At 43.7% G+C, this 144,179-nt stretch overlaps 2 protein-coding genes across 2 annotated transcripts; both read left to right on the top strand.

Annotated features, from left to right (window-relative positions):
- The first annotated feature begins 52,783 nt into the window (after positions 1-52,783).
- On the top strand, positions 52,784-92,946 carry FBXL16 (F-box and leucine rich repeat protein 16). Its single transcript, XM_040440228.1, has 6 exons — positions 52,784-53,192; positions 81,753-82,451; positions 84,965-85,473; positions 87,246-87,330; positions 91,006-91,069; positions 91,208-92,946. Exons 2-6 carry the CDS (start codon positions 81,765-81,767, stop codon positions 91,354-91,356), a joined length of 1,494 nt encoding a protein of 497 aa, XP_040296162.1. The 5' UTR covers positions 52,784-53,192; positions 81,753-81,764; the 3' UTR covers positions 91,357-92,946.
- A 34,979-nt stretch (positions 92,947-127,925) lies between these two features.
- Positions 127,926-139,274, top strand: METRN (meteorin, glial cell differentiation regulator). The gene is made up of 4 exons (XM_040440762.1): positions 127,926-128,166; positions 135,008-135,429; positions 136,793-136,852; positions 138,129-139,274. The coding sequence occupies exons 1-4, from the start codon at positions 128,075-128,077 to the stop codon at positions 138,443-138,445; spliced, it is 891 nt and encodes a 296-aa protein (XP_040296696.1). The 5' UTR covers positions 127,926-128,074; the 3' UTR covers positions 138,446-139,274.
- Positions 139,275-144,179: the final 4,905 nt, after the last annotated feature.

Genomic DNA, 144,179 nt, shown 5'->3' with positions numbered 1-144,179 from the left:
ACCTGCGTATGGCGACAGATTTCACGGCTGATGTTCATTTCAGTGGCATCTGAGAACCATGAGGCGGCCCCGCCGACACTCGTTACCGATCCCTGCCCCGTGGTGTCCGCCCCTGCATCCGATCGGTCAACGCCGTGCCCTGATTATTACTAAGGACCCGTGTATTTTATAGACACTTTTATTTGTCCTCAGAAGCGTCCTCCGGTGGGAGCCCCCGCTCTCCACTATAAATAGACGCAGACTCGCGCCTCTCTCCCTCCCCCCTTTGCATCAAGAGAGCGGTGAGAAATATCCCGTTGCCAGGCGACCGCTGTTACTGGGGGAGACAGCCATTGCCAGGTGACGGCAGTTGCCGAGGCGACAGCAGGGGCCTGTCTCATCCGCAGTGCAGTTGAACCAAACATGTCGTCAAGGATGGAACGATGATGATGATGATGATATCGAAGTCCCCGGGCGGCTCCAGCAACGTTCTGCAGATGACGGCGACATTGTGTGTACAAGTATAATGAGCGGAGACCGAGGAAGAAGCCGATCAGATATATATATATATATATACACCTGACCCACTCCACATATACACTGGACATCTGTCTATCCGTCTATCTATCCAATATCTATTATCTATCTATTATCTATCTATTATCTATCTATCTCATATCTATTATCTATCTATCTATTATCTATCTATTATCTATCTATTTATTATCTATCTATCTATTATCTATCTATTTATTATCTATCTATCTCTCTCATATCTATCTATCTCATGTCTATATCTATCTGTCTCATATATCTTATCTATCATCTATCTATCTAATATCTATCTATTATCTATCTTCTATGTATCTATTATTTATCTAATATCTATGGATCTCATATCTATCTATATTTATATCTATTATTTATCTATTTTCTATCAATTATCTATCTATTGATCTTCTTGTCTACCCCCAATGTGATCCATTGTTAAATTTCTATGTAGAAAATATTTCTAATTGTTCCAATGATACATTGTAGCAAATAATCAGAACAGGACAGAGGTTTGTGCTGTGTGTAGCTCACAATGGATTGTCTCGATCGGATACAATTGTAGCGAACAGTCACCAGTGTAAGGGTCCATTCACGTGTCCGCAAGTGTTTTGTGGTCTGAAAATTGCGGACCCTCAAAACACAGACACCAGCCATATGCGTTCCACATTTTGTGGACTGCACATGGCCGGCCCATTATAGAAATGCCAGTTTTTTTCCGTGGCTGCGGGCAAGAATAGGACATGCCCACGGAACGGAAGTACGGATGCACAGTGTGTTGTCCTGATCTTTTGCGGCCCCATTGAAATGAATGTGTCCACACCAGTTTCGCAGAATGGACGCGGACGTGTGAATGGACCCTAATGCTGTACAACTGGACGAGAGACCTAACAAAAACTAAAGAGGTGACTGACCGGTAATGGAAACACCAGTGAAGATGTGACATCTTTTCCACCACCCCTAACCTCGCCCATAGTATTCTAGTGCTCCTCTATCCCCCTACCCCGGCTATGCTGCTTTTCTCGGCTAGTTTTGGCTGTCCTCCCCGGCAGGTTGTTCCGGCATAGAATGCCAGGATGTAGCCACACAGAAACTGTTGTGGGCAGTGGATTTTGTCCGACTGATTTCAGGCATATTTGCCTTGTAGTCGATGGCGGCAGTATCCGGCAATGCTGGATCCGGAGAACTTCGGCAGGTTGCTCTATGCCAGAACTGCCTCCCGGAGAGGACAGCCGCAGGTGTGGAACTAGCCTTACAAGAGAGTCATCCGTTTTTGTTCTCTCTCTCTTAATTATAGAAGACACTGTCTTCAGGGAGTTCCTCTGGTCACCACGTGTCCCGAGAAGTCTTGCCCAGGGCATGAGTGGGCCTGACGACATCTACCAGAAGCTCCAGTTGTTTAGGAAAGTTGAAGAAACATATGCAGGGGTAAGGCACGGGAGACACTGCGCATGCGCAGCAGCATGCATGTCACAGGCAGCGTGTAATGTCCAGCCCACTGCAGGTGATAGCTCAGGGGAAGCAGCCTGGAGGAGACAACATTGGGATCCAAAGGACCATGAAGAGGTTTGGGTGTCACCCACTGCGTTATACGATTGTTCCACTCTTGACATTTTCTTTTTCAGGAACCTACAAGAGGCAGCAGCGACATCTCACATAATGGTTACTGGTCAGAAATCACACCAGAGGCTGTAGATTTATCCAGAAAGTATTTCTGTTCCTCGCCAATTTATGGGTTCTCTGCTTGCTGTTAGTGAACGGAAATCTTGTATCTAAAAAAGGCACAAAACACGTCCTGATCATGCACGCGCAGAAACGTACATCTCCATGGACTGGAGCCAACTCTTGTCAGATCATCGCCACAATTGCTCAGGCTACGTGGGTATAAAAACGTATACCTGGCGAATGGTGGATCACGTGATGACCTTGTACCACCCTAAAAATGAGGTGACACCCATTACAGCAAAACCACCATATTGTAGGGGGGGGGGGGTTGTGTCCCCGTCCCCCCAGCGATCGCACATTGACATCTTCACACATCAATATGACGGGGAAACCCGTTCATTTTGGCAAATGAAATATTGCAGCTGCCAGTCTCCCAGAATCCTCTGCTGCGTCTTGGCACGGCATCGATACAGCACTAAGCCTCACATACTTGATGACAATAACAATGGGGGGGTAAAGGGAGACTGAGGTGCGTGCAGAGCGGGAAAGCGTGTCGTGTGAGCGAGTTTCTATTTTGGGCCCTGCTCCCTCCTCCCATCACCTTACACCAGAGAAACCTGATCAGACTCTTAAATAATCGAGCAGAGAAGAGAAAGACTCATCCAAAGCCCAGGGCTGATGCAAGGTGTCACGTCAACAGGGAGCAGATGTGGGCGCTCTCGTAATCACGACCTACTAGTCGCGTGTCCAAGTGCGGGGAATAAATAAAACCTATAATACCTATTAATATATTTTAAAATGGTGTTAGAGGGGTATTCCAATTGGGGATAACTATTAGAGACGCCCGAGTAAAGGGTTCTGCTATTTTCGAAGCACCAGTTCACATGCGCGACCTACCGCTCCGTTCATATCACGGGGGTACGATGTCCCCGCTCTCGTGATTGGTGGTAGGACCCCAACCAATCTAATAGTTATCCCCTGTGGATAGGGGATAACTTCTAACAACCAGAATGCCCCTTTAATTTTTTAAAGGGGTAATCCAACCTAACAAGACAAAAGATGTTGTCATTGGTGGGGTCGATGAGCTGGAACCCTCTCCCATTCGGTTCTAGATTGTTAAAGGCTTCTGTTATTTAACCACCTCCGGACCGCCTAACGCAGGATCGCGTTCCGGAGGTGGCAGCCCTGAGCACAGTCACGCATATACGCGTCATCTCGCGTAAGCCGAGATTTCCTGTGAGCGCGCACACAGGATCGGAAGGTAAGCGAGTGGATCTCCAGCCTGCCAGCGGCGATCGTTCGCTGGCAGGCTGGAGATGTGTTTTTTTTAACCCCTAACAGGTATATTAGACGCTGTTTTGATAACAGCGTCTAATATACCTGCTACCTGGTCCTCTGGTGGTCCCCTTTGTTTGGATCGACCACCAGAGGACACAGGCAGCTCAGTAAAGTCCCACCAAGCACCACTACACTACACTACACCCCCCCCGTCACTTATTAGCCCCTGATCACCCCATATAGACTCCCTGATCACCCCCCTGTCATTGATCACCCCCCTGTAAAGCTCCATTCAGATGTCCGCATGATTTTTACGGATCCACTGATAGATGGATCGGATCCGCAAAACGCATCCGGACGTCTGAATGAAGCCTTACAGGGGGGTGATCAATGACTGTGGTGATCACCCCATATAGACTCCCTGATCACCCCCCTGTCATTGATTACCCCCCTGTCATTGATTACCCCCCTGTAAAGCTCCATTCAGACGTCCGCATGATTTTTACGGATCCACTGATAGATGGATCGGATCCGCAAAACACATACGGACGTCTGAATGAAGCCTTACAGGGGCATGATCAATGACTGTGGTGATCACCCCCCTGTCATTGATTACCCCCCTGTAAAGCTCCATTCAGATGTCCGCATGATTTTTACGGATGCACTGATAGATGGATCGGATCCGCAAAACGCATCCGGACGTCTGAATGAAGCCTTACAGGGGCATGATCAATGACTGTGGTGATCACCCCATATAGACTCCCTGATCACCCCCCTGTCATTGATTACCCCCCTGTCATTGATTACCCCCCTGTAAAGCTCCATTCAGACGTCCGCATGATTTTTACGGATGCACTGATAGATGGATCGGATCCGCAAAACGCATCCGGACGTCTGAATGAAGCCTTACAGGGGCGTGATCAATGACTGTGGTGATCACCCCATATAGACTCCCTGATCACCCCCCTGTCATTGATTACCCCCCTGTAAAGCTCCATTCAGACGTCCGCATGATTTTTACGGATGCACTGATAGATGGATCGGATCCGCAAAACGCATCCGGACGTCTGAATGAAGCCTTACAGGGGCGTGATCAATGACTGTGGTGATCACCCCATATAGACTCCCTGATCACCCCCCTGTCATTGATCACCCCCCTGTCATTGATCACCCCCCTGTCATTGATCACCCCCCCTGTCATTGATCACCCTCTGTAAGGCTCCATTCAGATATTTTTTTGGCCCAAGTTAGCGGAATTATTTTTTTTTTTTTCTTACAAAGTCTCATATTCCACTAACTTGTGTCAAAAAATAAAATCTCACATGAACTCACCATACCCCTCACGGAATCCAAATGCGTAAAATTTTTTAGACATTTATATTCCAGACTTCTTCTCACGCTTTAGGGCCCCTAGAATGCCAGGGCAGTATAAATACCCCACATGTGACCCCATTTCGGAAAGAAGACACCCCCAGGTATTCCGTGAGGGGCATATTGAGTCCATGAAAGATTGAAATTTTTGTCCCAAGTTAGCGGAACGGGAGACTTTGTGAGAAAAAAATTAAAAATATCAATTTCCGCTAACTTGTGCCAAAAAAAAAAAATTTCTATGAACTCGCCATGCCCCTCATTGAATACCTTGGGGTGTCTTCTTTCCAAAATGGGGTCACATGTGGGGTATTTATACTGCCCTGGCATTCTAGGGGCCCCAAAGCGTGAGAAGAAGTCTGGTATCCAAATGTCTAAAAATGCCCTCCTAAAAGGAATTTGGGCACCTTTGCGCATCTAGGCTGCAAAAAAGTGTCACACATCTGGTATCGCCGTACTCAGGAGAAGTTGGGGAATGTGTTTTGGGGTGTCATTTTACATATACCCATGCTGGGTGAGAGAAATATCTTGGTCAAATGCCAACTTTGTATAAAAAAATGGGAAAAGTTGTCTTTTGCCAAGATATTTCTCTCACCCAGCATGGGTATATGTAAAATGACACCCCAAAACACATTCCCCAACTTCTCCTGAATACGGCGATACCACATGTGTGACACTTTTTTGCAGCCTAGGTGGGCAAAGGGGCCCATATTCCAAAGAGCACCTTTAGGATTTCACAGGTCATTTACCTACTTACCACACATTAGGGCCCCTGGAAAATGCCAGGGCAGTATAACTACCCCACAAGTGACCCCATTTTGGAAAGAAGAGACCCCAAGGTATTCGCTGATGGGCATAGTGAGTTCATGGAAGTTTTTATTTTTTGTCACAAGTTTGTGGAATATGAGACTTTGTATGAAAAAAAAAAAAAAAAAAAAATCATCATTTTCCACTAACTTGTGACAAAAAATAAAAAATTCTAGGAACTCGCCATGCCCCTCACGGAATACCTTGGGGTGTCTTCTTTCCAAAATGGGGTCACTTGTGGGGTAGTTATACTGCCCTGGTATTCTAGGGGCCCAAATGTGTGGTAAGGAGTTTGAAATCAAATTCAGGAAAAAATGAGGAGTGAAATCCGAAAGGTGCTCTTTGGAATATGGGCCCCTTTGCCCACCTAGGCTGCAAAAAAGTGTCACACATCTGGTATCCCCGTACTCAGGAGAAGTTGGGGAATGTGTTTTGGGGTGTCATTTTACATATACCCATGCTGGGTGAGAGAAATATCTTGGTCAAATGACAACTTTGTATAAAAAAATGGGAAAAGTTGTCTTTTGCCAAGATATTTCTCTCACCCAGCATGGGTATATATAAAATGACACCCCAAAACACATTCCCCACCTTCTCCTGAGTACGGAGATACCAGATGTGTGACACTTTTTTGCAGCCTAGGTGGGCAAAGGGGCCCATATTCCAAAGAGCACCTTTCGGATTTCACAGGTCATTTTTTACAGAATTTGATTTCAAACTCCTTACCACACATTTGGGCCCCTAGAATGCCAGGGCAGTATAACTACCCCACAAGTGACCCCATTTTGGAAAGAAGAGACCCCAAGGTATTCGCTGATGGGCATAGTGAGTTCATAGAACTTTTTATTTTTTGTCACAAGTTAGTGGAATATGAGACTTTGTAAGACAAAAAATAAAAAAATAAAAATCATCATTTTCCGCTAACTTGTGACAAAAAATAAAAAGTTCTATGAACTCACTATGCCCATCAGCGAATACCTTAGGGTGTGTACTTTCAGAAATGGGGTCATTTGTGGGGTGTTTGTACTGTCTGGGCATTGTAGAACCTCAGGAAACATGACAGGTGCTCAGAAAGTCAGAGCTGCTTCAAAAAGCGGAAATTCACATTTTTGTACCATAGTTTGTAAACGCTATAACTTTTACCCAAACCATTTTTTTTTTTACCCAAACATTTTTTTTTTATCAAAGACATGTAGAACTATAAATTTAGAGCAAAATTTCTATATGGATGTCGTTTTTTTTGCAAAATTTTACAACTGAAAGTGAAAAATGTCATTTTTTTGCAAAAAAATCGTTAAATTTCGATTAATAACAAAAAAAGTAAAAATGTCAGCAGCAATGAAATACCACCAAATGAAAGCTCTATTAGTGAGAAGAAAAGGAGGTAAAATTCATTTGGGTGGTAAGTTGCATGACCGAGCAATAAACGGTGAAAGTAGTGTAGGTCAGAAGTGTAAAAAGTGGCCTGGTCTTTCAGGGTGTTTAAGCTAAGGGGGCTGAGGTGGTTAAACTTGCTTCAAGGTCCAGTAAGTGCCCTATTATACAAGCTGAATGCACTTGGACGAAGTGCTGCATAAAAGATACAATTACCTGAGAAATGAGTAAGTGCTTGTTTGGTCGGATGATTGGCGGGAGCTATACACAGGGCCCTAACAAGAAGCCTGCCCCCTATGACAAGAATGTACCTACTATAATACTGTCTCCCAATTTCCTCAACATTGAAGATGCAAGAACAAGCTGTAATGTTATGCAAATCGAGAAAGTAACCGGTGTTAGTAAGATCTGCAGATGATCAGATTTTCAAGCACCTAGCTCCACCTTGTGGCATATGGGAGGGGCATAAAGCAGATTGAAAGCAAACTTTTTTTTAGCCACAGGATTCTTCAAAAAATTGGATCAGGTTGTGTGGGGTGATTGGATGAAGCCTCCTGTTCAGAGACTTGACAGTTATCTCCACCTGTCGCAGAATGAGAGGGACAGAATCCTTGATCTGAGAGACCTTGATTTATCACTCCGGCAGATCGCCACGCGTCATGGTCAATATGTCAGCACTGGTCAATGTGGAGAGAACAACGACGAACTGGAATGACAGCGAGAGGTGCAGAGAGGCGAACCTGTACACGGACGGATCGTCTGATTAGAAGTGATGATCCATTCTGTACTGCAAGTAAAATTGGACCTTCCATCCCAAGCCTAGGGCGGCAAATAGTGTCAACACAAACCATCAGAAGGCATTTCCATGACATTCGGCTATGAGCCCAACATCCACCGCGCTCATAGGCTTTCATGTTTCACAGCAAGATGTCAAGGAATGGAGGTCTATCCTGTTCAGTGATGGGTGCCACTTTTGTCACAGACACAGTGATAGCCAGAGATTGGTCTGCAGAACATGTGGGTAATGCTATGAAGAGGCCTTCACAATGGAACGTCACACTTGTCCTACTCCCAGAACTATGGTGTGGGATATAACTATTATGATACTGCTCCTATGTACAAGAATATAACTACTATAATACTGCTCCTATGTACAAGAATATAACTACTATAATACTGCTCCTACAGTGGGGGAAATAATTATTTGACCCCTCACTGATTTTGTAAGTTTGTCCAATGACAAAGAAATGAAAAGTCTCAGAACAGTATCATTTCAATGGTAGGTTTATTGTAACAGTGGCAGATAGCACATCAAAAGGAAAATCGAAAAAATAACTTTAAATAAAAGATAGCAACTGATTTGCATTTCATTGAGTGAAATAAGTATTTGAACCCTCTAACAAAAAAAGACTTAATACTTGGTGGAAAAACCCTTGTTTGCAAGCACAGAGGTCAAACGTTTCTTGTAATTGATGACCAAGTTTGCGCACATTTTAGGAGGAATGTTGGTCCACTCCTCTTTGCAGATCATCTCTAAATCCCTAAGGTTTCGAGGCTGTCTCTGTGCAACTCTGAGCTTGAGCTCCCTCCATAGGTTTTCGATTGGATTAAGGTCCGGAGACTGACTAGGCCACTCCATGACCTTAATGTGCTTCTTCTTGAGCCACTCCTTTGTTGCCTTTGCTGTATGTTTTGGGTCATTGTCGTGCTGGAACACCCATCCACGACCCATTTTCAGTTTCCTGGCAGAGGGAAGGAGGTTGTCGCTCAGGATTTCACGATACATGGCTCCGTCCATTTTCCCGTTTATGCGAATAAGTTGTCCTGTGCCCTTAGCAGAAAAACACCCCCAAAGCAAAATGTTTCCACCCCCATGCTTGACGGTGGGGCCGGTGTTTTGGGGGTCATAGGCAGCATTTTTCTTCCTCCAAACACAGCGAGTTGAGTTAATGCCAAAGAGCTCTATTTTGGTCTCATCAGACCACAGCACCTTCTCCCAGTCACTCTCTGAATCATTCAGGTGTTCATTGGCAAACTTCAGACGGGCCTGCACATGTGCCTTCCTGAGCAGGGGGACCTTGCGAGCCCTGCAGGATTTTAATCCATTGCGGTGTAATGTGTTTCCAATGGTTTTCTTGGTGACTGTGGTCCCTGCTAATTTGAGGTCATTAACTAACTCCTCCCGTGTAGTTCTAGGATGCTTTTTCACCTTTCTCAGAACCATTGACACCCCACGAGGTGAGATCTTGCGTGGAGCCCCAGAGCGAGGTCGATTGATGGTCATTTTGTGCTCCTTCCATTTTCGAACAATCGCACCAACAGTTGTCACCTTCTCTCCCAGCTTCTTGCTAATGGTTTTGTAGCCCATTCCAGCCTTGTGCAGGTCTACAATTTTGTCTCTGACATCCTTGGACAGCTCTTTGGTCTTTCCCATGTTGGAGAGTTTGGAGTCTGCTTGATTGATTGATTCTGTGGACAGGTGTCTTTTATACAGGTGACTAGTTAAGACAGGTGTCCTTAATGAGGGTGACTAATTGAGTAGAAGTGTCTAACCACTCTGTGGGAGCCAGAACTCTTAATGGTTGGTAGGGGTTCAAATACTTATTTCACTCAATGAAATGCAAATCAGTTGCTATCTTTTATTTAAAGTTATTTTTTCGATTTTCCTTTTGATGTGCTATCTGCCACTGTTACAATAAACCTACCATTGAAATGATACTGTTCTGAGACTTTTCATTTCTTTGTCATTGGACAAACTTACAAAATCAGTGAGGGGTCAAATAATTATTTCCCCCACTGTATGTACAAGAATATAACTTCTATAATACTGCCTCCTATGTACAAGAATATAACTACTATAATACTGCTCCTATGTACAAGAATATAACTACTATAATACTGCTCCTATGTACAAGAATATAACTACTATAATACTGCTCCTATGTACAAGAATATAACTTCTATAATACTGCCTCCTATGTACAAGAATGTAACTACTATAATACTGCTCCTATGTACAAGAATATATCTACTATAATACTGCTCCTATGTACAAGAATATAACTACTATAATACTGCTCCTATGTACAAGAATATAACTACTATAATACTGCCTCCTATGTACAAGAATGTAACTACTATAATACTGCTCCTATGTACAAGAATATAACTACTATAATACTGCTCCTATGTACAAGAATGTAACTACTATAATACTGCTCCTATGTACAAGAATATAACTACTATAATACTGCTCCTATGTACAAGAATATATCTACTATAATACTGCTCCTATGTACAAGAATATAACTACTATAATACTGCCTCCTATGTACAAGAATATAACTACTATAATACTGCCTCCTATGTACAAGAATATAACTACTATAATACTGCTCCTATGTACAAGAATATAACTACTATAATACTGCTCCTATGTACAAGAATATAACTACTATAATACTGCTCCTATGTACAAGAATATAACTACTATAATACTGCTCCTGTGTACAAGAATATAACTACTATAATACTGCTCCTGTGTACAAGAATATAACTACTATAATACTGCCTCCTATGTACAAGAATATAACTACTATAATACTGCCTCCTATGTACAAGAATATAACTACTATAATACTGACTCCTATGTACAAGAATATAACTACTATAATACTGCTCCTATGTACAAGAATATAACTACTATAATACTGCCTCCTATGTACAAGAATATAACTGCTATAATACTGCTCCTATGTACAAGAATATAACTACTATAATACTGCCTCCTATGTACAAGAATGTAACTACTATAATACTGCCTCCTATGTACAAGAATATAACTACTATAATATTGCCTCATATCTACAAGAATATAACTACTATAATACTGCTCCTATGTACAAGAATATAACTACTATAATACTGCTCCTATGTACAAGAATATAACTACTATAATACTGCTCCTATGTACAAGAATATAACTACTAAAATACTGCCTCCTATGTACAAAAATATAACTACTATAATATTGCCTCATATCTACAAGAATATAACTACTATAATACTGCCTCCTATGTACAAGAATATAACTGCTATAATACTGCTCCTATGTACAAGAATATAACTACTATAATACTTCTCCTATGTACAAGAATATAACTACTATAATACTGCTCCTATGTACAAGAATATAACTGCTATAATACTGCTCCTATGTACAAGAATATAACTACTATAATACTGCCTCCTATGTACAAGAATATAACTACTATAATACTGCTCCTATGTACAAGAATATAACTACTATAATACTGCTCCTATGTACAAGAATATAACTACTATAATACTGCTCCTATGTACAAGAATATAACTACTATAATACTGCTCCTATGTTCAAGAATATAACTACTATAATACTGCTCCTATGTACAAGAATATAACTACTATAATACTGCTCCTAAGTACAAGAATATAACTACTATAATACTGCTCCTATGTACAAGAATATAACTACTATAATACTGCTCCTATGTACAGGAATATAACTACTATAATACTGCTCCTATGTACAAGAATATAACTACTATAATACTGCTCCTATGTACAAGAATATAACTCCTATAATACTGCTCCTATGTACAAGAATATAACTACTATAATACTGCCTCCTATGTACAAGAATATAACTACTATAATACTGCTCCTATGTACAAGAATATAACTACTATAATACTGCTCCTATGTACAAGAATATAACTACTATAATACTGCTCCTATGTACAAGTATATAACTACTATAATACTGCTCCTATGTACAAGAATATAACTACTATAATACTGCCTCCTATGTACAAGTATATAACTACTATAATACTGCTCCTATGTACAAGAATATAACTACTATAATGATCTTTTTATTTTAAAACAGGCAACAAAATATTACAATACACTTACAATAAAATCATAGAAAAGAATAAATATAAAGTGACATCACAACACATTATACAATTGCTGACACATGGATGTTCCTCCAGTAGACGTTATTGCGGTTATTTTTCATGTCTTTCTTATATATCATCTTCAGACTTTCCAGGATATTATATAAGATTTTATCACAGGTCAGGAGCTCTCTGTTGATGACCAGGCAGCACCGCGCACACCACAGATGGTACATGGTCACCACATTCACTACATACAGGGAACTTCTGCTGTATTGTCTGAGATCTGGGGGGAAGTCTCCATACAAGAGCTGTTTATACGGCTGTCCCACTAGATGTGGTAACTGAAGGGACAGTGACACGGCCTCCCATACCTGGACACTGAACGGACAGTCCAGCAGAAGATGCTCCATGGTCTCCAGTACCTGATGGCATTGCTCTCTAGGGCAGGATCTGTCTGGCACATTTCTACACTTTAGATTTTCCCTGACATACATTTTTCCATGAAATGCCAGCCATGACACATCCTTCATGTGAGCGGGGACTCTGGGGTCCTCCAGGATTTTCACAGCCTGTTTTACATCCAGGTTCGGGGCGTTCCTCAGCTGGATATGGGCACTAAACTGAGATATCAGCAGGTTCTTATACATCTCTTTCCTACTGAACTGCTTTACCTCACCATATAAGATTTTCCATTTAATGATCTTGCTAATTGCTTGTACCGCATACCAAGAAACGTTATTCTTAATGCGCCCCGAGATCCTCTTAATGGGGTCACCTACCGACCACACAGACACAAACTGCTGGATCTGGTTCTTAAACAGACGACTCCACGGCTTCACCTCTAAACTCTTACAAAATGAGAAATTCTTCATCAGAAACATTAGGTTAAAGAACAGCTCTGGGCAGGGCATGGACAGGCCGCCCTCCTTCTGGGGGAGATAGACAATGTTCCTCCTGACTATATTCACCCTATTACCCCACAAGAAGTGGAAGAAGATATTGGTCAGTCTGGTAAGTAACTTATCGGGCACTGGGAACACCACACTGACATAGAGGAATAGCGGGAGAAGGAAGCTTTTCAGCAGGCGGATCTTCTCCTGATAAGTCAGCTTCCAGTGCCTCCAGCACTGCACCTTCTGCTCACACACCGCCAGCTTCTCCTCCCAGTTCACCTTCCCATCATCTACAGTTCCAAAATGAACCCCCAAAATCTTTATCTTGCCCTGCACTGTTCTAAAGGGCACTGAGAAGACCCCACGGTCACCCCCCAGCCACAACGCCTCGCTCTTATCCATATTCACAGCAGAATTCGACACTAGAGAGAAAGCTGCTATCTCCTGTTGTAGGGCCACACAGTCCTCACTAGACGAGACCAGAACCGTCACATCGTCCGCATAAGCACAGAACTTTATGTTCACTCTTTTACTCTGTAGGTGACATTCCAACCCCAAAAGATTTCTATTATCCTGCAACTTTCTTAAAAAAGGATCCAGACTGAAGACGTACAATAATGGGCTTAGAGGGCAGCCCTGCCTTACACCAGACATGATCCTAAAGGGCTCTGCCAAGTGACCATTAATCAGAGGCTGGCTTACCGCCTCCTTATAGAGAACCTGCAGCCATTGTACAAAGCGTGCAGGAAGGCCGTACTCCAACAACACCTGGTACAGGTAGTCATGATGGACTCTGTCAAAGGCCTTGCTCTGGTCTAACCCCACCACATATGCTCCTCCACTGTGCTGCCTGATGTAGGTCACCGCTTCCCTCACCAGCAGCAATGAGTCCTCTATAGTCCGGCCTTTCACACCACACGTCTGGTTGGAGATGATCAGGTCATCTGCCACCGTACTCAGCCTGTGATACAAGATCTTGGCCAAGACTTTATAATCAGTGTTTAATAAAGACAATGGACGCCAGTTTTTTAAGTCTTTTAGATTTCCTTTCTTTGCCAGGAGAACCAGAACAGATTTATACTGTGACTGTAGAAGTTCCCTGGCAGAGAGACAATCATTATAGACCTGCGCCAGGTCTGGGGCTAACATATCTCTGAACTCCTTATAGAATTCACTTGTCAGACCGTCCAGGCCCGGGCTCTTCTTGGTTTTTAAGGAGTCAATGCTCCTCTTCACCTCCTCCTCAGTTATGGGCTCGGCCAAGCCATCTGCTTGTGCATGATCTAGTTTAGGGAGTTTGACACCTTTCAGGTAAGTTCTGATACTGTCACCACTTATCTGACGGTCATTAAACAGATTTTTGTAATAATCTCCAATAATCTTGTGGAGTTTACTTTGATCTGACTGCTCTGTCCCCTCCTCATCTAACAGGCTGGTCATAAGCTTCTTATTAACCCTGTTCTTACAGGCAATATAGGGGTCTGGGTTGTGAACCCCCCAATTATCGAACTGCCCCTCTGCTTTGAGAGACTTGAGGCGGTCATACTGCAGCTCTCGCATCTCCTGCTTTATCTGGCTGACGTACTTACCATCTATCTTCTCACCATTATTGATCTTACCATATAACCTGCTTAACTTCAGCCTCAGTGCAGAATACCTCATATACTCCACATTACTATGCCTCCTCGCAGCACGTATCAGAAACTGCTTGATATCACCCTTCATACACTCCCACCACTCCGCTGCGTCATCACACATACACTGGGTGGTCCTCCGGTCATTATAGAAGGTTGTAAAGGCCTCTCTGAACCCTGGATCTTGCAGCACCGAGCTGTTCACCTTCCAGTAGCCCCTACCACAGACCACGGCCCCGGCCAGATCCAACGTGACACTCACCATACAATGGTCAGAGAACTCTATGGGACTCGTCCTGTAGTCAGAGCTCCTCACTTCTCGTTTTATATACACCCGGTCTATTCTACTGGCGTTACCGGCCTTATGGTAAGTGTAGGCTCTATTGGAGCCACGCAAACCATAAGGATCCACTAAATGAGCCTGCTGGACAATATTGTTAAGGAAGTTCTCATCATATCTCAGTTGCTTATGACTACTGGAACGGTCCATATTACAGGAGACACTATTAAAATCCCCACACATTATAAACACCCTGGATGTAAAACAATATGGCTTCATCTGCTGGAATAATTCCCTCCTCTCCTTTCTAGTCTGAGGAGCATAGACATTAATGACTCTATAGTACACAGTGTCCAGTATAAAATCCAGCATCAAGCAGCGGCCCGAACAGATCTCCAGGACTCTCTCCACCTCAACTTCTATCTTATTGTAGAGAATCGCCACACCGTCATTTCTCTCCAGCCCAAAGGACCAGAAAGATGCTCCATGTCTCCAGTCTCTCTTGGCTGCAAACACCTGAGCATTGCTCTTCAAATAAGTCTCCTGTAAGAAGAAGATATCAGATCTCTCCTGAGACAGACGCTGGTAGATCGCCTGCCGCCTGTTTTTAGTCTTCACACTATTCACATTTATGGAGCTGATTCTCAGCCTCATCCAGGACACTTAGGTTTTCTTATTCTTTTTCCTCTTCCCAATACTGTGACCTTTAGAACCCCATCTTTTGGTGGACACTGAAGGGTCAGGTTCATCTTCCAGAGGGTCATCATCAGGGTTATGTGAAGAAACATAGTCCATTTCAATCTTTTCTTCTGACTCTTCTTCCCCTAGCGCACCATACTGCCCGGAGGTTATGGCCAGCACTGGCGGATCCGGGGTTTTCTTTGCTGTAGTGCTGTTCTTTCTTTTTACAGTCTGAAACCCGTCTTCATCCACAGAGGACCTCCTGAGCTTCCTGAGCCCTGCAGCTGGACCATCAGGCTTTGTAGACGTAGAGGGCAGTTCTTTAGGTGGTTTGGCAACTGGTTTACTGGTCACTTTACTCTGCAGATGAGAATTCTCTTCAGTGGCTGGTACTTGTAGTGCTACAGATGGTACTTTAGCTTCCACAGCAGGATTTCTGGATTTCAAAGTCTTTTCAATAGCTGGTACTTGTGGTTCAGCAGATGTTGGTACTTGTAATGGAGTAGTTTGGCTATCAGTCTCCAACTCTGCCGGTACTTGTAGTGCATCAGCAGGGTCAACACTCTCTACAGCAGGGTCACTAGTACTTTGCATTACTTCAGCAGGACGATTACCAGTTTCTGGGGCTGTATCTGCTCTTGCAGTGACATCCTCCTGACCTTCCTCCATGGCCTCTGAGAAGATCTCAACACTGCCTTTATTATGATCTGCATGCGGACATTCCCGGAACGTATGACCAGATCCTAAACACAGGTTACAGATGACCGGACCTGTACAGTCGTCCTTTGAATGACCAAACTGTCCACAAAATGAGCACTTTATACGGGAGCAGTTGATGGCGAGATGCCTGCCCCCACATCTGTGACACAGTCGCGGCTGACCAGGGTAGTAGCATATCCCTCTCTCTGAGCCCAGGTAGAAGGAGTGCGGCAGATGTCTGGTCACACCATTGTTCTGCGCTAGTTGTACCATCACGGTGTATCCGCCATTCCAGATGTCTTCCTCATCATAGATTTTTTCCGGATGACTCTTCACCAGACACTGTCTGCTCAGCCAATGCTCCAGATCTGCCAGCGCCACCACCTCAGACTGGAACAAGATGGTGGCCTTCACTACCTGAGGCTTGGACAGCTGGATCACCTGTAGATGCTCCCAGATTGACTGCTCCTTCGTGTCATTGTATATGTTCCAGAATAAGTCCAGATCATACTGAAGCTTAAAGCTGATGTCATAGATCCTGCTGGAGGGGATATGGATCAGGGCGTACACCTCAGAGGCCTTAAATTTCATAAAGTCCTTCAGAAGAACTTTCCCTATGTACAGTCTGGAGGGGAGGCTATCTTCTGGACCCGTATACTTAATCCGTACAGCGTTCCTTCTCTGAGGTGGAGGGTTAGCCGGCCTTGTAACATTGGAGAACAGTCTCCTGAATTGTGGACGGTCAGCAGGAGGATCAGTGCTGGGCCTCTCCTCTACAGTCTTACTGACTCCAGATTGTCCTGCAGATCCACCTGTGTCTGCTCCAGACTGCTGTGCACCTGACACTGTGGACGACTGAGGGTCCTGTATACTGACCTCCATGTCTGCTCCAGTCTGTGTAGTCGTCTCCTCTGAAAGCTGATCGAGCGGGGTCTCATCCACAGCACTGAGCAGGGTCTCAATCACAGCACTGAGTGGGGTCTCAATCACAGCACTGAGCGGGGTCTCAATCACAGCACTGAGCGGGGTCTCCTCCACAGCACCTAGCGGGGTCTCCTCCACAGCACTGAGCAGGGTCTCCTCCACAGCACTGAGCAGGGTCTCCCCCACAGCACTGAGCAGGGTCTCCCCCACAGCACTGAGCAGGGTCTCCCCCACAGCACTGAGCAGGGTCTCCTCCACAGCACTGAGCGGGGTCTCCTCCACAGCACTTAGCGGGGTCCCATCCACAATGTCCATACATGAAGCAGTCTCCTGCTCACACACAGGATTGCTGCTCTCATTCACTTCAGCAGAGTTACAAGCGGAGTCCACTGCAATTAACTCCTTGTTGGATGGCTCACTTTGCTCTATAGTATTCCCAGCATTTTCAGAGACTGACTGCTCAGACCCCATACATAGTGACCCTGAAAGCAGTGACCCTCCAGGCGCTGCACCCACACATCTCTGAGGGTGTCCTTGCTTCACCATATTATGCACATTGCTGTAATCTTTCTTTTTTATTTCTATGATTTCTTTCATCTTCACATTCTGGGCTCTGGCCCCCCTCTTTTTCTCCATTGCCCAGCTTTCCACCTTAGGTATTGTGTTTTTACCTTTATCTAGTTTATCTTTTAATATATCCAGTTCACGTGTGCAGTCATCCAGGCATTCATACTTCATCAGCTTTTTCTTGGGATCAGCCTCTGTCTTTATCTCATCTCTTAACTTAGAAATGCGCCTTTCCAGTTTAAATAAACTTGTCTTTGTCACAGTTGTACTTAATCCAGAAGCACTACAAGTTTCAGTTGACTCACCAGCCACCACTTCCAGATCATCGCTTCCAAGATCTCCATGCTGCAGGCCACACTCCAAGCTCTGGGCTTTCCCAGGATCATCAGCCCAGCTCCCCTCCCCTCCACCTGGGTCAGAAGCCATACCCCCTCCCTGCAGGGAGCTCAACAGCACACGTCTATCCTCTCCTATGGACAAGAATATAACTACTATAATACTGCTCCTATGTACAAGAATATAACTACTATAATACTGCTCCTATGTATAAGAATATAATTACTACAGGGAGTGCAGAATTATTAGGCAAGTTGTATTTTTGAGGATTAATTTTATTATTGAACAACAACCATGTTCTCAATGAACCCAAAAAACTCATTAATATCAAAGCTGAATATTTTTGGAAGTAGTTTTTAGTTTGTTTTTAGTTTTAGCTATTTTAGGGGGATATCTGTGTGTGCAGGTGACTATTACTGTGCATAATTATTAGGCAACTTAACAAAAAACAAATATATACCCATTTCAATTATTTATTTTTACCAGTGAAACCAATATAACATCTCAACATTCACAAATATACATTTCTGACATTCAAAAACAAAACAAAAACAAATCAGTGACCAATATAGCCACCTTTCTTTGCAAGGACACTCAAAAGCCTGCCATCCATGGATTCTGTCAGTGTTTTGATCTGTTCACCATCAACATTGCGTGCAGCAGCAACCACAGCCTCCCAGACACTGTTCAGAGAGGTGTACTGTTTTCCCTCATTGTAAATCTCACATTTGATGATGGACCACAGGTTCTCAATGGGGTTCAGATCAGGTGAACAAGGAGGCCATGTCATTAGATTTTCTTCTTTTATACCCTTTCTTGCCAGCCACGCTGTGGAGTACTTGGACGCGTGTGATGGAGCATTGTCCTGCATGAAAATCATGTTTTTCTTGAAGGATGCAGACTTCTTCCTGTACCACTGCTTGAAGAAGGTGTCTTCCAGAAACTGGCAGTAGGACTGGGAGTTGAGCTTGACTCCATCCTCAACCCGAAAAAGCCCCACAAACTCATCTTTGATGATACCAGCCCAAACCAGTACTCCACCTCCACCTTGCTGGCGTCTGAGTCGGACTGGAGCTCTCTGCCCTTTACCAATCCAGCCACGGGCCCATCCATCTGGCCCATCAAGACTCACTCTCATTTCATCAGTCCATAAAACCTTAGAAAAATCAGTCTTGAGATATTTCTTGGCCCAGTCTTGACGTTTCAGCTTGTGTGTCTTGTTCAGTGGTGGTCGTCTTTCAGCCTTTCTTACCTTGACCATGTCTCTGAGTATTGCACACCTTGTGCTTTTGAGCACTCCAGTGATGTTGCAGCTCTGAAATATGGCCAAACTGGTGGCAAGTGGCATCTTGGCAGCTGCACGCTTGACTTTTCTCAGTTCATGGGCAGTTATTTTGCGCCTTGGTTTTTCCACACGCTTCTTGCGACTCTGTTGACTATTTTGAATGAAACGCTTGATTGTTCGATGATCACGCTTCAGAAGCTTTGCAATTTTAAGAGTGCTGCATCCCTCTGCAAGATATCTCACTATTTTTGACTTTTCTGAGCCTGTCAAGTCCTTCTTTTGACCCATTTTGCCAAAGGAAAGGAAGTTGCCTAATAATTATGCACACCTAATATAGGGTGTTGATGTCATTAGACCACACCCCTTCTCATTACAGAGATGCACATCACCTAATATGCTTAATTGGTAGTAGGCTTTCGAGCCTATACAGCTTGGAGTAAGACAACATGCATAAAGAGGATGATGTGGTCAAAATACTCATTTGCCTAATAATTCTGCACGCAGTGTACTGTATCGTGCACTCACATTATACTCAGGTTTTATGTTATCTCCCTCTTTTTCCTTTGATCTTCCATTTCCCATTGTCACAATATGATTTACCTCTCGTTTGTTGATGGCGGTGTCTGATTATTACCGCCGCTCACAGTGTAGCTGCCTCCACTTGGCTCATGTGGAACTATTAAATATCGATGTTCTGCATATCAATCTTCAGCTTTTTATTATAAAGCCTGATATGTTTTATTTGATTCTAATTAAACTTTAATAGAGTTGTAGTCACGGGAAGGGGAGATGACGGCTGCATTGAAATATAAATGAGTGCGGGGTTTAATTACTGATTCTCTGGGATGAGGAGAAGGAAGCGTTTCATATAGCAGTGTTAATCATGTGTGGATGTTTTATTAGGGGATTGCTCATCGGATGCCAGAAAACACCGGATCTTCCTGTTCTTCTATCGGCTTTCATTGTGGACGTGGAATTTAGAGGAATATACGTGTGGACTGCATCGCCCTCGCAACGTGAACATATCTGAAAGGGAGATGGTTCAGTGGTAGTGGGGTGGCAATATTCCACTGCCACATCTATAAACCTGCGGCAACAATTGTGGGAGTCGTACAGCAAAGACAGACAAATTCAACCGCAATGATCAGTCTTTGGGTGAAATTTAACAACAGGCTGTCATTGCAGCTGACCGATGACAAACTGTAATCATCCGAAAGGTTTTTAACCGTGTTCAAAATTTCATCTAAAAAGATAATTTTATACAGTCCAGTGTGGGGCCATACCAAGCGCCGGTCGCTAATCTAACACGTTGATTGGCACCCACCTAAAAAACCTTCACCCGGGCCAATAGAAAGTGCATGGTGGGCGTCCCTCAGATAATTTGCAAATTGTCAACTATTTACAGGTGCATCTCAATAAAATAGAATATCAATGTGGCGCGGCAGGGAAGCCCATACCTGAGGGGCTATGGAAGCCCAGGTTGCTTTCTTAGCGGCCTTCAGCTCATCTGTATGTTGGGTCTGGTGTCTCTCATCTTCCTCTGGACAATACCCTATAGATTCTCTATGGGGTTTAGGTCATGCGAGTTTTCTGACAATCCAGTCATTAGACCAGATATTGGTACCTTTGGCAGTGTGGGCCGTTGCCAAGTCCTGCTGGATAATGAAATCAGCATCTCCATGAAGTTTGTCAGCAGAGGGAAGCATGGAGAGCTCTAAAACGTCCTGGTAGACGGCTGTGCTGATTTTGGACTTGATATAACAGGCGGTCAACACCAGCAGATGACATGGCTCCCCAAACCATCACTGACTGTGGAAACTTTACACTAGACCTCAAGCAACTTGGATTGTGCACCTCTCCACTCTTCCTCCAGTCTTTGGGACCTTGATTTCCAAATAAAATGCTACATTTATTTTCATCTGAAAACAGGACTTTGGACCATTGATCAACAGTCCAGTCCTCTTTCTCCTTAGTCCAGGTAAGACGCTTCAGACGTTGTCTCTGGTTCATGAGTGGCTTCACACAAGGAGCCCATGTCCTGAATACGTCTGTGTGTGGTGGCTCTTGAAGCACTGACTCCAGCTGCAGTCCACTCCTTGTGAGTCTCCCCCAAATTATTGAATGGCCTTTTTGTGACAATCCTTTCCAGGCTGTTGCTTGCGCACATTTTTCTCCCCCACTTTTTCCTTCCACTTGACTTTCCATTAATTTACCTGGATACAGCACTCTGGGAATAGCCAGCTTCTTTAGCAATGACCTTTTGTGGCTTACCCTCCTTGTGGAGGGTGTCAGTGACTGTCTTCTGGACAACTGTCCAGTCAGCAGTCTTCCCCATATTGTGTAGCCTACTGAACCAGACTGACGGACCATTTAAAGGCTTAAGAACCTTTTGCAGGTATTTGGTGTTGATCAGCTGATTAAAGCGTGGCACCACAAGTCTACAGTATTGAACTTTTTCACGGTATTCTAATTATCTGAGATCCTGACTTTTGGGTTGTCATTAGCTGTAATACATAATCATCAAATCAAAAGAAATAAATGCTTGAACTAGATCACTCTGTGTGAAATGAATCTACAGAATATATGAGCTTCACTTTTTTAATTGAATTACTGAAATAAATAAACCTTTCGATAATTCTAGTTTATGGAGATGCACCCGTACAAGAGGAGCTATGCTGCTGACAAACTATTATTTTTGCTTCGCAAAAGATCTGATGCCTCAACGAACACCCGGTTCCTCATCTGTCAGCTGATTGATGTGGTGTTTAGAAGGGACCATGATCAATTGCTTCTACAAATGTTCATTCCTGATCATTGGACCTCATAAAAAGGGCCTATAGTCAGACAAATGTTCTTCTGTTCAAAGAAAGGTCGTGTGGATGAAAGTTCTTCAAAAGATGTTTCATTCCTCAGTTGTCATTGAACGTGTATGGGGTGCTTGTGAACTGTAATAGCTATGATGGACTAAAATGAGAATGGCCTCATCTGCAATAGGATATTCCACCAGTCAAACAGTTGTTCTACCTTTAACCAATTTCTGTGTAATGTGCATGGCCAAATTTATACTTGGTAGAACCACTACTAGATCTAGAACCGCTTAGCTTCAAATGAGTGTAAGAGGTGAGGAAATGTGAATCTTCTAGTAAATCTGATGAGTAGAGAAGACATGTAAAACATCCCAATGTTTGTGATTGGCAAAGAAACAACGTGGGTCTTCCTTAGGTGCATGAAAGAAAGTATAAAGCGTTGGGAAAAGCAACATATTTGTTAATTGTGCAGGTCCAAGATGTGGGAAAATCCAGCACTTTTTTATTTCTAATGAAAAGATGGGGAAATGTGAATGTTCCTACTTCTAGCAAGTCAGGAAGTAAATGTGAGATGAATCCTTGTAAATCAGAGACTATATAGGACTTACCAAGGGTCTTGGACGAAAGTCTAAGGTTAGAAGATACACAACATTTGGGGAAACAACACTTTCTGCTTCTAATAAGTACACTGAGTATTGAATCTCCATTACGTCCTGCTTTTGACTGGTCTGAGTGGAAGGAAAACGTGATACCTCCTGATGGAGCTTAGTAGTGGAGAAACCAAGATGATTCCTGCTTCCAGCAAGTTAACAAATCTGGAAGACTCCTCTATGGAAAACTGCAAATATGGCAATGTGAAAGAGAGCGGCTTGGAAATGCAGACGTAAAATGTCCCACTCCTTGTGGCTGGTCAGAAGGACACATTAGTGGAAAGGGTGAGAAGTGGAATTTCATTGTATACTGGAATTTCATGGTTTCCTATTGGATTCAAACCACAGAGAACAGTCCTCAAACATTATTCTTTTCCCACAAAATGTTTTAGTTGGCACAACATATTTGGGCAGTTATTCTCCTGGAATCCATCCAACTGTCACGAACCAGCGGGTGTGAACCCACTGTGCCACATAACCAACCTCCTCCAAGGGCGCTGTCCAAGTGAACCACTCGTTCTTCACAGTACGCCAGATGGTGGGGATAGACTTTCCCAAGGGGAACACCAGGTCGCTTACCTGTTGAGATGGATTGGCACACGAAGCTGCTGGTCCAGGGGTACCAGGCCGAATCGTAACCCGGAGCAACAGTGCAGGACCGAAGGATGAGATGGAGTCGAACAAGCAATGGGTCAGGGAAGGCGGCTCGTGTACAGGACAGGCAATACGCGTCAGCCACAGGAGAGACAGGAATGAAGTCCAGAATATAAGCATGGGTCAGGAATGCAGGAACACAAGCGCAAGCGACAGCAAGGACACAAGGACCTTTGACGCTCAGACACCTGGGAAGGGGGCTGGACCACTTATAGGTGCAGGAGGGCTGGGATTGGTCACAGGTCAATTGCGAAAGTGGTTATTTCATAATTAATTTAAAAAATGAAAATCAGATATCATGTAGTACACTGCAATATCTTTGTAACAAAGCTAGAACCAGCCCTGTACCTCACATGGTTCTAGAGATCTCCCCATTCATTGCTCTGCTAGATTTATATAAAGCTGGCAGTTCAAGGGGCGTGTCTTTTGTGCTGGTGCCCAGGGGCGTGTCTCAGCTCTCCCTATCACAGCTAAGGGGGCGTGTCTCAGCTCTCCCTATCACAGCTAAGGGGGCAGTTAACGGATGAAACTGAGCATGCGCGGCCATCTCAGTGAGCAGGTCAAAGAAATAAGAAAAACAGCAGGTGGCGCTATACAGATATATTTTATGGACTATCTCAGTGGCTATGCTAAATTTGTAAATATATGCAGTTACAAAAGAATTCAGATCCAGGTGCTGGTTTGAAAACTAGAATATTTTTTTGTGCGGCAACCCCTTTAAATCACAGGAAGTGACATGCGCCCCCCCCTTAACGAGGTGCTAGAGGGAACAGGCTGGAAGGAAACCATGGAGCGGAATAGCGGATTCTAGGAAGGACAATGGCTGCAAGGACCGCAGCAGTGAATGGGAAGACACTGGTAGCAGATTACCGCAGCTACCTGCCCCTTGATGCAGGCGGACAGGGAGGACCGCGGTGGTGAGTAGGGGATCATAGGCGGTCAGCAACCGTCGTTTCACCAACCCTGAACCACCTACAGGAGTAATCGATCCGGAATTGTGTTTCATCTCTGCAGAACCCATGCTCTAGGATCTAGTGAGGTGGCTTCATCCCATTCCAGCCGACACCTGGCATTGAGCACAATGAACTCATAGATGCATGAACCCAATCCACAAAGACCTGGATGGACAGTTCATGTACCTTCGATGCTTCCGGAGATAATAGGTAAGTAGAAGTTTATGGCGCTATCGAGGACGCTTGCTTTTTGTACGTTTCAGCACTGAGTAGTCCTGGTGTTAGTTGGTGATTCTGTGTCCCGTGGCAGCACCGTGTCACTGAGCTCTGCTGCCGCTCCATGGCTGTATGGTGAAGCCTACATTTCTTCAAGCCATGGTAGGGGCTGAATAAACGGAAGGGGGTGCACATACTTTTGTCTTCTACTGTGTGGTCTCCAAGAAGCTAACCCTGCAGTATGTTCTAATGGTGCAAACGGATGATACATCCAGAGCTCTTCTGCTCCCCGCAGGCTCCTCCATTAATCTCCACATCAGGTTTATGTTTCATAGTCTCCATGTTTCGGAACGGGTCTCATGATTATCACCGTACAGCACAATCCTCAGGTCACCGTCACTTTGGTTTATTCTTCCCTTTAGCTGCGAATATTGCCGAGCAGGGGACTTGGCTTATCACCTACTACTGAGGGCTCATGCACACGACAACGCAAAACAAGAATGCCGGATGTGTGCATTCCGCAATTTATGGAACGGGCTGCCCAGGATAGATATGCCTATTATTGTCTGCAAAACGGACAAGAACAGGACATATTCTATTATTTTGCTGAGTCACGGAGCGACGGATGCGGACAGCTCATGGAGTGCTATCAGCATCTTTTGCAGCCACATTGAAGTGAATGGGTCCGCATCCGAGTCGCAAACAATGGTCATGTGCAGGAGCCCTAATGCTTCGTTCACATTTCCGTTTTTTACTGACATGTGCTGTCTGCATTTTCCACATACCCATTGATTTGAATGTTTTTGTTCACACTCCATCGGTGATAATGAGCCAAAACCAGGTGCTGGTCCAGAACACAGAACAGGTGTACATCTTTCCCGTATACCTTATCTCTGTGTAGTCTCCACTTCTGGTTTTGGCTCACAATTACTGACCTGTGAACTAGGCCTGAGTCAGTAAAAAAATCTGCATGGTCTGTGATGCGGACCAAACACGCCCATTGAAGTCTATGGGTCGGTGAAAATCCGGATGGCATCCTTGTTTGGTCTTGTTTTTCACTGACCAGTGGTAGGAGATGCTCTGGAAATAAAATTTTCAGCTGAGCAGTGTCCGTGGAATTCGGATGACACACGGAGGGAAAAAAACGGACCAAACATGGATCCTTCACAGATGAAACACTGATGGATTTTTTCACGACTGTCAAATGGACATATAAATGTGAACGAGGCCTCATTTTGATGTTTTTAAATGTAAATATTAGAAATTTGGACATTAATTAACTGTTCAGAATTTATGTTTTTTTTACCGTGGATTCGCCTGACAATGCTGTCACGTCTTTAGGCTGCGTTCACATGACCGCATGGACCACAAACCGTGGATCTGCAAAACATGGGTATAGGCCAGGTGCACCCTGCATCACTGGCCCATTGACGTTGAAGTTAATGGGACCACACCGTGATGCGGGGTGCACACGGCCGGTGCCCGAGTTTTGCGGATCTGCAGTTTGTGGTCCGCCAAACAAGCACAGCCGTCACGTGGTCATGTAAATGCGGCTTTAGTTTAGTGGAGAATCGCCGCTGATTGTAGATTTCTCAAAATGTATTTGATCCGTGAAAGCGGATTAAATTCTTGACCTTTAGGGTTCATACACATGGCGGTAGCCATTTTTGCAGTGCGCAAATTGTGGATCCGCAAAACATGGCCGTGTGCGTTACGCATTTTGCGGATCGGGATGTCCTGCCTTCTGTTAGAACTGCTTAATCTTGTCCAAAAAACGCACAAGAAATGAACGGGTCTGCATCCGCTCCGAAAAAATTGCGAATCTGACCCGGACCAAAACTACAGTGGTGTGCACGAGCCCTAAGGGTGTTGTTTTGTGAATCCGCACCGCACGATGATAAAGTTGTTTCTCCCTTTTCGACCGACAATCTTTTTTTTTTTTACCCAGTGGTATCCCGTGAGGATGCGCCTGATAGGAGCTGGTCAAGAAGGAGTTAAACACGTCCAATGACCGAGGTGCTTTCTTTCCTAATTTGCCTCGCTTCGGATCCCTGCAAGGCCGCCTCTACATCTGGTGACGGGAGGAGCAGCCAAAAGAGACGGTGACGGGATGGCTGCTCCGGATGTTTTGATCCAGGCGACGGGGAGATGCAGCGGCGGCCGTGCAGGGATCCGAAGCGACGCAGATGCTGGGGAGCAGATAAATATAATGTATATGAGGGGCCCAGGCATTGGGGGGGGGTCATTATAGGGGTTGGATAACACCTTTAAGGCCCCTTTCACACGGGCGAGTATTCCGCGCGGATGCGATGCGTGAGTTGAATGCATTGCACCCGCACTGAATACCGACCCATTCATTTCTATGGGGCTGTTCACATGAGCGGTGATTTTCACGCATCACTTGTGCGTTGCGTGAAAACCGCAGCATGTTCTATATTCTGCGTTTTTCACGCAACGCAGGCCCCATAGAAGTAAATGGGGTTGCGTGAAAATCGCAAGCAAGTGCGGATGCGGTGCGATTTTCACGCACGGTTGCTAGGAGACGATCGGGATGGAGACCCGATCATTATTATTTCCCCTTATAACATGGTTATAAGGGAAAATAATAGCATTCTGAATACAGAATGCATAGTAAAATAGCGCTGGAGGGGTTAAAAAATAAAATAAAAATTTAACTCACCTTAGTCCACTTGTTCGCACTGCCGGCATCTCCTTCTGTCTCCTTTCTTCAGGACCTGGGTAAAGGACCTGTGGTGACGTCACTCCGGTCATCACATGGTACGTCACATGATCTTTTACCATGGTGAATCACCATGGTAAAAGATCATGTGACGTACCATGTGATGACTGGAGTGACGTCATCAAAGGTCCTGTTCCTGTAATTAATGCTCACCACAGGTCCTATTCAACAAAGGAGACAGAAGGAGATGCCGGGCCGCGATCAAGTGGACTAAGGGGAGTTAAATTATTTTTTTTTTTAACCCCTCCAGCGCTGTTTTACTATGAATTCTGTATTCAGAATGCTATTATTTTCCCTTATAACCATGTTATAAGGGAAAAGAATACAATCTACAGAACACCGATCCCAAGCCCGAACTTCTGTGAAGAAGTTCGGGTTTGGGTACCAAACATGCGCGATTTTTCTCACGCGAGTGCAAAACGCATTACAATGTTTTGCACTCGCGCGGAAAAATCGTGGGTGTTCCCGCAAAACACACCCTCACATTTTCCTGCAACGCCCGTGTGAAAGAGGCCTAAAAAAAATCACCCAGACCTCCCAGACAGGGCTTCTGACAAGGGTGGGGCTGTAGTTTTTTTGAATGCAGGCTTATATTTGAAGTGTAATCTGAATATGCTGCAAGATGAGGGTCCACATCGCAGAGTCAGTTAGTGACCCCATGTTTGTAGTTCAGGCACCTTTTAAAAAAAGACTTGAGGCTACGTTGACATTTGCTGTGTGCGCCTCATCATAAATTGGGCACCTCTGTGCCTGGCATAAAAACTGTGCCAGCCCCACACCCATATTTCCAGGCATAAATGTTGGTAAATTTACCAGTGCCAAAGTCCCGGCCCCCGAGACCCCCTCAACACTCCTATGTGTCAAACATGGTGCAGAAATGCTCATGCAACAAAATATTGTGTTAAAAAGTAACAAAAAGGGGGTCACACAACATTTTTGGTGTAAAAATGGTTGTAAATGACCCTCAATGGGTGCGATTTACTAAGACCAGCTTTTTACACCGATCGTAGATTTTCCCCTGCACTTCCGTAAGATTCTGCTAATTTATGAAGAGGAGTGCGCCTTGTCCTAAATTAGGCGACTCTAAAAAGGAAGTCTATGCACCTGGAGGTAAACAAGAGACTGGGTGGAATCGTTTTTTGACAACATTTACAACTACAGGGAACGCAGCCAATAAACGTGCGGTTAAGTACTGCCCTCACTGTAATGCCAATAGCCACGTTGGCTACTGGCATTACAGTGATTGGCTGGCCGGAACGCGTCATCGGGTGCTATACGCATGTTCGGCTCATTAGTCCTTGTAAGGACTATTGTGTGTGACAGCAGCAATACAGGGAGTGCAGAATTATTAGGCAAGTTGTATTTTTGAGGATTAATTTTATTATTGAACAACAACCATGTTCTCAATGAACCCAAAAAACTCATTAATATTAAAGCTGAATATTTTTGGAAGTAGTTTTTAGTTTGTTGTTAGTTTTAGCTATTTTAGGGGGATATCTGTGTGTGCAGGTGACTATTACTGTGCATAATTATTAGGCAACTTAACAAAAAACAAATATATACCCATTTCAATTATTTATTTTTACCAGTGAAACCAATATAACATCTCAACATTCACAAATATACATTTCTGACATTCAAAAACAAAACAAAAACAAATCAGTGACCAATATAGCCACCTTTCTTTGCAAGGACACTCAAAAGCCTGCCATCCATGGATTCTGTCAGTGTTTTGATCTGTTCACCATCAACATTGCGTGCAGCAGCAACCACAGCCTCCCAGACACTGTTCAGAGAGGTGTACTGTTTTCCCTCCTTGTAAATCTCACATTTGATGATGGACCACAGGTTCTCAATGGAGTTCAGATCAGGTGAACAAGGAGGCCATGTCATTAGATTTTCTTCTTTTATACCCTTTCTTGCCAGCCACGTTGTGGAGTACTTGGACGCGTGTGATATAGCATTGTCCTGCATGAAAATCATGTTTTTCTTGAAGGATGCAGACTTCTTCCTGTACCACTGCTTGAAGAAGGTGTCTTCCAGAAACTGGCAGTAGGACTGGGAGTTGAGCTTGACTCCATCCTCAACCCGAAAAGGCCCCACAAGCTCATCTTTGATGATACCAGCCCAAACCAGTACTCCACCTCCACCTTGCTGGCGTCTGAGTCGGACTGGAGCTCTCTGCCCTTTACCAATCCAGCCACGGGCCCATCCATCTGGCCCATCAAGACTCACTCTCATTTCATCAGTCCATAAAACCTTAGAAAAATCAGTCTTGAGATATTTCTTGGCCCAGTCTTGACGTTTCAGCTTGTGTGTCATGTTCAGTGGTGGTCGTCTTTCAGCCTTTCTTACCTTGGCCATGTCTCTGAGTATTGCACACCTTGTGCTTTTGGGCACTCCAGTGATGTTGCAGCTCTGAAATATGGCCAAACTGGTGGCAAGTGGCATCTTGGCAGCTGCACGCTTGACTTTTCTCAGTTCATGGGCAGTTATTTTGCGCCTTGGTTTTTCCACACGCTTCTTGCGACCCTGTTGACTATTTTGAATGAAACGCTTGATTGTTCAATGATCACGCTTCAGAAGCTTTGCAATTTTAAGAGTGCTGCATCCCTTTGCAAGATATCTCACTATTTTTGACTTTTCTGAGCCTGTCAAGTCCTTCTTTTGACCCATTTTGCCAAAGGAAAGGAAGTTGCCTAATAATTATGCACACCTGATATAGGGTGTTGATGTCATTAGACCACACCCCTTCTCATTACAGAGATGCACATCACCTAATATGCTTAATTGGTAGTAGGCTTTCGAGCCTATACAGCTTGGAGTAAGACAACATGCATAAAGAGGATGATGTGGGCAAAATACTAATTTGCCTAATAATTCTGCACGCAGTGTAAATGTTAGTAAATTTGCCGGGGACGGAGCGTGGGCGACCCCAAAAAAATAGAACATGTCCTATTCTTGTCCGTTTTAGGCATTGTTACAATGGATCCGCAAAAAAAAAAACAGATGGCATACGGAAGTCATCCGTTTTTTATTTGCGGACCGCAAAACACATACGGTCGTGTGCATGTAGCCTTAAACTGTGAGTCCTTCGGATTTTTACTTTACAAACTAGATATCCAAAAGGTTTGAACCGGAGACAAGATATGATCTATTGCTCTATTGAATGCTGGGACTTGTTGTTCGACGTCCTCGTGCTGCAGTTTGATGTGTATGCAGCACATGTGATGAAGCAACTTTAAGCCATTAATAAGGGCTGCAGCCCAAAACACGCAGGGGGTCGTTTACAAACAGTTTTACGCCTCTTTTTGCCCTAAAGTTGTGGCAAGGCCCCTTTTTTGCGACTTTTTAAACACCCGTGCGGCAATATTTGTCGCATGGGTGTTTATACGCAGTATTCGACACATAGAGGTGGCAGGGTCCGGTCTCCGATCTCAGCACATTTACTAATTTTACTCAGAGAAAAAGACATAGAAGTTGCGCCGGCAGGCGCACAGACTACCAAAGATGCGACTAATTTATGACGAAACACGTGGCAGCCACAGCGGCATGAAATAAATGAAAAATACTTATAAATGAGACTTGTTTTACGGATTTTATTCATTTTTTGAACAATAAATTAATGCATTTTTAAAAAAATTAAAGATCTCAATCTGGTGCTGGATTTTTAATACGTACAGGTTAGATTTCTCTGCTTCCGAGCACAGATGGAGGCTCGAGCTGAATGCTGAGCTGGTCATTGATTGTTTGCTGCTGCCACTTGTTAATTCCTAACCTCCATGATAATGACCTAAGTGATGGGGGAAAAGGTAATAACTGGAATACAAGCAGAAAAGGTAGAGAAATCAGCTGACTACGGAACGTTATTGATGACCTCACAGACCACAACGCTGAGTGACTCCGAATAGAGATGATGCAGATGCCTCCTGGGAGTACTTATCACCACAGTTTCTCTATGTTTTCCACCATTTAATCTACCCTCCTAAACAATGAAACTGCAGCAGCAGGAAGGACAAACCATAAGGTTCTGCAAATCGAGGAGGCAGCAGGTGTCGCTAAGATCTACAGATTTGATCAACTTTTCAAGCACCTAGCTCCAATCTATGGTGGCACGTGGGAGGGGCGTAAAAGAGATTAGAAGCAAAGTATTTTGACCACAAGAAACCTCGAAAATCGGATCAAATCATGTGTGATGATTGTGCGATGCCTCCCTTTTATCGTCGTGCCAGTTATTACCCCTTATCACAAACTGAGTGGTACAAGATCCTTGAACTAAGACACCTTGGTTTATCACTTCGTCCGCTATGCACCTAGGCCGAGATATCAGCAAGATGTCGCGAACATAAAATTTTCCGTTAGCGAACGCGAATTTCCGCAAATGTTAGGCAGGCGAATTTTAAAACCCACAGGGACTCTTTCTGGCCACAATAGTGATGGAAAAATTGTTTCAAGGGGACTAACACCTGGACTGTGGCATGCCGGAGGGGGATCCATGGCAAAACTCCCATGGAAAATTACGTAGTTGACACAGAGTCGGGTTTTAATCCATAAAGGGCATAAATCACCTAACATTCCTAATTGTTTGGAATAACGTGCTTTAAAACATCCAGTATGTGTATACGATCAGGTATGATGTTGTATCGATCAGGTAGTGCAAGGGTTACACCCGCTTCACAGTGACAGACCAAACTCCCCGTTTAACGCACCGCAAACAACCGCAAACAGTCCATTTGCACAACGGCAAACTCCCCATTTGCACAAGGTTGGATACCAAGCTAGCCATGTCCCGTTCCTTGTCCTCACTGATGTCATTGAAGGTCTCTTCCTCCACCCAGCCACGTACAGCACCAAGGGTCCCCGAAAGGTGACAACAAGCCCCCTGGGATGCCTGCTGTGGTTGGTCTTCCACCTCCTCAAAGCCACCTTCCTCCTCTGACTCCTCTTCTTCAGACTCCTCTCTCTGCGTTGCCGCAGGTCCAGCAATCGACGATGACAAGGCTGCTTCTGGTGGTGATGGTGACCACAACTCTTCCTCTTCATGCTCATCTACGGCCTGATCCAGCACTCTTCGTAGGGCACGGTCCAGAAAAAACGCATATGGGATGAGGTCGATGATGTTACCTTGGGTTTGACTGACTAGGTTTGTCATCTCCGCAAAAGGACGCATGAGCCTACAGCCATTGTGCATGAGCGTTCAGTAACGCAGCCAAAAAATACCCAGCTCCGCAGAGGCTGTCCTCTTTTTTTTTAATTAAAAAAATCTGTTCTTACCAGTTTAATCTCTGTTTTGTCCCCTATCAGGGGACGTGTATGGAATAGATTTTAGGAACCGGGAGATGGAAAAAGATGGTTGGTCGGTCCTCTTACTTCCAATTTGGGGCACTGCGCGTGCGCCGTGCAATGTACTGTGCCACCCTATATGAGTGGTGGGCACAGTACAGTCTGTGGGCCTGACACACACTGGCAGGCAACTGCAATTATATTACAGAGAAAAAATTAAATGACTTTTTTATCTGCAAGGTACTGTGCCACCCGATATGAGTGGTGTGCACACAGTACTGTCTGTGACTGAGCCTGCAGCCTCTCACACACGGGCAGGCAACTGCAATATATATATCTAAAAAATAAATAAAAGCTGACTGATGTACCAGTCCTAAAAAGGGCTTTTTGGGGTGCTGTCAGGACGCTGTCCTTACAGCAGATGAGTCTTTGAGGACTGGAGTGGACACAGAACACTGGCCTAGCTAACGATTTCCCTATTAATTCAGCAGCAGCAGCACTCTCCCTGCTCTAACTAACACTGCAGATTCAGAATGAATCTAAGAGGGCTACCGTCCTTGCTTTTTGATAGGAGGTTGGAGGGTCTGGGAGGGAGGGTATGCTGATTGGCTGGAATGTGTCTGCTGACTGTGAGGTACAGGGTCAAGGTTTGCTCAATGATGACGTATAGGGGGCGGACCGAACATCGCATATGTTCGCCCGCCGCGGCAAACGCGAACAAGCGATGTTCGCCAGGAACTGTTCGCCGGCTAATAGTTCGGGACATCTCTAAAATCAGCACTGTACTGAAACTGGAAACAATTGCAAAGAGGAGAACCGCTGCCCGGACGGATCATCAAATCAGAAGAATAGTGCATAGTGATCCATTCTGTACTGCAAGTCACATCCCAAGCCTAGGGCGGCAAACAGTGTCTACATACACCATCAGAACTCATCTGCACAATTGATGTCTAAAGGTGTGTTAATTATCAAAATATACAGTAATCTGGATTCCTTTGCAGCCTACTGACGTGCATGAATATTGTAATACTGTCTGCTATATACAAGAAGACAACTACTATAATACTGCTCCTATGTACAAGAATATATCTACTATAATACTGCTCCTATGTACAAGAATATAACTACAATAATACTGCTCCTATGTACAAGAATATAAATACTATAATACTGCTCCTATGTACAAGAATATAACTACAATAATACTGCTCCTATGTACAAGAATATAAATACTATAATACTGCTCCTATGTACAAGAATATAACTACTATAATACTGCTCCTATATACAATAATATAACTATTATAATACTGCCCTCTATGTACAAGAATATAACTACTATAATACTGCTCCTATGTACAAGAATATAACTACTATAATACTGCCTCCTATGTACAAGAATATAACTTCTATAGTACTGCCTCCTATGTACAAGAATATAACTACTATAATACTGCCTCCTATGTACAAGAATATAACTACTATAATACTGCCTCCTATGTACAAGAATATAACTACTATAATACTGCCTCCTATGTACAAGGATATAACTACTAAAATACTGCTCCTATGTACAAGAATATAACTACTATAATACTGTCTCCTATGTACAAGAATATAACTACTATAATACTGCCTCCTATGTACAAGAATATAACTACTATAATACTGCCTCCTATGTACAAGAATATAACTACTATAATACTGTCTCCTATGTACAGGAATATAACTACTATAATACTGCTCCTATGTACAAGAATATAACTACTATAATACTGCTCCTATGTACAAGAATATAACTACTATAATACTGCTCCTATGTACAAGAATATAACTGCTATAATACTGCCTCCTATGTACAGGAATATAACTACTATAATACTGCCTCCTATGTACAGGAATATAACTACTATAATACTGCCTCCTATGTACAAGAATATAACTACTATAATACTGCCTCCTATGTACAAGAATATATCTACTATAAAATACTGCCTCCTATGTACAAGAATATATCTACTATAAAATACTGCCTCCTATGTACAAGAATATAACTACTATAATACTGCTCCTATGTACAAGAATATAACTACTATAATACTGCCTCCTATGTACAAGAATATAACTACTATAATACTGCTCCTATGTATCAGAATATAACTACTATAATATTGCCTCCTATGTACAAGAATATAACTACTATAATACTGCTCCTATGTACAAGAATATAACTACTATAATACTGCTCCTATGTACAAGAATATAACTACTATGATACTGCCTCCTATGTACAAGAATATAACTACTATAATACTGCTCCTATGTACAAGAATATAACTACTATAATACTGCTCCTATGTACAAGAATATAACTACTATAATACTGCCTCCTATGTACAAGAATATAACTACTATAATACTGCTCCTATGTACAGGAATATAACTACTATAATACTGCTCCTATGTACAAGAATATAACTACTATAATACTGCCTCCTATGTACAAGAATATAACTACTATAATACTGCCCCTATGTACAAGAATATAACCACTATAATACCGCTCCTATGTACAAGAATATAACTACTATAATACTGCTCCTATGTACAAGAATATAACTACTATAATACTGCTCCTATGTACAAGAATATAACTACTATAATACTGCCTCCTATGTACAAGAATATAACTACTATAATACTGCCTCCTATGTACAAGAATATACCTACTATAATACTGCTCCTATATACAAGAATATACCTACTATAATACTGCTCCTATGTACAGGAATATAACTACTATAATACTGCCTCCTATGTACAAGAATATAACTACTATAATACTGCTCCTATATACAAGAATATAACTACTATAATACTGCTCCTATGTACAAGAATATAACTACTATAATACTGCCTCCTATGTACAAGAATATAACTACTATAATACTGCCTCCTATGTACAAGAATATACCTACTATAATACTGCTCCTATATACAAGAATATACCTACTATAATACTGCTCCTATGTACAAGACTATAACTACTATAATACTGCCTCCTATGTACAAGAATATAACTACTATAATACTGCCTCCTATGTACAAGAATATAACTACTATAATACTGCCTCCTATGTACAAGAATATAACTACTATAATACTGCCTCCTATGTACAAGACTATAACTACTATAATACTGCCTCCTATGTACAAGAATATAACTACTATAATACTGCTCCTATGTACAAGAATATAACTACTATAATACTGCTCCTATGTACAAGAATATAACTACTATAATACTGCTCCTATGTACAAGAATATAACTACTATAATACTGCTCCTATATATAAGAATATAACTACTATAATACTGCCTCCTATGTACAAGAATATAACTACTATAATACTGCTCCTATGTACAAGAATATAACTACTATAATACTGCCTCATATGTACGAGAATATAACTACTATAATACTGCCTCCTGTGTACAAGAATATAACTACTATAATACTGCCTCCTATGTACAAGAATATAACTACTATAATACTGCCTCCTGTGTACAAGAATAAAACTACTATAATACTGCCTCCTGTGTACAAGAATATAACTACTATAATACTGCTCTTATGTACAAGAATATAACTACTATAATACTGCCTCCTATGTACAAGACTATAACTACTATAATACTGCCTCCTATGTACAAGAATATAACTACTATAATACTGCTCCTATGTACAAGAATATAACTACTATAATACTGCTCCTATGTACAAGAATATAACTACTATAATACTGCCTCCTAAGTATAGGAATATAACTACTATAATAATGCTCCTATGTACAATAATATAACTACTATAATAATGCTCCTATATACAATAATATAACTATTATAATACTGCCCTCTATGTACAAGAATATAACTACTATAATACTGCTCCTATGTACAAGAATATAACTACTATAATACTGCCTCCTATGTACAAGAATATAACTTCTATAGTACTGCCTCCTATGTACAAGAATATAACTACTATAATACTGCCTCCTATGTACAAGAATATAACTACTATAATACTGCCTCCTATGTACAAGAATATAACTACTATAATACTGCCTCCTATGTACAAGGATATAACTACTAAAATACTGCTCCTATGTACAAGAATATAACTACTATAATACTGCCTCCTATGTACAAGAATATAACTACTATAATACTGCCTCCTATGTACAAGAATATAACTACTATAATACTGCCTCCTATGTACAAGAATATAACTACTATAATACTGTCTCCTATGTACAGGAATATAACTACTATAATACTGCTCCTATGTACAAGAATATAACTACTATAATACTGCTCCTATGTACAAGAATATAACTACTATAATACTGCTCCTATGTACAAGAATATAACTGCTATAATACTGCCTCCTATGTACAGGAATATAACTACTATAATACTGCCTCCTATGTACAGGAATATAACTACTATAATACTGCCTCCTATGTACAAGAATATAACTACTATAATACTGCCTCCTATGTACAAGAATATATCTACTATAAAATACTGCCTCCTATGTACAAGAATATATCTACTATAAAATACTGCCTCCTATGTACAAGAATATAACTACTATAATACTGCCTCCTATGTACAAGAATATAACTACTATAATACTGCTCCTATGTACCAGAATATAACTACTATAATACTGCTCCTATGTACAAGAATATAACTACTATAATACTGCTCCTATGTACAAGAATATAACTACTATAATACTGCTCCTATGTACAAGAATATAACTACTATAATACTGCTCCTATGTACAAGAATATAACTACTATGATACTGCCTCCTATGTACAAGAATATAACTACTATAATACTGCTCCTATGTACAAGAATATAACTACTATAATACTGCTCCAATGTACAGTAATGTTACTACTATAATACTGCTCCTATGTACAAGAATATAACTACTATAATACTGCTCCTATGTACAAGAATATAACTACTATAATACTGCCTCCTATGTACAAGAATATAACTACTATAATACTGCTCCTATGTATCAGAATATAACTACTATAATATTGCCTCCTATGTACAAGAATATAACTACTATAATACTGCTCCTATGTACAAGAATATAACTACTATAATACTGCTCCTATGTACAAGAATATAACTACTATGATACTGCCTCCTATGTACAAGAATATAACTACTATAATACTGCTCCTATGTACAAGAATATAACTACTATAATACTGCTCCTATGTACAAGAATATAACTACTATAATACTGCCTCCTATGTACAAGAATATAACTACTATAATACTGCTCCTATGTACAGGAATATAACTACTATAATACTGCTCCTATGTACAAGAATATAACTACTATAATACTGCCTCCTATGTACAAGAATATAACTACTATAATACTGCCCCTATGTACAAGAATATAACCACTATAATACCGCTCCTATGTACAAGAATATAACTACTATAATACTGCTCCTATGTACAAGAATATAACTACTATAATACTGCTCCTATGTACAAGAATATAACTACTATAATACTGCCTCCTATGTACAAGAATATAACTACTATAATACTGCCTCCTATGTACAAGAATATACCTACTATAATACTGCTCCTATATACAAGAATATACCTACTATAATACTGCTCCTATGTACAGGAATATAACTACTATAATACTGCCTCCTATGTACAAGAATATAACTACTATAATACTGCTCCTATATACAAGAATATAACTACTATAATACTGCTCCTATGTACAAGAATATAACTACTATAATACTGCCTCCTATGTACAAGAATATAACTACTATAATACTGCCTCCTATGTACAAGAATATACCTACTATAATACTGCTCCTATATACAAGAATATACCTACTATAATACTGCTCCTATGTACAAGACTATAACTACTATAATACTGCCTCCTATGTACAAGAATATAACTACTATAATACTGCCTCCTATGTACAAGAATATAACTACTATAATACTGCCTCCTATGTACAAGAATATAACTACTATAATACTGCCTCCTATGTACAAGACTATAACTACTATAATACTGCCTCCTATGTACAAGAATATAACTACTATAATACTGCTCCTATGTACAAGAATATAACTACTATAATACTGCTCCTATGTACAAGAATATAACTACTATAATACTGCTCCTATGTACAAGAATATAACTACTATAATACTGCTCCTATATATAAGAATATAACTACTATAATACTGCCTCCTATGTACAAGAATATAACTACTATAATACTGCTCCTATGTACAAGAATATAACTACTATAATACTGCCTCATATGTACGAGAATATAACTACTATAATACTGCCTCCTGTGTACAAGAATATAACTACTATAATACTGCCTCCTATGTACAAGAATATAACTACTATAATACTGCCTCCTGTGTACAAGAATAAAACTACTATAATACTGCCTCCTGTGTACAAGAATATAACTACTATAATACTGCTCTTATGTACAAGAATATAACTACTATAATACTGCCTCCTATGTACAAGAATATAACTACTATAATACTGCTCCTATGTACAAGAATATAACTACTATAATACTGCTCCTATGTACAAGAATATAACTACTATAATACTGCTCCTATGTACAAGAATATAACTACTATAATACTGCCTCCTAAGTATAGGAATATAACTACTATAATAATGCTCCTATGTACAATAATATAACTACTATAATAATGCTCCTATATACAATAATATAACTATTATAATACTGCCCTCTATGTACAAGAATATAACTACTATAATACTGCTCCTATGTACAAGAATATAACTACTATAATACTGCCTCCTATGTACAAGAATATAACTTCTATAGTACTGCCTCCTATGTACAAGAATATAACTACTATAATACTGCCTCCTATGTACAAGAATATAACTACTATAATACTGCCTCCTATGTACAAGAATATAACTACTATAATACTGCCTCCTATGTACAAGGATATAACTACTAAAATACTGCTCCTATGTACAAGAATATAACTACTATAATACTGCCTCCTATGTACAAGAATATAACTACTATAATACTGCCTCCTATGTACAAGAATATAACTACTATAATACTGCCTCCTATGTACAAGAATATAACTACTATAATACTGTCTCCTATGTACAGGAATATAACTACTATAATACTGCTCCTATGTACAAGAATATAACTACTATAATACTGCTCCTATGTACAAGAATATAACTACTATAATACTGCTCCTATGTACAAGAATATAACTGCTATAATACTGCCTCCTATGTACAGGAATATAACTACTATAATACTGCCTCCTATGTACAGGAATATAACTACTATAATACTGCCTCCTATGTACAAGAATATAACTACTATAATACTGCCTCCTATGTACAAGAATATATCTACTATAAAATACTGCCTCCTATGTACAAGAATATATCTACTATAAAATACTGCCTCCTATGTACAAGAATATAACTACTATAATACTGCCTCCTATGTACAAGAATATAACTACTATAATACTGCTCCTATGTACCAGAATATAACTACTATAATATTGCCTCCTATGTACAAGAATATAACTACTATAATACTGCTCCTATGTACAAGAATATAACTACTATAATACTGCTCCTATGTACAAGAATATAACTACTATAATACTGCTCCTATGTACAAGAATATAACTACTATAATACTGCTCCTATGTACAAGAATATAACTACTATGATACTGCCTCCTATGTACAAGAATATAACTACTATAATACTGCTCCTATGTACAAGAATATAACTACTATAATACTGCTCCAATGTACAGTAATGTTACTACTATAATACTGCTCCTATGTACAAGAATATAACTACTATAATACTGCTCCTATGTACAAGAATATAACTACTATAATACTGCCTCCTATGTACAAGAATATAACTACTATAATACTGCTCCTATGTATCAGAATATAACTACTATAATATTGCCTCCTATGTACAAGAATATAACTACTATAATACTGCTCCTATGTACAAGAATATAACTACTATAATACTGCTCCTATGTACAAGAATATAACTACTATAATACTGCTCCTATGTACAAGTATATAACTACTATAATACTGCCCCCTATGTACAAGAATATAACTACTATAATACTGCTCCTATGTACAGGAATATAACTACTATAATACTGCCCCTATGTACAAGAATATAACTACTATAATACTGCTCCTATGTACAAGACTATAACTACTATAATACTGCTCCTATGTACAAGAATATAACTACTATAATACTGCCCCTATGTACAAGAATATAACTACTATAATACTGCCCCTATGTACAAGGATATAACTACTATAATACTGCTCCTATGTACAAGAATATAACTACTATAATACTGCTCCTATGTACAGGAATATAACTACTATAATACTGCTCCTATGTACAGGAATATAACTACTATAATACTGCTCCTATGTACAAGAATATAACTACTATAATACTACCTCCTATGTACAAGAATATAACTACTATAATACTGCTCCTATGTACAAGAATATAACTACTATAATACTGCTCCTATGTACAAGAATATAACTACTATGATACTGCCTCCTATGTACAAGAATATAACTACTATAATACTGCTCCTATGTACAAGAATATAACTACTATAATACTGCTCCTATGTACAAGAATATAACTACTATAATACTGCCTCCTATGTACAAGAATATAACTACTATAATACTGCTCCTATGTACAGGAATATAACTACTATAATACTGCTCCTATGTACAAGAATATAACTACTATAATACTGCTCCTATGTACAAGAATATAACTACTATAATACTGCTCCTATGTACAAGAATATAACTACTATAATACTGCTCCTATATACAAGAATATAACTACTATAATACTGCTCCTATGTACAAGAATATAACTACTATAATACTGCCTCCTATGTACAAGAATATAACTACTATAATACTGCCTCCTATGTACAGGAATATAACTACTATAATACTGCTCCTATGTACAAGAATATAACTACTATAATACTGCTCCTATGTACAAGAATATAACTACTATAATACTGCTCCTATGTACAAGAATATACCTACTATAATACTGCTCCTATGTACAAGAATATAACTACTATAATACTGCCTCCTATGTACAAGAATATACCTACTATAATACTGCCTCCTATGTACAAAAATATAACTACTATAATACTGCCTCCTATGTACAAGAATATACCTACTATAATACTGCTCCTATGTACAAGAATATAACTACTATAATACTGCTCCTATGTACAAGAATATAACTACTATAATACTGCTCCTATGTATCAGAATATAACTACTATAATACTGCTCCTATGTATCAGAATATAACTACTATAATACTGCTCCTATGTATCAGAATATAACTACTATAATACTGCTCCTATGTACAGGAATATAACTACTATAATACTGCCTCCTATGTACAAGAATATACCTACTATAATACTGCCTCCTATATACAAGAATATAACTACTATAATACTGCTCCTATGTACAAGAATATAACTACTATAATACTGCTCCTATGTACAAGAATATACCTACTATAATACTGCTCCTATGTACAAGAATATAACTACTATAATACTGCTCCTATGTACAAGAATATAACTACTATAATACTGCCTCCTATGTACAGGAATATAACTACTATAATACTGCCTCCTATGTACAAGAATATAACTACTATAATACTGCCTCCTATGTACAAGAATATACCTACTATAATACTGCCTCCTATGTACAAGAATATAACTGCTATAATACTGCTCCTATGTACAAGAATATAACTGCTATAATACTGCTCCTATGTACAGGAATATAACAACTATAATACTGCCTACTATGTACAAGAATATAACTACTATAATACTGCCTCCTATATACAAGAATATAACTACTATAATACTGCTCCTATGTACAAGAATATAACTACTATAATACTGCCTCCTATGTACCGGAATATAACTACTATAATACTGCTCCTATGTACAAGAATATAACTACTATAATACTGCTCCTATGTACAGGAATATAACTACTATAATACTGCTCCTATGTACAAGAATATAACTACTATAATACTGCTCCTATGTACAATAATATAACTACTATAATACTGCCTCCTATATATAAGAATATAACTACTATAATACTGCCTCCTATGTACAAGAATATAACTACTATAATACTGCCTCCTATATATAAGAATATAACTACTATAATACTGCCTCCTATGTACCGGAATATAACTACTATAATACTGCTCCTATGTACAAGAATATAACTACTATAATACTGCTCCTATGTACAGGAATATAACTACTATAATACTGCTCCTATGTACAAGAATATAACTACTATAATACTGCTCCTATGTACAAGAATATACCTACTATAATACTGCTCCTATGTACAAGAATATAACTACTATAATACTGCTCCTATGTACAAGAATATAACTACTATAGGCGGAGCTTGACCAGCTTCCTGACCGGCTGCATGTGAGGAGAGCTCTCCTCTTCTTTGCCTCACAAAGTGGTTTATTTCGCTTCTTAACTGCACAAATATGGGGAAAATCGGCAAATACCTGCCCAAAGAAAGACCTGAACCCCTCAAGCAAGATCGAGGTCCGTCTGAGATGGAGAAATACCTTAACAAGCGGCCTGCAGCTCCAGTAACAGAGAGACCTAAGATGGCCCCTCCTGACCCTGATGACAGCATGGAGGAGGCTGAGAGAGCAGACAGCCCGGCTACTGAGAGCTCCCAGGGATCGCAGGCTGAAGCTGCTGAACCTATCTCAAAGCGGTTCTTGCAGCAGGCCCTCCTGTCAGTGATACGGCCGGTGATGCAGGAGCTCACTGAGATAAAGGAGGACATTAAGCACATCGGCCATAGAGTGGAGAGGCTTGAAGATACACAGGGGGCCATCCTGAATTACACCCGTGCGATTGGAGATAACAGCTCTGCTTACCTGTCTTCTCTGGATCATGCATACGCCCTGATTGAAGATCAGGAAAATAGAAGCAGGCGCAAAAACGTGCGCTTCAGAGGCTTGCCAGAAGCAGTGTCACATGAGGAGCTTCCTGCAGCAGCGGCAGCCATTTTCACATCCCTGCTGGGCCCTGAAGGTGCATCTGCAGTCACAATTGAGCGCATCCATCGCTCTCTGCGGCCTAAACCCAGGGAGGGAGAACCCCCTCGTGATGTGGTCTGCGGTCTCTTGCGGTACGTAGATACCGCTGCAATTTTTAAAGCGGCCAGGGAGAAGGGAGATCTAAAGCATGATGGAGCCAAGATTCTGCTATTCCAAGATCTCGCACCTTCAACCCTGAATAAAAGAAGAATCCTGCGCCCTGTCACCGAGATTCTGCGCCAGAGAAAGATCCCCTTTAAGTGGCTTTTTCCATTTGGCCTCACATTTTCCAGGGAAGGAAAGAGGTGCACGATCCGGACCCCCAGTGATCTGCCGGCGGCATGGGAGCTGCTCAACACCACGCCACAAGATATCCCATCATGGCTGCCCTCGGCGGACACTGGCGTCCCGCTCCCAGAACTCCCTGATAGTTCCAGATGGTCGAAGGTGCCATCAAGAAAAGGAGCAAAGCAAAGAATCACCTGAACATTCTCCACAGGTTGTATGTAGGCTGTTAGATTGCAAGCTCCTCAGTTAATGTTCAATATGTTATAGGAGCGCATTTAAGATGGAGGACGTCATTGCTCCCTATGTGGAGGGTGGAAGCTGCATTCACTTCATGTTGTTATGGGCGACTACCATAGAGGTTATATAAGTAATGCATTCTCTCAGGTTGTCAGTTAGTAGGTGCATACAGTATACTGGGATTCCCTGATATGTATAGCCAGATTCTGTCAGGCAGTTATAGGAGTGGCTATGTTCACACATGCATACTATGTTCAGCACACTTTGTGGGGGTGGGGAACCCTGATTTGTGGCCAGGAGCAGTACTGTCTGACACTATGTCACCCTGCTCCCACCTTGTCACCGGTGGTTCCTGTGCTCCCGCACGGAGTTCTCTTATTTCCTTTGACCCCCTTTTGCTTGCAGGATTACATATTTTGCTTTTATTAACAAAATTCTGGCTAAAGGGATCAAAGGACCTTGTCCAGGACAAGGCGTTCCCCTGTTTGTTCCCCCTGTTTCCCTGTCCATGCTCATGTATGTTATTATATGCACGCACATGTGTATATTACTACACTGATGGCTGCAGTTAACTGCACTACATTCAATGTACGGGGTTTTAATACCCCCCAAAAGCGCTCACAGGTGATCAGACTTCTAAAGAAGAGACGCACGGATGTCTGTTTTTTCCAAGAGCTGCACCTTAAGCTCGGCCATGTTCCTAAACTCTCCCAGTCCTACTTTAATCAGTGGTTCATCAGCTCTAATGCCAAGGCTTCCAGGGGCGCGGGGATTGCCATATCCAGGAGGGTTCCCTTCTCCCTGATCTCATCCTTGACTGACCCAGAGGGACGCTTTATGTTCGTAAAAGGTAAAATTGGGACCGTGCTGGTAACACTGGCAAGTCTATACAGTCCTAACCGGGGTCAGGGCCTATGGTTGAAGACTACATTGACTAAATTTACTTCCTTTGCAGAGGGCATTTGTTTAATAGGGGGGGATCTTAATGTGGCCCTAAACCCACTAGTAGACGCTTCAGATCATTCCTCACAGTTGACCCAAGCGGCTATTGGCAGGATTAATAAGCATCTAGCAAGGGCCCATTTACTGGACACTTGGCGCCTGACTCATCCCACTGACTTAGACTACACATTCTTCTCAGCTGCGCACAAGGTCTATTCCAGGCTAGACTATATTTTCATCTCTGACGCTCACGCTGAACTGGTGAGTAACTCCACCATTGATCCTATGACAGTATCAGATCACGCTCCTGTCACGACATCCGTGGTGTTCTCTGAATTACCTCAGCAATCTCGACAATGGAGGTTAAATGAGACTCTGCTGGACGACGTAGAGGGAATGAGAGACATAGAAGCTAAATTACAACACTTCTTTAGGGAGAACACCACGGATGACGTCTCTGTCACGACTGTCTGGGAGACGCATAAAGCGGTCATCAGAGGGGAGCTGATTGCCCTGGGTAGTCGGAAAAAGAAGGAAAGACAAAAAACATTTCATACATTACTAGAGAAGATCTCAGCTTTAGAATCTCTGCACAAAAAATCCAGAACCACAGAGGCCCAACAAGAACTAACACTAACTAGGAAAAAACTAAAAGATCACCTTAACTATCACCAGGCCAAATCTTACCAATATGCCCAGTTCCGTTTTTATGCTCATGGAGACAAAGGGACGAGGCTTATGGCTTCGCTCCTTAAGCAGAAAAAAGATGCTTCCTATATAGCTGGAATTAAAGATAAAGATGGCAGGCTATTACATAAAACTTCAGATATTGCGAAAGAATTCCATAAGTTCTATAGTCAGCTTTATGGGCTCAAATGCCCAGATGACGACACAGAAGCTAATATAGAAGAGGCTGCTGACAAGTTCTTGGGGAACCTCAATCTGCCCAAACTGGAGACCAAAGATAGGGAAAAACTCCTTGCCCCAGTCACAATAGAGGAAATATCAAATATTCTGAGCTCCATGCCAATGGGGAAATGCCCTGGACCTGATGGGTTTTCTGTGGGGTATTATAAAAAATTATCATCTGTCCTAACCCCTCGTATGGCCACTTGGTGTAATTCCCTATTAAATGGTTCTGTTCTCCATAGGCAATCCCTGGAAGCGACGGTCACAATTCTCCCAAAAGCAGGTAAAGATCCTAACCAATGCGGCAGTTATAGGCCGATATCGCTTCTCAACGTAGACGTTAAAGTATGGGCAAAGTTGCTGGCTTCCCGCCTTGCTCCCCTTCTGCCGAAACTAATTCACCCGGACCAAGCCGGGTTTGTGCCTGGACGAGAGGGAAATCAAAACTCCTGTAGGGTTCTCTCAGCAATGCAATTAGCTAAGAAAGAGAAGGCCTCACTGGTCCTTTTGGGTGTGGATGCGGAAAAGGCCTTTGACAGAGTGAGCTGGAGCTACATGAGGAAAACCCTACATAAACTTGGCATTCCAGAACAATTCCAAAATGCCATCATGTCCCTCTACCATGAACCTAGTGCACGTATAAGGGTAAATGGTACATTATCCCAATCGTTCCCGATTACAAATGGGACTCGTCAAGGCTGTCCTCTGTCACCTACACTGTATGTCATGGTTATGGAGACATTATTGCAAGCTATAAGAGAACACCCCGGTATAAAGGGTCTCAAAATTAGGGATAGTTCTGTAGAATTTATAAATGCCGCTTATGCGGATGACCTACTGGTTATGCTCACAAACCCTGTCGAGGCCTTTCCGCATCTTCTATCCCTTTTCGAATTATATGGGAGGATCTCTAACTTTAAAGTTAATTATACAAAGTCAGATGCGATGAACGTCTCAGCGCCAAGCAAAATGATTTCCTCTTTAAAAGGCACAACCCCGTTTATCTGGCAGGGTTCTCATCTTTCCTACTTAGGAATTAAATTACCAGCAGACTTGGACCAAACTTTCAGTTTGAACTTTAAACCCCTCTTAAATGATATACAGAAGCAGCTTCACTCGCTTAAAATCCCATATGTCTCTTGGATGGGTAGAAAGAACCTTCTGAAGGCCTTCATCATGCCCAGGCTCCTGTATGTGATGCAAATGTTGCCCGTTTTTATCCCTATGTCCTTATTTTGCCAGGTCAGGAGGTTATTTAGAACGTTCCTTTGGGGTGGGAAATCCGCTAGATTGGCCCATAGCAGGCTGATACAGAGGAGGAGCACGGGGGGGTTTGGGTTACCAGACGCACACCTATACTATCAGGCGATTCATTTAAAAAGATGGATTCAGCTACATGCCACTAAATACCAGACTTGGGGATGCGACTTAGAACTTGCCCAACTCTCACCTGTTCAGAGGGCGGGCCTACTACTTCTAATCTTAGGTCGCAAGTTCTGCTTAGGGGAACCGCCTCAGTAATTCAACAGTTAAATGGCAAACTTAACCTCCTAAATAACCCCTCTCCATCTATGCCAGCGGACCTTCTTCCTTTCACTATACGACCGAATACCAAACAAATAGCTACGACCTGGCATAAACTACGCAAGTTTACAACAGAGGAATTCCTGGGGGCGACCTCGGGGGACTTATCTGATCAACACCCACTACACAACCTTATAAAAAAGTGTAATTTTCTAGAACTGATTGAACTTAACTCAGTCTCCAGACCACTAATAGAGAGTAATAGACATAAACCTACACAGTCTTGGTTTGAGAAACTTTTAACATTTGAGTCCATCCCACGTAAACTGATCTCTTTGTGTTACTTGGCTTTGGTTACTCCCCGCTCCCCTGGAACACCGCAATACCTGAGGCATTGGGCTGCTGAACTTGAGGTGGAACTGAATGAGACTGACATTATGAGGATACATGCGCACTCCCACGGTTTCTCAAGGTGTACCAGGATACAGGAGCACACATACAAAGTCCTCACCCAGTGGTACATGACTCCGAAGCAGATGTTTATCAGGGGTATGAGACAGGACGATAAATGCTGGAGGTGTCTGGAGGATACAGGTACTCTGTCTCACATCTTCTGGTCTTGTCCTAGGATCCGTCCATTCTGGGAAGGTGTCTTATCCACTATTCAGAAAATAACACATGTAGTTGTGGAGGTGCCCCCTACTCTTGTGCTCCTGTGGCTCCCGACTCCCTCTTTCTCTCCCTCAAAAAGATGCTTAACCACCCAATTACTCCAGGCGGCAAGGCTGCTAATCCCGCAGCACTGGTTGAGTACAGAACCCCCCACTGTGGAGGCATGGCTGAACAAGGTGGACCATATCTGTCGTATGGAGGAACTGGCGAGTTGGGAGGACAGGAATCACAATAAATATGTGAAGCTTTGGACACCCTGGCTCATGTTTAGGGATGACCCTCCAAATAGTCAGACGGCACACGGGTCTGCTAGTAGAGGTACATTATGAGCTCACGGGTAGAGGGTATATATGCGCATTAATGGTACGCGTTCTAGACCATGTCTGAGTCACTGACAAAATAATACCTGTGAATATGAATACATTCAATATGCACTTTAGATATCTAATATGCTGCATACGAACGAGTGTCATGGATGGATTGTTGTTTTTGGTTATTCCTCTTTATCCTTCCCTCCCCCCTATTCCTTGTCCCTATCCCCATATCCTTCCCCTCCCCCCTTTTCCTCTATTTCTGCGTCATTATGTTCACCAGTCATACTACAAGACCTTTATATACTGGTAAGATGCATCTGTAACCTTTGCATAATACTTGTATAATGGGATATGATTATTCTGTCTATATGTGAAAAATGGGAAATTAGTATTGTCCTGTTATTTATATACGGAATTTTGTTTAGGTCCATATCTACAGTCCTTCAAGCTGTTATGTATACTCAAAGCAATGTACGATATCAACCACTTTGTATATGTCACTGCATAATGTTGTAGTATGTATTTTCAATATACTTTTCAATAAAAAGAGAATTTTCAAAGAATATGACTACTATAATACTGCCTCCTATATACAGGAATATAACTACTATAATACTGCTCCTATGTACAAGAATATAACTACTATAATACTGCTCCTATGTACAAGAATATAACTACTATAATACTGCTCCTATGTACAAGAATATATCTACTATAATACTTCTCCTATGTACAAGAATATAACTACTATAATACTGCTCCTATGTACAAGAATATAACTACTCTAATACTGCTCCTATGTATAAGAATATAACTACTATAATACTGCTCCTATGTACAAGAATATAACTACTATAATACTGCTCCTATGTACAAGAATATAACTACTATAATACTGCCTCCTATGTACAAGAATATAACTACTATAATACTGCTCCTATGTACAAGAATATAACTACTATAATACTGCTCCTATGTACAAGAATATAACTACTATAATACTGCCTCCTATGTATAAGAATATACCTACTATAATACTGCTCCTATGTACAAGAATATAACTACTATAATACTGCCTCCTATGTACAAGAATATAACTACTATAATACTGCCTCCTATGTACAAAAATATAACTACTATAATACTGCCTCCTATGTACAAGAATATACCTACTATAATACTGCTCCTATGTACAAGAATATAACTACTATAATACTGCTCCTATGTACAAGAATATAACTACTATAATACTGCTCCTATGTATCAGAATATAACTACTATAATACTGCTCCTATGTATCAGAATATAACTACTATAATACTGCTCCTATGTATCAGAATATAACTACTATAATACTGCTCCTATGTACAAGAATATAACTACTATAATACTGCTCCTATGTACAAGAATATAACTACTATAATACTGCCTCCTATGTACAAGAATATACCTACTATAATACTGCTCCTATGTACAAGAATATAACTACTATAATACTGCCTCCTATGTACAGGAATATAACTACTATAATACTGCCTCCTATGTACAAGAATATAACTACTATAATACTGCCTCCTATGTACAAGAATATACCTACTATAATACTGCTCCTGTGTACAAGAATATAACTACTATAATACTGCTCCTATGTACAAGAATATAACTACTATAATACTGCCTCCTATGTACAGGAATATAACTACTATAATACTGCCTCCTATGTACAAGAATATAACTACTATAATACTGCTCCTATGTACAAGAATATAACTACTATAATACTGCTCCTGTGTACAAGAATATAACTACTATAATACTGCTCCTATGTACAGGAATATAACTACTATAATACTGCTCCTATGTACAAGAATATAACTACTATAATACTGCCTCCTATGTACAAGACTATAACTACTATAATACTGCTCCTATGTACAAGAATATAACTACTATAATACTGCTCCTATGTACAAGAATATAACTACTATAATACTGCTCCTATGTACAAGTATATAACTGCTATAATACTGCTCCTATATACAAGAATATAATTACTATAATACTGCTCCTATGTACAAGAATATAACTACTATAATACTGCTCCTATGTACAAGAATATAACTACTATAATACTGCTCCTATGTACAAGAATATAACTACTATAATACTGCTCCTATGTACAAGAATATAACTAGTATAATACTGCTCCTATGTACAAGAATATAACTACTATAATACTGCCTCCTATGTACAAGAATATAACTACTCTAATACTGCTCCTATGTACAAGAATATAACTACTATAATACTGCCTCCTATGTACAAGAATATACCTACTATAATACTGCTCCTATGTACAAGAATATAACTACTATAATACTGCTCCTATGTACAAGAATATAACTACTATAATACTGCTCCTATGTACAAGAATATAACTACTATAATACTGCCCCCTATGTACAAAAATATAACTACTATAATACTGCTCCTATGTACAAGAATATAACTACTATAATACTGCTCCTATGTACAAGAATATAACTACTATAATACTACCTCCTATGTACAAGAATATAACTACTATAATACTGCTCCTATATACAAGAATATACCTACTATAATACTGCTCCTATGTACAAGAATATAACTACTATAATACTGCCTCCTATGTACAAGAATATAACTGCTATAATACTGCCCCCTATGTACAAGAATATAACTACTATAATACTGCTCCTATGTACAAGAATATAACTACTATAATACTACCTCCTATGTACAAGAATATAACTACTATAATACTGCTCCTATGTACAAGAATATACCTACTATAATACTGCTCCTATGTACAAGAATATAACTACTATAATACTGCCTCCTATGTACAAGAATATACCTACTATAATACTGCTCCTATGTACAAGAATATAACTACTATAATACTGCTCCTATGTACAAGAATATAACTACTATAATACTGCTCCTATGTACAAGAATATAACTACTATAATACTGCTCTTATGTACAAGAATATAACTACTATAATACTACCTCCTATGTACAAGAATATAACTACTATAATACTGCTCCTATGTACAGGAATATAACTACTATAATACTGCTCCTATGTACAAGAATATAACTGCTATAATACTGCTTCCTATGTATAAGAATATAACTACTATAATACTGCCTCCTATGTACAAGAATATAACTACTATAATACTGCTCCTATGTACCGGAATATAACTACTATAATACTGCCTCCTATGTACAAGAATATAACTACTATAATACTGCCCCTATGTACCGGAATATAACTACTATAATACTGCCTCCTATGTACAAGAATATAACTACTATAATACTGCTCCTATGTACAAGAATATAACTACTATAATACTGCTCCTATGTACAAGAATATAACTACTATAATACTGCCTCCTATGTACAAGAATATAACTGCTATAATACTGCCTATAGACTTTTAATCATCATGAGGTTGTATGATCGGCACCTGTCAGGATAACTGAGCGCCATGTAATTTCTATGGCGGGTTAGTGGCTGTTAGTGTTGCCGGATGCGGTAGGTCTGGATCAGGGACACATCGGTCACCCCCTACATATTATGTCATCTTCAAGCCCCCCTCCTAATTCCCTGCACCCAGTTTAATGACCAGACCATAATGTATGTGAAATGGTTGGATACATGGGTTTCCAGGAGGAGCAGCAGCTACGGCGCAGGGATAGCAGAGCTGATCATGTCACAGGCACCTCACAGCCCCAGTGGTGAATGGCTCCGGAGGAGGGGACGGTGACTCGGAGGAGGAGGGAGAGGCGGCCGGGGAGGAGGCGAGCCCGGAGTCATGAATTATTGATAATAATGCTGATGTCTCTTTAACTGGGGCTGAGTGTGACACCCTGTGTGTGTGCGTGTGTGTGTGCACTCATAATAGGCAGGCAGGCATCGGCGCCGTGTGTGACAGAGGGTGGGGAGTCATCCCTGCTGCTGACAAAGGGGGAATCTGCTGATTTTAAAGCTCTTTTTCTAAAGGATTGTGTTTTTTATCGACGGCTTGTGTTTTTGCACCTGCGAGCGTCTGCAGCTGTCACCCCTCCCTAAGATCCCCCCAATGGCTCCCCCAGACTGAGCCCCGGGGGGAACCCTGTGGATTTGGCTGTTCCGTCATCCTTCTGGACGAAGGCGAGATGCTGGACTGACCTATTTAGTGTGGACTAAATCAGGATTTTCTAGAAGAATTGGATACAGAAGAGACCCCCCCACCGCCATCCCCAGGGCCAGGGGGGGTTGGTTAGGACGCTGTCACCTGTCTGGACCATAGAAATCCGGGAGGCAGGGATGGCATGAGCAGCGGGGGCAGCGCGGACGGTAAGACATGGCTGTGATTGTATAGGATGTAATGTAATACCTGGAGAGGGATGATGCATGGCCGCCGAGAGGGAGGGTGGTACCTAATATACACGGAGTAGGCCTGGTACTCACCGCATCCTTATACACAGAGCATCTACCTCATAGAGAGACCTCATATACATGGGACGTGTACTAATACACAGGCCTCATATACATGGGACATGTACCTAATAGAGAGACCTCATATACACGGGACGTGTACTAATACACAGACCTCATATACACGGGACATGTACCGAATACACAGACCTCATATACACAGGACGTGTACCTAATACACAGGCCTCATATATACAGGAAATGTACCTAATACACAGACCTCATATATACAGATCATGTACCTAATACGCAGACCTCATATACACAGGACATGTACCTAATACACAGACCTCATATACACGGGACGTGTACCTAATACACAGGCCTCATATACACAGGACATGTACCTAATACACAGGTCTCATATACACGGGACGTGTACCTAATACACAGGCCTCATATATACAGGACATGTACCTAATACACAGGCCTCATATATACAGGACATGTACCTAATACACAGACCTCATATATACAGGACATGTACCTAATACACAGACCTCATATATACAGGACATGTACCTAATACACCGACCTCATATACACAGGACATGTACCTAATACACAGACCTCATATATACAGGACATGTACCTAATACACAGACCTCATATACACAGGACATGTACCTAATACACAGATCTCATATACCTAATACACAGACCTCATATACACAGGACGTGTACCTAATACACAGGCCTCATATACACAGGACATGTACCTAATACACAGGCCTCATATACACAGGGCATGTACCTAATACACAGACCTCATATACACGGGACGTGTACCTAATACACAGACCTCATATACACGGGACATGTACCTAATACACAGGCCTCATATACACAGGCCTCATATACACAGGGCATGTACCTAATACACAGACCTCATATACACAGGACGTGTACCTAATACACAGGCCTCATATACACGGGACGTGTACCTAATACACAGACCTCATATACACAGGGCATGTACCTAATACACAGACCTCATATACACAGGACATGTACCTAATACACAGATCTCATATACCTAATACACAGACCTCATATACACAGGACATGTACCTAATACACAGGCCTCATATACACAGGACATGTACCTAATACACAGACCTCATATACCTAATACACAGACCTCATATATACAGATCATGTACCTAATACACAGACCTCATATATACAGGACATGTACCTAATACACAGACCTCATATACACAGGACATGTACCTAATACACAGATCTCATATACCTAATACACAGACCTCATATACACAGGACATGTACCTAATACACAGGCCTCATATACACAGGGCATGTACCTAATACACAGACCTCATATACACGGGACGTGTACCTAATACACAGACCTCATATACACGGGACGTGTACCTAATACACAGGCCTCATATACACAGGCCTCATATACACAGGGCATGTACCTAATACACAGACCTCATATACACAGGACGTGTACCTAATACACAGGCCTCATATACACGGGACGTGTACCTAATACACAGACCTCATATACACAGGGCATGTACCTAATACACAGACCTCATATACACAGGACATGTACCTAATACACAGATCTCATATACCTAATACACAGACCTCATATACACAGGACATGTACCTAATACACAGGCCTCATATACACAGGACATGTACCTAATACACAGACCTCATATACCTAATACACAGACCTCATATATACAGATCATGTACCTAATACACAGACCTCATATACACGGGACGTGTACCTAATACACAGGCCTCATATACACAGGACATGTACCTAATACACAGACCTCATATACACAGGACATGTACCTAATACACAGACCTCATATACCTAATACACAGACCTCATATACACGGGACGTGTACTAATACACAGACCTCATATACACAGGACATGTACCTAATACACAGACCTCATATACCTAATACACAGACCTCATATATACAGATCATGTACCTAATACACAGACCTCATATACACGGGACGTGTACCTAATACACAGGCCTCATATACACAGGACATGTACCTAATACACAGACCTCATATACACGGGACGTGTACTAATACACAGACCTCATATACACAGGACGTGTACCTAATACACAGACCTCATATACACAGGACATGTACCTAATACACAGACCTCATATACCTAATACACAGACCTCATATATACAGATCATGTACCTAATACACAGACCTCATATACACGGGACGTGTACCTAATACACAGACCTCATATACACAGGGCATGTACCTAATACACAGACCTCATATACACAGGACATGTACCTAATACACAGATCTCATATACCTAATACACAGACCTCATATACACAGGACATGTACCTAATACACAGGCCTCATATACACAGGACATGTACCTAATACACAGACCTCATATACCTAATACACAGACCTCATATATACAGATCATGTACCTAATACACAGACCTCATATACACGGGACGTGTACCTAATACACAGGCCTCATATACACAGGACATGTACCTAATACACAGACCTCATATACACAGGACGTGTACCTAATACACAGACCTCATATACACAGGACATGTACCTAATACACAGACCTCATATACACAGGACATGTACCTAATACACAGACCTCATATACACAGGACGTGTACCTAATACACAGACCTCATATACACGGGACATGTACCTAATACACAGACCTCATATACACAGGACATGTACCTAATACACAGGCCTCATATACCTAATACACAGACCTCATATACACGGGACGTGTACCTAATACACAGACCTCATATACACAGGACGTGTACCTAATACACAGACCTCATATACACGGGACGTGTACCTTATACACAGACCTCATATACACAGGACATGTTAGGGCTTATGCACACAAACTTATTTATAATTTTTTTCCTTTTCATTGCCCTTTGCGGCATGTATGCGGAAACATTTGTTTTGTAGTTCCGCATAAACAACGGGATATACACTGTGTGCTTTCCGTTTCCGTATTTCCGTTCCACACTGACCTCTCACCTCCCCCTAATACATAGGTATCAGGACACTGACCTCTCACCTCCCCCTAATACACAGGTATCAGGACACTGACCTCTCACCTCCTCCTAATACACAGGTATCAGGACACTGACCTTTCACCTCCTCCTAATACACAGGTATCGGGGACACTGACCTCTCACCTCCTCCTAATACACAGGTATCAGGACACTGACCTCTCACCTCCTCCTAATACACAGGTATCGGACACTGACCTTTCACCTCCTCCTAATACTCAGGTATCGGGACACTGACATCTCACCTCCTCCTAATACACAGGTATCGGGACACTGACCTCTCACCTCCTCCTAATACACAGGTATCGGGACACTGACCTCTCACCTCCTCCTAATACACATTTATTGGGACACTGACCTCTCACCTCCTCCTAATACACAGGTATCAGGACACTGACCTCTCACCTCCTCCTAATACACAGGTATCAGGACACTGACCTCTAACCTCCTAATACACAGGTATCAGGACTCTGGCCACTCACCTCCTCCTAATACACAGGTATCAGGACACTGACCTCTCACCTCCTCCTAATACACAGGTATCAGGACACTGACCTCTCACCTCCTCCTAATACATAGGTATCAGGACACTGTCCTCTCACCTCCTCCTAATACACAGGTATCAGGACACTGACCTCTAACCTCCTCCTAATACACAGGTATCGGGACACTAACCTCTCACCACCTCCTAATACACAGGTATCAGGACACTGACCTCTCACCTCCTCCTAATACACAGGTATCAGGACACTGACCTTTCACCTCCTCCTAATACACAGGTATCAGGACACTGACCTCTCACCTCCTCCTAATACACAGGTATCGGGACACTGACCTCACCTCCTCTTAATACACAGGTATCAGGACACTGACCTTTCACCTCCTCCTAATACACAGGTATCGGGACACTGACCTCTCACCTCCTCCTAATACACAGGTATCAGGACACTGACCTCTCACCTCCTCCTAATACATGGGTATCGGGACACTGTCCTCACCTCCTCTTAATACACAGGTATCGGGACACTGACCTCTCACCTCCTCCTAATAAACAGGTATCAGGACACTGACCTCTCACCTCCTCCTAATACACAGGTATCAGGACACTGACCTCTAACCTCCTCCTAATACACAGGTATCGGGACACTGACCTCTCACCTCCTCCTAATACACAGGTATCAGGACACTGACCTCTCACCTCCTCCTAATACACAGGTATCGGGACACTGACCTCACCTCCTCTTAATACACAGGTATCAGGACACTGACCTTTCACCTCCTCCTAATACACAGGTATCGGGACACTGACCTCTCACCTCCTCCTAATACACAGGTATCGGGACACTGACCTCTCACCTCCTCCTAATACACAGGTATCAGGACTCTGGCCTCTCACCTCCTCCTAATACACAGGTATCATCAGGAAACTGACCTCTCACCTCCTCCTAATAAACAGGTATCAGGACACTGACCTCTCACCTCCTCCTAATAAACAGGTATCAGGACACTGACCTCTCACCTCCTCCTAATACACAGGTATCGGGACACTGACCTCACCTCCTCTTAATACACAGGTATCGGGACACTGACCTCTCACCTCCTCCTAATAAACAGGTATCAGGACACTGACCTCTCACCTCCTCCTAATACACAGGTATCAGGACACTGACCTCTCACCTCCTCCTAATACACAGGTATCGGGACACTGACCTCTCACCTCCTCCTAATACACAGGTATCGGGACACTGACCTCTCACCTCCTCCTAATACACAGGTATCGGGACACTGACCTCTCACCTCCTCCTAATACACAGGTTTTGGGATACTGACCTCTAACCTCCTAATACACGGGTATCAGGACTCTGGCCACTCACCTCCTCCTAATACACAGGTATCAGGACACTGACCTCTCACCTCCTCCTAATACACAGGTATCGGGACACTGACCTCTCACCTCCTCCTAATACACAGGTATCAGGACACTGGTCTCTCACCTCCTAATACACAGGTATCAGGACACTGACCTCTCACCTCCTCCTAATACACAGGTATCAGGACACTGACCTCTCACCTCCTCCTAATACACAGGTATCGGGACACTGTCCTCTCACCTCCTCCTAATACACAGGTATCAGGACACTGACCTCTAACCTCCTCCTAATACACAGGTATCGGGACACTGACCTCTCACCTCCTCCTAATACACAGGTATCAGGACACTGACCTCTCACCTCCTCCTAATACACAGGTATCGGGACACTGACCTCACCTCCTCTTAATACACAGGTATCAGGACACTGACCTTTCACCTCCTCCTAATACACAGGTATCGGGACACTGACCTCTCACCTCCTCCTAATACACAGGTATCGGGACACTGACCTCTCACCTCCTCCTAATACACAGGTATCGGGACACTGACCTCACCTCCTCTTAATACACAGGTATCAGGACACTGACCTTTCACCTCCTCCTAATACACAGGTATCAGGACACTGACCTCTCACCTCCTCCTAATACACAGGTATCAGGACACTGACCTCTCACCTCCTCCTAATACACAGGTATCAGGACACTGACCTCTAACCTCCTCCTAATACACAGGTATCAGGACACTGACCTCTAACCTCCTCCTAATACACAGGTATCGGGACACTGACCTCTCACCTCCTCCTAATACACAGGTATCAGGACACTGACCTCTCACCTCCTCCTAATACACAGGTATCGGGACACTGACCTCACCTCCTCTTAATACACAGGTATCAGGACACTGACCTCTCACCTCCTCCTAATACACAGGTATCGGGACACTGACCTCTCACCTCCTCCTAATACACAGGTATCGGGACACTGACCTCTCACCTCCTCCTAATACACAGGTATCAGGACTCTGGCCTCTCACCTCCTCCTAATACACAGGTATCATCAGGAAACTGACCTCTCACCTCCTCCTAATAAACAGGTATCAGGACACTGACCTCTCACCTCCTCCTAATAAACAGGTATCAGGACACTGACCTCTCACCTCCTCCTAATACACAGGTATCGGGACACTGACCTCACCTCCTCTTAATACACAGGTATCGGGACACTGACCTCTCACCTCCTCCTAATAAACAGGTATCAGGACACTGACCTCTCACCTCCTCCTAATACACAGGTATCAGGACACTGACCTCTCACCTCCTCCTAATACACAGGTATCGGGACACTGACCTCTCATCTCCTCCTAATACACAGGTATCGGGACACTGACCTCTCACCTCCTCCTAATACACAGGTATCGGGACACTGACCTCTCACCTCCTCCTAATACACAGGTTTTGGGATACTGACCTCTAACCTCCTAATACACGGGTATCAGGACTCTGGCCACTCACCTCCTCCTAATACACAGGTATCAGGACACTGACCTCTCACCTCCTCCTAATACACAGGTATCGGGACACTGACCTCTCACCTCCTCCTAATACACAGGTATCAGGACACTGGTCTCTCACCTCCTAATACACAGGTATCAGGACACTGACCTCTCACCTCCTCCTAATACACAGGTATCAGGACACTGACCTCTCACCTCCTCCTAATACACAGGTATCGGGACACTGTCCTCTCACCTCCTCCTAATACACAGGTATCAGGACACTGACCTCTAACCTCCTCCTAATACACAGGTATCGGGACACTGACCTCTCACCTCCTCCTAATACACAGGTATCAGGACACTGACCTCTCACCTCCTCCTAATACACAGGTATCGGGACACTGACCTCACCTCCTCTTAATACACAGGTATCAGGACACTGACCTTTCACCTCCTCCTAATACACAGGTATCGGGACACTGACCTCTCACCAGGTATCAGGACACTGACCTCTCACCTCCTCCTAATACACAGGTATCGGGACACTGACCTCACCTCCTCTTAATACACAGGTATCAGGACACTGACCTTTCACCTCCTCCTAATACACAGGTATCAGGACACTGACCTCTCACCTCCTCCTAATACACAGGTATCGGGACACTGACCTCTCACCTCCTCTTAATACACAGGTTTTGGGATACTGACCTCTAACCTCCTAATACACGGGTATCAGGACTCTGGCCACTCACCTCCTCCTAATACACAGGTATCAGGACACTGACCTCTCACCTCCTCCTAATACACAGGTATCGGGACACTGACCTCTCACCTCCTCCTAATACACAGGTATCAGGACACTGGTCTCTCACCTCCTAATACACAGGTATCAGGACACTGTCCTCTCACCTCCTCCTAATACACAGGTATCAGGACACTGACCTCTAACCTCCTCCTAATACACAGGTATCGGGACACTGACCTCTCACCTCCTCCTAATACACAGGTATCAGGACACTGACCTCTCACCTCCTCCTAATACACAGGTATCGGGACACTGACCTCACCTCCTCTTAATACACAGGTATCAGGACACTGACCTTTCACCTCCTCCTAATACACAGGTATCGGGACACTGACCTCTCACCTCCTCCTAATACACAGGTTTACAAACCTTTCCTCGTACATTCACTTTAAAAATACTAAAAATGTTTTCCTTTCCTGTTAAACATGTTCCACAAGTGTCATTTTTGGGAGATACCAGCCTGTCCGTCATACATGAAGTCGTCTAGCAACTGTTCTCACATAAACAGTCCTGTCCTGATGACATCACCACATGTCACGGTGCAACCTCACTATCCGCGTATCCGTCATTATCCAATCACATACTGACCTGCTTTATAGATTGTGTGACATCACTTTCCAGTCACAGACCAGCCTGGTGCATAGACTGTGACCTGACTGCTCGTGACTAGAGAGGAGCGAATTTCCGCTTATGAAATTTGTTCACACTTTGTTTGTTGGTAAAAAGTGAATTGCGTTATGGATTCCGTTACCACGAACCATAGCGCAATTCTATAAAGGAATGCATCCCCTGCATAACGGAAACGGGAGAGATCTGTTTTGCAGCCCATAGACTTCTATCATGACGGAATAAATAACGGAATGCCTGTAAAGACATAGAATTGCGTTATGGTCTGTGGTAACGGAATCCATAACGCAATTCACCTTTTACCAACAAACAAAGCGTGAACGGATTTCAAAATATCAAATTCGCTCATCTCTACTCATGACATCTGATCACTGAATAATCTGCATAGACTGTATGACATCACTGCTGTCTGATGACATCACCATCCAATGACTGACTGGCCTGCTATATAGACTGTATGACATCACTGCTCTCCTGATGACATCACCATCCAATGACTGACTGGCCTGCTATGTAGACTGTATGACATCACTGCTGTCTGATGACATCACCATCCAATGACTGACTGGCCTGCTATATAGACTGTATGACATCACTGCTCTCCTGATGACATCACCATCCAATGACTGACTGGCCTGCTATATAGACTGTATGACATCACTGCTCTCCTGATGACATCACCATCCAATGACTGACTGGCCTGCTATATAGACTGTATGACATCACTGCTCTCCTGATGACATCACCATCCAATGACTGACTGGCCTGCTATATAGACTGTATGACATCACTCCTCTCTTGATGACATCACCATGCATTCACAGAATGACCTGCTGTGTGACATCTCTGCTATCCTAGTGACCTCAACACAGAATCGCAGACTGGCCTGTTACGTATACTAAACGTATAAAACACAAGGCGCTCCATGGTGTAAACCATTCCCAGATTAGCAGCTACGCCGGATAGAAACACACTCACCAGATGGAGCTGTGCAAGGGCCGGCACAACTCAGTAATCAAGCATGAGTGTGTCACAGGAGACCACGGCGACCCCCTCGTCCATCGCTCCACACAGAAGCCAGAGGATAGATCCAAGGAAACAAAAGAACATTTATTATTAAAAATTTAATAAAATTGACTGCCTCCATTGTCGCAATTTTATTTAATTTTTAATAATAAATGTTCCTTTCTGGACTTTGCCTTCTTTTGTTTCCTTGGATCTGACCTGTTAGGCTGGGTGACATAACTGTTATCCTGATGACATCACCATCCAATCACAGACTGACCTGATACATAGACTGTGTGACATCACTGCTATCCTGATGACATCACCATCCAATCACAGAATGACCTGCTACATAGACTTTATGACATCACTGCTATCCTGATGACATCACCATCCAATCACAGAATGACCTGCTACATAGACTTGATGACATCACCATCCAATCACAGAATGACCTGCTACATAGACTTTATGACATCACTGCTTTCCTGATGACATCACCATCGAATCACAGACTGGCTTGCTACATAGGCTGTGTGACATCACTGCTTTCCTGATGACCTCACCATCCAATCATACCCAATCAGCCCTCCTTTGCATATTTTGCTTTTGCATCTTGACTCTTGGTGCCCGGCCTTGTTCTCACAAGGTGTAGGCATCAAGCCTAGTTTATCTTGGTGAGGGTTAGGTCCATAACACAGAGGTGGGGGGACACCAAAAACTGAAAGGTCAACATAGCAAAAACGTATTGTTCCTCTCCACCCCTCCTGGGACAGAGACGCGGTGAGGGACACGGCTTGGTACTTCCTCCAAAGTATTGCCAATGACAGGTGGGCATTATATTGGGTCTTCACTATTTTGGATGGGCTCCACTGAGTTCATCCCAGGGAGGTCCTCATATACGTAGGGCACAGAGCAGCGCTCCTGCATCATTCGCCTCCATTCGGTGGAGACCTGCTGGTTTACTTCTGCCCTGTGAGGAATAACCAAGTGCTCAGCGTTACTCCTTGAGGAGGCACAGTTGTATTTCCACCGCCCGAGTCCCCTGACGATGCTGCAATGTTCAGCTTCGAGGATGGAAGCAGCAAGGCGCCAGGCGCTCAGAGGAGGACGGCATCATGTGAGATTATTCCGCTCCACTATGACCTCATCTCCCCTTTCATTCATAACCATGTCTCCATTCAGCCCCGAGCAGGAAGCCTGTCGTTACCATAAAGCACAGGCCCTGTCAGGTCATCCTCATTTAAAATGACTAATCACAAGGCCGCCTCACTCAGCGCGCTCTCCCGGGGACGGATGGATGGTAAACAGTTGTCGTCTGATGTCTCTCTGGATCCAACCGGCTCGGAATCGCTCTCATTGACTTACAGCATTAATGTCAATTCACTTTCCTCTATGGCTTTTTTTAAACTAACCCTATCGTGTTGGAAAATTGTACAATTGCCTTTTAGCGAATTCCTACCCATCTCCTTAATGCTCCGTGTAATGTCACATACAATATGATTGCATGGGCCATGATCAGAAAACATGCGTACCTGTCTCTTTAAATCCCGCACACAGTAGTGAAGAGCAGTGGTTAGGACACGCCCACTTCATCTATAATGCACCCTCTCATACTGCAGTGCCTCATGGTCCTAACTTTCAGATCCACTGAAATATTGCATACCTTATTGATACTTAGTTCCTGAATCCATCCATGTAGAAATGTCTAGTAGAGATGGCCTTGCGGTTCACCCGGCGGTCGTTCGCGATTCGCCAAACATATGGCGATGTCCGCCGGCGCCATATTCTTTTGCATTGCGCCGAACTTTGACATATGACTCATCCATCAGGTGGGACAGGACAGCCAATTGAGACGTTTCAGCACATGGACACACCCCCACCCTATAACAGAACCTGATCAGGCAGCCATTTTACATTCTGTGTTTTGCCAGTGTAGGGAGAGGTTGCTGTGTGATGCAGGGACAGACTGTTGGGGACACCAAACGCTAGCTAATAGGGCCACAAAAGTCCTTTTAAGGACTGATATAGGTGTGATATACTGAGGGGTGTGATATACTTATAATATACTTTCTAACATAGAAAGTATATTATAGTGCATTTGTATTGTGCAGCAGTTGTGTGCGGTTCTGCTGCGATACCGCAGCTAGATAGAGGGACAAACGCTATTGGAATAACTAATTGCAACTGGTGTGATATACCTGTTGCCCCAAAAAAAACTAATTGAGGGGTGTGATATACCTATAATATACTTTGTAACATAGAAAGTATATAGTGCATTTGTATTGTGCAGCGATTGTGTGCGGTTCTGCTGCGATACCGCAGGTATATAGCGCTATTGGAACAACTATTTGCAACGGGTGTGATATACCTGTTGTCCCAGAAAAAACTGATTAAGGGGTGCAATATACCTTCTTCCACAAAATACTGATTATGGGGTTTGATATACCTGTTTCTACAAAATACTGATTGAGGGGTGCGATATACCTGCTTCCACCAAATATTGATTAAGGGATTCTATATGCCTGCTTCCACAAAATACAGATTAAGGGGTTTTATATACCTGCTTCTTCAAAATGCAGATTGAGGTGTGCGATATACCTGCTTGCACAAAATATTAATTAAGGGGTTCTTTATACCTGTTTCCACACAATACTGATTGAGGGGTGTGATATACCTGCTTCCACAAAATACTGATTAAGGGTTTGATATATCTGCTTCCACAAAATACAGATTGAGGGGTGCTATATACCTGCTTCCACAAAATACTAATTCAGTGGTTTAATATACCAGCTTCCACAAAATACTGATTGAGGGGTGCGATTTACCTGCTTCTACCAAATATTGATTAAGGGTTTCTATATACCTGCTTCCACAAAATACTGATTAGGGGTTTGATATACCTGCTTCCATAAAATGCAGATTGAGGGGTGCGATATACCTGCTTGCACAAAATATTGATTAAGGGGTTCTATATACCTGTTTCCACACAATACTGATTAAGGGGATTGATATACCTGCTTCCACAAAATACTAATTAAGGGGATTTTATATACCTGCTTCCACAAAATGCAGATTGAGGGGTGCGATATACCTGCTTGCACAAAATACTGATTAAGGGGATTGATATATCTGCTTCCACAAAATACAGATTGAGGGCTGCGATATACCTGCTTCCACAAAATACTAATTCAGGGGTTTAATATACCTGCTTCCACAAAATACTGATTAAGGGGATTGATATATCTGCTTCCACCAAATATTGATTGAGGCCTGCGATACTCCTGCTTCCCAAAAATACTGATTAAGGAGTTTGATATACCTGCTTTTACCAAATATTTATTAAGGCCTGCGATACACCTGCTTCCACAAAATACTGATTAAGGGGTTTGATATACCTGCTTCCACCAAACATATTGATTGTGGCTTGCGATACAGCAGCTTCCACAAAATACTGATTAAGGGGATTGATATAGCTGCTTCCACCAAATATTGATTGAGGCCTGCGATACACCTGCTTTCACAAGATAGTGATCAAGAGGATTGATGTACCTGCTTCTGCAAAATATTGATTAAGAGGTTTGATATACCTGCTTCTGCAAAATATTGATTAAGAGGTTTGATATACCTGCTTCCACAAAATACAGATTGAGGGGTGCGATATACCTGCTTCCACCAAATATTGATTGAGGCCTGCGATACACCTGCTTTCACAAGAAAGTGATAAAGGGGATTGATATACCTGCTTCCATCAAATATTGATTGAGGCCTGCGATACAACAGCTTCCACAAAATACTGATTAAGGGGATTGATATACCTGCTTCCACCAAATATTGATTAAGGGTGTGCGATACACCTGCTTCCACAAAATACTGATTAAGGGGATTGATATACCTGCTTCCACCAAATATTGATTGAGGCCTGCAATATACCTGCTTCTGCAAAATACTTATTAAGGTGTTTGATATATCTGCTTCCACAAAATACAGATTGAGGGGTGCTATATACCTGCTTCCACCAAATATTGATTCAGGGGTTTGATATACCTGCTTCCACCAAATACTGATTGAGGCCTGCGATACACCTGCTTCCACAAAATACTGATTAAGGGGATTGATATACCTGCTTCCACCAAATATTGACTGATGCCTGCGATACACCAGCTTCCACAAAATACTGATTAAGGGGATTGATATACCTGCTTCCACCAAATATTGATTAAAGGGGTTCTGCACTTTCATTTAACTGATGATCTATCCTCTGGATAGATCATCAGCTTATGATCGGCGGGGGTCCGACACCCGGGACCCCCGCCGATCAGCTGTTTGAGAAGGCAGCGGCGCTCCAGCAGCGCCGCAGCCTTTTCACTGTTTACCTCCGGACGGCCGGCCCACTGACATCACGACTAGTATCAACTAGTGTGGGCGCGGCTAAGCTCTGTTCACTTGAATGGAACAGGTGTCCGACTACATCGTGTTAACGGCCGATGTGGACGCTCAGAGAAGCGAGGAACCCCTTGACTACTGGGTGTGCAGCCTGACCTGTGGCCAGAGCTGGCACAATTTGCCATGGAACTTTTGGCTTGTCCAGTGTCCTGTCCGAAAGGACGTTCAGCGCAGCAGGGGGGATCGTGACCGATAAGCGCACTCGCCTAGTTCACGATAGTGTGGACTACCTCACATTTCTAGAAATGAATGAGGCATGGATCTCGGAGGAATTCAACACCTGTGACGACCATGTATAATTGAATTTCCTCATGCCAGCCCACACATATCTGCCACCACCCAGAACAAAGAATGGTCCTTGTCTTATGTATATACAGCGGCATAAAATGCCTTTTCTGTCAGGTGAATGCCTTATTTTTGGTGCCTGTACTCCAGTGGCCTACATTAAAATTGTTATTCAGTGACCGCCTAATGTACCTCCAGCCACATCATCACAAGTTCTTTTCTGTCCGGTGAATGCCTAATTTTTGAGGCCTGTACTCCCGTGGCCTAAAATAAAAATTTTCTAGGCTCCAGCAGGGCACATTTTTGAGAGTTTCCGTTTAAGACGCATAAAAATGGCCCGATTAAAATACATATTTTTTGTGGGAATTTTTGCCATTGATCCCCCTCTGGTATGTCACTGTCCATGTTGTGGGACTATTTGTGCACTTCTAGTAAGTATTTGGTGGCTGCAAATATGATATGACCTGAAGTTTTTTCAGGTTTGCCTGCCATTAAAGTGTATGAGACTCACAGGCTGAAGTAATAGACAATAACCCTGCTCTCTACAGTGACTACAACCTTATAGCATGAAATAGAAACCCTCAATGAAATACAAAGCTGTTAATCATGCACCTGCAGAGGATCTATTATCAGTAATAAATATTTCAGGGTTATGTAACGAGCAAGATGATGCAATTACAACCAATAATGTCTGGGCCTCCTTCCTGCTTTTAGCGAGAGTAAAATTCTGAGTCCTGACTATTAACATACTGCTACTCCCCTATGTCCAATAATATAACAACTATAATACTGCTCCTATGTAGAGATGGCCTTGCGGTTCGCCCAGCGGTCGTTTCGCGGCGAACTTTGCTCGTTCGCGATTCTTCGAACATGCGAACATATGGCAATATTCGCACGCGCCATATTTTTTTGCATAACGCCGAACTTTGACCCATGACACATCCATCAGGTAGAACAGGACAGCCAATTGAGACATTTCAGCACATGGACACACCGCCAACCCTATAATAGAACCCGATTTGGCCACCATTTTTCATTATGTGCTTTGAAAAATAGCTAGAGGTTGCATTTTGGAGCAGAGACAGTTAGGGACACCAAACGCTAGCTAATAGGGCCACAAAAGTCCTTTTAAGGACTGGTATAGGTGTGCTATGGATAGGTGTGACTTACTGAGAGGTGTAATATACTTATAATATACTTTCTAACATAGAAATTCTATTATAGTGTATTTGTATTGTGCAGCAGTTGTGTGCGGTTCTGATGCGATACCGCAGCTATATAGAGGGACAAACGCTATTGGAGTAACTAATTGCAATGGGTGTGATATACCTGTTGCCCCAAAAAAACAGCTTGAGGGCTGCGATATACCTTCTTCCGCTAAATGCTGATTAAGGGGTGCAATTGCTATATACCTTCTTCCACCAAATACTGATTGAGGGGTGCTCTATACCTGTTTCCGCCAAATACTGATTGAGGGGTGCTATATACCAGTTTCCGCCAAATACTGATTGAGGGATGATATATACCTTCTTCCATAAAATACTGATTGAGGGGTGCTATATACCTTCTTCCACTAAATACTGATTGAGTGCTGCAATACACCTGCTTCCACAAAATACAGATTGAGGGGTGCCATATACCTGTTTCCGCCAAATACTGATTGAGGGGTGCTATATATGTTCTTCCACAAAATACTGATTATGGGGTGCTATTGCTATATACCTTCTTTCACCATATACTGATTGAGGGGTGCTATATACCTGTTTCCGCCAAATACTGATTGAGGGGTGCCATTTACCTTCTTCCACAAAATACTGATTGAGGGGTGCTATTGCTATATATCTTCTTCCACAAAATGCTGATTGAGGGGTGCCATATACCTGTTTCCGCCAAATACTGATTGAGGGGTGCTATATACCTGTTTCCGCGAAATACTGATTAAGGGGTGCCATATACCTTCTACTAAATACGAATTGAGGGGTGCCATATACCTGTTTCCGCCAAATACTGATTTAGGGGTGCTATATATGTTCTTCCACCAAATACTGATTAAGGGGTGCTATATACCTTCTACTAAATACGAATTGAGGGGTGCCATATACCTGTTTCCGCCAAATACTGATTTAGGGGTGCTATATATGTTCTTCCACAAAATACTGATTATGGGGTGCTATTGCTATATACCTTCTTTCACCATATACTGATTGAGGGGTGCCATATACTTGTTTCCGCCAAATACTGATTTAGGGGTGCTATATATGTTCTTCCACCAAATACTGATTAAGGGGTGCTATATACCTTCTACTAAATACGAATTGAGGGGTGCCATATACCTGTTTCCGCCAAATACTGATTTAGGGGTGCTATATATGTTCTTCCACAAAATACTGATTATGGGGTGCTATTGCTATATACCTTCTTTCACCATATACTGATTGAGGGGTGCCATATACTTGTTTCCGCCAAATACTGATTGAGGGGTGCTATATATGTTCTTCCACAAAATACTGATTATGGGGTGCTATTGCTATATACCTTCTTTCACCATATACTGATTGAGGGGTGCTATATACCTGTTTCCGCCAAATACTGATTGAGGGGTGCCATTTACCTTCTTCCACAAAATACTGATTGAGGGGTGCTATTGCTATATATCTTCTTCCACAAAATGCTGATTGAGGGGTGCCATATACCTGTTTCCGCCAAATACTGATTGAGGGGTGCTATATACCTGTTTCCGCGAAATACTGATTAAGGGGTGCCATATACCTTCTTCCACCAAATACTGATTAAGGGGTGCTATATACCTTCTACTAAATACGAATTGAGGGGTGCCATATACCTGTTTCCGCCAAATACTGATTTAGGGGTGCTATATATGTTCTTCCACAAAATACTGATTATGGGGTGCTATTGCTATATACCTTCTTTCACCATATACTGATTGAGGGGTGCCATATACTTGTTTCCGCCAAATACTGATTGAAGGGTGCCATATACCTGTTTCTGCTAAATACTGATTGAGGGGTGCTATATACCTTCTTCCACAAAATACTGATTGAGTGCTGTGATACAACTGCTTCCACAAAATACTGATTGAGGGGTGCCATATACCTGTTTCCGCCAATTACTGATTGAGGGGTGCTATATACCTGTTTCTGCCAAATCCTGATTGAGGGGTGCTATATACCTGTTTCCGCCAAATACTGATTGAGGACTTAGGCAGAGGGTCATTTAGAAAATGACAGGCAGACCGTTCCGCAGGGATGGTTGGGCAGGTGCACCAGGCCGGAGCCTAGGTGGGAAGTTGTAGAAGGCGCGTACAATAACTTCAAAGGGTGCACCAGAGTTGGTTGAGTGAGTCATTCAGCCTACCGCTTTTGAACCCTCCTCATCCTCTGTATCTGCACCCTCCTCACTCTCTGCTGTGTGCACCCCCAAAGACACCACCACCACCATAGCCCCTCCACTCGAGTCAGAGGAATTATTTTTCCCAGACCTTACCGATGCGCAGCCATTCTTGGCATCGGATCAGGAGGTAGCAACGGCCGCTACCCAGTGGTCTGACAGTATCCAGATCAGCCCAAGGAGGGTGGTCCCCGCTGCTGCTGCCTACTCCGAGATCTCTAATGTCAGTGGTGGTGAAGGTGACGATGATGACGTGTCAATGGACGTCACGTGGGTGCCCACAAAAGAGGAAGAGGAGGGGAGCTCAGAGGGAGAGATGGAGCAGCAGATAGGGAGGAGAAGCAGGCAAAACTCACAATGCACAGGAGGCAAAAAGCAGACTGCAAATGTATCTGGAGCGAGCCATCCACCATGCACGGTCACATCTTGCGCTCCCAGTAGACCGACACGTGGCTCTGCAGTGTGGGCTTTTTTTAACGTGTCAGCTGCTAATAGTGTTGCCATCTGCAACCTGTGCTGTCAACGCATAAGTCGCGGAAAGCCGAACACTCACCTAGGGATGACCGCCTTAAGAAGGCACCTGGCCTCCCATCACCGAGCCCAGTGGGAGCAACACCGTCAGAACCCACAAAGCCACACTCCCGGTGGTCCACGTCCTGCCTCTTCTCCCTCCTTCTCCTCTCTCCTCCAATTTGTCCTCCACCTTCCACCGTGCCGTCGTTGCGTTCATCTGGCACAAGGCAGGCTTCCGTGGCCCAAATGTTCGAGCATAAAAAAATGATGACGCCGGATAACCCTCTTCCCCAACGGCTGACCGCTGGCTTGTCGGTACTGCCAGCCCACCAACTACTGCCATATAAATTGGTGGACTCGGAGGCCTTTAGAAAATTTGTGGCCATTGGCACACCGCAATGGAAGGGTCCCAGAAGGAAATATTTCTCCCAGAAGGGCATCCCTGAACTATATGGCCACGTTCAGCGGCAAGTTATTATAACTCTGGCACACAGTGTCGATGCCAAGATACATCTGACCACAGACACGTGTTCTAGCAAACACGGGCAGGGAAGGTACATAACTTTTACTGCCCACTGGGTGAACCTTCTAACGGCTGTTAAGCATGCAACCCGTGGCACCCGTGTGGATTTGGTGTTACCGCCATGGATTGCATGCAGGCCTGCCTCTTCTTCTCCTACTCCATCCTTCATCTCCTCCTCCTTTTCCACTGATACCGCCTCTTCCGTTGTGCCCCCCAAGCTCCCCAGAACCTATTCGACGTGCCAGGTGAGACGTTGCGATGCTGCGCTGCGGCTGTTGTGCCTGGAAGCCAAGAGCCACACCGGTCCTGCACTGCTTCCAGCTTTGCGGTCCCAGGCCGATCAGTGGCTAACCCCGCTCAATTTGACAGTTGGTAAAGTGGTGTGCGACAACGGTGCCAATCTGCTGAGCGCGCTGAAACAGGGCAAAATGACACACGTGCCGTGCATGGCACACGTCCTGAACTTAGTCGTGCAGCGATTCGTTGCCAAATCCCCCGGGGTCCAGGACGTCTTGCGGCAGGCCAGGAAAATCTCTGACCATTTTAGAAGATCTTACACAGCCATGGCTCACCTTGCTGACGTTCAGCGGCGACACCACCAGCTCATCAGACGTCTGATTTGTGACAGCCCGACGCGATGGAACGTCACCTTGTATATGCTTGATAGGCTGCTCCAGCAGAAACGTGCCGTTAACGACTACCTGTACGAACTCTGCGGCAGGACAGGTTCTGGGGAGCTTGGTTTCTTTTCACCGCGCCGGTGGCTGCTCATGCGCGACGCATGCAGACTTCTGCGGCCATTTGATGAGATCACCAAACTGGTCAGTCACAGCCAGGGCGCCATCAGTGACATCGTACCTTACACCTTTCTGGAGCGTGCGTTGCGTCGTGTCATTGGTCAAGCCGTCGAGGAGCAGGAAGATGAGGAAGTCGCAATGCTGGATGAATTCCCAGGGGGGGCTACTCCATCTGAGACAAGTCATCAGGAGTCAGAGGAGGATGGTTCCTGGGGGGAGGAGGAGGAGGAAGATCAGGCTTTAAACTTTTCGGTGATCCCTGGTGTTGTCCGTGGCTGGGGGGAGGAGACCGAGGACGACATTCTCCTGGGCGATGAGCAGGAGCCAGGCCGCTACACCGCTTCCAATTTAGTGCAAATGGGGGCCTTCATGCTCCAGTGTTTGAAGAGGGACCCCCGTATAAAAAGCATAAAAGTCAAGGACTGTACTGGGTGGCAACGTACTTAGACCCCCGGTACAAACACAAAATGGCGGAAATGTTACCAGCATCACAGAGGGCTGTCAGAATGCAGCATTTCCAGGCCTTGCTGCGAGAGATGCTGCATTCTGCTGTTGCATCAAATCTCATAATTTAAAGGAAACCCCCTCGGATAGTTGTGGATCTTCAGACTTTAAGTCCAGGACGAATACGTATTCCTGGAGAAAAAAAAAAAACAAGATATGGAAAAAAAAAAAGGCTCAATACTGTATTAATTATTCATCTGGCCTAAAGCATCAGCACACAGGAAATTGGAGCAATTAGAGGGTGACCTTTAACCCTGAGGTCTCTGACAACTGTCACTTAACGATATTAGAAATAACCATCTAAGGGTATTTTCACACTAGCGTTTTTCTTTTCCGGCACTGAGTTCAGTCCTAGGGGCTCAATTCCGGAAAATAACTGATCAGTTAAATCCCCATGCATTCTGAATGGAGAGCGATCCGTTCAGGATGCATCAGGATGTCTTCAGTTCAGTCTTTTCAATTTTTTTCCATAGGAATGTATTAGTGCCGGATCCGGCATTCAAAATACTGCAATGCAGGATCCCACCTTCCTCGCAGACCGAAAAAAAAGTGAAAAAAATAAATGCTGGATCCGTTTTTCCGGATGACACCGGAAAGACGGATACGGCATTTGAATGCATTTGTAAGACGGATCAGGATCCTGATCAGTCTTACTAATGTCATCAGTTGACATACGTTTTGACGGATCCGACAGGCAGTTTCGGCGACGGAACTGCCTGCCGGATTCCTCTGCCGCAAGTGTGAAAGTAGCCTAATTAATCATCTAGAAGACGTCCATCTAAATATGTAACAAGAAAAAAATAAACACCTGCAGTACCAGCGATGGCCACATGTCGGGTGGCGCTGTTCGGGCATGTACGTCGTTGTGCAGTGTAGTTTGTAGTCTGTAATGGATGGTAGTGGTTTATACCACTGGGGAGAATTGAGAGCAAATTCCTTGCAGAAGCTCTAAAATCTGCATGGAAATCCGGCCAAGGGTCCCCCCACATCCCAAGGGTCCCCCCACATGGTGGATTTTCCATGCAAATTTCAGAGCTTTTTGTTTTCTGTGGCGCTGTTTTTGAATGAAACAGCCATGTTTGTACCTTGCAAAACCCGTTAACGGAAAAGTCTCGAGTAAGGAAGACTACTTCATCATCCTCTTGTCAACTACTTCTCTTTCTCGGAAAGCAGGGTGGCATACGTGGCATCTGTGGCTGTAGGAAAACTGGCAGCCATATCGATCATTAAACTGCCGCTCTGGGATATTATTGACTGGGGATTTTTTATATCCCGAGTCAAGTGAACATCCACCCCAAAACATTATTTGATCCCATATGTTCATGAAGGTCAGAGCTCAGTTTTTTTTTGGGCAAAAATCCTCTGCAGACACATAAAATCACATGAGAAAATGCTGACTGTCACCACCAGAGGGAGCTGTGGAGCTTACTGTAGACTGTTTACACATTGAACTCTATGGTAAATCTGTATGCAGTAAGCTCTTGACCTCCCTCTAGTGGTGACCGCAGGTAGACAAAAGTTTATCATGGAACTCCACGTCGATGCAGAGGATTTGGAGCTCTGTATCAGGAAACAGGAGCTCTGACTACTATAAAGACATATTCTAAAATTACCTAGAACGGAGTTTGGTGCAGAATTCCCTTAAAAGGGCTTTTCAGGGCTTAAATATTCATGAGAAATGGCGCTGAAAGCAAAATGGCCGACAATCCATTTATGTAAGAACGCAGAGCAGGAATCGGAGCCTCGCGCTGCAGCTGCCACATTAAGAAACTGTGAGAAAAGCTGTCAAGTGAAACCAACACGTTAAGTCTGATAGAAAAATCCTCTTAAAGGTGCAGTGACGCACAATAAAGACGCATGTGGATATATCATGGCTTGAGGGGACGGCCGTGGCGCTTCTAGCGCCTCTACTCCTGTCTCCCTATGACAACACTTCTGCAGGTCCCATGTCATTTCCACTCATCACTTACTAATATCCGCCGTTCTTGATGGCTGCTGTGTGGACAGTGATGTGGGCTGTGACAAGGCTACAGAAAGTGTTGTCATGGGGGCGGTATGAGCGGATGATACTTAAGAATCGGTCTCTTCCCTCCCCCCGGAGACACGTATACACCTTAGATGGCCAACCGCATTCACGTGTCGCCAGCTAACCGAGTCTTTGCCCTTGGTGCAGGAACCCCTCGCCCCGTTGTGTCGCCCGTGGTCTTGTCTACTGGTTTCCGTCGTCCACTTGGTTTCGGGGGTTCGTAGTGGACGACAGGGACTGAGTGGAGAATGGAGCCCTGCGGGTGTCGTGTGTGAACAGTCCCTAGGAGAGGCGGCAGCCATCCCCCGAACCCCCAGGGGAGCGGCACAATGTGGCCTGCGCGGCGGCGGAGTGTGCTGCCATCATCCGTCCTATTATCGTCTCCTGCTCCCACACATCCACGGCTCCCGCCAGCTCTCCTCCCACATCTTCCTCTCGGCTGACACTCCACCATCTTCTCTCGGAAGAGAAAGCTCCCACACACTGCGGCTCCGGGCGACGCTGCCAGGAACCATAACGTCGACATCTCAGGGACCCCAAACACCCTGCAACCTGTGGGCTGTATCACACATGATGGGGTTAGATACACGGCTCAGCAGGCAGTATCACACAGGATAGGATTAGATACACAGCTCAGCAGATAGTATCACACAGGATAGGATTAGATACATGGCTCAGCAGACTGTATCACACAGGATAGGATTAGATACACAGCTCAGCAGACAGTATCACACAGGATAGGATTAGATACACAGCTCAGCAGACAGTATCACACAGGAGAGGATTAGATACACGGCTCAGCAGACTGTATCACACAGGACAGGATTAGATACACAGCTCAGCAGACAGTATCACACATGATAGGATTAGATACACGGCTCAGCAGGCAGTATCACACAGGAGAGGATTAGATACATCGCTCAGCAGACAGTATCACACAGGAGAGGATTAGATACACAGCTCAGCAGACAGTATCACACAGGATAGGATTAGATACACAGCTCAGCATACAGTATCACACATGATGGGGTTAGATACACAGCTCAGCAGACAGTATCACACAGGAGAGGATTAGATACACAGCTCAGCAGACAGTATCACACAGGAGAGGATTAGATACACAGCTCAGCAGACAGTATCACACAGGATGGGATTAGATACACAGCTCAGCAGACAGTATCACACAGGAGAGGATTAGATACACAGCTCAGCAGACAGTATCACATAGGATTAGATACACAGCTCAGCAGACAGTATCACACAGGAGAGGATTAGATACACAGCTCAGCAGACAGTATCACACAGGATAGGATTAGATACACAGCTCAGCAGACAGTATCACACAGGAGAGGATTAGATACACAGCTCAGCAGACAGTATCACACAGGATAGGATTAGATACACAGCTCAGCAGACAGTATCACATAGGATTAGATACACAGCTCAGCAGACAGTATCACACAGGAGAGGATTAGATACACGGCTCAGCAGACTGTATCACACAGGACAGGATTAGATACACAGCTCAGCAGACAGTATCACACATGATAGGATTAGATACACGGCTCAGCAGGCAGTATCACACAGGAGAGGATTAGATACATCGCTCAGCAGACAGTATCACACAGGAGAGGATTAGATACACAGCTCAGCAGACAGTATCACACAGGATAGGATTAGATACACAGCTCAGCATACAGTATCACACATGATGGGGTTAGATACACAGCTCAGCAGACAGTATCACACAGGAGAGGATTAGATACACAGCTCAGCAGACAGTATCACACAGGAGAGGATTAGATACACAGCTCAGCAGACAGTATCACACAGGATGGGATTAGATACACAGCTCAGCAGACAGTATCACACAGGAGAGGATTAGATACACAGCTCAGCAGACAGTATCACATAGGATTAGATACACAGCTCAGCAGACAGTATCACACAGGAGAGGATTAGATACACAGCTCAGCAGACAGTATCACACAGGAGAGGATTAGATACACAGCTCAGCAGACAGTATCACACAGGATAGGATTAGATACACAGCTCAGCAGACAGTATCACACAGGAGAGGATTAGATACACAGCTCAGCAGACAGTATCACACAGGATAGGATTAGATACACAGCTCAGCAGACAGTATCACACAGGATAGGATTAGATACACAGCTCAGCAGACAGTATCACACAGGAGAGGATTAGATACACAGCTCAGCAGACTATCACACAGGAGAGGATTAGATACACAGCTCAGCAGACTGTATCACACATGATAGGCTTAGATACACAGCTCAGCAGACAGTATCACACAGGATAGGATTAGATACACAGCTCAGCAGACAGTATCACATAGGATAGGATTAGATACACAGCTCAGCAGACAGTATCCCACAGGATAGGATTAGATACACAGCTCAGCAGACAGTATCACACAGGACAGGATTAGATACACAGCTCAGCAGACAGTATCACACAGGATAGGATTAGATACACAGCTCAGCAGACAGTATCACACAGGATAGGATTAGATACACAGCTCAGCAGACAGTATCACACATAATAGGATTAGATACACAGCTCAGCAGCCAGTATCACACAGGATAGGATTAGATACACAGCTCAGCAGACAGTATCACACAGGATAGGATTAGATACACAGCTCAGCAGACAGTATCAGACATGATAGGATTAGATACACAGCTCAGCAGACAGTATCACACAGGAGAGGATTAGATACACAGCTCAGCAGACTGTATCACACAGGATAGGATTAGATACACAGCTCAGCAGACAGTATCACATAGGAGAGGATTAGATACACAGCTCAGCAGACTGTATCACACAGGATAGGATTAGATACACAGCTCAGCAGACAGTATCTCACATTACAGGATTAGATACACAGCTCAGCAGACAGTATCACACAGGACAGGATTAGATACACAGCTCAGCAGACAGTATCACACAGGATAGGATTAGATACACAGCTCAGCAGACAGTATCACACAGGATAGGATTAGATACACAGCTCAGCAGACAGTATCACACAGGATAGGATTAGATACACAGCTCAGCAGACAGTATCACACATTATAGGATTAGATACACAGCTCAGCAGGCTGTATCACACAGGATAGGATTAGATACACAGCTCAGCAGACAGTATCACACAGGGGAGGATTAGATACACAGCTCAGCAGACAGTATCTCACATTACAGGATTAGATACACAGCTCAGCAGGCTGTATCACATGCAGGGGCGGACTGGGAATTTAAAGTGGCCCCGTTTTGTATTCGGGACCATATTGCGGCACATTATACCGCCCTACCAGAGCCAAATACCACAGTCCATCAGAAAATACATCCCCAAAAACTCCCCCTGACCGCCGGTGAGGAGGGCTCAGGCGGCCCCCTGGGCATCGGCCCAACGGGAAATTTCCCTGTAAGGTCTATGGCCTATATGATAGGCTTGGACACAGTGACCGCACCCGGCTCCTGCAGATAACGGTACATTATACCCTCAGTTGACATTCAGCTCTTTGGTCTCCGCTCCGGGGTCTCCTCCTCCGGAGGCGTCATCTGTAGGGTCAGTGGGAACATGAGATAATTGAGATCGCCTTGTAATTACACTCCCCACCCTGCATGCCTTACTCTATGTTTATCAGGTGCGCACTCAATGTTCCCGTGATTATAACACCCATCATCTCCAAAAGTACCTGGTATAATGGGGGTAGAAATCCCCTCTGTCTGTTATTTACTAGGATCTCTGTGTGACACCGCACCTCGCGCCTCACAGACCTCGCCCAGCTCATTTCCTTTAACACTTATTGCAGATGAGGCTTGCATGGCGCAGTACCTCTTTTCACCACCGGTGTCAGCAGAGCCGTGTTTTCCACAAGCAGCTCCTCCCTCTTCTTCCAGGTCTACCTGCAATCTAACTTGGTCAAAATGCTGATAATAACGTGCGAATGAAGCCTCTCCCAAAAACGAGACCCCACGTTTTTATCCTTTATAAGAGATCTACGCAGACGAATGTTTTACAGCTCTGCTGGTACAACCCCTTTAATTCACAGAAATTCATAGTCCTGATGGGTCTTGAGTCCTGTAGATTGGGAAATCTCTGGACGGTGACCTAAGGACCCAGTCATCTGTACTGAGGAAAGGGTTAATTGTACCCACAACATCTGCTGTATGACCCTTTTACACGTCCGTCCGTAATAGAGAGCGTGCATTATGTAACCGGTCTGGAGGTAGCGGTATTGATCGGCTGTCTCGCTGCCCCCAGGGTTTACCGATAAAAGGCGTCACCCGGTGCGTTTATCCATTTTACTACCGCTATAAACATGGCCGCCCCCATCCATTGTGTTGTCGTAATCCGCACGGATCTTATATTTATCTATACTGCTCTCTATAGCGCGCACAGCAGAGTCTTAAAGGGAATGTATAGTCGGACGGATCCCTTTATCTAAAAAAAAATGGGCGAAACAAAGGGAAGCAAATGTGTCCCCAAAGTGCATTCGGGACTGAGCTCTGACTCCTAAAAACAGGGCACCATGTGTTCCCCAGGAGCTAGCACTCTAGGGTGGGGCGGATTTGGTATTTCCGGGTGCCGCCATCACACCGCTAAGCTCCACCCCATAGCCCTGCCCCCATCACTTAGCGGTGCGGCCCAGACACCTCTGCTGCTGATCTACAGCTGAGAAGGGCCCCCCGGGGCCCCTGCGCTGCTGAACCTGAGTATGTCTGCCCCTGAGGTTGTTTCTTTCAGCCAACCAACCGCTTTGTTGCTGGCATGCGGCCCCCTGACCTTTGCTGGTTCGGATATAAATCACATGCACTCTCAGTAATGATAGCAGCCTGTGGCTCTCTATTCTTTGTAAGACTACAACTCCCAGCATGCTCAGAGCGCAGTCATGGCTGCACAAGCTGCAGTAGTATTGCCAGAAAACAGAGTTTCAGGACCACGGAGAGCGGGCGTCCGGATGCGGGAAGGTCCCAGGTTTCTGTCTGTGGACGAAGCTTTAAAGAGGTTTTCTGGGAGCTTAAAGGGCAACTCCACTCATAACTGATATGATATGACACTGAAGCAGGGATAGTTCCTGAGTCACATGGTTATGTTTTTTTTAGAAATTCGCTTATATTAAAGGGAACTTGTGTATAGAGCTGAGGACATGGGTTACTAGATGGCCGCTAGCACATCCGCAATATCCAGTCCTCATAGCTCTGTGTGCTTTTATTGTGTAAGAAAAACAATTTGATACATATGCAAATTAACCTGAGATGAGTCCTGTACGTGAGATCAGTCGGGGACAGGACTCATCTCAGGTTAATTTGCATATGGATCAAATCGTTTTTTTTGACACAATAAAAGCACACAGAGCTATTGTAAAACTACAACTCCCACAATGCCCTGCTGTAGGCTGATACCTGTAGGCTGTTCGGGCATGCTGGGAGTCGTAGTTTTGCAACAGCCGCAGTTTGAGGATGCCTGTCCTAGGGGATGTAACACTGGGGGAGTCACTTACAGAGAAGGATTTGGGTGTCCTTGTAGACGGTAGATTAAATAACAGCACAATGTCAATCAGCTGCTTCTAAAGCCACCAGGATATTGTCCTGCATTAAACGAGGCGTGGACTCGCGGGGCAGGGATGTGATATTACCACTTTACAAAGCGCTGGTGCTGCCTCATCTGGAATACGCAGTCCAGTTCTGGGCACCAGTCCATAGAAAGGATGCCCTGGAGCTGGAGAGAGTACAGAGGAGAGCGACTAAACTGATGAGGGGCATGGAGGGTCTTAGTTATGAAGTAAGATTTAAAAGAATAGAATTTATTTAGTCTTGAGAAGAGACGTCTAAGGGGGGACATGATTAACCTGTACGAGTATATAATTGGGCCGTACAAAAAATACAGAGAAAAGCTGTTCAGTGTAAAATGTGCTCAAAAAACAAAGAGGCGACTGGAGAAGAGAACGTTCAGTCTCCGGAAGCGTCAAAGCTTCTTTACTGTGAGAACTGTGAATCTGTGGAATATATTTCCTCAGGACGTGGAGAAATCTGAGTCTCGCTTCCTTCTGGGATTCGCGTCCCCACCGATCCCTTGGTTGCACTTGATGGACGTTTGTCTTTTTTCAACCGTATTAACTTTGTAACTATGTAACTATGTGATCCGTTGCTAACGGCAATCCCCAGCAAAAATGCATACAATGGAGAATGCCGGCAGCGGACCACATGTACCACAAAAACATCCTACACAAGATGAAATAATGTGTGGATGAGCATATAAGAGTAAATAGATCACTGCAAATGGTGCACCACAATAATATGCAACCGACAATACAAGGCTAAACCCTCACACTGATGTTAAAAAATGAGATTTTAGCCAATATATTCCTGTCAGGAACATATCGGAGCCCGTGCACCCCGTTAAGGTATCTCAGTGTAGTGCGGGACCTACCGCTACCCTACCTATAGTGTGTGAACACTGTCCGATAGGTGTCAAGGTCCGACTCACAGCCAAGGTAAGAACACAATGAGAGGAGGGAGGAGGCAGTTTGGCTGTGAGTCGGACCTTGGCACCTATCGGACAGTGTTCACACACTATAGGTAGGGTAGCGGTAGGTCCCGCACTACACTGAGATACCTTAACGGGGTGCACGGGCTCCGATATGTTCCTGACAGGAATATATTGGCTAAAATCTCATTTTTTAACATCAGTGTGAGGGTTCAGCCTTGTATTGTCGGTTGCCTATTAGCGTGGTGCACCATTTGCAGTGATCTAAGCACCAGGTAGGGGCAAGAGGGGGAAAGCGGCAGGGCCATGGGCAATAAGTACTTTCATTGTTGCAAAGAGGTTAGGCTAAGAAATTGGGAGGGGGCACCGTTATAGTTTTTGCCTCAGGCAGCAGAAAGGCTAGGTGCACCCCAGTATGGCGGTCACTTACATTGTGTCGGTATGGATAGTTTCTTGCAGCTAACCTGGATCTTATGTGTTTTTTCTTGCAGCAAGTTGAAAACATGTCGAATACAACAAACGGAGACACCAAGGCCCAGTGTTTGCCGCGGAATGGTCTGGTAAAGATTCCCGGTCCCACCAATGGCCTGGGCTCCGCCAGTATCACCAAAGGGACACCAGCTGTCAAGAACCGGATTTGCCAGCCGCCCTCTGTGCCATCCATCTTAAGTCAAGCCTTTCCCAAGCACCAAGAGCATGTCAACCCTTCAGTGTTACCGATCATTCCTCCTCCACCGACCCACAGTATCCCACTGGGTCTTAGCCCTGGAGCAGAGAAGCCCCCAATTCCCTGTGGACCCTCACTGGATAGAGTCCAGGGTCAGGGAATGGATTGTCACCTCGCCCTAGATGAAAAGATCCTAAACCGCCTTTTCAGTTATTTCTCCGCGTGTGAAAAGTGTGTTCTTGCGCAGGTTTGCAAGACATGGAGGCGGGTTTTGTACCAACCAAGGTTCTGGGTAGGCCTGATGCCTGTCCTACATGCCAAGGAACTATACAATGTTCTTCCTACAGGAGAGAAGGAGTTTGTCAATCTGCATGGATTTGTTGTGCGTGGTTTTGATTCGTTCTGCTTGGTCGGTGTGTCGGATTTGGATATCTGTGAGTTTATTGACAACTATCCTCTGTCCAAAAAGGGGGTGAAATCTGTGAGTCTAAAGCGGTCAACAATCACTGATGCCGGCTTGGAGGTAAGAAAGAGATAACATCAGCCTGGTAATAACGGTTCTCTACGAAGTGTCCAACCTTCCATTATCATACTGCATCCTAGGTACAAGAATATAACTACTATAATACTGCCTCCTATGTACAAGAATATAACTACTATAATACTGCTCCTATGTACAAGATTATAACTACTATAATACTGCTCCTATGTACAAGAATATAACTACTATAATACTGCTCCTATGTACAAGAATATAACTACTATAATACTGCTCCTATGTACAAGAATATAACTACTATAATACTGCTCCTGTGTACAAGAATATAACTACTATAATACTGCCTCCTATGTACAAGAATATAACTACTATAATACTGCTCCTATGTACAAGAATATAACTACTATAATACTGCCTCCTATGTACAAGAATATAACTACTATAATACTGCCTCCTATGTACAAGAATATAACTACTATAATACTGCCTCCTCTGTACAAGAATATAACTACTATAATACTGCTCCTATGTACAAGAATATATCTACTATAATACTGCTCCTATGTACAAGAATATAACTACTATAATACTGCTCCTGTGTACAAGAATATAACTACTATAATACTGCCTCCTATGTACAAGAATATAACTACTATAATACTGCTCCTATGTACAAGAATATAACTACTATAATACTGCCTCCTATGTACAAGAATATAACTACTATAATACTGCTCCTATGTATAAGAACATAACTACTATAATACTGCCTCCTATGTACAAGAATATAACTACTATAATACTGCTCCTATGTACAAGAATATAACTACTATAATACTGCTCCTATGTACAAGAATATAACTACTATAATACTGCTCCTATGTACAAGAATATATCTACTATAATACTTCTCCTATGTACAATAATATAACTGCTATAATACTGCTCCAATGTACAAGAATATAACTACTATAATACTGCTCCTATGTACAAGAATATAACTACTATAATACTGCTCCTATGTACAAGAATATAACTACTATAATACTGCTCCTATGTACAAGAATATAACTACTATAATACTGCTCCTATGTACAAGAATATAACTATTATAATACTGCCTCCTATGTACAAGAATATAACTACTATAATACTGCCTCCTATGTACAAGAATATAACTACTATAATACTGCTCCTATGTACAAGAATATAACTACTATAATACTGCTCCTATGTACAAGAATATAACTACTATAATACTGCTCCTGTGTACAAGAATATAACTACTATAATACTGCTCCTATGTACAAGAATATAACTACTATAATACTGCCCCTATGTACAAGAATATAACTACTATAATACTGCTCCTATGTACAAGAATATAACTACTATAATACTGCTCCTATATACAAGAATATAACTACTATAATACTGCCCCCTATGTACAAGAATATAACTACTATAATACTGCTCCTATGTACAAGAATATAACTACTATAATACTGCTCCTGTGTACAAGAATATAACTACTATAATACTGCCTCCTATGTACAACAATATAACTACTATAATACTGCCCCTATGTACAAGAATATAACTACTATAATACTGCTCCTATGTACAAGAATATAACTACTATAATACTGCTCCTATATACAAGAATATAACTACTATAATACTGCTCCTATGTACAAGAATATAACTACTATAATACTGTCTCCTACGTACAAGAATATAACTACTATAATACTGCTCCTATGTACAAGAATATAACTACTATAATACTGCCTCCTATGTACAAGAATATAACTACTATAATACTGCTCCTATGTACAACAATATAACTACTATAATACTGCTCCTATGTACAAGAATATAACTACTATAATACTGCTCCTATGTACAAGAATATAACTACTATAATACTGCTCCTATGTACAAGAATATAACTACTATAATACTTCTCCTATGTACAATAATATAACTGCTATAATACTGCTCCTATGTACAAGAATATAACTACTATAATACTTCTCCTATGTACAATAATATAACTGCTATAATACTGTCTCTTCTTAGCCACACGTGGTCCTCTAAATCTCAGGTGCCTGTTGTTACCACTAGAGGGCAGTATAACTCTGACTTGACTTGTTAAAAGTTACAGGTTGCCCTCTAGTGGTGAGAACAGGCATTGCAAAACTGTGAAAGGACTACTGGGTTAGACAGTTTTTGTCCCCTGCTGTATGTGGTTTATTCTGCAGTAAACAGGTGGTTTTTCTAATGTGATGTTTCCCACTATGTATATATTTTGTGTATGTGATTCCCCCACTATACTGCCATCCGGTGGTTGTATGTGGTACTACAGTAGTGATGTGTATTTTGGTGGGCAGCTAGATATTAGTAACCCATCCAGAGCTAATACTAATTCAGCGGTATCCAGCCTAGACACCCTCCACTTCAGACTGTTACATTTTACTTGCACTGACACATTGTAACAAAACAGATGCTGACTGACATGTTTGTTGTCTCCGCAGGTGATGCTGGAGCAGATGCAGGGGGTGGTCAGGCTGGAGCTGTCCGGCTGTAATGACTTCACGGAGGCTGGTTTGTGGTCCAGTTTACATGGACGGATCACGTCTCTGAGCGTCAGTGACTGTATCAACGTGGCAGACGATGCCGTGGCAGCCATCTCCCAGCTTCTTCCCAACCTGGGGGAGCTGAACCTGCAGGCCTACCATGTAACGGACACAGCGCTGGCATACTTTACTGCCAAACAGGGCCGAGCCACACATACACTACGCCTCCACTCCTGCTGGGAGATCACCAACCATGGGGTGGTCAATGTGGTCCACAGCCTGCCCAACCTGACAGTCCTCAGCCTTTCTGGGTGCTCCAAAGTGACAGATGATGGGGTGGAGCTGGTGGCTGAAAACCTGAGAAGACTGCGAGGACTGGACCTGTCATGGTGTCCCAGGCTGACAGACACAGCACTGGAGTATATTGCATGTGACCTGCACAAGCTGGAGGAGCTCGTCCTTGATAGGTGGGTGGTGATTTGGAAGGAATGTCCATTACTTTTAGCAGAAGAAACCGGTGAAGAACTTACTGAGGAGCCCTATGTTGGTGCTGAGTATAGGGAGTCAGTTGTACCCAGCCATGTGAACTGGGTAGGTGGTCACTACCCTGAAAGATGGTGTTCTGCTCTGAGGCTTTGATGTTCCTCCAAGTTGTCCTTCTTACTTCAGGTTAAACCTTCCAAGCATTTTACAGCCTTGAGCCATTTTCATCCGAGGGATGCCTTGAGACCCCTTTGCAGGACCATAAGGTTCCTTAAAACCTATGGTGATAAACACCCCACTGTAGGCGAATAGATTCCTATCACTATGGTTCCTCTGGATCCATCGCACCTCGCCACCAATCCTTGTCTGATCCCCCAAAATTCTTACATTTACTGTGTGACTTGCAGTACCAGTTTCCACCACTGCTTAGAATGAAACAGACATAGGAATCAATGCAATTGCGCCCCCACAGCACTGATCTATGTGATAAAAAAGAGTGATTCTACAATGCAATACAATGTAGGGTTGTCACGATACCAAAATTTTGATTCGATTTCGATACCATAAAAAAGTATTGCGATTCTCGATACCACGCGAAAAAAATGAAAACACCAAAAAAGCCGCGTGCATTTTCGTATTTTATGGAACGTCCGCCCCATAATCGAACAGTCCTATCCTATTTTTTGGGGGGGATAAGGTGACAAAAAAAATGTCGAATCGCGCGTTTTTTATTTATTTCTTTTTTTCTGTTACGGCGTTCACCGCATAGGAGATTCTTTTAAATATTTTAATAGTTTGGACTTGGCGATATGTAATATGTTTATTTATTTATTTATTGTTTATATATTTTATATGTAAAATTGGGAAAGGGGGTGATTTATACTTAGTATTTTGGTGTGTTTTTTGTTTATTTATTTATTTATTTTTTTGCTTTTTATTTAATAACTATTTCCCCCCTTAGGGGGCTAGAACCTGGGATCTTTTAATCCTTTGTCCTATTCACCCTGATAGATCTCTATCAGGGTGAATAGGACCTTACACTCTCCCTGCTGCCCTGGGCTCTGTGCACACAGCAGCGGGGAGCTCACCATGGCAGCCATGGCTTCAGCAGCGTCCTGGCTGCCAAGGTAACCGATTGGAGCCCCAGGATTACACTGCTGGGGCTCTGATCAGAAGCTCCCACTGCACCTCCAATGAGGAGGAGGAGGAGAGGCGACCCTGTGGCAACTGCCACCAATGACTTTAATACTGGGGGGGGGGGGCGCACTGCGCCACTAATGTTTTTAATACTGGGGGGCGCACTGTGCCACCATTGATAATTAACCTTTAATACAGATACAGGAAACGGGTGTCGGTGGCAGAATCACATTGCCGGCACCCGGACTCTATGACAGGGAGCTGTGATCAGCGGCATTTACCGTAACCCCTCAGGTGCAGCACCCACCTCCTGTATCTGTATTAAACGTTAATTATCATTGGTGGCACAGTGGCCACAGCCCCTCCCCTCCTCCGCCCCTCTCTATTCTTATTGGCAGCAGCAGCACAGGGGGGAGGGACTGCTTCCTTCTCCCCTGTGCTGCTGAGGGAACATGGCGCGCGCTGAGAGCAGCACGCTCCATGTTCTCTGATACTAGGCTGCGCAGTATCGGTAAAAGGCAAATCCTGGTATCGAATCGATACCGGTACAAAAGTATCGATTGGGTAGGAGGTAATATGCTAGATATGTTAGATTGCTGACCTGTGTCGCTCTTTTCAGGTGTGTACGGATCACAGACACCGGACTCAGCTACCTGTCCACCATGTCATCGCTCCGCAGTCTGTACCTCCGCTGGTGCTGCCAGGTAAAACCTCTGGAAGAGTGTGGCCTCAATCATGTTCGATACTGTCTGATGAGTGGTGTATCTAATCCTATCCTGTGTGATACTGTCTGATGAGTGGTGTATCTAATCCTATCATGTGTGATACTGTCTGATGAGTGGTGTATCTAATACTATCATGTGTGATACTGTCTGATGAGTGGTGTATCTAATCCTATCATGTGTGATACTGTCTGATGAGTGGTGTATCTAATCCTATCATGTGTGATACTGTCTGATGAGTGGTGTATCTAATCCTATCATGTGTGATACTGTCTGATGAGTGGTGTATCTAATACTATCATGTGTGATACTGTCTGATGAGTGGTGTATCTAATCCTATCATGTGTGATACTGTCTGATGAGTGGTGTATCTAATCCTATCATGTGTGATACTGTCTGATGAGTGGTGTATCTAATCCTATCATGTGCGATACTGTCTGCTGAGCTGTGTATCTAATACTATCATGTGTGATACTGTCTGCTGAGCTGTGTATCTAATCCTCTCCTGTGTGATACTGTCTGATGAGTGGTGTATCTAATCCTATCATGTGTGATACTGTCTGATGAGTGGTGTATCTAATCCTATCCTGTGTGATACTGTCTAATGAGCCGTGTATCTAATCCTGTCATGTGTGATACTTTTTGCTGAGCTATATATCTAAGCCTTTTGCATGTGATACTGTCGGCTGAGCCATGTATCTAAGCCTGCCGTGTGTGATACTGCCTGCCAAGCTCATGTATCTAATCCTGTCATGTGTGCCACTGTCTGCTGAGCCATGTATCTAAGCCTGTCACGTGTGATGCTGTCTGCTGAGCTATATACAGTATCTAAGCCTTTCATGTGTGCCACTGTCTGCTGAGCTATGTATTTAAAGCACGTCATGTGTGATACTGTTTGCTGAGCCATGTATCTAAGCCTATTATGTGTGATAAGACAAAACACAGAAATGAAGTGGCAATTCTGGAGGAGCTGCTCAGCCCCTGACACTGTGGCGTGTCTTTTATTGAGGGAGCAGCCCCACCGCATGTGGACCGCAATAATCGACTAACCCCAGCAAAATATGCATACAATGGAGGACGTCGACGCGGTCCACATGCACCACAAGAGCAAACTACACAGAATGTAGCAAATAAACATATGAAACACAGAGAGGAAATGCACCAAACAGAAATGCTACTGACTATACTGGGAAGTCATACATGCAGGTATTAAAAGCTGAGACTTTCGCCAATATGTTCCAGTCAGGAAGATATCGGAGCCCATCAATGCACCACGTCACGGTCACTCAGCATGGCAAAGGGTCCTAGCCGCTACTCTAACTATGGTGTGAACATGGTCTGGGGGTGATATAATTCAGCACACAGCCAAGCCTCCACACAAAGGCCCAGCATGAATACTGTGGTAGTACAATGTGAATGAGGCCAGGCCGTGAGCCACACCTATGCCAGACCATGTGATGGAAGTTACCAGGTGCAACAGAGTGTCCAAACACACTCAAATCTAACAAGACAAAACACAGAAATGAAGTGGCAATTCTGGAGGAGCTGCTCAGCCCCTGACACTGTGGCGTGTCTTTTATTGAGGGAGCAGCCCCACCGCATGTGGACCGCAATAATCGACTAACCCCAGCAAAATATGCATACAATGGAGGACGTCGACGCGGTCCACATGCACCACAAGAGCAAACTACACAGAATGTAGCAAATAAACATATGAAACACAGAGAGGAAATGCACCAAACAGAAATGCTACTGACTATACTGGGAAGTCATACCTGCATGTATGACTTCCCAGTATAGTCAGTAGCATTTCTGTTTGGTGCATTTCCTCTCTGTGTTTCATATGTTTATTTGCTACATTCTGTGTAGTTTGCTCTTGTGGTGCATGTGGACCGCGTCGACGTCCTCCATTGTATGCATATTTTGCTGGGGTTAGTCGATTATTGCGGTCCACATGCGGTGGGGCTGCTCCCTCAATAAAAGACACGCCACAGTGTCAGGGGCTGAGCAGCTCCTCCAGAATTGCCACTTCATTTCTGTGTTTTGTCTTGTTAGATTTGAGTGTGTTTGGACACTCTGTTGCACCTGGTAACTTCCATCACATGGTCTGGCATAGGTGTGGCTCACGGCCTGGCCTCATTCACATTGTACTACCACAGTATTCATGCTGGGCCTTTGTGTGGAGGCTTGGCTGTGTGCTGAATTATATCACCCCCAGACCATGTTCACACCATAGTTAGAGTAGCGGCTAGGACCCTTTGCCATGCTGAGTGACCGTGACGTGGTGCATTGATGGGCTCCGATATCTTCCTGACTGGAACATATTGGCGAAAGTCTCAGCTTTTAATACCTGCATGTATGACTTCCCAGTATAGTCAGTAGCATTTCTGTTTGGTGCATTTCCTCTCTGTGTTTCATATGTTTATTTGCTACATTCTGTGTAGTTTGCTCTTGTGGTGCATGTGGACCGCGTCGACGTCCTCCATTGTATGCATATTTTGCTGGGGTTAGTCGATTATTGCGGTCCACATGCGGTGGGGCTGCTCCCTCAATAAAAGACACGCCACAGTGTCAGGGGCTGAGCAGCTCCTCCAGAATTGCCACTTCATTTCTGTGTTTTGTCTTGTTAGATTTGAGTGTGTTTGGACACTCTGTTGCACCTGGTAACTTCCATCACATGGTCTGGCATAGGTGTGGCTCACGGCCTGGCCTCATTCACATTGTACTACCACAGTATTCATGCTGGGCCTTTGTGTGGAGGCTTGGCTGTGTGCTGAATTATATCACCCCCAGACCATGTTCACACCATAGTTAGAGTAGCGGCTAGGACCCTTTGCCATGCTGAGTGACCGTGACGTGGTGCATTGATGGGCTCCGATATCTTCCTGACTGGAACATATTGGCGAAAGTCTCAGCTTTTAATACCTGCATGTATGACTTCCCAGTATAGTCAGTAGCATTTCTGTTTGGTGCATTTCCTCTCTGTGTTTCATATGTTTATTTGCTACATTCTGTGTAGTTTGCTCTTGTGGTGCATGTGGACCGCGTCGACGTCCTCCATTGTATGCATATTTTGCTGGGGTTAGTCGATTATTGCGGTCCACATGCGGTGGGGCTGCTCCCTCAATAAAAGACACGCCACAGTGTCAGGGGCTGAGCAGCTCCTCCAGAATTGCCACTTCATTTCTGTGTTTTGTCTTGTTAGATTTGAGTGTGTTTGGACACTCTGTTGCACCTGGTAACTTCCATCACATGGTCTGGCATAGGTGTGGCTCACGGCCTGGCCTCATTCACATTGTACTACCACAGTATTCATGCTGGGCCTTTGTGTGGAGGCTTGGCTGTGTGCTGAATTATATCACCCCCAGACCATGTTCACACCATAGTTAGAGTAGCGGCTAGGACCCTTTGCCATGCTGAGTGACCGTGACGTGGTGCATTGATGGGCTCCGATATCTTCCTGACTGGAACATATTGGCGAAAGTCTCAGCTTTTAATACCTGCATGTATGACTTCCCAGTATAGTCAGTAGCATTTCTGTTTGGTGCATTTCCTCTCTGTGTTTCATACTATTATGTGTGATGTCTGTCTGATGATTTGTTTATCTAATCCTATCATATGTGGATCCGATCTTTACAGTATCACCTTCTGTTGCAGGTACAAGATTTTGGTCTGAAGCATCTCCTGGGGATGAAAAGTTTACGTCTCTTATCTCTGGCCGGTGAGTTTATGATTTATTGCTCTATTTGCTGCATGTCCCAATGTACTGGATGTTGGTGGTTGTTGTGCTCAGAGAAGCTTAGGGGGAAAGCCTTAAAAACCTTTGAGGATACTCAGTATTCTACATATCTCTCACCAGGTTGTCCTCTACTCACCACCACCGGCCTTTCAGGTCTCGTTCAACTCCAGGACCTAGAAGAACTGGAACTAACCAACTGTCCTGGTGCCACTCCTGAGCTCTTCAAATACTTCTCCCAGCACCTGCCTCGTTGCGTGGTGATCGAGTAACCAGCAGGAGCCAGGCGTTCAAAACAGTCCGAGCTGTATCCTCCGAAACCATTTCCAGCACTGACCATCTGATCGGAGACTTTGGCTGTGGGACTTTAATACCCGAGTCATTGATTTGCTGACAAAGCAAAGAGAGCAAGATCCTGGGAGATAATTTCACACTCCAGTTTGTGAAGACCTCATTCCATGTCCCGAAGTCAGGGTTGTATTATTTCCCGCGCTTCATCTCTTGTCTTCTCTGTCGTGGATTGATACTCACAAGTAGAGCCGGTTCCCATCCGAAACCCTATCGACGTTCTCTTTGCAAGGATTCTATGGTGTGAGGTGGAGTACAGAACATTGTGGAGTGTTGCTTCCAGTTCCAGTTGTGGTCCTCCATAGTTTGGTTCTTTCGAAGATAATTATTTTTGGTTGTTTCTTTGATTCTAGATTTTTTTTCTATCCTAAAATTGAAAAGATCAAAGAATACCAGCGACATGAATGGTTTCTGCTGGATTATGGAGTTGCTCTTCTTAAGGAAAGTTCAGTAGACAGGTTCTGCATGGCTGTCAAGCTCCACCTTATGGCTCTCATTCAGATGGAGTAGTTGGAAAGATCCACCGAGTACTACAATCTCGTGTCACCTTTTTTTTTTACAGTTTGTCCACCTCCGGTCTCTCTGTATAGTACGGACGTTTCCAACATCTGCCTGTTGCTACTTCTCGCTCAACATTTCAATATCTCGTCCCAGAGGAATGACCCTCTTGATGGTCTTGGTGATATGATTGTCCTATGGGAGTTATGGTGGTGGCACATTGAGAAAATCCTTCTACTTGGCCAAGGCATTCCAAATAAAATGAAAGAGGACCACAAAAGGTCCGTTATGTTGAGTCGATAGCCTGCAACTTTCTACACATGACCAGACACAAGAAGATCTTGATTGGCTGTTGGTGGTCATTGTGCCGTGTCTTGATTGATGTTGGTGCCATCGGACGTGTAGACTGTATAATGCGGAGTAGACACTGTCTTGAGGGACATCAGGCCTTGTATAAACCTTTGGGAGGGGAGGGAGGGGTTGCATCCCTCGTACATCTTCCCGGCTTTCCCTAGTGCCTGTACATTGATGCTGTTGCTCGATGTTCCCTCCATGACCTGCCCCCCCAGAAGACCAGGGAGAAGCAGTGTGGTTTTTAATTCTAACAACATTTGTGCTTTTTGACACCTTTTTTCTGAGTTCACGAGAACTGTGAGATGTCACTTGGATGACGTGATAGTAAAAAGGAAGCTTCAGGGGTTAACATACAATCAAATTTCTGTTCTCTCTTGCTGTCTTGTACTGTCTCTGTCCATCTTTAATTCCACAGGGTTTTTCTCTCTCTCTCTCTAGGTATCACTCCTCTCATCCTTTCTTCACCTCTATCTCTCATATCCCATATGACACGGTTTGTCTCTTTGTATGCTTGTCCCATGTTCTGGCCCATCCCCCGCATGTTTCTTTCCTCCTGTCTCTTTTTCAGACTCCTCTCCTTCCTGGAGAGCACTGTCTATGGAACAATCTCGTGTTGTTTTTTCACCATGCTTTAAATATATTAAAATATATAAGAATTCAGAGTTTTCATCCAAAGGAATATGGCCGCTCGTTTCCGTCTCATTAGTTAATTCGTTTCATTGACTAATTTCTATATGTGTGATGCAGAACTTTATCCCCACGGAAGCTTCGAGCCACCCCTCCGAAAAGAAAGCTGCAAAGCAGTATCAACCAAGGGCAGCCACTGCAGGGATGGTGAACCTCTATGCCAGAGTTATTTAGGCACACTATGGCACTAATATGTCACAATTATTTGGAGACTGTATAGGGACTACAGTGGCATGCAAAAGTTTGGGCACCCTTGGTCACAATTATTGTTACTCTGAACAGTTAAGCAAATTGAAGATGAAATGATCTCCAAAAGACATAAAGTTGAAGATGACACGTTCCTTTTGTATTTTAAGCAAAAAAAAAATTTTATTTTCATCTTTTACATTTAGAAAATAACAAAAAAGGAAACAGGCCTAAAGCAAAACTTTGGGCAACCTGCACGGTTATACCTAGTAGCACCCCTTTTGACAAGTCATCACAGCTTGTAATTGCTTCTTGTAGCAGCCAAGAGTCTTTCAATTTTTGTTTGAGGAATTTTCATCCATTCTTCCTTGCAGAAATCTTCCAGTTCTGTGAGATTCCTGGGCCCTCTTGCATGTTGTGCTCTTTTGAAGTCAATCCACAGATTTTCAATGATGTTCAAAACAGGGGATTGTGAGGACCATCCTTCAGCTTGTGCCTTTTGAGGTAGTTTCCGGTTGCCATTTCATTGGTTTGAAAGGTAATTAAGAAATGACAGTTAACAAGAATAGTAGAGGTCAAGAGAAGGTCTGGAAGACTAAGATAAATTTCAGAGACAGTTACTAGTAGGCTTGCTAGAAAGTCAAATCAGAACCCTCTCTTGACTGCAAAAGACCTTCAGAAAGATTTAGCAGAATCTGTTCAGAATATGTTCTACTGTTCAGCAACATCTGCACAAATATGGCCTTCATGAAAGAGTCATCAGAAGAAGACCCCTCCTTCATCCTCATCACAAAATTCAGCAGCAGAAGTTTGCAAAAGAACATCTAAACAAGTCTGATGCATTTTGTAAATAATTCCTGCAGAACAATGAGGTTGAAATAGAACTCTTCGGCCATAATGAGCAAAGAGTTTATGAATTACATTCCAAACTGATGAAATGGCAACCTGAAACTATCTCTAAAGGTGCAAGCTGAAGGTTTTACCATGGCCCATACAGTCCCCTGATCTGCTGAAGGTTTTACCATGGCCCTCACAGTCCCCCTGATCTGCTGAAGGCTTTACCATGGCCCTCACAGTCCCCCTGATCTGCTGAAGGCTTTACCATGGCCCTCACAGTCCCCTGATCTGCTGAAGGCTTTACCATGGCCCTCACAGTCCCCCTGATCTGCTGAAGGCTTTACCATGGCCCTCACAGTCCCCTGATCTGCTGAAGGCTTTACCAAGGCCCTCACAGTCCCCTGATCTGAACATCATTGAAAATCTGTGGATAGACCTCAAAAGAGCAAAGCGTGCAAGACGGCCCAGGAATCTCACAGAACTGGAAGATTTTTTTTAAGGAAGAATATATGAAAATCCCTCAAACAAGAACGGAAAGACTTTTGGCTGCTACAAAAAGCAATTACAAGCTGTGATACTTGTCAAAGGGGTGATACTAGGTACTAACCATGCAGGGTGCCCAAAGTTTTGCTTTAAGCCCATTTCCTTTTTTGTTATTTTCAAAATGTTTTTGCTTAAAATGCAAAAGGAACGTGTCATCTTTAACTTTATGCCTTTTGGAGATTATTTCATCTTCAATTTGCTTAACTGTTCACAGTAACAGCAATTGTGACCAGGAATGCCCAAACATTTGCATGCCACTGTATAGGGCAGTATAATTGGGAGACTGTGGTATTGTTATTTTGGCACTGTAGCAGTATTTTTGGGTGGTATTACTATAATTTGAGCATTGCATGACATCCGCCATATTGCAGCTGTATTATTTGGGAGCTATTTGGGATCAGATAAGGACTATATGGCAGTAAAAGTAGCTGAGGCACTTATATGTGAGAACTGTTGAGTGGACTGTTATTTGAGGACTACATGGCACTATTATATGGAGATGGAGTTGTTGATTTATATTATTTGTGCACTGTAGAGCACTTTCGGGTACTATGCCAGTGTTATTAGGTGATTATGGCCTTATCTCTAGTGAAGTGTTTGGTAATATTATTTAAAGGAATTCTGTCACCAGGTTTCACCCCTGTCAGCTAAACATATGCTGATGTTCAGGGCCTCATCAGGATTCCTAATGTGGGCTTCTAAATGTGATCCGTAGCCTTATTTTGCCAAAAAACAGGTTTTACTAACCTGTCACTCAAAGAAATAAGGTGCCCAAGGGGATGTTAATGGATGCAAGGTGCCGGCCGCACCCGGCGCCGTTCGTGCCCAGCGCCGCCTTTCCAGACTTCTGCACCGCCTCCTAATCCTCTGTGCCGCCTCTCGCTCTCCCTCCCTCCCCCCTCCTCCTGCTGTAAGATCCCGCGCGTGCGCACAGGGCTCTGCCTGATGCGCCCGTGCGGACTTCTCGATTTGGCTTCTTAAAGCGAAGTGTGCATGCGCCGGCACTTCGCTCAACCCAGGTATGACCTGCACTCTGGCGCCAGCCTCTCAGAGCCCTGTGCGCACACGCGATATCTTACAGCAGGAGGAGGGGGGAGGAAGGGAGAGCGAGAGGCGGCACAGAGGATTAGGAGGCGGTGCAGAAGTCTGGAAAGGCGGCGCTGGGCACGAACGGCGGTGGGTGCGGCGGGCACCTTGCATCCCTTGACATCCCCTTGGGCACCTTATTTCTTTGAGTGACAGGTTAGTAAAACCTGTTTTTTAGCAAAATAAGGCTATGGATCACATTTAGAAGCTCACATTAGGAATCCTGAAGACGCCCTGAACATCAGCATATGTTTAGCTGACGGGGTGAGACCTGGTGACAGAATCCCTTTGAGATTGGATGGCACTGTTATTTGGGAATGTATGGCGCTGTTATTTGGGAATGTATGGCACTGTTATTTGGCGACTGTATGGTACTATTATTTTGAGATTGTATGACACTGTTATTTTGAGATTGGGATGGCACTGATATTTGGTGACTGTCTGACGTATGTGGACTGTTGGTATTATATTTTGACTTTGAGTAGGAGTACCATTCATTGTCTCTGGCACTATTATTTTAGGATTTTTTTTGTACTATTATCTTGGGGTTGTATGGCACTGATATTTGGTGACTGTATGATGTGTGCGGACTGTTTAGTGGCACACTATTATATTGAGATTTTACGGTACTATTATTTTGTGATTGTATGGCACTATGTGTGTGAACTGTTTGGTGGTGTTATATTTGGACTTTGAATAAGAGTATCATTCAGGGTCTGGCACTATTATTTTGGGGTTGTATGGCACTGTTTTGGTGACTGTATGGCATTATTATGTGTGGACCATTTGGTAGTATTATTTGGACACCGCGTGGCAATATTATTTGAGGACTTATTGAAGTGTGAACTCAGCCTAATGCGTGCTCTAGGATAATAATAATCTTTTTTTTATATAGCACCAACATATTCCGCAACACTTTTCAGTCAAAGGGTTGATGTACAAACAAGGGGGAGACCAATTGGTAATGAGTTATAGTAGTCGAGACGAGAAAGGATCGGGGTCACCATTACATTTAGCTGTCAGGAGGTCATTGGTCACTTTGGTGAGGGCAGTTTCTGTAGAATGTAGAGAGTGCGGAAACCTGATTGTAAGGGGTCACGGAGAAAATAACAGAGAGATAGCGGATGAGGCAAGAGTGGACCACAAAGCGCTCCTGGAGTTTAAAGATGAAGGGGAGATTAGAGATAGGTCTGTAGTTAGTTGCAGAGGACGGGTCAAGAGATGGTTTCTTTAGTAATGGGGTAAATGTAATGTTTGAAAGAAAAGGGGAAGATGCCGGAAGAGAGGGAGAGGTCAAAGATTTTGGTTAGGTGAGTAGGGATGAGCGCGAATATTCAAATAGCGGAATATTCGTACGAATATTACAACTTCGTAAATTCGCGAATATTTCGAATATATTAAAATATATTCGTTATAACGAATATTAGTTTTTTTTCCATCTGAACCCATTAGTCATATTAGTAATTTACTTTAATATCACTAAATCAGTGCTAGTAATTTAGGATCAGTAAAAATTACTACTATCACTGATGGGTTAGCTTGGTAGAGTTGTCGAATATAGCGCTATATTCTCTATCTTCGTCTATTCGACCAAGCCAACCCAATAGCATACAGCCCTTATGCGACCCGATTAACGCTTATATTTAATTGCCGATTTATCGCATAACATAAACTATCTTACATAAAGAGGGAAATTATTAATCAGTAACGATTCTCATTACTGATTTATAATTTCCCTCTTCATGTAGGATAGTTTATGTCATGCGATAAATCGGCAATTACATATGCGAGTGAATCGCGTCGCATAAGGGCTGTATGCTATTGGGTTGGCTTGGTCGAATAGACGAAGATAGAGAATATAGCGCTATATTCGCTATATTCGACATTCAACAATTCTACCAAGCCAACCGTTACTTACGGTTGGCTTGGTAGAATTGTCGAATATAGCGAATATAGCGCTATATTCTCTATCTTCGTCTATTCGACCAAGCCAACCCAATAGCATACAGCCCTTATGCGACGCGATTCACTCGCATATATAATTGCCTATTTGTCGCATTACATAAACTATCTTACATAAAGAGAAAAATTATAAATCAGTAACGATTCTCATTTTATGTACGATTCTCAATTTATGTACAGCACTATATTAGATAAATTGCAGTCTATATGTGTATATTACGAATATTCGAAAAAACAAAGTTATTGCAATATTGCAAATATTCATAAAATACACATATAGACTGCAATTTAGCTAATATAGTGCTATAATGTTTTTTTTATAGTCTCATTTTTTTGTCTCTTCTCAACTTCATTTTTGGAAAAAATTGACACTATTATAAAAAAAAAATACTACAGCACTATATTAGCTAAATTGCAGTCTATATGCGTATATTACGAATATTCGCTATATTGCTATAACTTCGTTTTTTTCGAATATTCGTAATAAACACATATAGACTGCAATTTAGCTAATATAGTGCTGTAGTATTTTTTTTTATAGTGTCAATTTTTTCCAAAAATGTTCAGAAGAGACAAAAAAATTAGACTATAAAAAAAAGATAATAGCACTATATTAGCTAAATTATGTGTATTTTACGAATATTCGATATATTGCTATAACTTCGTATTTTAGAATATTCGTAACTTTCTAAAAAACGAAGTTATAGCAATACAGCGAATATTCGTAAAATACACATATTAGCCAACCAATATGAAAGTTGCCTTATGCAGTTTAAAGAAAATCGCAATACGCGAAAAATTTAATCGCATATTATTCGAGATAAATAGAATAATGACGAATATTCGATTTTGACAAATATAAGACGAATATAAAGGACGAATATTCAATTGAATATTCGCGAAATATCGCGAAATCGAATATGGCACCTCCCGCTCATCACTATAGGTGAGTAGTGACAGATCGGGAAAGAGACTGGAGGAAGTGTAAGGGAATAGGGTCAGTAGTAGATGTGGTGGAGCAAGAAGAAGAGAGGATCCTGGAGACTTCTTCTGTGACTGGGTCAAATGTAGAAAGTGAACCAGGGGAGATTTGGGGAGGAGGAAGGGGATCGATGACACTTAGTGGCTGGGAGTGATTTTCATGCTGAATGTTATCAATTGTCTTTTGAAGTAGGTGGCCAGATCTTCAGCACAGAGGTATGTAATAGGCGCCTGCACTTTTGGACTGAGGGAGTGAAAACTCCAAAGAGTTTTTTTGGATTATTGGATAGTGAGCAGATCAGGGTCGTGAAGTAGGTCTGTTTGGGGAGGTGAGGGGAAGAGTTATAGGTTCTCTGCATAAATTAGTAACGGGAGAAATCTTGTGGTGTCTGAGTTTTTCTCCTTAGGCGTTCGGCACTTCTGGAGCATCTTTGTAGGTAGCAAGTTTGAGGCTTTCATCTCTGTTTGGAGGGTCTGAGTGTAGGGGGCGCTAGTTCATCCAGGGCACTTCTGGGGGTGTCATTATAGTGTTTTGCAGCCAAATCAGGACAGGAGAGGGAGGAGATTGGGGACAGAGATGACTATAGTGAGTGGCATATAGATTTCTGAATCTGTGATAAGTAGGAGCGTGGGGAGATGGATGAGAACTTGTGACAGTGAAGGAGAGAAGGTTGTGGTCAGAGAGCAGGAGAGGAAAGTTAGCAATGTGAGAAACGGAGCAGAGTTGGAAAAAGACCAGGTCAGGTGTGTTACTATCTTCATGCATCTGAGAGTTAGAAAGCTGTGAAAGCCCAAGAGAGGAGATTACAGATAGAAGCTGGGGGGAAACGAGGAGATGTCTATGCGGAGGTTAAAGTCGTCCAAAATGGTACTTCTGAGGAGAGGAAATGTGACAGCTGGGCAGCAAAGTGATCCAGGAACTGGGTGCGTGAGCCAGGGGGTCAGAGGATGCAAGAGTCTGAGGGTGTGGACCTCAAAAGATGGGAATGAGAGTGATGGTACTGGGGGAATGACCTGGATAGTGCAGTGTGGAAACAAAAGTATGCTGACTCCACCACCATGTCCGTTCTCAGGTCTGGAGGTATGAGAAAAAAGTAAGCCACCTTAAGATAGAACAGGAGGGGAAGAAGTGTCAGACTGCTAAATCCAAGTTTCGGTGAGAGCCAGCAGGTTATGGGAATTTGTGAAAGGAAAAGCTCATGAATGTAGGGGAGTTTGTTGCACACTGACTGTAGGTTCCAGAACACAAAGGGTTGATTCAGAAAGGTGAATAAAGCATGTGAGCTGTACATGGGTGAGAGCAGGAGAGAGGGGCTGATGTGGAGAGAATGCAATGGAGGGGTAAGAGGATGGTGAGCGTGGAGGAAAAAGACACATAACAAAATGGACAGAGACAATAGTGTTAGCAATTGTGTATGGGTATCTGGTATAACATACCTGTCTCCTCCCCTCTCTAACTGCCATGTTTAACTGCAAGGAATTTGGGGGGGTCTTAGAGGGTATGTGTTCCAGTATAGCATACATGTCACTGATTCAATTTTGCTATGTCCCTAAGAATGTCCCTAAGAAGTAATGAAAAATCTTGTGGTTCACCTGAGTGACCAGTAGGTGGCGCTGGTTCATATAATTTACTGATTTGTGTAGTTGTAGTTCTGTGTGTGTCCAGCAGAGGTCGTCTGAGTACACACCCTTGGTCCTCCTGCCTGGCCCCAGGTCAGCAGCAGCCTGCTGTGCTCAGCTGTTACCCTGTCTGCTGCGCTGGAGGAGCAGAACGCTCCATTATACTGAACCGATTTTACACTTGTGAGATGCTGGGAAAGGCTGATGGTGGGAAATACTGAAGAACGGAGTCAGGGCCAGGGACTTCATTACCCCTTCAGCACTACAATAGAGGTGTCAGCATCACCCTGCAGAAGGAGGAGTCATAAGATGTGAAGAATGAGAGAAACAGAAGTGCGGTGATGGCGCCAGCGACAGCGTATGAGGATATTAGGGACAAGACAAAATCACAAACAGACATACACATATATGTGCACATAGAGTAATCATACATATACAATCATACATATACCCATACAATCATACATACGTATACCCATATAAGCATACAATCATACATATATACTTATACAATCATATATAATCATACATATACCCATACAATTATACATACGTATACTCATATAATCATACAATCATATATATACATATACCAATACAATCATACATACAGTACAGACCAAAAGTTTGGACACACCTTCTCATTCAAAGAGTTTTCTTTATTTTCATGACTATGAAGGCATCAAAACTATGAATTAACACATGTGGAATTATATACATAACAAACAAGTGTGAAACAACTGAAAATATGTCATATTCTAGGTTCTTCAAAGTAGCCACCTTTTGCTTTGATTACTGCTTTGCACACTCTTGGCATTCTCTTGATGAGCTTCAAGAGGTAGTCCCCTGAAATGGTCTTCCAACAGTCTTGAAGGAGTTCCCAGAGATGCTTAGCACTTGTTGGCCCTTTTGCCTTCACTCTGCGGTCCAGCTCACCCCAAACCATCTCGATTGGGTTCAGGTCCGGTGACTGTGGAAGCCAGGTCATCTGGCCCAGCAGCCCATCACTCTCCTTCATGGTCAAATAGCCCTTACTTTCAAAGTTTTCCCAATTTTTCGGCTGACTGACTGACCTTCATTTCTTAAAGTAATGATGGCCACTCGTTTTTCTTTACTTAGCTGCTTTTTTCTTGCCATAATACAAATTCTAACAGTCTATTCAGTAGGACTATCAGCTGTGTATCCACCTGACTTCTCCTCAACGCCACTGATGGTCCCAACCCCATTTATAAGGCAAGAAATCCCACTTATTAAACCTGACAGGGCACACCTGTGAAGTGAAAACCATTTCAGGGGACTACCTCTTGAAGCTCATCAAGAGAATGCCAAGAGTGTGCAAAGCAGTAATCAAAGCAAAAGGTGGCTACTTTGAAGAACCTAGAATATGACATATTTTCAGTTGTTTCACACTTGTTTGTTATGTATATAATTCCACATGTGTTAATTCATAGTTTTGATGCCTTCATAGTCATGAAAATAAAGAAAACTCGTTGAATGAGAAGGTGTGTCCAAACTTTTGGTCTGTACTGTACAATCATACATATATATACCCATACAATCATACAGTATATATATACCCATACAATCATACATACGTATAATCATACAATCAAACATACATATAATCAGACAAACATATACACATGCAATCATAGATATACATACACAGAATATACATACATACAGATATACAATTGTGCATACACATACATACATGTGGCCTTACTATTTTGTCACTTTGGCGGTATTATTTGAGATTGTATGGTACTGATAATTAGTGACTTACATGCATACACATCCAAGCACATACATATATAAAAACATACACACACACAAATATGTGCAAATACATACATGTCCACATATGTACCCAAACATACACATATAAATGCATGCACATGTACACACCTATACATGGATACAGAAGCATACATACACCTAGATCCGCACACATCTGCCCCTGTGTGTTCACCTTTCTATAAACACACACACAACATATCTGGCCTGGAGCACAGCGGGGTCAGGTCTGGCCGCTGACCTCCCGCTGTCCGGCCTTGTGTGCACATTCCCTCTGTGCGCCACCTGTGGGGGGAAGGGACTTCAATTACAGACCTCCCTGGGTATCTGGGGCCCCGCAGGGCGAGGCTGGAGTCATACATGGCAGTTTTGGGGGCATTTTTAGCAAAAATCAGGAGTGGATTCAAAAGCAACTGAAAACACAAAGGAAGGACACCTGCATCTCCTGTTGGATCCACATCTGGGCATGCCTCAAAAAACTGCATCAAAAACTGCAAGTGTGATTCCAGCCCTATACATGTACTTGTATCTGAGGGAGCGGCATGATGATTAGTAATGTGACCACATGGAGCTATAATTACACCCGTATACGTGTACGATGCTCTCCAGGATTACACCGCTCACCACCGACCTGCGCCAGGTCCTTGACCCTACGAAGATGGCAAACATGGCGGGAGAGCCTTAGAAATATGGAGAATACACCAGAAAACTGTCATCATTACATTGGTGAATCTGCCCCCAATGTGTATACAGATCAGATACAAGATGACGTCATCACATCCAGCATCACATGATGTCATCATATCTAGCATCACATGATGTCATCACATCCAGCATCACATGCAGTCATCATATCTAGCATCACATATAACCCATTCAAGATGATGTCAACACATCCATGACATCATCATGTCCAGTATGACATGATGTCATCATATCTAGCATCACATGATGTCATCATATCTAGCATCGCATATAAGCTATATAAGATGACGTCATCACATTCAGCATCACGTAATGTCATCCTATGCAGGATGACATGACACAATCACATGATGTCATCACATGCAGCCATCATATCTAGCATTGCATCTAACTCGCACAAGATGATGTCATCACATGATATCACATCCAGCATCACACGATGTCATCATATCTAGCATCACATGTAACCCATTCAAGGTGATGTCAATACATCCAGATTCACACTACATCATTACCTCCAGCATCACGTGATGTCATCATATCAAGATGACGTCATCACATCTAGCAGCATGACATCAGCACCAAATGAAGGTTATTACAGTAGGTGCCCTCTGGTGGAGAGAAGTGTAACAGCAAGTGATCTGTTTCTAGCCTTTTGGACAAAACCCCTTATTTTGGAGCTGGTCATTATTCGCATTCCTCCCCTCCCCCATCCCCAGTGGACACCCTGGACACAGCTGCACTGACCAGTCAGCCATCTTGCCCTGTCTCATATTGTGCGTCACCACAGCAACCGCTGTACACGGGGAGGAGGGGGCCGAGATCCTAAATGAAGTTTGATCCTTGACCTCTGTGGACTGACCCCTGTGTAGCCAGTTAAATTAGCTTCATGACCAGCAGCAAAGTAGTTAATTCAACTTATTGCTAAAAAAAAAAGAATCAATATCAGGGGGCGAGAAGCAGCGCCAAATCCTGGAGATGAAGGAAGGCCTCACTGTGGAGGTGATGGGTTTAATGATGTAACGTTCTGTTAATCCGGCACTCGGTAATCCAGAAAATCTCAGCATCCGGAAAGGAATAATCATCTCACAAGAGAAATTAGCAAAATGCACCAGTGCACGAGTGGGGGGAGGGGTCCGCCTATAGTCCGTACTATAGAGCCACTCGTGACCGCACCGATCACCACAAGGACACAGAAATCAGATCTCGACAACCTTCTACGAGCGACCGTCTCATCGTGACTGTCTCAGGGCAGGTGTCTTAAAGTAACGGTCTCCCATTGACCATCTTAGAGAAACCATGTCTTCTCAATGCGACCGTCTTATTTTGACTATCCTCGAGCAACAGACTCGGGCTAACCCTCTAAGTGTGAACATCTCAGGGCGACTGTCTGAGGGCAATGGTCTTATGACCATCTCTGAGTGACCAACTAAAAGTGACTCATTGTCCCGGAGCACTTGTCTTAGAGGGACTGTCTTATACTGATCCATCAGAGAGACAGAGGACGCACGTCAGAACAACGCTCTTAGATAACTTTGTCAGACTGACCATCACATCTGAGTTTTACTGTCTCACTGTAAAAAGTAACCGTCGCGTACTGACTATATCAGAGAGACGTCTCATTGTGACTGCCTCAGAGCACTTAGCTGAAGGATACGGTCTCAGAAAAGCAACAGTCTTTAAAGAGGGTGTCTCACCAATAAATGTTGTACATATCATGCTATAATTACTATCTTTCCGAGGGTAAACTTACTAGACAGTATATTTATAGCTGCCAGGGGGGGAAGGAGACTGGCTAAAAGTGTACTGGGCACTATATTCGAAGCTACCAGAGGGGGGAGAAGACTGACTAGTAACAACATTTATGGCTGTCAGAGGGGCAAGGAGTCTGACTGGGAACTTACTGGGAATTACTTATACTTATGGCTTCCAGAGGGTAAAGAATTAGACCTTACTGGGGACTATTTAGAGTTGCCAGAGGGAGAAGTGGACTGACTATTTAATGGAAACTTCATTTACAGCTACCAGAGGGGGAGGAGACTGACTAGTAAAAATATTTATGACTGCCAGAGTGGATAAAACTTTGGGAACTCACTGGGAACTAAACTTACAGTTGCCAGAAGGTAAAGGAGAGTAACTAGTAACAACATTGCTGCCAGAGGGGCCAGAAGACTGACTAGGAACTATATTTATAGCTGCCAGAGGGGGAAGAAGACTGACTAGGAACTATATTTATAGCTGCCAGAGGGGGAAGAAGAGAGGAAAGAGGGAAAAGGAGACAGTCTGGGAACGTATATATATTTACAGCTACCAGAGAGGGATGGAGACTGGAAACGTTTAGACTATATTTACATCATCCTGACAGGGAAGAAGACTGAGCGTGCAAGGGAGTTGTAGGCAGCAAAGAGAGAAATGGGTCATTTGCAGCTTTTCAGGACCTTTTCATATGAAATTGAGACAAACCCATTCAAGTGACTCCGTCAGTCTCATTTCGAGGCGACCATCTCACATTGACTTAGAGAGATGATTTTTAAATCATTGCCTCAGAACCATCTCTAAGCAACCAAGAGTGAGGCCGCCGTTGCGAGTCACTGCATCGTAACAACCATCACTGAGCAACCACCTCCAATGAACCATCTCCGAGTCTGACAGCGCCACCGTCTCATTGCGACTTTCTCAAAGTGACCGTCTCAGGGACCTTCCGGGGCTAACCCCTGTAAGACAGCCGAGCGCGGTCATCTCATTGTGACTCCTCAGACCGACCTCCTCAGGGCGACCTTCTTAGAGAAGCCATTTCAAATGACTGTGAGCGACTCTCCGGCGTGACCTCCGCACGGCCAGGAAATATTATTCTAACATATTTGGCGCAGCGTTACTTGCATACGGTGAGATTCCTGTCTGGAAGGGCTATGGTGGGGGGTGCGGAATAATCAGGGCTGTTTCCTATATGTGAAGCTTCACGCTCAGACGTTCACACTGCAGGACGGGGCGGGGGGGTCAATATTTGAACAATCCCCATGTGAATGTAATTGAGATTCCATCACTAGAGCGACAGCGTGATGGTAACGACCCCCCCCCCCATCCCCCTCCTCCGCTCCCCTCTTGTCTTTCCTGCGGATAACGTCATCCTCCAGATATGCTGAGACTCACAGACGAGGACATGAAAGGAGAGCAACGAGCTTCCATTCACTGCGGCTGGGCTGCGGGGATGTATGAATGGGGCGCAGGCTCCAATCAGATCAGCGGCCATTTTATTGTCTCACAGTCTTCACCGAGAGACCAGCTCACAATGAAATGGCTGACCGCCCGGGTCATGGAAAATGGTGGCAAAACTTTACCCGGCTGCTGCGCCAATGTGATGCAAAATGGCGTCCAGGGTATTGTCGGTTTGGGCGCTGTGGTGATGTAAAAAACAAAAAACAAACGGTGCATAGATGGCGGTAAATTTGAGTCGCACAATTCCGGCAGCCCTATATATGCGAGTAAAATAAATGAAGGAATGATGCATCAAGGGAAGTAATAGACATAAGGGGGAGATTTACAAAACTGGTGTAAAGTAGAACTGGCTTAGTCGCCCATAGCAACCAATCAGATTCCACCTTTCATTTTTAAAAGGAGCTCTGAGAAATGAAAGGTGGAATCTGATTGGTTGCTATGGGCGACTAAGCCAGTTCTACTTTACACCAGTTTTGATAAATCTCACCCCAAATAGATCTGATCCCCGTCGTCAGACATGGGGTCATCCATGTGACAGCTGGAGTCGCCCTTTAATGTAAGCGCCACTGCTCGGAGGTATCGCCTCATTATCCTGCGTTCTCGGGGTATCGTCTGCTGGCCGCCATGTTATTTTATCAGAGGATTTCAGAGACTGAGAAGTGATTGGTCGCTATGGAGACTCCTCTGCCTGACAACCGACAACTGATTTCATGCCTCAGCTATCCCTTGTCTCTCCAGTCACCCACATACCCCGCACCACTCCCATCATCCTCTCACAGTCTGCGGACAAATTCTCCCACTGACTCCCAATATTGTCTCTGCTGAAAGCTGCATTACAGCCGGAAACAACATGTCTGCACATAGCAGGAGGTGTCAGGTGGTATCACAGGCTACAGATGTGTATCTAAGCCTGTCATGTGTGATACCGTCTGCTGAGCTGTGTATCTAATCCCATCCTGAGTGATACTGTCTGCTGAGCTGTGTATCTAATCCCATCCTGAGTGATACTGTCTGCTGAGCTGTGTATCTAAGCCTATCATGTGTGATACTGTCTGCTGAGCTGTGTATCTAAGCCTATCCTGTGGGATACTGTCTGCTGAGCTGTGTATCTAATCCTATCCTGTGTGATACTGTCTGCTGAGCTGTGTATCTAATCCTATAATGTGTGATACTGTCTGCTGAGCTGTGTATCTAAGCCTGTCTTGTGTGATACTGTCTGCTGAGCTGTGTATCTAATCCCATCCTGAGTGATACTGTCTGCTGAGCTGTGTATCTAATCCTCTCCTGTGTGATACTGTCTGATGAGCTGTGTATCTAATCCTATCCTGTGTGATACTGTCTGCTGAGCGATGTATCTAATCCTATCCTGTGTGATACTGTCTGCTGAGCTGTGTATCTAAGCCTATCCTGTGGGATACTGTCTGCTGAGCTGTGTATCTAATCCTCTCCTGTGTGACACTGTCTGCTGAGCTGTGTATCTAATCCTATCCTGTGTGATACTGTCTGCTGAGCTGTGTATCTAATCCTATAATGTGTGATACTGTCTGCTGAGCTGTGTATCTAATCCTATCCTATGTGATACTGTCTGCTGAGCTGTGTATCTAATCCTATCCTGTGTGATACTGACTGCTGAGCTGTGTATCTAATCCTATCCTGTGTGATACTGTCTGCTGAGCTGTGTATCTAATCCTATCCTGTGTGATACTGTCTGCTGAGCTGTGTATCTAATCCTATCCTGTGTGATACTGTCTGCTGAGCTGTGTATCTAAGCCTGTCTTGTGTGATACTGTCTGCTGAGCTGTGTATCTAATCCCATCCTGAGTGATACTGTCTGCTGAGCTGTGTATCTAATCCTCTCCTGTGTGATACTGTCTGCTGAGCTGTGTATCTAAGCCTATCCTGTGGGATACTGTCCGCTGAGCTGTGTATCTAATCCTCTCCTGTGTGACACTGTCTGCTGAGCTGTGTATCTAATCCTATCCTGTGTGATACTGTCTGCTGAGCTGTGTATCTAATCCTATAATGTGTGATACTGTCTGCTGAGCTGTGTATCTAATCCTATCCTGTGTGATACAGTCTGCTGAGCTGTGTATCTAATCCTATCCTGTGTGATACTGTCTGCTGAGCTGTGTATCTAATCCTATCCTGTGTGATACTGTCTGCTGAGCTGTGTATCTAATCCTCTCCTGTGTGACACTGTCTGCTGAGCTGTGTATCTAATCCTATCCTGTGTGATACTGTCTGCTGAGCTGTGTATCTAATCCTTTCCTGTGTGATACTGTCTGAAGAGCTGTGTATCCAATCCTATCCTGTGTGATACTGTCTGCTGAGCTGTGTATCTAATCCTATCATGTGTGATACTGTCTGCTGAGCTGTGTATCTAATCCTATCCTGTGTGATACTGTCTGCTGAGCTGTGTATCTAATCCTATCCTGTGTGATACTGTCTGATGAGCTGTGTATCTAATCCTATCCTGTGTGATACTGTCTGAAGAGCTGTGTATCCAATCCTATCCTGTGTGATACTGTCTGCTGAGCTGTGTATCTCATCCCATCATGTGTTATACTGTCTGCTGAGCTGTGTATCTAATCCTTTCCTGTGTGATACCGTCTGAAGAGCTGTGTATCCAATCCTATCCTGTGTGATACTGTCTGCTGAGCTGTGTATCTAATCCTATCATGTGTTATACTGTCTGCTGAGCTGTGTATCTAATCCTATCATGTGTGATACTGTCTGAAGAGCTGTGTATCTAATCCTATCCTGTGTGATACTGTCTGCTGAGCTGTGTATCTAATCCTATCCTGTGTGATACTGTCTGCTGAGCTGTGTATCTAATCCTTTCCTGTGTGATACTGTCTGCTGAGCTGTGTATCTAATCCTCTCCTGTGTGATACTGTCTGCTGAGCTGTGTATCTAATCCTATCCTGTGTGATACAGTCTGCTGAGCTGTGTATCTAATCCTATCCTGTGTGATACTGTCTGCTGAGCTGTGTATCTAATCCTCTCCTGTGTGATACCGTCTGAAGAGCTGTGTATCCAATCCTATCCTGTGTGATACTGTCTGCTGAGCTGTGTATCTAATCCTATCATGTGTTATACTGTCTGCTGAGCTGTGTATCTAATCCTATCATGTGTGATACTGTCTGAAGAGCTGTGTATCTAATCCTATCCTGTGTGATACTGTCTGCTGAGCTGTGTATCTAATCCGATCATGTGTGATACTGCCTGCTGAGCTGTGTATCTAATCCTATCCTGTGTGATACTGTCTGCTGAGCTGTGTATCTAATCCTATCCTGTGTGATACCGTCTGATGAGCTGTGTATCTCATCCCATCATGTGTTATACTGTCTGCTGAGCTGTGTATCTAATCCTATCCTGTGTGATACTGTCTGCTGAGCTGTGTATCTAATCCCATCATGTGTGATACTGTCTGAAGAGCTGTGTATCCAATCCTATCCTGTGTGATACTGTCTGCTGAGCTGTGTATCTAATCCTCTCCTGTGTGATACTGTCTGCTGAGCTGTGTATCTAATCCTATCCTGTGTGATACTGTCTGCTGAGCTGTGTATCTAATCCTGTCCTGTGTGATACTGTCTACTGAGCTGTGTATCTAATCCTATCCTGTGTGATACTGTCTGCTGAGCTGTGTATCTAATCCTATCCTGTGTGATACTGTCTGCTGAGCTGTGTATCTAATCCTATCCTGTGTGAAACTGTCTGCTGAGCTGTGTATCTAATCCCATCATGTGTGATACTGTCTGCTGAGCTGTGTATCCAATCCTATCATGTGTGATACAGTCTGCTGAGCTGTGTATCTAATCCTATCCTGTGTGATACTGTCTGCTGAGCTGTGTATCTAATCCTATGTGATACTGTCTGCTGAGCTCTGTATCTAATCCTGTCCTGTGTGATACTGTCTGCTGAGCTGTGTATCTAATCCTATCCTGTGTGATACTGTCTGCTGAGCTGTGTATCTAATCCCATCATGTGTGATACTGTCTGCAGAGCTGTGTATCTAATCCTATCATTTGTGATACTGAGTCCTGAGCTGTGTATCTAATCCTCTCCTGTGTGATACTGACTGCTGAGCTGTGTATCTAATCCTGTCCTGTGTGATACTGTCTGCTGAGCCGTGTATCTAATCCTATCATGTGTTATACTGTCTGCTGAGCTGTGTATCTAATCCTATCCTGTGTGATACTGTCTGCTGAGCTGTGTATCTAATCCTATCCTGTGTGATACTGTCTGCTGAGCTGTGTATCTAATCCTTTCCTGTGTGATACCGTCTGAAGAGCTGTGTATCCAATCCTATCCTGTGTGATACTGTCTGCTGAGCTGTGTATCTAATCCTATCATGTGTGATACTGTCTGAAGAGCTGTGTATCTAATCCTATCCTGTGTGATACTGTCTGCTGAGCTGTGTATCTAATCCGATCATGTGTGATACTGCCTGCTGAGCTGTGTATCTAATCCTAACCTGTGTGATACTGTCTGCTGAGCTGTGTATCTAATCCTATCCTGTGTGATACCGTCTGATGAGCTGTGTATCTCATCCCATCATGTGTTATACTGTCTGCTGAGCTGTGTATCTAATCCTATCATGTGTGATACTGTCTGAAGAGCTGTGTATCCAATCCTATCCTGTGTGATACTGTCTGCTGAGCTGTGTATCTAATCCTCTCCTGTGTGATACTGTCTGCTGAGCTGTGTATCTAATCCTATCCTGTGTGATACTGTCTGCTGAGCTGTGTATCTAATCCTATCATGTGTGATACTGTCTGCTGAGCTGTGTATCTAATCCTGTCCTGTGTGATACTGTCTGCTGAGCTGTGTATCTAATCCTATCCTGTGTGATACTGTCTGCTGAGCTGTGTATCTAATCCTATCCTGTGTGATACTGTCTGCTGAGCTGTGTATCTAATCCTATCCTGTGTGAAACTGTCTGCTGAGCTGTGTATCTAATCCCATCATGTGTGATACTGTCTGCTGAGCTGTGTATCCAATCCCATCATGTGTGATACAGTCTGCTGAGCTGTGTATCTAATCCTATCCTGTGTGATACTGTCTGCTGAGCTGTGTATCTAATCCTATGTGATACTGTCTGCTGAGCTCTGTATCTAATCCTGTCCTGTGTGATACTGTCTGCTGAGCTGTGTATCTAATCCTATCCTGTGTGATACTGTCTGCTGAGCTGTGTATCTAATCCCATCATGTGTGATACTGTCTGCAGAGCTGTGTATCTAATCCTATCATTTGTGATACTGAGTCCTGAGCTGTGTATCTAATCCTATCCTGTGTGATACTGACTGCTGAGCTGTGTATCTAATCCTCTCCTGTGTGATAATGTCTGCTGAGCCGTGTATCTAATCCTATCCTGTGTGATACTGTCTGCGGAGCTGTGTATCTAATCCTATCCTGTGTGATACTGTCTGCTGAGCTGTGTATCTAATCCTAATCGTTCATGGCACCAGTCACCCAGTCCTCTACAGGCCTCTGCTGTGTGATACTTCTGTAATACCTGGGGCCGGGCCCCCAGGGGCCGAACAGAAAGTAAGAAAGAAAGGTTTGCAGTTCCCCTCTCCGATGTTATCTGGACCCCGTCACAGTCTTCAGCGTGGTGTACAAGTTACACTAGGGGATTGCACAGTGAGCAATTGTCCAATACCAGATTACTATGGGTGCCCCCGTGTCCGGTTGTTGTCACATCATATATATAATAGTAATGAATTAGACAATCGCTCTTAATGCAATTCCATAATCTTATTGTTAAAGGGGATTTTAGGTGAAGCATCACTGTAACGTGACCTGGTATCTGTATGACCGGGTGGGGACCCTTTAGTGCCCCCAGATTAGGAGACAACCCTCACCCACCCCGTCGGTGAGGACCCCACCCCCCTCAGCCACACCATTGATTGGTGCCGACCCCCCACTCCCCCTCATCCACCCCATCGAGCGACCAGTCATGAAGTGACCAGTTATGAAATATAACAATGAGGGGACTGAGAAAGCTGGGTGACAACTCGTCTGGGTTCTGGAATGGCGGCCATATTCACCATCAGAAACAGCTGAAACCATGTGTTATATTACAGTATAGTATCCTGATAGATCCCGTTATCTGGGATCCACCGATCAGATTGATCTTCTGTGTGATCCACAGTTCTGGTCTTCAGTACTGTGGGATAGACTGTTTTTTGATAGATCCTATTTTTGTGGCATCCTCTGTTCCAATAGATCTTCTTTACTGATGGATCCACTGATTGATCTGTGGAATCCACTGCCCTGTTTAGATATCTCCTCTGTAGGGAACACGGTTCTGACCTGCTGTTCTCTGGGATCCACTCTTCTGATAAATCCACTCATCTGTGGGATCTACAATTCTGATGGATTTTCTGTTCTGAGGGCTCCCTTGTTCTGGGGGATCCACTGTTCTGATCTTCTGTTCTATAGGATCTACTGTTCTGATCTTCTGTTCCCTAGGATCCACTGTTCTGATCTTCTGTTCTCTAGGATCTACTGTTCTGATCTTCTGTTCCCTAGAATCTACTGTTCTAATCTTCTGTTCTCTAGGATCCACTGTTCTGATCTTCTGTTCTCTAGGATCTACTGTTCTGATCTTCTGTTCCCTAGAATCTACTGTTCTAATCTTCTGTTCTCTAGGATCCACTGTTCTGATCTTCTGTTCTCTAGGATCCACTGTTCTGATCTTCTGTTCTCTAGGATCCACTGTTCTGATCTTCTGTTCTATAGGATCCACTGTTCTGATTGTCTGTTCTCTAGGATCTACTGTTCTGATCTTCTGTTGCCTAGAATCCACTGTTCTAATCTTCTGTTCTCTAGGATCCACTGTTCTGATCTTCTGTTCTCTAGGATCCACTGTTCTGATCTTCTGTTCTCTAGGATCCACTGTTCTGATCTTCTGTTCTCTAGGATCCACTGTTCTGATTATCTGTTCTCTAGGATCTACTGTTCTGATCTTCTGTTGCCTAGAATCCACTGTTCTAATCTTCTGTTCTCTAGGATCCACTGTTCTGATCTTCTGTTCTCTAGGATCCACTGTTCTGATCTTCTGTTCTCTAGGATCCACTGTTCTGATCTTCTGTTCTCTAGGATCCACTGTTCTGATTGTCTGTTCTCTAGGATCTACTGTTCTGATCTTCTGTTCCCTAGAATCCACTGTTCTAATCTTCTGTTCTCTAGGATCCACTGTTCTGATCTTCTGTTCTCTAGGATCCACTGTTCTGATCTTCTGTTCTCTAGGATCCACTGTTCTGATCTTCTGTTCTCTAGGATCCACTGTTCTGATCTTCTGTTCTCTAGAATCTACTGTTCTGATCTTCTGTTCTCTAGGATCCACTGTTCTGATCTTCTGTTCCCTAGGATCCACTGTTCTGATCATCTGTTCTCTAGGCTCTACTGTTCTAATCTTCTGTTCTCTAGGATCCACTGTTCTGATCTTCTGTTCTCTAGGATCCACTGTTCTGATCTTCTGTTCTCTAGGATCCACTGTTCTGATCTTCTGTTCTCTAGGATCCACTGTTCTGATTGTCTGTTCTCTAGGATCTACTGTTCTGATCTTCTGTTCCCTAGAATCCACTGTTCTAATCTTCTGTTCTCTAGGATCCACTGTTCTGATCTTCTGTTCTCTAGGATCCACTGTTCTGATCTTCTGTTCTCTAGGATCCACTGTTCTGATCTTCTGTTCTCTAGGATCCACTGTTCTGATCTTCTGTTCTCTAGAATCTACTGTTCTGATCTTCTGTTCTCTAGGATCCACTGTTCTGATCTTCTGTTCTCTAGGATCCACTGTTCTGATCTTCCATTATCTAGGATATACTGTTCTGAATGATCCACTGTTGTCATAGATTCCCTGTCCTGTAGGGTGCACTCTTCAGATAAATTATCTGCTCTGCGAGATCCTTTGTTCTGATAGAAGCTGAGCCCCGTGAAATCTACTGTGCTATCAGATAGATCCTCTGCTCTCTGGGATCTTCTGATATATTTTCTGTCCTGTAGAATCTACTGCACAGTTCAGATAGGTCCTGTGGGATCCACTGTTCTGATAAATCCTCTACTCTAAGGGATCTATTGTTCTAATAGATCTGTCCTGATAGAAATTCTGTTCTGACACATCTTGTTTTCTGTGGATTCCCTGATCTGACGAACCAACTATGTGGATCATCTGCTCTCATGGCTTCTCTGTTCTGTTGGATCCTTTCTTCTGTTATCTAGCCCGGCATGTGTTTGTGGATCCGCTCTTCCGTGTTAGATCCTTTATTCTGATAGATCTGCTGTTCTGATGGATCCTTTGTCGCCTTAGAGGCTTTTGTAATGGATTGTGTTCTGTAGATCCCTGCAGAAAGATCCACAGGAGCCATATTACATCCATGGGATGAGCTGGGCCTTCACTGACTGCGCCCGGCGCTCTTTGCTTCGCCCAGGACTTCTGAAGACACCAACAAAGGCGTCTCAGTTCTCCAGGAACCGTCTCCATGATGGAAGGACGGACAAGGTTAAGATCAATGGAGACACAGAGCGTCCCCTCCTACACACCCGGATCTCAGTCACCCCACAGACCAGATCAAAGCTGCCATCCACACAGAGGGGTCGAGCCAAATCCCCCCCACACATAGTCCATTGAGGCAGCACTGGAGCTGGCGGCCATATTGGTTGTCACCCAGCTTTGTCTGTGACTGAGGATTATACGAGGACTTAGACGGATCTACTCGGATCTGCACCCATTTATACAGACATGGGGGGTCCTGGGAGATGTCTCAGCCCCATGGACGCCCCCCACCCCTCTCGGCCTCATCTTTCTCCGCAGCACACACACCTGCCGGGGGATCATGTGCCCATAATGGTTTTATTTTAGGAAGTGGCTGCACATTGTGGCTTCCCGCAGCTGTCATCACCCCGAGGAGGCGAGCGCCGCAGCCAGTCTGAAGACAGATCGTAAGCTATTTATGTTATATGGCGCTGGGCCCTGGCAGCCGCTGCCACCCACATAAATCACTGCGTATAAGGGCGGCACAGCCAAGGGCGCCAGCGTCTGGACAGACCGACAGATAGATAGGAGATAGATAGATAGATAGATAGATAATAAATATATATGAGATAGATAGATAGATAATAGATAGATAACAGACAGATATATGGCGCTGGGCCCTGGCAGCCGCTGCCACCCACATAAATCACTGCGTATAAGGGCGCCAGCGTCTGGACAGACCGACAGATAGATAGATAGATAGATAATAGATAGATGATAGATAGATAGATGATAGATATGAGATAGATAGATATAGGGCTGAGCGATACGGCCTAAATCTATATCACAATATAATTTGAAGCATGTGCGATATAACAATATATCGCGATATATTATTTTCTTCTGTATTTATACAGATTACAAGACATTTTTAGATGTGTAACGGATCTTTTTCCGAACAATGTAAAGATGAAGTGTTAGTAAAACACAAAATTGTTAAAAAAAAAGTGCAAAATGTAAAAAAATAAACATCACGTTTCTTCCTGATCACTTATTGCACAAAAATAAAGCTGCACAAATGTGAACGAAAAACCCTGCAGGTTCCACAGGTTTCTTTTCCATTAAAGGGAACCTGTCATCACCTTAAGGCTACGTCTACACGACGACATTTGTCGCGCAACAGATAGGGCACAACTACACTGCAACATTTGTAGCGCAACATTTTGTTTTGTTTTGGTGTCGCACTGCAACATGCGACATGCTGCGACTGCGACGCAACAGTCGCAGAAAATCCATTCGAGATGGATTTTTCTGCGACTGTTGCGTCGCAGTCGCAGCATGTTGCATTGTTGCAGTGCGACACCATAGACTGCCATTATAAATATTGTTGCGCGTTACAAATGTCGTCGTGTAGACCTAGCCTTATGCTGCCCAGACTAACGGCAGAATAAAGTAGAGACAGGTGAGTTGATTTCAGCGTCTGTCATTTATAAGTTAACAGTAAGTGGTTGCCAAGAACCAACATCACAATCATTGCAGACTGGGCCTGGAAAAGAGTCCCGGCCTCCTGAGAAGAGTCCTGGTTATTGATGAAGTCCTGCTGATGACTGACAGTCTCCTTCCGAGTTTTCTCCCTTTCTCTCTAGGAGATAACTGCCAATCATCAGCAGATGGTCGGGGAGAGCAGGAGATTATAATAACCAGGACTCTTCTCAGGTAGATCTGACTCTTCTCAAGGCCTGGGCCGCAATGATTATGACGCTGGTTCTCAGCAACCGCTGACATCAGCATGTCTGTCACTACTTTATGCTGCCCTCTAGGTCGGCCTAAAGCTGATGACCGCTTCCCTGTAAATATACAACAAATTTCTAACTTTGTCTGCAATATGTATGCAGTGCAGATACGAACATGACTGCACATCCGTGTTTATGCGCCTTGCGTGCCGTGATTAAACTTCTTGCACATCAGACGAGGTTTTTCGCCAGGAACACAAGTTTGTCCACAGTCTCGGTCTTCAGTACAGATCGGTGGCATGTGACTATGTTGCCACTGGTGCTGAATGCCCTTTCTGAGGGTGCACTCGTGGCAGGTATGCAAAGGCATTTCTTGGCTAGGCTTGCCACCCTGGGACATATAGCCTGGTGCAGCCTCCACCACGCCAGTGGGTCAGCTTCTCCTTCTACATCCAGTGCCTGCAGGTGAGGGTCCATTCACACGTCCGCAAAATGGGTCCGCATCCGTTCCACCCTTTCATTTTCAATGGGGCCGGAATGTGCTGTCCGCATCCGCAATTCCGTTCCGCGAAAAAATAGAACATGTCCTATTCTTGTCCGGACAGGAAAAGGCATTTTCTATGAGAGTGCCGGCGATGTGTGTTCCGCAAAATGCGGAGCGCACATTGCCGTTGTCCGTGGTTTGGGGATCCTCAAAACACACACGGACATGTGAATGGACCCTAACTCTTAAGCTCAATTTCAATCGCTTCTCTGTCAGTGAGGGCAGCTGGGCCAGGCTGCGCGGATGCATTTTTGTAAAAGCTGCCCAGAGTTTGTTTACTCCCCTCGTGTTCTCCATCCGCTCCGGTGCTCGCGTGTGATGGCGGTGACTCCGCGGCAGACACGACTTGTGTCTCTCGCAGTGGCTGGATTTTGTGAAGATGAACTCTCTTCGGTCCTCTGCTATATATGATGATCTGAAGCGTGGGACGACAAAGGAGGCCATATCCAGGAGGTCGTCAGTTGCAGGGTGTGAGTACTTCTCATTTAGATACTTGAGGATGGCTCTCTTCATGTCCTTCGTCAGGTCAGTGTCCATGTCATCATCAGCTAGAGGAAGAAGTGTGGTGTATAGAAGGTGGAGCACAGGTTTGACATAGGACACACTCACATAGTCCTCTCCAGGCAGAGCATCTGTCTTGTTCATAGATTCTGACACATCGATGTCCTGCCAAGTTGGTACCAGGTTTTCCTGACTGCTTTCAGGACCTGTGATATGGCCTGTTGCCGAGACCCCCATCTTGTTGGTGTCTCAGTGAGGAGGCCGGTTTAGCTCAGCCTGGACATTAGCCATTTCTCTCTTCCTTTTCCAAGTGTAAGAAAAATTACATTTGAAGATATTATTAGCCCAAAACCCCTGCATAATGTTGAACGTCTACCTACCAACGGCGAGGTGGAGCCTGTGGCCGGAGCACTGTGGTCTTGTCCAGCCGTTCATTTCCACAGCTTTCACGATATTTGCGCCATTGTCGGTGGTTATGCAGACTTGTAACTCGTCTTTAAGTCCCCATGACTCCAGCGCTTCCTTTAATCCCTGAGATATCAGTTCACCCGTATGATCCTCGGGGAGATAAGATGTCTGTAGGCATCTGCTGCACAACTTCCACCTGTCATTGATGAAGTGGACTGTGAGACTAATGTAGGGCTCCATTGTGCGACTGGACCACCAGTCCGTAGTGGTTACATAGTGTTTTATGCTCCGCAGTTCTTCCTTCACTTGCTCGCGGACTTTGTCGTACAGTTTGGGCATTTCAGTTTGGGTAAAGTGTTTGCGGCTCGGTACCTCGTAACGTGGATCGAGTGTCTTAATTACGTTCTGAAAGAACGGCACCGTGTCCTTACACAGGTACAGGGTAATGGCATCAATCCACCGCCCATTTCTTTTGTCATAAGGACTCCATACCAGGTCCATATGACCGATGTCGCACCAGTCTTCTTCATGAGCACCTTCTCCTCCTCCACACATGTAAGCTCCTCCATGCTTGGGAGTTGACCAAAACAGGCAGACAGCTTGATGACATCTAGGGCCGCAGGAAACTATTATTTTAGCAATTGAGTATTAATCGAGTACTCTACTCTAATAAGAAAAACCTTAACCCAGCCCCATGTGCCATTGCCACCATCATCATATCCCCCAGCCAGCGCCATCAGCCCCATGTGCCATTGCCACCATCATCATGTCCCCCAGCCAGCGCCATCAGCCCCATGTGCCATTGCCACCATCATCATGTCCCCCAGCCAGCGCCATCAGCCCCATGTGCCATTGCCACCATCATCATGTCCCCCAGCCAGCGCCATCAGCCCCATGTGCCATTGCCACCATCATCATGTCCCCAAACCAGCACCATTAGCCCCATGTGCCATTGCCACCATCATCATGTCCCCCAACTAGCGCCATTAGCCTCATGTGCCATTGCCACCATCATCATGTCCCCCAGCCAGCGCCATCAGCCCCATGTGCCATTGCCACCATCATCATGTCCCCCAGCCAGCGCCATCAGCCCCATGTGCCATTGCCACCATCATCATGTCCCCCAGCCAGCGCCATCAGCCCCATGTGCCATTGCCACCATCATCATGTCCCCCAGCCAGCGCCATCAGCCCCATGTGCCATTGCCACCATCATCATGTCCCCAAACCAGCACCATTAGCCCCATGTGCCATTGCCACCATCATCATGTCCCCCAACTAGCGCCATTAGCCTCATGTGCCATTGCCAGCATCATCATGTCCCCCAGCCAGCGCCATCAGCCCCATGTGCCATTGCCACCATCATCATGTCCCCCAGCCAGCGCCATCAGCCCCATGTGCCATTGCCACCATCATCATGTCCCCCAGCCAGCACCATCAGCCCCATGTGCCATTGCCACCATCATCATGTCCCCCAGCCAGCGCCATCATCAGCCCCCTGCAATGGCCATCCACCCCCCAACCCCCTTTAGGCCCCTGCTGCTACTTACCTTTCCTGCACGGCTGGCTGATGGAGTCCGCAGGAGACGAGACGGGCCGCGTCTTCTTCCCAGCATGCACTGGGAGGGACCTGACGTCACACACAGCGTCAGCCAGCGCGCTGACAAGGTGTGAACGCAAGGCCCTGCAGCGGTGAGTGAGAAGCTTCTTCATATCACTACCGCTCTGTGGTCATCTATCGCGATATGGCGATATAACTAAAATCTATATCGTCGGCCGAGTTGATTAAGATAATATCGTATATCTTTTATATCGCCCACCCCTAGATAGATAGATATATGGCGCTGGCCCCTGGCAGAGGCTGCCACCCACATAAATCACTGCGTATAAGGGCGGCACAGCCAAGGGCCCCAGTGTCTGGACAGACTGACAGATAGATAGGATAGATAATAGATAGATAGATATGAGATAGATAGGAGATAGATATGAGATAGATAGATAGATAGATAGATAGATAGATAGATAATAGATAGATAGATAGATAATAGATAGATGATAGATAGATAGATAGATAGATAGATAGATAGATAGATAGATATGAGATAGATAGATAGATAGATAGATAGATAGATAGATAGATAGATAGATAGATAATAGATATGAGATAGATAGGAGATAGATAGATAGATAGATAGATAGATAGATAGATAGATAGATAGATAGATAGATAGATAGATAGATAGATAATAGATATGAGATAGATAGGAGATAGATAGATAGATAGATAGATAGATAGATAGATAGATAGATAGATAGATAGATAGATAGATAGATAGATAGATAGATAGATAGATATACACACTTCTAGGGCACATTATAGGCACAGATCACAGGAGGATATCTTTTCTGTCCCTGCAGATGTCTTGTTATAGATATTTAAGATGCCACCCAAGAAGTCTTCCGAAAATACCAGGCTCCCCAGGAGAAGGTAGGTCATCTGCGGGGTCGGGGGGAGGGGGCACAGGGGTCTCCCAGCTGTAAAGTGACTTGTTACTTACAGTTAGGGTTACATGGTCCTAAAATAAACACTGACTGCGACCTCCCGAGACGTCTGGTTCCTCAGGTCACAACATGGATGAAACTGCATGGTAAGTGAACATCATGGCTAGAGATGGTGGATGTCACTGTTATTGGGCACTGTGAATGTCACTGTTATTGGGCACTGTGGAGGTCACTGTTATTGGGGCACTATGGATGTTACTATTATGGGGGCACTATGGATGTTACTATTATGGGGGCACTATGGATGTTACTATTATGGGGGCACTATGGATGTTACTATTATGGGGGCACTATGGATGTCACTATTATAGGGGTACTGTGGAGGTCACTATTATGGGGGCACTATGGATGTCACTTTTATTGGGGCACTGTGGATGTCAATGTTATGGGGGCACTATGGAGGTTACTATTATGGGGGCACTATGGATGTTACTATTATGGGGGCACTATGGATGTTACTATTATGGGGGCACTATGGATGTTACTATTATGGGGGCACTATGGATGTCACTATTATAGGGGTACTGTGGAGGTCACTATTATGGGGGCACTATGGATGTCACTTTTATTGGGGCACTGTGGATGTCAATGTTATGGGGGCACTATGGAGGTTACTATTATGGGGGCACTATGGATGTTACTATTATGGGGGCACTGTGGATGTTACTATTATGGGGGCACTGTGGATGTCACTATTATAGGGGTACTGTGGAGGTCACTATTATGGGGGCACTATGGATGTCACTTTTATTGGGGCACTGTGGATGTCAATGTTATGGGGGCACTATGGAGGTTACTATTATGGGGGCACTGTGGAGGTCACTGTTATGGGGGCACTGTGGATGTCACTATTATAAGGGCACTGTGGATGTCACTATTATGGGGGCACTATGGAGGTTACTATTATGGGGGAACTGTGGATGTCACTATTATGGCGGCACTATGGAGGTTACTATTATGGGGGCACTATGGAGGTCACTGTTATGGGGGAACTGTGGATGTCACTATTACGGGGGCACTATGGAAGTTACTATTATGGGGGCACTGTGGATGTCACTATTATGGGGGCACTATGGAGGTCACTGTTATGGGGGCACTGTGCATGTCACTGTTATGGGGGCACTATGGAGGTCATTATTATGGGGGCACTGTGGATGTCACTATTAGGGGGGCACAGTGGATGTCACTTTTATGGGGGCACTATAGAGGTCACTATTATGGGGGCACTATGGATGTCACTGTTATTGGGGCACTGTGGATGTCACTATTATGGGGCACTGTGGAGGTCACTATTATGGGGGCACTATGGATGTCACTGTTATTGGGGCACTGTGGATGTCAATGTTATGGGGGCACTGTGGATGTCACTTTTATGGGGACACTATAAAGGTCACTATTATAGGGTCACTGTGGATGTCACTGTTATGGGGGCACTGTGGATGTCACTGTTATTGGCGCACTGTGGAGGTCACTAATATGGGGGCACTATGGAGGTTACTATTATGGGGGCACTGTGGAGGTCACTATTATGGGGGCACTATGGATGTCACTGTTATTGGGGCACTGTGGATGTTACTATTATGGGGGCACTGTAGATGTCACTATTATGGGGCACTGTGGAGGTCACTATTATGGGGGCACTATGGATGTCACTGTTATTGGGGCACTATGGATGTCAATGTTATGGGGGCACTGTGGATGTCAATGTTATGGGGGCACTGTGGATGTCAATGTTATTGGGGCACTGTGGAGGTTACTATTATGGGGGCACTATGGAGGTTATTATAATGGGGGCACTGTGGAGGTCACTGTTATGGGGGCACTGTGGATGTCACTATTATAAGGGCACTGTGGATGTCACTATTATGGGGGCACTATGGAGGTTACTATTATGGGGGCACTGTGGATGTCACTATTATGGGGGCACTATGGAGGTTACTATTATGGGGGCACTATGGAAGTTACTATTATGGGGGCACTGTGGTTGTCACTATTAAGGGGGCACTGTGGATGTCACTATTATGGGGGCACTATGGAGGTCACTGTTATGGGGGCACTGTGGATGTCACTGTTATGGGGGCACTATGGAGGTCATTATTATGGGGGCACTGTGGATGTCACTATTAGGGGGGCACTGTGGATGTCACTATTAGGGGGGCACAGTGGATGTCACTGTTATGGAGGCACTGTGGATGTCACTGTTATGGGGGCGCTGTGGATGTCACTTTTATGGGGGCACTATAGAGGTCACTATTATGGGGGCACTATGGATGTCACTGTTATTGGGGCACTGTGGATGTTACTATTATGGGGGCACTGTGGATGTCACTATTATGGGGCACTGTGGAGGTCACTATTATGGGGGCACTATGGATGTCACTGTTATTGGGGCACTGTGGATGTCAATGTTATGGGGGCACTATGGAGGTTACTATTATGGGGGCACTGTGGATGTCACTGTTATTGGGGCACTGTGGATGTCAATGTTATGGGGGCACTATGGAGGTTACTATTATGGGGGCACTATGGAGGTTACTATTATGGGGGCACTGTGGATGTCACTGTTATGGGGGCACTTTAGAGGTCACTATTATAGGGGCACTGTGGATGTCACTGTTATTGGGGCACTGTGGATGTCACTATTATAGGGGCGCTGTGGATGTCACTGTTTTGGGGGTGCTGTGGATGTCACTATTAGGGGGGCACAGTGGATGTCACTGTTATGGAGGCACTGTGGATGACACCATTATGGGGGCACTATGGTGGTTACTATTATGGGGGAACTGTGGATGTCACTATTATGGGGGCACTATGGAGGTCACTGTTATGGGGGCACTGTGGATGTCACTGTTATGGGGGCACTGTGGATGTCACTGTTATGGGGGGCACTGTGGATGTCACTATTATGGGGGCACTATGGAGGTCACTGTTATGGGGGCACTGTGGATGTCACTATTAGGGGGGCACTGTGGAGGTCACTGTTATGGGGGCACTGTGGATGTCACTATTATGGGGGCACTGTGGATGTCACTATTATGGGGGCACTATGGAGGTAATAATTATGGACGCACTGTGGATGTCACTGTTATGGGGGCACTATTTTTAAGGACATTAATTGTGGGTGGCAGTGTTGTGGGTGCACTAACTGTGATGGTTGCACATCCTTGAACTTTCCCCTCCATTGACGGTGGCAGACTTATACTGGTTCACGTTAAACTGGTTTGACTGGACAGAAGTGAAAGGTTGTCTTTGAATTAAGAAGAAAAGATGTCAGAGATGAAACCCTGCCAGCTCCAGGAGGCCTCCGACTCCACAAACAGATACCATCAGGTGAGAACCTGAAAAACAGGCGCTTCCAGCGATGATAATGGGGCGGACAGGACCCCCGAGGGACCCCGGACCACCACCATTAACCCTTCTCAGGCCACAGCTGATATGGACATCACATGGACCACGGATCCTCCCACCAGGACCCAGTCACCAAACCATCTCCAACACGTCCCGTGATCCTGAGGCTGCGGAGACCACAGATATCATCCACAGATCTCTCTGGGATCCGTCTGGATTCATTGGGATCTGTCGGAGATTTATTAGATAGATAGATAGATAGATAGATAGATAGATAGATAGATAATAGATAATAGATAGATAGATAGATAATAGATAATAGATAGATAATAGATAGATAATAGATAGATAGATAATAGATAATAGATAATAGATAGATAGATAATAGATAGATAGATAGATAATAGATAGATAGATAATAGATAGATAGATAGATGATAGATAGATAGATAATAGATAGATAATAGATAATAGATAGATAGATAGATAGATAGATAGATAGATAGATAGATAGATATGAGATAGATAGATAGATAGATAGATAATAGATAATAGATAGATAGATAGATAATAGATAGATAGATAATAGATAGATAGATAGATAGATAATAGATAGATACGAGATAGATAGATAGATAGATAATAGATAGATAATAGATAGATAGATAGATAGATAGATAGATAGATAGAAGATAGATAGATGATAGATAATAGATAGATAATAGATAATAGATAGATAGATAATAGATAATAGATAATAGATAGATAATAGATAGATAGATAATAGATAATAGATAGATAGATAATAGATAATAGATAGATAATAGATAGATAGATAGATAGATAGATAGATCATGTGTCAGTTATTTAGATATCAGAGAGATATTTTTGATAGATAATTTGAGAGTACGGAGCCCCAGAAAGTGGAGAATACTATCATACTACATACTATCGCCATCATTTTTTGGTGTCTTCCCTGTGATGTTAGTGATAAATGTGCCCCATTGTCCCCGACTCCACAGCCGGGAGTCCTGCTTTACAGAGAGGGACCTGACACACTGTCCCGAATATGCAGCAGTTTCATGCAAACACACCCAGTTTCTGGGATACACAGCAGGAGCGAGGGGGAGGGGGGCAAATACACAGAATACCAGATGTATACTGTAGAAGTGTTATTACATACTGGATAGAAAGATAGATAGATAGATAGATAGATAGATAGATAGATAGATAGATAGATAGAAGTAAGAAATAGCCAGCAGCACTCCAGGAGATTGAAGGCAAACGGTGGTTTATTAGACCCAAAGTCAAGCGACGTTTCGACAGCTTGTTGCTGTCTTTGTCAAAGACAGCAACAAGCTGTGGAAACGTCGCTTGACTTTGGGTCTAATAAACCACCGTTTGCCTTCAATCTCCTGGAGTGCTGCTGGCTATTTCTTACTTCTAGCTTATTGGACCTAGGTGCTGGTCCACATTTGCCGGACGGGCACCCCTCGTTTATACAGTGTGCTGCCTCCTCATTTTTCCAATTAGATAGATAGATAGATAGATAGATAGATAGATAGATAGATAGATAGATAGATAGATAATAGATAGATAATAGATAGATAGATAGATAGATAGATAATAGATAGATAGATAGATAGATAATAGATAGATAATAGATAGATAGATAGATAGATAATAGATAGATAGATAGATAATAGATAGATAGATAGATAGATAGATAGATAATAGATAGATAGATAGATAATAGATAGATAGATAGATAGATAGATAGATAGATAGATAGATAATAGATAGATAATAGATAGATAGATAATAGATAGATAGATAGATAATAGATAGATAATAGATAATAGATAATAGACGGATATGTACAGATGTCGGCAGATATGGGAGCGATCCCTCTCAGACCGCAGGCTGCAGGTCAATGGAAGAGGCAGCGTTCCACGATAAGATAGATGGCGGTGTCCGCGCTTTATCCCCCGCACAATGAGGCCTTTCTCCGGCGGTGCGGCTTGTGCCATGTCAGGCCGAGTTCACATCACCATTTAGCTTTCTGTTCTTCCGATCCGTCAGAAGAACAAAACATAAAAATTTGAAAAAAAACAGAAACCAGATCCAGCTACGTGGGACCGCCATGGGGTCCAACATGACACCCACCTATGTTAATAGATAGATTTACTCGGCTTTCTCTGATTTGACTCCCACAGTGATGCGCTAACATTTACACTGTGCGGCCATCACCCAGGAGCTCTGCTATTTCTAAGGTGTTGGACTTTGCGCCTGTGGCTGGTTTCGTTGGTGTAAGACATTAGCAGGGGGCGTGAGGGTCGGCACCTTCCCGGTATCTGTTTGGGGACAAGGTGTGAAATGTCACAGTCACAGGAGGGTGAGAGCAGCAGCGCCATAGTCACAGTCACCACTCACCCATATATGACCACAGTGACACCTCTTCAAGGCCACAAAAAGACCACACAAAATACATTGAAAAGTGGTCTTCTAGGGGGGGTGGTCTTCTCAATGAAGATACCAGTAGATGTACCAGCCCCCACCTGTAACATGGCACCTACAGTACAGTGTCTGGCTCCTGGGTGCTGCAGTAACCTCTGCCCCCTATAGCCCCACACCTCATGATGTCACCCTACAGACTGCATTGTCCTGTGCGGCCATCACTCATTAAAGGCCCATTACAGTGACAGCCCGCCGAGAAACCGCCAGGGACAATGCCCTGCATACCACACAGACAACAAAGGGGGGAGGGGGCAAATACTGGGGGAGAGCACTGGTCTCAGTGGGACTGCTGGGGCCTATTTACATACATCGGCCACTGTCCTATGTATTGTGTATCTGAGACCAGCAGTTATGGGGGGGCACAGGTTATCTACCTATTTATTCTATCTCTTATCTATCTATCTATCTATCTATCTATTATCTATCTATCTATCTATCTATCTATCTATTATCTATTATCTATCTATCTATCTATTATCTATCTATCTATCTATCATCTATCTATTATCTATCTATCATCTATCTATCTCGTATCTATCTATTATCTATCTATCTATCTATTATCTATCTATCTATCTATCATCTATCTATCTATCTATTATCTCGTATGTATCTATCTATCTATCTATCTATTATCTATCTATTTATTATCTATCTATCTAGTATCTATCTATCATCTATTATCTATCTATCTATCTATCTCGTATCTATCTATCATCTATTATCTATCTATCTATCTATCTATTATCTATCTATCTATCTATCTCGTATCTATCTATCTATCTATCTATCTATCTATCTATCTATCTATCTCGTATCTATCTATCATCTATTATCTATCTATCTATCTATTATCTATCTATCTATCTATCTATCTCATATCTATCTCGTATCCATCTATCTATCTATCTATTATCTATTATCTATCTATCTATTATCTATCTATCTATCTCGTATCCATCTATCTATCTATCTATCTATCTATCTATCTCGTATCTATCTATCTATCTATTATCTATCTATCTATCTATCATCTATCTATCTATCTATTATCTCGTATGTATCTATCTATCTATCTATCTATCTATTATCTATCTATTTATTATCTATCTATCTAGTATCTATCTATCATCTATTATCTATCTATCTATCTATCTCGTATCTATCTATCATCTATTATCTATCTATCTATCTATTATCTATCTATCTATCTATCTCGTATCTATCTATCTATCTATCTATCTATTATCTATCTATCTATCTATCTATCTATCTCGTATCTATCTATCATCTATTATCTATCTATCTATCTATTATCTATCTATCTATCTATCTATCTCATATCTATCTCGTATCCATCTATCTATCTATCTATTATCTATTATCTATCTATCTATTATCTATCTATCTATCTCGTATCCATCTATCTATCTATCTATCTATCTATCTCGTATCTATCTATCTATCTATTTATTATCTATCTATCTCATATCTATCTCGTATCCATCTATCTATCTACAGCATAATTACTTCTAGTCTCTGCTTATAGATGTTTCTATCCCCCAGCACAAGATGTCTCCTAAGCTCCCACAAGTTGTTTTATGGGAAATGTCAAATCCTTGAAGTTCTGTTCTGTGCCAGGACGTTGGGCATTCTCCAGACTCCTAAACCCACTTCAATGCTGCAGAACATCTGGAGAAGGATACTTCTACTCCCCCTCTTTACTCTTTAATTGCATTGTTCTGTAGTTACCCATGTGAAGGGGGATGGGACCAAACTTCTCTACTCTTTCCTTCCTTCCTATTGGCTGAAAGTTTTGTATTGTCCATTGCCGATTGGCTGGCTGGACATTCCTCAGCCCTCTTTGTCGCCCTCCCCCCTCCCAATGTCCTGTCCTAGGGTTTCCCAGAGTAGAGGTATTCTGGATATGAGGGGTGGTCTCGTCATCATCTCTCGGATCTTTCGGTTCCCATGGCTGGAGGACATTTAAAGGGACTGGGCAGGAGAGGGCCATGTTCTAAGAGTGCGTAGTTCCAGCCATGTGCCGTGTGTGAGGAGCTTGGACAGGATCTGAAGATGCTCTGCCTGTACGCCTGGACATTTCTTATCGGTATCCTTCATTCCGTCGCCGCCAGCTCTCTGGAAAACCAGTGCAACTGGAGAGGAAGGTAAGACCTACATCAAACCGAAGCCACCATGGGTGGACCTATCTTACCATATCTTGCCATGACCTGGACACTACATTCCCATCCTCACATGCGCTACCAATAATGACCGGTTATCAATATGAACATAGACTCCTTATTATCAAGAGATCTACGGAGGTCGCGCTATAACTAATGCAAAATGATAGTCGGAACCTTTTACTTGTTTACTAGAGTTTTTCATGTTTTTGTATAGATTTTATAGATTATTTTTGTATGTGGTGCCATCAAAACAAAAGCGCCTCCTAATGAAGCTGACCCCAGCATAGTGTCAGTTGCCACCAGTAGGATCGCAGTGAGGTGCCCCTTGGGCTTCAGAGGATTTTTCAGAACTTTTTGGGAATTTCAAAGACCTCCCGATGTGATTTTTTTTTCTGTTCAAGTGGCACCCCAATACAATTAAGGTTTTTAAGTCGCTAACAATCCCATATGACCATTAACGACCAATCAGCACTTGAGCCCAGAAATTATAATTTTTGTTTTTCCTCATAACTGTGACCGCTCGTTAATGTATATTCGAAAAAACGTTATGTGTACGACCGTCTTTCTCTTCAGAAGGTGAGCGGTGTGTTGTGGCCTCCTGACGGTCTGTTGTGGCCATCTGACGGTCTGTTGTGGCCATCTGACGGTCTGTTGTGGCGTTCTGATGGTCTGTTGTGGCCACCTGACGGTCTGTTGTGGCCATCTGACGGTCTGTTGTAGCCTCCTGACGGTCTGTTGTAGCCTCCTGACGGTCTGTTGTGGCCACCTGACAGTCTGTTGTGGCTACCGGATGGTCTGTTGTGGCCTCCTGACGGTCTATTGTGGCCACCTGACGGTCTGTTGTGGCCTCCTGACGGTCTGTCGTGGCCTCAAGACGGTCTGTTGTACCCTTCTGACGGTCTGTTGTGGCCTCCTTACGGTCTGTTGTGGCCACCTTACGACCTTCCTGTTTCAGGTTGTGATAGATCAATTACGACAGGCCGGCCACCCCAGTGACCATTAACCCTTGCCGGTCATGATTTCAGGTTACGGTTGACTTCATTTCAGTATCCTGTGACAGTTCATGTTAGATTGCAAGTTCTTTGAGCCAAAATGCTGACATGTAGATGAACTTTTGGATGGTGTCCCAGAAACGCGTTAATCTCGGCCAGGAAGTGATCAGCGGCTGTTGTATTATTTATAAATCCCGCAGGGACCAGCATTGATAGTGTAATATCCAGAAAGGCGGAAGTCGCAGCAACAGAGAGTGGGGTCTGGTTCTCCGTACAAATCCCTTTACTGGATCCCAGAGTCTGAGCAACGCATTTCAGTCCCTCAAAGCCAAATGTCACCTGACCTTCCCCTTCCTACCATAGATATCAATCGGCCATATGAGAAGTATCTATTGACAGCTATGAGGCGTGAATGTTGCAGGAAGTAGTGACAACGCCTGCGAGACTTGTTACGGTGTACATACTGTCACCCATCTTTCAGTGGGTCGCTATCGGTATGAAATGCGTGGGACGTATGGTATGATCAATCCTCGCTCAATCTAAACATTGCACTGATCGCCAACAGATACATTTTGTTGTTTGTGAACTAATTTAATTTTTACAGCTGCAAAAATTGTGCGTCGGCAGCACAGCGCTCCGCGTAAATAGTACGTGCTGCCCACACTATGCGGATTGTATGCCGGACTGTCAATCATTCGCCCCCCATACAGTTTCCATCTCCGATTGGCGCTCATTATGGCTCCACATTGGGCTGTGAGGAAGGACCCTAAGATTGGCCATACACATTAGATATGTGACTAGTTGTCACCAGACGTAAGCTCGGCCAGACCTTCCTTCCCCTACCGACATCACTATCCTCTCCGGACTCCTCTGTCGTCCCCCAGATTCCTCTGTCGTCGTCAAGACTCCTCTGTCCCCTACAGAAAACTCTGTCCTCCTCCAGACTCTTCTGTCATCTTATCCAGATCCCTCTGTATTCTCCAGATTTCTCTGTCCCCTCCAGACTCCTCTGGACCCTTCAGATTTCTCTGTCCCCTCCAGACTCCTCTGCTCCCTCCAGCCAGACTCATCTGTCTTCTTCAGACTGCTCTGTCTTCTCCAGACTCCTCTGTCTTCTCCAGACTCCTCTGTCTTCGCCAGACTCCTCTGTCTTCGCCAGACTCCTCTGTCTTCGCCAGACTCCTCTGTCTTCGCCAGACTCCTCTGTCTTCGCCAGACTCCTCTGTCCTCTCCAGACTCCTCTGTCCTCTCCAGACACCTCTGTTCCCTCCGGACATCTCTGTCCCCTCCAGACTCCTGTGTCTATTCCAGACTCCTCTATCTCCTCCAGACTGCTCTGTCCCCCTCCAGACTCCTGTGTCCATTCCAGACTCCTCTGTCTCCTCCAGACTGCTCTGTCCCCCTCCGGACACCTCTGTCCCCTCCAGACTCCTGTGTCCCCTCCAGACTCCTCTGTCTCCTACAGACTGCTCTGTCCCTCCCCAGACTCCTGTGTCTCCACTAGACACCTCTGTCCCTTCCAGACTTCTCTGTCTCCCTCCAGACATCTCTGTCCCCTCCAGACGTCTGTGTCTATTCCAGACTACTCTGTCTCCTCCAGACTGCTCTGTCCCCCTCTGTCCCCTCCAGACACCTGTGTCTATTCCAGACTCCTCCAGACTCCTCTGTCTCCTACAGACTGCTCTGTCCCTCTCCAAACTCCTGTGTCTTCTCCAGACACCTCTGTCCCTTCCAGACTTATCTGTCTCCCTCCAGACACCTCTGTCCCCTCCAGACTCCTCTGTCCCCTCCAGACTGCTCTGTCCCTCTCCAGACTCCTGTGTCCATTCCAGACTCCTCTGTTTCCTTCAGACTCCTCTATCTCCTACAGACTGCTCTGTCCCCTCCAGACTCCTCTGTCTCCTCCAGGCTGCTCTGTCCCCCTCCAGACTCCTGTGTCCATTCCAGACTCCTCTGTCTCCTTCAGACTCCTCTGTCTTCTTCAGACTCCTCTATCTCCTACAGACTGCTCTGTCCCTCCCCAGACTCCTGTGTCTCCTCCAGACACCTCTGTTCCTTCCAGACTTCTCTGTCTCCCTCCAGACATCTCTGTCCCCTCCAGACGCCTGTGTCCATTCCAGACTCCTCTGTCTCCTCCTGACTGCTCTGTACCCCTCTGGACACCTCTGTCCCCTCCAAACACCTGTGTCTATTCCAGGCTCCTCTGTATCCTCCAGACTCCTCTGTCTCCTACAGACTGCTCTGTCCCTCTCCAGACTTCTGTGTCTTCTCCAGACACCTCTGTCCCCTCCAGACTCCTGTGTCCATTCTAGACTCCTGTCTCCTCTAGACTCCTCTGTCCCCTACAGAAAACTCTGTCCTCCTCCAGACTCTTCTGTCATCTTATCCAGATCCCTCTGTATTCTCCAGATTTCTCTGTCCCCTCCAGACTCCTCTGGACCCTTCAGATTTCTCTGTCCCCTCCAGACTCCTCTGCTCCCTCCAGCCAGACTCATCTGTCTTCTTCAGACTGCTCTGTCTTCTCCAGACTCCTCTGTCTTCTCCAGACTCCTCTGTCTTCGCCAGACTCCTCTGTCTTCGCCAGACTCCTCTGTCTTCGCCAGACTCCTCTGTCTTCGCCAGACTCCTCTGTCTTCGCCAGACTCCTCTGTCCTCTCCAGACTCCTCTGTCCTCTCCAGACACCTCTGTTCCCTCCGGACATCTCTGTCCCCTCCAGACTCCTGTGTCTATTCCAGACTCCTCTATCTCCTCCAGACTGCTCTGTCCCCCTCCAGACTCCTGTGTCCATTCCAGACTCCTCTGTCTCCTCCAGACTGCTCTGTCCCCCTCCGGACACCTCTGTCCCCTCCAGACTCCTGTGTCCCCTCCAGACTCCTCTGTCTCCTACAGACTGCTCTGTCCCTCCCCAGACTCCTGTGTCTCCACTAGACACCTCTGTCCCTTCCAGACTTCTCTGTCTCCCTCCAGACATCTCTGTCCCCTCCAGACGTCTGTGTCTATTCCAGACTACTCTGTCTCCTCCAGACTGCTCTGTCCCCCTCTGTCCCCTCCAGACACCTGTGTCTATTCCAGACTCCTCCAGACTCCTCTGTCTCCTACAGACTGCTCTGTCCCTCTCCAAACTCCTGTGTCTTCTCCAGACACCTCTGTCCCTTCCAGACTTATCTGTCTCCCTCCAGACACCTCTGTCCCCTCCAGACTCCTCTGTCCCCTCCAGACTGCTCTGTCCCTCTCCAGACTCCTGTGTCCATTCCAGACTCCTCTGTTTCCTTCAGACTCCTCTATCTCCTACAGACTGCTCTGTCCCCTCCAGACTCCTCTGTCTCCTCCAGGCTGCTCTGTCCCCCTCCAGACTCCTGTGTCCATTCCAGACTCCTCTGTCTCCTTCAGACTCCTCTGTCTTCTTCAGACTCCTCTATCTCCTACAGACTGCTCTGTCCCTCCCCAGACTCCTGTGTCTCCTCCAGACACCTCTGTTCCTTCCAGACTTCTCTGTCTCCCTCCAGACATCTCTGTCCCCTCCAGACGCCTGTGTCCATTCCAGACTCCTCTGTCTCCTCCTGACTGCTCTGTACCCCTCTGGACACCTCTGTCCCCTCCAAACACCTGTGTCTATTCCAGGCTCCTCTGTATCCTCCAGACTCCTCTGTCTCCTACAGACTGCTCTGTCCCTCTCCAGACTTCTGTGTCTTCTCCAGACACCTCTGTCCCCTCCAGACTCCTGTGTCCATTCTAGACTCCTGTCTCCTCTAGACTCCTCTGTTTCCTTCAGACTCCTCTGTCTCCTTCAGACTCCTCTGTCTCCTTCAGACTCCTCTATCTCCTACAGACTGCTCTGTCCCTCTCCAGACTCCTGTGTCTCCTCCAGACACCTCTGTTCCCTTCAGACTTCTCTGTATCCCTCCATACACCTGTGTCCATTCCAGACTCATCTGTCTCCTCCAGACACCTCTGTCCCTTCCAGACTGCCCTGTCTCCCTCCAGACACCTCTGTCCCTTCCAGACTGCTCTGTCTCCCTCCGGACACCTCTGTCCCCTCCAGACACCTGTGTCCATTTCAGACTCCTCTGTTCCCTTCCAGACTCCTCTGTCTTCTCCAGACAACTCTGATAGCATCTTATCTCCATGTGAACAAAGGAAACAGGCATGTTGAAATCAAACTACTCAATCCTTATTTCCCTCTACATCTGCTGTTGGGGTAGAGTCGGCTGGCCCCCATACTCATTGGGTAGTCCCACTGACCTTATCTAAAGTGTATGGCTTTATTTTTTAAGTCCACTCCAGCCGGTCCTCGTCAGAGGTCGTTAAGTTATAATTATCATTTTACGGATAAAGGGATGACGTCTTCCGCAACATCGTACCATACATCAGAAGATCCATCACTGTAGACTACCGAGCACCCAAGCACAATGGAAGTCAATAGGAGAACCCGAGCATTAAACCAGGCACCCCCTTGCTCTGAAGAGGGGAGGGTGTTGGGACGCTTAGGAGTCCCTGCTCTGACTCCATATATAGCTATATCCATATATGGAGTCAGTGCTTGGGGACACCCCTGTGTATTTAAATGTAAGTTAGCCTGTATTTCAGAAAAGTTTCTGCCGGGATTCGAACTCACAACCTTCTGTATTAGAGGCAAGGCACTTAACCACTCAAACCTCTACTGTACTGTACTTCTACTGAGACCTATACAGTAGAAGTCTCATATTTTTTATTTTATTTTTTTAAGTGACTGGCTATGCAGCTATATAGTGTAGTGGTTAAAGTTCTGGGCTGTGATGCAGAAGCTGTGAGTTCAAATCCTGTCACAAACTTTTTCAGAAATAAACTTAATTTAAACATATAGTAGTATCACACATATTATGCATTCATATATATCAGAAGTATGATTATATATATATATATATATATATATATATATATATATATATATATAAAAAAAAATTGTAATTACACATTTATTTTGTGCCATACATTTTTTACAATTACTAAAAAAAATATAAAATATATAAATCTAATGTAACTTCTATTTCTGAAAAAGTTTGTGACAGGATTTGAACCCACAGCTTCTGCATTGTAGCCCAGAACTTTAACCACTACACTATATAGCTGCATAGTCAGTCACTTTAAAAAAAATAAAAAAAATATGAGACTTCTACTGTATAGGTCTCAGTAAGGTTTAATTAGATCTAAATACACTGACTCGAGCATCGCGCTCGAGCACACACAGTGTTTGGCCAAACTCCGCGATGTGCCGAGCATAGCGATGCTCGAGCCGAACTGGTGTTCGGCCGAGCATGCTCGCTCAACACTACTGTAGACCCTTAGTTTCTTCTTCCTTGATGACCGGGCTCTAGTGACCAGCTACAAAAATATGTCTAAAGGAGTCCAAATTGAATCCGACCGGTCGTGTGCGGAGATTTTACACAGACACGCACAGCCCCTTTAATAGGGGGGGGGGGGGGGTGACGAGCTGCAGAATTTCCCTATTTTTAATGGTGCCCCAGCACAAGCCGCTTTACCTTAGCACAACCCTATCATCTGCTGCGCCGTACCTTTAAGGCTGCCTCCAGCTGCTGCCTGCATGTCTGTCATTAAGGACTTTACCCAATTTCAGACCTAACAGCTCTGTAAGGCCCGGGTTACAAGCTCGGGTCAATTGCTTTTCCCAGCAGATCAGAGCCTGGATTAGGATGCAAATTTAACCATTAGTTACCAAGAAAGTATTAACACATAGGTCGGCGCTATTTCATTTCGTGTACTTAGAAGGTTGCAAAAAAAACTCCCGGAATATTAAATAATGTTCTGCATTTTTTTGTCTTGGTCTTTGCAGTGGGCTGTCTCTAGAGCCAAAGTCAGTGGAGCAAGTATCACTGCACTGTGCGGAGGGCACAGTGGAATGGTTGTACCCAACGGGAGCACTACGCCTCAGCCTTTTACCGCGCCTCCCCGTCTCATCTTCAGGACCAGGCTCCAGCCGCTACACGGCCTGCATCAAGCCAGCAGCTTCGTTTCGGGGCGCTCAGTTATACCTGGAGAAGGAAGGAGAGCTGGAGCTGTTGATGTCTGAGGGAGAGCCGTCCATGCTGTCCAGGGTGCAATGCTTCACGTGGCTGCCACACCAGAAGGTGGCGCTATTCCTACAAGCCACTCCTCACCAGGACATTAGTAGGCGCATTTCGGCTATCCGCTATGAACTCAGAGGGGATTGGGATGGACGGCTGGTGCTACCACTCAACAAGCTGAGCATGAAAGGTAAGGTATTGGGGGTCATTATGAAGTGGTCATCCCATAACAATGACGTTTGGGGTTACAGGACAATGACACTGCTGGAATAGGACTCCTGATGTGCCCCAGTTCCTGTACGTGCTGGGACAGACTGTGATTTCAGCTCCTGGGGATTGATTTCTCATCAACATCAGTGTTGCAAATTGACCCCATCTTGAGTATTTGAAGTCCAGGCAGGGTGCAGTGGTCACGTCATGGCCTGACGGGGGGTGAAAGAAATGTTTTGAAGTCTCTTCCCATCCCCCTTTCTTCCTTTCCCTCTCTAAACAACAGGGCAGTGTCCTGCTGGGCCTAAGGATATAACCATTAACCCCATTAATTAGCGAGATAAGAAGCTGCTGGGAAGGGGCGGGTTACCATGACAGTCTGCATTTCCAGCACTGAAACTTCCCCAGTTACAATCTCAGCAGCTACAAAACATATAGACATATAAAAAAACTATAAACTAAAAACTAAATCTGAAGACATTTTCATTCACATTTCATTTAAAACAAACCAGAAGAAAAACAACTGAGCCGACCACTACCAACCATGAAGGGCACATCTGCAAACATGAAGGGTATGAAGGGCACATCTGCAAACATGAAGGGTATGAAGGGCACATCTGCAAACATGAAGGGTATGAAGGGAATATCTGCAAACATGACCAGTATGAAGGGCACATCTGCAAACATGAAGGGTATGAAGGGCACATCTGCAAACATGACGAGTATGAAGGGAATATCTGCAAACATGAAGGGTATGAAGGGAATATCTGCAAATATGAAGGGTATGAAGGGAATATCTGCAAACATGAAGGGTATGAAGGGAATATCTGCAAACATGACCAGTATGAAGGGAATATCTGCAAACATGACGAGTATGAAGGGAATATCTGCAAACATGAATCTGTGGAGGATACATCTGAGGATACATCTGAAAACATGAAGGGTACATCTGAAAACATGAAGGATATGATGGGTACATCTGAAAACATGAAGGCTACATCTGAACACATGAAGGGTACATCTGCAAACATGAAGGGTACATCTGCAAACATGAGGGGTACATCTGCAAACATGAGGGGTACATCTGAAAACATGAAGGATACATCTGAAAACATGAAGGGTACATCTGCAAACATGAGGGGTACATCTGAAAACATCAAGGCTACATCTGGAAACATGAAGGGTATATCTGCATTCACTATAAACAAGCCAAGAAATTACAAATCCAGGCCAAAGTAGGAGGAGGCTGAAAATTCGAGGTGTACCAACAGTGTCAAAGACCCAGGTCATCTCCTCTCTGGTCTCCGTGTTTTGAAGTTTTCTTCTCTTTCGTCCTCTCTTAGGTGCCTGCCGGCCGTGCAACGACACAGAGATCCTGATGGCCATGTGCACTAGTGACTTTGGTGAGTGTATATTTTATTCAGTTTCTGTTAATTCTGAGGTCGACCTCATTACCCCAGTGAGATGCACGAGTTTAGGGATAGACTCACTGGCCTCGCCCATAATGGTAATGACGGGATCAGTCTAAAGGACCCCATACGCATTACTCTTTTGACAGTCAAACCCGCAGAGAACAGCAGGTTTGGCCGGCACTTGTATGTGGGGAGCTCCAGACTCTCCCCAAAAAGATGATGTCAAGGGAAAGAAGGATTGGGCAAAATAAATATTTTCACAAGACCCTTTTGTTCTCCCAGGAGATAAGCCACCTCCAGAAGTGCCTGGCAGTGGCTTTCCCCATACAATAGTTTGCCCAACAGTTACTGAATGTGTATGGGCACCTTAAGGTTCAACGTCTTCCAGATATTTTGGTGGCCCTTTGATTGGTAGGCTATAGCCTGAGTAGTAAACAGAGTAGCAACCATCCACCCCATGCTTCGAAAACTTGGCATTAGAGCTACTGATATTTATGAGTTGTCTCTGTCGGTTCTGTCAAGGCCCTCTGGCATGAGTTACGGATTTTATAGTCTTAGCTCAGGGGCTTGGCTTTGCTCAGAGGAATGCAGTAATGACCCAGTGAAGCGTTCACTCCTTCCCAATCTCCCCCTATTGCCAATTTTTTTTCCGGCTTCTCTACCTAAGCTTACTTTGCCCCCTGCTGCATTCTAATAAAGAGAAAGAAGAGCCTGTCTGCAGGGAAGGAATATCGGAGGAGACCAAGTTTCCTTGGCGATGGTGCCTAAGGCAAAGACTTTGTCTTCATCCTGGTGTAGGCCTCAGGATCAGGCTCCTCCTTTAGAGTAGGCAATGCTAAAAGGAAGAACCTGCTGAACTATAGTTTTTGACTTTACGTCTACACAGGCAAATTATCTGTCCGACTGTCGAGAATGAATGTTTGTAGGAACACATGTTCCTGATAATTGTCCTATATCACCAATAACTCGACAGACCAGCAGATGCTCAGTTGTTAGGTGATCCAACTGTTAATCACCTTTTTGTTGGCATGCATCATCATGAGTATGGCTGCATCAGCAAAACAATCGTTCAGCAAATGATCGTTGTTCAGCCTTTACCAACCTGTATCTAATGAGTATGGCCACCTTGAATCCAAACCATAAAAAGTCATGCCGCTCCTTCAACAGGCAATTTTGTCAGACTCCAGGATGGGCACACATAACCCTCCCCATTAGTTGAGACTTATCACCATTGCTGAGCTCACCCTTTGACTTCTTTTCCTCACAGTTGTTCGTGGAAACATCAAGTCAGTGGAGAACAACAATGAACTGCAAGAGTCTGTGATCGGGATCAGCGCCACCAGGGTTCACCGACAGAAGTTCACATTGTTCCAGCCTACAGGTCACTCAATGAGGTCCCATGGGGAAATAAGGACTCCTATCAGCTGTGGGGTCAAACCAGGGCCTGGCAGCTTCCTTTTCATGGGTTGGGTACACTTTGGTGATGCTTGGTTGGGCTGTGCCCCACGTTACAAAGACTTCAAAAGAGTTTATGAATCTGCAACAAAGCTCCATTCAAACCCATGTGAGATATCTCTGGACTGATGTTAGCATAATGAGTGATGATCAACCAATGGATGCAAGAGCATCTCTATGAGGAAGTCCAGCGTGCCATAATTGGAAGACCACCTACTTACTTGTATCTGGAGTCCTCTGAACCCTCAGAAGCTTAGGTTACCTTCGACCTGACTCTATAGGTCCTTCCAAATATCAACACATTGGTTCAGTCTGGAAGACCTCAGGTGCCGATCTGGATATTTTACCCAAAAGACCTTAAGAGCATCCGGGACAGATATGAAGTTCCCTGAAGAATTTGGTCAAGGACTATGACATATAACCTTCGGATCAGATGACGTCTCAAATGGAGCCATGGTCCGTCTCATTTCCAGTGCTGTGAATTCATAAGTAAGGGGTGGTTGTGACCTTTATGGAGTCTTCTTCTGAACAAACCCTTTTGATGTCACCCCTCTCGAATTTGCACTCTTTGAAAAACTTGCTTGAGAACTGAGCCAGTTCTTATACTCCCTTAATTTTTTTCGGGAGTACTTATTACAAATGATAAACATGCAGCCACCTCCAAGATGGTGAAACTGTATGTATTTTCCAAGAAATCAAGAACGTTCTCTATGGCAGCTTGTGATGAACACTGAACACTATGGGTGCTCGGCTCTGAGCACCCTCCCAACGAGACCAGTAAAAGGAAGAAAATGGCGGTATAGTAAGCGTAGGCCAATGGCTGGCCATGCTTACAACATAGAAGGGTACTAAACCGCTACTGGAGCTACGTCATACTGCTATAACCTGGCGTTATTGTGGTAGTGGTAGAGTCCTTGGTGATTATTTTTCATGGTCTACAAAGCACATCAATAATATATTTCCCCTTCAAATAGGGGCGTACATAGAGGAGAAAGGGTCCAACAGCATTAACAAAATTGAGACCACCCTTCACCTGGTGATGGTTGATTCCACCACAGCCTTCAGATCCAGCACTTGCTTGCTGCCATCACTGGTCCATAACTGAACCCTACACAGGTTCATAGTCTTCACTGGACAAGCTTTCAGGGCAACTTGGGCCAGATTTTCCATAGGGCCCATATGAAATCCAAGGTCTGCCCTTAGACTATGTACGCCCTATATGTAACATTTACCCGTTGTTCGGAGTGTCCTCCATGGGCATTATCCTTGGTAGCAGTCGATCAGTCCACTCCGTGGGATTTTTACATAATGTCACATAGTTTTGGAGCCACATAACGGCGTATGATCCAAAGCACGGACCAGAAATGAGTATGAATTCACCACCACTCCACTCACCACAATTATTCTCCTTATTCTTCCGACTGGTCTCTATGATACTTTAGAGTGAAATCTAAAAAAAAATAAAAAATTGGAATTTTTTTTTTGCTTTATTTATTTTTTTATTTGAAATGTGCACTAAATATATGCATTTATTTTTTATAAAACCAAAATCAATTTTTTTTTATTATTATTGTTTGTTAAATTGATTCAATGTTTGCAAAATTTTTGGGCTATTCACACTGTCCTGTAAATTGGGGGGGGGGGGTCGAAGACTTCCAACGAGCCAAAAATATGGTTTATAGGATGTTTTTGTTTCATCTCATCGGGGACAAATTTTCTTAGTATTTTATTTTATTTTTTAAACTGTGGAAAGTGTTCCCAATCTGAGATTCTTGCCTTTCAACTCTTCAGGTTTTTGGTCAACCCCCCCCCCCATTCAGCTCTTTAATGGGAAGGTCCACAGAAAAAAATATGTTTTTGTTGTTTTTTTCCAAATAAAAATTAGCTTTTTTTTTTACTTTTTCATTTCTGTCACAGATGAACATTGTCTTTTTTATTATGTTACTTATAAGGACCCGCGTGCAAAAAGACAACGCTGTGAGGTTGATCACAGCGTCCAATCAGATTTCAGCTTTCATTTATTTTTGTTTTTATTACATCTGAAATTGTTTAAAATTTTGTACTGGAATTAGTTTAAAAAAGTTATATTTTTTTTTGTTTTAATTTTCTAGATTGTGGCAGCATCTGATGCATGGACAAAAAAGTTCCACATTTTTTCTGACTATAAGCTTGAATTTTTATTTTTTTAAATATTTTTTTGTTTTCATTTTCATCTCTTGGGTGACTGTTACCATGAAGAATCTAAAACATCAGGATGTTTCGGCCTCCGCAGAGATGTAATGTAATAATAGCTGGATCACTGCCAGACAGGAAAACAACGTCTTAAAGGGGCCATTCTGCTGAGGGCGGAGCGGGGGAGGGGCAGGTCCTGTTTTGTATCCTGCATATGAAGCCTCGTTGTACATACGTGTCTGACAGAACCCGATGTAAATGACTTGTACGGTGAAACGCTTTTTATGTTACTTTATATGTGATTTTTACTATATGTGTGTTTTATATAAAAAAAAAACTAAAATCTAAGAAAATTTTGGTCTGTGCTATCCAAATTTCTTTTTTTAATTCTGTGTATTATTTATTGGGTCAGATGTGGCGGCATGGGTTTTATCGCTTCCGTTTCGTCCAATAATCCAGAAAGCTATACGGGTATGTTGGGCTGTCATCCTTACGCTTTCATCATCTCTGCTTGCTGTCAGTGAATGGGAACATTCCTAATTACATTCCCTCGCAATGGCATCCAGTCTAGACAGTCCTATTATGGAGTACGGAGCTGAGCCATGGGGGGTTTTCTGGCGCGGCTGCTATTCGTGTAGGGCCGGCGGGATAAGCGCGTCGCTGCCGTCAGTGCGAGGAGGATATGACTTTTTAATTACGATGTTATGCGGCAAATATTGTTCTTCTCCTATAATCCCTTAATCTTATTATCTGCCGCCATAACTGAAGCAGCAGATCAAAGGCGGCTCCGGGTGAGAAGATTAAAGGGGGGGGTCATACCGTTATTGTATATGGACCGCTAATATACAGCGGAGAACGGGGGGGGGGGGGGGGCATACACAAGACGCCATATACCACTAATAAGATTCAGTTCACACTGTGCAGAAAAATGCAGACTGCGGTACTCAATACAGCCATAGAAATATCTATCTCATATTATCTATCTCCTAGCTATCTACCTAATATCTATCTATCTATCTCTTATCTATCTACCTAATATCTATCTATCTCTTATCTATCTACCTAATATCTATCTATCTCTTATCTATCTACCTAATATCTATCTCATATCAATCTATCCATCTATCTATCTATCTATCTATCTATTATCTATCTATCTCTCTATCTATTATCTATCTATCTATCTATCTCATATCTATCTATCTATTATCCATTCACTTGGGATTTCCAGGAATATCCAAGTTCAGTTTATTTATTTTCGGAAGTCCCAAAGGAATATCGGACGTTTATGGCACCGCCCATCGAGATGCCATAAATGTCCAGCCGGCACGCCCCCTCTAATGCCACCTTCCGTGGCACGGTCAGTTCCTCGCCGGCAGCCATATTGCGGGTAGCTCTGCTCTCGCCCGGCGCTGTGGCCCCCTACGGCTGGCGCAGCTTCAGGGAGGCAGCGTGGATGATATTCCCATGGAGGCTGTCACAGATAATCCCTGCCGGACAGTCCAAACCAAAACATCCCATTGTGCCCGCCGCCGCAGCCGCCACAGCCGCCACAGCCGCCACATACTCTCCCAGCGGCACAACCTGGAGCTGCAGCAGCCTAGTGGAAATGCTAGACGGGCACCGTGATATCCTTGGTATGCCTACCCCAGGAGCGCCCCCTCCCCCTTCTACCACACAGCCCCTTTGATGAGTGAAGCGCATGGAGCTGGCGGTGGCATGACCTACATACCAGATGCCAAAGTAGGGCACGCCATGCCCGTCACTCTGAGGGCACGATTATCTGGCAGGCGGCACCAGCATTAACCAAAGGCAGCGCCACATCACAGGGCACAGCTGCGTAAATATGGCATAACCCCGAAAAATACTTAATACTGCACGGATCTAGAGTTACATAACATCTCATACTCCAGACACATCCAGAGCTGCATGCAACTGTGCTCCTTTATCTGGATCGGTGTTTACCTACACGCAACACATAAACAGCAGGTGACCTCACAACTGAACCAGAAGAGGAAATCAGCAGAAAATGCAGCTCTGGATGTGACTGGAGTATACGACATGTAAAGCGAAACCATCACAGTACCCCCTCCCTCCATGCAGTAAATGCAGCTCTGGATGTGAATGGAGTATACAACATGTAAAGCGAAACCAGAAAAGTACACCATCCCTCCATGCAGTAATACAGCTCTGGGTGTGAATGGAGTATATGACATGTAAAGTGAAACCAGCAAAGATACGACATGTAAAATGAAACCATCACAGTACACCCTCCCTCCATGCAGTAAATGCAGCTCTGGATGTAAATGGAATATATGACATGTAAAATGAACCCATCACAGTACCCCCTCCCTCCATGCAGTAATGCAGCTCTGGATGTAAATGGAGTATACAACATGTAAAGCGAAACCAGCAAAGTACCCCCTCCCTCCATGCAGTAAATGCAGCTCTGGGAGTGAATGGAGTATACGACATGTAAAGTGAAACCAGCAAAGTACCTCCTCCCTCCATGCAGTAATGCAGCTCTGGATGTGAACGGAGTATACGACATGTAAAATGAACCATCACAGTACCCCCTCCCTCTAAGCAGTAAATGCAGCTCTGGGTGTGAATGGAGTATACGACATGTAAAGCAATACCATTACAGTACCTGCAGGAAACCCACACAAACACAGGGAGAACATACAAACTCTACCATACAGTGCCCAAAACACTGCCATACAGTAACACACCGTACACTATTATTCCACACAAGTGTCTAATGAAGGGTGCCATACAACAGGCAAATACTGCCATATAGTACTGTACATTATGTACTGTGCTGCCACATAGTATCTAAGTAATAGTGCCAGCAATATATACTATGCACCACAATACTGCATACAGTCTTTAAATACTACCATACAGCGCCTAAATAAAAGTGCTTTAGACTTTGCACCACAATACTGCCATATAGTATCTATATAAGGCCTTTTTTCAGTTTCCGTTACGGTTTTTTGCGCTCTGTATACGGACCGTATACGAAACCATTCATTTCAATGGATGTGCAAAAAAAACGGAAGGGACTCCGTATGCCTTCCATTTCCGTATTTCCGTTCAAAGATAGAACATGTCCTATTATTGTCGGCATAACGGACAAGGATAGTACTGTTCTATCAGGAGCCAGCTGTTCCGTTCCGCAAAAAACGGAATGCACACGGACGTTATCCATATTTTATGCGGATCAGTTTTTTTGCGGACCGCTAAATACTGAAAAAGCCATATGATCGTGTGCAAAAGGCCTCTTTCACACGACCGTATGTATTTTGCTGTATTTTGCGGTGCGTTTTTCACGAATCTGTTGTTCCGATTTTTGTTTCCGTTCCGTACTTCCGCAAAAATATCTCCGTATGGTTTCCGTATGCGATCCGTTTTTGCGGATCGCAAACGGAAACAGAAAATTTGTAATCATTACTGCAATCTAATGTAATGTTTGTAAACAGTAAACACATGGGCAAAGTGGGCACGGAACCGCAAAAAACGGGTGACATACGGATGTGTGTTCCGTATGCATTCCGTATTTTTTGCGGACCCGTTGACTTGAATGGAGCGACAGAACATTATTTGAGGGCAATAATAGGACAAGTTCTATCTTTTAGCGGAACGGAAATATGGAAACGGAAACAGAATGCACACGGAGTGCGATCCATTT

Source organism: Bufo bufo, chromosome 7 (genome assembly GCF_905171765.1).
Source record: "Bufo bufo chromosome 7, aBufBuf1.1, whole genome shotgun sequence".
NCBI lineage: Eukaryota > Metazoa > Chordata > Amphibia > Anura > Bufonidae > Bufo > Bufo bufo.
This window is presented reverse-complemented; position numbering and strand designations above follow the sequence as displayed.

Coding starts and splice junctions, on each gene's coding strand:
- FBXL16 (XM_040440228.1), top strand. CDS start 81,765: ATGTCGAATACAACAAACGGAGACACCAAGGCCCAGTGTTTGCCGCGG. Junction 87,331..91,005: donor ACCTCCGCTGGTGCTGCCAG/GTAAAACCTCTG, acceptor CTTCTGTTGCAG/GTACAAGATTTTGGTCTGAA. Junction 91,070..91,207: donor ACGTCTCTTATCTCTGGCCG/GTGAGTTTATGA, acceptor ATCTCTCACCAG/GTTGTCCTCTACTCACCACC.
- METRN (XM_040440762.1), top strand. CDS start 128,075: ATGCTCTGCCTGTACGCCTGGACATTTCTTATCGGTATCCTTCATTCC. Junction 128,167..135,007: donor CAGTGCAACTGGAGAGGAAG/GTAAGACCTACA, acceptor TGGTCTTTGCAG/TGGGCTGTCTCTAGAGCCAA. Junction 135,430..136,792: donor CAACAAGCTGAGCATGAAAG/GTAAGGTATTGG, acceptor GTCCTCTCTTAG/GTGCCTGCCGGCCGTGCAAC.